Raw genomic sequence first — 142,261 nt, 5'->3', positions numbered from 1 at the left:
GATATCGAAAACATATTGAAAGAAATAGTGACAGAAAACTTCCCCCACCTGGTGAAAGAATTAGACTTACAAGTCCAGGAAGCGCACAGAACTCCAAACAAAAGGAATCCAAAAAAGACCACACCAAGACACATCATACGTACTTAAAATTCCAAGAGCAAAAGACAAAGAGAGAATATTAAAAGAAGCAAGAGCAAAGAAGGTAGTTACCTATAAAGGAGCACCTATACGATTGTCAGCTGACTTCTCAACAGAAACCATGCAGGCCAGAAGGGAATGGCAAGAAATATTCAAGGTGATGAATAGTAAGAACCTACAGCCAAAGATAATCTATCCAGCAAAGCTATCACTCAGAATCTAAGGTCAGATAAAGAGCTTCACTAATAAAAAAAAAGCTAAAGGAGTTCATCAACACCAAACCAGAATTATATGAATTGCTGAAGGGGGTTCTTTCAGAAGAGAAAGTAAACAAAGATAAAAATTATGAACAACAAATACGTAACTATCAACAAGTGAATCTAAAAACCAAGGAAATTAAAAAAAAATCTGATGAACAATAGTAACTGTTGAATATAATAGAATCAGAGGTATGGAAGGGGAGTGAACTGACGATTCTTGGGGAAAAGGGAAGAGGGGGGCGTGGGAAGAGACTGAACATAAACTGTGCACCTATGGATGAGGACAATGGGGAGTGGGGAAAGGGATGAGGGTGGGGTGGGAACCTGGTGGAGGAGAGCAATGGTGGGGGGGGGAAAAGGAACATTTGTAATAATATGAACAATAAAAACTTATTAAAAATAAATAAATAAATAAATAAATAATGTACTTATACTTCTATCCCTTGTTTTATCAACTCAATTCAGTATGAGCATTAGACTATTAACTTCTCCATCTTTATTTCCCTTTCCCCCTCCCCCCGACTTAACTATACCTTTTTTTGGTAAGAGAACATTTATTTGGTAAGTTACAGAGGTGGAAGAAGTAATTCCTAGAAGAAATGAGCTTAGGAAATAAGTTGTGAAGGTAAAAGAAGGGCCCTTGGAGCTTGGAAGAGGGAAGCTAATGGTAATGTGCCTGGTGGGAGAAGGGGTAGGGAGAGGGGAAAGGGGATGGCATGGAGTGCTCCCAAGAGGAGAGCCTCCAGTACACACTTATTATACATTCATTTTTATATTGGCAAAATTGCTAACATTTTCATTCTCTCTTTAATCATCACTAAGCTTCTATGCTTTGTTGGTAAGTTTTTCTAAAAATAGAAACGGTGTTTACATGCTTATAACTACATAATATTTACAATATAATCAATAGTATGCTATGATTACATTGCCTTCATTGTTTTTCTTGATTTTTTTTCTTGGAGTTTATCATTGCCTTTCTTTTTCTCTTGCATTGTCTTAGTCTACCCTATCCTCAAGTTCTTCCAGGATCCCCAGGACAATATAAAGTCTGTCGATTTTCTCACTGTAAGCTCCACAAGGGCAGGCATTTTTATCTGTTTTGTTCAGTGCTGTTTATCCTCCACCTGCCATCTTGAACCTGAGGTCACAATAATTTTTATCTACCTGTTAAGACTAATTTAGAACTCAGCTGTACCCAAATTACTTATTAGCTGTCGAGTACGATAAACTTAAAATTATTGTTTTAATTTTTTTCTATTTAATTTTATTATTTTCATTTAAATGCAACATCTTTTCCATCACCTCCCGGACAGTGACTGTTCCGCCTCTGTATGTCGTAATGAGAAGCTCACTTGCTGTACTTAAGCATCTCTGATTCCTAGAACTTCTTTCCCCTGTTAAGTTCAGATTTGCTTCTCTGTGATTTCTTTCCATTGGACCTGGCTCTTTTTCCTAGTGTCTCAGAACGAAGACAGCTTCCTGGGCCAGGCCTTCAGAGACAGATGGCCAAATGATAACCTTCTTGGGGCTCATCTTCTGTAGCGTGTACTTCCAGCTCCTCCCTTCGCTCCCCCATGCAGGTCCCCACCCTTCACCCTCCTGACCAGGCTGCCCAAAGGGCAGTGCCTAATACTGCCCACAGAAGCTAAGCCCTTCACAGTAGACACTAGATGTATAGATGCTATCACTTTCTTAAAATTTCTTCAACTCTCAGTCTTTGGGAAAGGACCAGATATAGAAAGCAATGGCAATAATACCTCCTTTGCCATGAAAATGTCAGGTCTTAATATTTCACAAAAAATGTACTGAGTGCCCAGTACCGACACCACCTTACTATTGCAATCCCAACATGGCTGGAGCTACGCTCAAACCAGGTGCTCACGCTGGCCTGCTCCCCGAACCCTGGCCCAAGGACACAGCTGCTTTGTGGTCAGTTTTTCACTTGTTTGTGCAAAACAGAAAAAAATGAGAAAAATATAATGACTGTCCCACAAAGTTAAATTTATTAACTGAGAAGACTCTTTATTTGGACAGTCTGTTTCTCTTTCTTGTTTTGGTATTAAAGTAAAAATATTGATATTAAAATGTGTGCCCAGCAAGTGGCTCAGTTGGTTGAGCATCGTCCTATGCACTGAAAGTTGCCAATTCAGTTCCCAGTCATGGCACATAGCTGGGTTTCAGGTTCAATCTCAGGCCAGAGCATGAATGAGAGGCAACTGATCAATGTTTCTCTCTCACATCGTTGTTTCTTTCTTTTTTTTAAAAAAAATTTTAAAGTATATTTTACTGTTTTTTTACAGAGAGGAAGAGAGAGGGATCGAGAGTTAGAAATATCGCTGAGAGAGAAACATTGATCAGCTGCCTCCTGAACGCCTCCCTCCTGCACACCTCTCACTGGGGATGTGCCCACAACCAAGGTATGTGCCCTTGACCAGAATCGAACCTGGGACCCTTCAGTCCGCAGGCCAACGCTCTATCCACTGAGCCAAACCGGTTTCGGCACATCGTTCTTTCTTTATCTCTCTCTCACTCTCTCCTTTCTTCCTCTCTCTAAGCATGTCCTTCGGTGGGGATTTTAAAAAATAATAAAAAGAATGCTTTTAAAATATTTCATAAAAAATAAACTAAAATTAGTAATAAAATTATTTTATAAAGTGATAACTTATTCCCATTCAAAGTCTCCAGGAACTACGTTTTAGGAACAAAGAAGTGCAGATCAGATGATTTTTTAATGGGCTTCTTGGCAAAGTTAAAAGTTGGAAACTTGATTTGGCCCTACAAATTGAGAGTTGCTTACAGGCCCTTGAATCCAAAAGTCTGAGAACCACAGAGCTAAATAAATGGAGGGTAGAAATCCAGTTGGCCTCTGACTTTATTTATTTATTTTTTATTTATTTATTTTTAAATCCTCACTGAGGATATTTTTCCATTGATCTTTTAGAGAGAGGAAAAGACAGGGAGAAACACTGGGCCTGCACGGAGAGGAGCCTGCAACCAAGGTACGTGCCCTTGACTGGAATCGAACCTGGGACCTGTTGGTCCCCAGGCCAACGCTCTTTCCACTGAGCCAAACTGGCTAGGGTGAGGTGGTCTCTGACTTTAGATGCAGTGACTTTTAGCTCCCTCTGAGCATATGCTCTTACCTTTACTGCTCTGGAGGTGATGAGTGAGCTGGTGGCTTGCACCAGGCAGCATGGTTGATGAGATGGTGAACTGGGAAGGGACCAGGCTAACTTGCTGGGCTCAGGCTATGGGCTGGGTTGAACTTGTGGGGGATTGGAATGAGTCTCATCTTTCTTTCTCTTGGAGATGTTGTCCAGAGGGCCCTGTGTCTCCACTTCTAAAGAATGAATGGAGGAAAGAGGTTTTGTTATACTCAGATGGTTAGAGCTGAGCATCCAGAAAGTGACCCAAAAAATGCAATATAAGGGGAATAGATAGTGAGGCTGTTGCCCCCAAAAGCCCTGGGTTTGCTGCAGAGATCTAGGATACTTTTTTGGGGGGAGGAGGAGTTAGTTCCCTGGTGTCTCAGGGAGAGTTAGAGTGCGGTATGGAACTGGCGAAGTGCATGGTGGTTGCAGGGAGCACAGAGAGCAGCTGGCTCAGGGTGGCGGTAGTCAGGGTGACCTTCCTAAGATGTGTTACGGGATGTAAGTAGATATTAAACATGGGAAACGGGGTTTCCCTGTCCATTAATTAGGAAAATGCTAATTTCACAAAGTCATACAGGGCTTTTAACAGAGTGGTATGAACTACAACTCTCCAGGAATCAAATATGCCCAAATTACAGATCCTTTACCTGGAAAGTGATGTGGAAAATAGGGGAGAAAAGGGGGAAGAGGTTTGATGGGCTAAGATGGTGGAAAGCCTCAAACCTGAGCTTCTGTCTCTTCTGTATATGATAGGAGCAAAGGCCAAGTACTAAGCATGCAGATTCCCAGGCCCTGTCTTCTGACAGGAGGGCTAGAGCAGGACCCAAGAATCCACATGTCTACAAACCGATTCCTATACAAGCTGTCTAGGGAACACAGTTTGAGAATCTGGAGGGCAGATGAGTCAGTATCAATGGACAGAGACCTGGAAACTACAGTATATTCGTGGATTCAAGCCTGTGCTGGCATAGAGAGCTGACAGCTGAGTCAGCTCCTCCTCTCCCTGCTCAAAGGGGTAATGGTGGGGAGAGCCCCATGGGCCTTCTTTCCATCTGAGCATAGGGGTCCCAGCAAAGCCACTTGTCTCCCCCCTGGTGTCCAGATGAGGTACTGCAGGTCAAGACGTGCAGCCACAGAGAGCAGGTTGACCAGGCGCTGCCCTAGGCAAGTAGGTGTATGAGGCTCATACCTTGCCTGTTCCAGAAAGCCTCTCTCAACTTCCGCCTCCTCTCTAAGCTCCTGCAGCACTCATTCCTGAAACACTCTACCCCCATTTGCCGTCCCTCCTCCTGATGCCTCTAAAGTGGTCATGGTAGACACTGAGAGTTTTGTCTCAGAAAGCGTGAAGCCGGAGGGACACGATCTACAGATAAAGGCCACACATGCTAACTAGGGTTACAGAGACAGCAGCCAAGGAGCAAATACCAGCGACCAAGCTGGACAAGGAGAACGCTGGAGGGGACAGAGTCACCTCCCATCTACTGTGGCCAAACCTCAACAAAGCAGATAAACAGATAGACCACAGACAGCTTGTGGGAAAAGGCTTTTAACATGATGGGGATCATAATTACATCAATTGTTGTCAAAGAGGATTTGGGGGTGAACTGAGGAAGATAATTGCTTTGCAGCCAGGCCTGAAGGCAAGAGGAAAGGGAAATGTAAAGGGGGAGGGGAGGCCAGAGAAAGTCCTAGAAGGCACCCCGCCTCTACGGGCCATGTGACAGCTGTGGGGGAAACAGCCTGCTTATCCAGAGCATAGAACCCTCCCAGCTCTGCCCCGGCCGCTGACTAATGTCTTAGGGATGTGAGAGGCCTGGGAAGGGATGCGGCCAAGGATTCCGGGAGAGGAGATCACAGGATCTTGGGTAGGAATGAGACCAACAAAAGCAACTGACTTGATTAAGTTTCCCATGTGCCAGCATGGTGCACAATAGGTTTTACATATACTATCTCACTTAATTCTCACAGCCATCCTGTGGGGCTGTTAACCACCCCACATCACAGAGGAGGAGACTGGAGCCCAGAGAGGTTGGGTAATTTGCACAAAGTAACAGCTACTAAGAGAATGGGGTGTGAATGCAGGCGCCTCTGGCTCCACAGCCCTTGCCTTTATCACCACTGCCCTTTGCTGCCACACGGGTTGTCTCCCCTCACTCCAGGGATGGCGCAGTCGCTTCCACCACCTCCCTGTAATACATCCCTCCTGCTTCGGCTCGCACACCTCTCTGTACCCTGGGAAGCTCATGCTAACATGGACTCAGGGTCAACTTCGTAATGCATTCACCCAGAGCCCCAGGGACACCTTTGGACAGTCAGGGCTGCCCATCCAAGAATTCCGTTGCTCCTGGGCACTGGGCAGGACTGAGTTCCAGGGACTCCTGAACTTCAATATTCCCTTCATCCCATGAAGTAAGAAGCTCCAGGAGCCAGCGCCTAGTCCCACTCTTTCTTGCGCTGCAGTGTTTGGGGGACTCGCGATGGAGGAAGCCAACTTGGGTTGGATCCCGGACTGACTGGAACAAGCAGAGCTTTCTCCTGGCCTGTGCCGAACATGTGATAGGAGCAAGAAATAAGCCTTGATTGTGTAAGCCACTGAGATTGGGGGGCTGTACGTTATTGCAGCAAAACCTAAACTATCCTGGCTGAATCCGTCCCACAGAACAAGTCTGCTCAGGGCCCACAACAACCCAGCCTCCACCAAGTCTTGTCTAAGCCAGAGCCTCCTGTGACGGTTAGTCAACTTCTCACCTGACCTTTCCTTCTGGACAGAATGCAACATGAGAACTGGACGTGACAGTCCGGGAGCAATTTGCAAAACCTGCTGCCCTTCCCGCCTCAGCAGGGCTCTACCTCAGGGACGCAGCCAGTGACTGCCCTGAGCCTCGGCTTCCATCTGACCTGCCTGGTTCTAATCTAATTCTTCGGGGCCCAGATGAAGAGAGGGCTCAGGGTTCCGAATTAGATTGGCCAGGGTTTTTATCTTGGCCCTGCTCCCAATTTACTGGGTCACTGTGGGCAAGTTACTCAGTCTCTCTGAGCCTGTTTTCTCAACTGAAGGATAGAAATAGCAAGCCCGACCTTGAGCCCACCGGTGCAAGGATCACCTTTTCTTCTTGTCTCTTCTGCTTGGAGCTCACAAATGGGGGAAGGGATGGCATTTCTGGAATGAAGCCCCAGGCGGCCCCTGTACCATGGCTGTGTCCTAATCCCTGAGTTTTAGGCCCTTTGGGGCCCCTCCAGGTGGCAGCTGTCTGCTTCCCCTTCCCCCACCACAGGGGCTGCCCCGTGGGGCTGGGAGAGAGGGAAGTGGTCTCCTGCAGATGTTCAGAGTGGGGGTGGGGAGGTGGGGGGAGGGGGAGAGTGGGGAACGGGGAGGCTGCTGAGCTAATCCCGGGGCTGCTGGGGAGGCTGGGCCAGCGCCTCAGAAGCGCCTTCCAGGAGGCCCTCCCTGCCTGCAGCAGCCTGTGGCTCGGCTTGAATTTCTGAGGCCCCAGCTCAGGAACAGCTGCGTGCCTCTAGCTTTCTCTCCTCTCTTCCCCCAAATAGGCGTGGAGCAGGGCTAGCCGGGCGTCTGGACAGAGTCCAGGAGGCTCCCAGGCCCTCAGGCCAGGTCTCTGCAGCCGCAGGCAGCTCAGACACAGCTCGGAGACATTCCCTGCTGCTCTTCCTTTGGCCGAAGCCTTGGCCCCAGCTTTGATGTCTGGATTCTTATCCATCCCTTTGCCCCCTGGCTGGCTGGGCTGCCCAAAAACCTCTCCCCAGTGTGGGGGCGGGACCGGACGTGGGGTGGAGCCTCTTGATTCAGCATCACCCCACCTGCAAGCCTCCCAGCTGACCCTACCCAGCTCCCTAAATGTCTTTTCCAGCTGCCTTCCTACATAAAGGCACTGTTTTGTGTGTCCTTCCAGGTGTCTGACCTCTGACCTCCCTGTCCATGTCCATCAACACCTGCCACTTCACAGAGGTGTGCGTATATGTGTGCGTGTGTGTGTGTGTGTGTGTGTGTGTGTGTGTGCGCGCACGCGTGCGCACAGACACATACATGCACAATGCTTATTACTTGTATATGAAAAGCTTGCTTTATTTTATCCTCAACTATCTTGCTTTTTCTCTTTGTCAAAGAAGGAAATACAGAACCAGAGAGGACAAGAAACTTGATTTACTCACAGAAATAGGATATGGCTAAGCCAGAATTTGAACGCAGTTCCCATGGTCTAATGACGTTGGAGCCCATGCTCTTTCTCCCCTCACCCGCATGATCTGGTAAAGGCCAGCCCGTCCTATTGCCCAGGAGCATCCAGGGCAGCTACACGGTCCACCTCCACCGACAAGCCTCCTCCCTCCCCCCCTCCAAGTTCCCTAAATGTCTTTTCCAGCTGCCTTCCTACATAAAGGTACTGTTATGTGTGACCTTCCAGGTGTCCGACCTCTGACCTCCCTTTCCATGCCCCCATCACCATGTGAGCCATGGACCTGAGCCAGGTCAGCTGAACACGTCTGACCAGGCTGAGCTGAGATGATGGCGCCTGCACGGGAGACCTGTGACGCCCGTATGCTGGGAGGAAGTGTGCGGCGGGAGGACTGGGTCTGTCGCCCTCGGCTGAATCCCGTCTCTGGCACAGTGCAAGTTCCTCTTTGTGATGGGCGTGACTCCGGGTGAGCATAAAGGTGTACAAGGACGTGGCCAGCCCTGGCCAGTTTGGCTCAGTGGATAGAGTGTCAGCCTGCGGACTGAAGGGTTCCGGGTTTGATTCTAACTAGGGGCGTATGACTGGGTTGTGGGCTCAATCCCCAGTGGGAGGTGTGCAGGAAGTGTGCAACGATTCTCTCTCATCATTGATGTTTCTATCTCTTTCTCCCTCTCCATTTCTCTCTAATCATACTGGGCAAGGACGGGCAGATCTTTCCCCACAGTCCTATTGCATCCAGGTGTCACATCCGGTGCTCTTCCTGGTGAAGCTGGGAGCAGGGGGCCCTCTCTGAAGCCCTGGGATTCTATCTCCGGGGGAAGGGAGTCAGGAGCTGGTCTTAGGCGGGTGTCCCAGGAGGGCCTGGCCTTGCCCAATGTCAGGACATTCTGTAGCTGGGGCGCAGGTTGACAGTAGATGCGTGCCTGCTAGGACTGCAGTTATGTGGCACCCTGAGGTCCAGGCTCGTGCCCACAGGGCCCTGTGCATGGCATCAGGTTGAGGGAGTAGGACAGAGGGGAAGCTTGTACTGGGGTATCTGGGGTAGGTTTGGGCGGTGACAGGCCTTGTGTGGCAGTGCAAGGGGCCTGGCCTAGGTTCAGTCACCCACGAAGGAGCTGCCACGTGTCAGCACTGGGCACCTCACATCCCACCATCATGTGGGACAAAGGTCCTGCCTCACAGGGGTGCCGTGCATATCACAGGGGCTGATGTACAGCAGGTGCTGGCGACACGGGGACTGCCCACGGGGGCTGCGGTAGTCCGTTTCGTGGAGCCCCGTGGGGAGTGCTGGCCGGGCGCTGAGGGGCGGAAGCTCTGACAGCAGAGGAGGGTGGGATCTGGAGGCCACAGGGGCTGGGGGAGGGGAGGAGCAGGCACCCTGGGGCCGGGGCATTAACCCAACTTTTAAAAATGAAGTGAAATTCATATAACATACAATTAACAGTTTTTTAAAATATATTTTATTGATTTTTTACAGAGAGGGATAGAGAGTTAGAAACATTGATGAGAGAGAAACATCAATCAGCTGCCACTTGCACACCCCCTACTGGGGATGTGCTTGCAACCAAGGTACATGCCATTGACCGGAATTGAACCCGAGACTTTTCAGTCCACAGGCCGACACTCTATCCACTGAGCCAACCCGGTTTCCGCCACAATTAACAATTTCAGAGTTAAAATTTTGTGCCACCACCGCTTTTATCACGTCTTCATCACAACAAAAAGAGACCCCGTGCTCATGAAGCAATGGATCCCCCTACCCCTTCCCAGCCCCTGGCACCACTAACTGTTTCTGTTTCCTGCAGTTACCTGTCCTGCTGTCTCAGATACATGGGTTTGCACGGCACGTGGCTGTGTGACCGGCTCCTTACACTCGGTGCTCGCTTCCCGAGGTTCATCCCGTTATAGGACGAACCCGCGTTCCCTTCTTCTTATGGCCGGACAACATTCCGTGGCAAGGGTTGCTACATCTTGTCTCCACTCATCCACCGGGGGGGCCTTGGCCCCATTTGGAAGTGACAGTATTGACATCCTGGGGCCCCCCCATCATCACTCAGACCTCGGGGTGAGCAGAAAGACCCTCCCCGAGCTCCCCTCACAAAGGACTGTGCAGCGGGGAGGGAACAGGGGGCACCTGCCCCCCAGCAGCTGCTGTGGCGGCCACGGCAGCTTATGGAGCAGCTGCTGGGCGCTGGGCCCTGAGGAGCAGCTCTGAGTGCTCTGGCCTTTGTTCAGATCACATGGCCCAGCAGGGGGACAGGAGGGTGGGATGAGAAGGGGAAGATGGCAGGGAAGAGAAAGGGCACCGGGGAAAGCCTCTGGAAGCTTCTGGAAAGTGAGAGGAGTCTGTGGAGTACAAAACCTAGTGTTGTCTGAGTCTCTCTGAAGCCCACTTGGGCACCGTCAACGAGACAGGCCTGGTGCCCAGGTGGGGAAACTGAGTCCCGGGAGCAGCGGTGGCTTGCCCAATCTGCAGCCAAACTGGAGACCAAGCCTGGGCACTCTGATTCCCAGCGTCATGACATCAGCATGGGCCTGGGTGCCACCTCCCTGGCGGCCCATTCCACAGTCTCCCTCCATCACAGCTGCGAAGGCAGAGCGAGCCCCTGGAGCCCTGAGTCCCCCCCACCCCCACCCCTCACCAGCTGCTCCTGCAGGCCTCGCTCTCACACCTCCCTCTCCTCACCTGTAAAGTGGAAGCCTGAGTTCCCTGGCAGGGGGTTGTGGGGCCCAGGTGAGACCACACTGTGAAACGGGTGTGCAGGCTGTTCTGCCCTAACCTGCTGTGCTGACCCAGCGTGGCCTGGGCAGGGGAGGCCCAGCCGGCCTGTCCTCCTGGAGGAAGAACTGTCCCAAGGAGGGGCTGGCCTCACGCCCGCTGGGGCAGGCCTCAGGTCCCTGTGGCCAGTGCCACCTTTGAACCACACGCTGCCTCCCAGCCACAGCCTCCAGCCTGGAAGAGAACGACATCCATCCTCCCAGGGCCAGTCTCCAGCTAAAGCAAGTCTGCCCCAGGCCGGAGCTCTGTCCCCAGACACTGACCACATCCTCCCTCCTGCTCCCCTTCCCCCGCCCCCCAGCGGTGCCCTCCCTCAGGCCCCACCCGCGGCCCAGGCTGCCCTTGCCCCTGGCTGTGCCAGGTGGTAAGCAGGAGGACCAGTGGGGAGAGACCGCTCCCCCATGCCCCTCACCACAGGCCCAGGCCCAGCGGAAGGTGGGTTAGGCCCCCTCCCTCCTCTCAGTGCCTCTGAACGTTGCACACTCCCTGGTCCAGGCCGAGCGGAACCCTGCCCTCAAGGAGCTTGCCTTCCAGGGAGGAGCCAGAGGGTACACAGGCAGCGTGAATGATCAGGAGGAAAAGGGGCCACAAAGGGGTCAGGAGTGAGCTGGGGGGAGGGGGCTCTGCAATTCCAAAGAGGGGGAGGCTGTCTCCCCGTCAGGATGACAGCTGAGGCCACCCGCGCTCAGCCACGGATTTGAGTGCTTAGCATGCTGGCGTCAGGCGCTCCGCTTGACTTTTTCGGGGGTGGGGAGGAAAGTGGGTGTTGGCTGGTGACTGGTCCCGGCCGGGGGAGCGGGGGTGGGGTGGGGGGACACTCTTCTGTGGGGGAAGGGCCTGCTGGAGCTTGGACAGCTGGTGTGGCCCAGACAGTGTCTGCATCAGGGACGGGCCCCGTATGAAACCCCGTTGGTGCCAAAAATGTGACAGTGTTTAAAACAAAAGAACATGCAGCGACACATGGAGCAGGCCTCAGCTGGGCATGCAGACCTCGCTGGGAGGTGACACCGGGTCAACTCCTGGGGGCCGTGAGCCTGACACATGTGTTCCTAGGGGTGCGGTGTCCTGCTCGGCCCCCCAATCCAGCCTTGCCCTCCCCACATGCACACACTAGCCCACATAGATTCACACAGGTTGCACATCACACATCTGTCCACACTGATGAGAACATGCCCACCACACACACACACACACACACGCACACACACTAATGCACACTCACACATACGTATCATCACACAGCACAGACACATAACACACACACACACAGTCTATACACACACAACATATCACACATACCAACTATCACATCACACACATTACACCCCACCCCCACATACCCTAAGTGAACACACACACACACTAATTCACACAGACTAGTGGTTTGATTCCCAGTCATGGCACATGCCCTGATTGCGGGCTTGATTCCCAGCCAGGGGCATGCAAGAGGCAGCTGGCTGATGATGTTTGTCTCTCATTGATGTTTCTTTTTTTTATTTATTTTTTTATTGATTTTTACAGAGAGGAAGGGAGAGAGATAGAGAGTTAGAAACATCGATGAGAGAGAGTCATTGATCAGCTGCCTCTTGCACACCCCCTACTGGGGATATGCCCGCAACCAAGATACATGCCCTTGACCGGAATCGAACCCGGGACCTTTCAGTTCCCAAGCCGACGCTCTATCCATTGAGCCAAACCGGTTTCATCTCTCATTGATGTTTCTATCTCTCTGTCCCTCTCTCTTCCTCTCTCTCTAAAACTCAATAAAAACATATCTTTTTAAAAAAGAATGAAAGTGGAAAGAAACATATCAGAAATAAATAATTACTGGGAACAGCAAAAGAACAAACACTGGAAAACTCAAAAAGAAATGGGGTATTTCTTTATCTTACCCAAAATCAAGTGACATGTGCTTGGAATGAATAAACAATAGATTAGAGAGAAAAGTATAGATATGGAAGACAGATGAGGAACATCCAGTACAGGGAAATGTATCCCAAGACATAATAGACATGGAAAGAACCTGAAGGAATGCTTGCAGCTGCCATTGGGAGCATGACCCCGCTGTGAACCATCTCAGGCCCTGAGGGCACGGCGACCTGCCCAGGCTCTTACCGCACAACAGAGGGAGGAACCTGCATCACCTCTTGTGGAAAAAACACCGTCCTCGCTTAGTCTCTGCAGTTCAGACACCTGGTCTACCAGGAGACAGGCCGAGGAATGGGAAACCAACAGAGAGAAAAATAGCAAGAGACCCACAAATGATCCCGCTTCTTGTCAGAAGTTATAACCATGACTAATAGTCATCAGAACAGATGAAAATGTGATGGATTTCATCAATACCTGGAATTTGTTTTTAAGAGGAATTAAATAAAACTAGAAACTAGAAAATGAATAAGCCTGGAGAGCCAATGCAGGCATGGCGATGATAGTCAGCATTGCTGTAGTACATACTTCAAGGTTGCCAAGAGACCAGGACTTAAATATTCTCTCCACTTTTTTTAATTATCAAAAAAGAAATAGTAATTATGTGACACAATAGAGGTGTTAGCTGGGCTGCAGTGGAAGTCATATGACAATATACAATATTAATGTATGAGAGCAGCACACTGTACACCTTAAACTTACATCTCAATTTTCAAAAGGAAAAAAGGAGAATGGAATATAGGGAAACCTGTAGTGACTGCCAACAAACAAATAAGTAGAAATTACAGGATTGAAAAAAATAATTGAGATTAAAAATCCAATAGTTATCTTTAACAGCAAGTTAAACAAAACAAAAGAGATTGCCTTAACCGATTTTGCTCAGTGGATAGAGCGAAGGCCTGCAGACTGAAGGGTCCCAGATTCAATTCCAGTCAAGGGCACATGTCCAGGTTTTGGGCTCAGTCTCCAGTGGGGGGAGGGGGGAATGCAGGAGACGTTTCTATCTCTTTCTCTCTCTCCCTTCCTCTCTGAAATCAATTTTAAAAAATATATTAAAAACAGAAGAGTTTAAAGAAATGAAAGTTAGGTTGGTAGAAAATACTGAAATTGATACTCAGAGAAGAAAAAAATGAAAGATATGGAAAAGTGAGTGAGAGATGGGGAACATGTTGCAAGTGTTTAACATGTGAATAATGCCAGCGCCCATTTGTTTGTTCACAGACCGGAAGTCTGAGCGAGACGCAGCTGGGTTTCTGCTCAGGGTCTCACAGGCTGAAATCAGGGTGGTGGTGGGACTGTGGTCTCCTCCGTACTTCTGGGTCCTCTTCCCAGCTCCTGGGGTTGGGGCAGACTTAGCTCCTTTAGGCTATGGGACTGAGGTCCCCAGGTCCTTGTTCGAGGGTATAACTAGGATCACTAATAACGGAGGATGAGTTCGTCCAGAGGGAGATTGTCCAGATGGGCCTGACCAACGGACGTGATCCTGTGCACCTGGGTCTGGAGGTCAGAAAGAGAAAAAGTCAGAGTCACAGCATGAGACAGGCGACTGCCACAGCCAGCTTTGAAGAAGGAGGGGGCTCCGGGGAATGCAGGCTGGGCCTAGACAGGGTAGATCCTGACTGATAGCCAACAATATGACATCATCTGCCGGGACCGGTTTGGCTCAATGGATAGAGCGTCGGCTTGGGACTGAAGGGTCCCGGGTTCGATTCCGGTCAAGGGCATGTACCTTGGTTGCGGGCATATCCCCAGTAGGGGGTGTGCAAGAGGCAGCTGATCAATGACTCTCTCTCATTGATGTTTCTAACTCTCTATGTCTCTCCCTTCCTCTCTGTATAAAATCAATAAAATATATTTTTAAAAAAACAAAAAAAACAATATGACATCATCAACATGATGCCTGTCACATTCCCAGGTTTTGTCCACTCTCTGGGTAGGGGGCAGGGACAATATACCATGGTGGGGTTCCGGGGGATCATCTCAGAATTTTGCTACCACAATTGTATTATAATTGCTAACTTCTGTCTTCAAGAAACATAAGAAAGTGGAAAGATAGGCTACCGAATGAGATAAGAATTTTACAATATATATAAACAATAGAGTAGTATCTGTAATATATTTTAAAACTCTTACATGTTAATAAGAAAAAAGACAAAACAATAGAAAAATAGAAATAAAGAGTTATGTCATAAAAGGAACTCAAAATACCACAAACATGAAGACATGCTTATTATTAATTGGGGAGAAGTGAGTCATCACCCCACCAAATGATTAAAACTTTAAAATACCTGACAATCAGTGCTCATAGTGAATTTAGAGTGATAGGGACTCATACACGCACCTCTGGTGTGAGTTTGAGTTGGTACAACCTCTTGTGACAGTAAATTGTCATCATCTACGAAGCTGAAAATGCGCCAGGTCTACTCCCCACAATCCCACCCCCTGGGTGCACACTGGACAGAAATGCATGCTCATCGATGTCTAGGCAGCCGAATACTGGAAACAGTTGGAAATAATTCAAATGTTCAGTCACAATAGAATATGTAAATAAATTATAGCATATTCATATTATAATGGAATACTTTTAAGGTAACAATATGGTTCTATTTCTTAAAGTTGGTGGAGACTACGCAGGTGTTTATTTCCTCCTTTCTTCCAGAAGTCTTTTGATGTCTCTGTCCCTTTCCCTGAGCAGATGTCAGAACAGGACGGGCACTTAGAGATCTGTAGTCCAGCCCTCAGCTTCACAAACAAGGAGTCACCGGAAGGGGACACGTGGCAGGCTTCCCAAGGGCATGTCTTGAAACCTTCTCTTCGTCTGCCTAGGACCCCTCCTCCTTTCCTTGTCGGAGCCCCCTGTAACATCCTCCTTCTGGATCTCACAGATCGTGCTGGTCCATCCACGCGTCTTCCTCTTCCCTTAGCTACGTTTAAATGAGAGCTTTGTGGAACTGTGAACATTTCGATGCTGCTACACAGAAAATGACCAGCAGGGGAGAGCATTTAGCTTTCTGGCTCCTAACTTCCCGTCGCAGGTCTAAGGAGAGAAAAGTTGGTTTTTCTTTTCCTTTCGCCAAACCCTGCTGTCCGTGCCACGGAATGCCCGCTGCTCCTGTTGGAAGCACCCACCTCCGCCCCCTTTGCTGAGGAAATGCCCTGAGCATCTTCCAGAAGCCCCAGTTTTGGACACGGTGGTGGAGGAGAACACCGGGATACACCACAGGAGCACGAACCTGTCTGCCTGAGGGAAGGCTGATTCCCACAGGCTGGGAAGGCATCTTAAGAATCCAATTTTCAGTTGGAAAACGGAAACTCAGCCTCCCATTACCATCAAGGGTTCCTGTTACCACACGGATCTCAAACCTCCCCCAGGCAGTCCCTCTTGCCCCTCAAACCCCTCAGCATGATCAGTAAACAGCCGGCAATGAGAGTTGTCATTATGGAGCACAAACTTCGCACAGGAGCTTTATACGGATTATGAGCCCCATTTGCAGATGGAAAAGTTGAGGAACAAAGAAGTTACAAGCATGCCCAACGTTGCACAGTTGGGCAGGGAAGAGCTGGAATGTGAACCCAGGTACATCCTTTCCCAAGGCCAAGCTCTTAGGCACCAGAGTGTGTTTCTTCATAGCCAACAGCCATGCTGGGCCAGGATCCGTGCGAGGCGGTTCACGTGTAAGAGCCCGGGCCTCCTGTAGCAGCTGTGTCTGGTGAGCGTGCTTTTGTTCCTGTCCACAGATGAAGAGGCTCAGGGTCTCACCCCGGCCACTCCACTAGCGAGTGTTCCGCTAGCGAGTGTGAAGGCAGGATCTGAGATTGGCCCTCTGACCCAAAGCCCACGCTTTTAACGTCTATAGCGTCCCGCTTCCCCGGCTTACATTCCAGAAGCGAACTTTGGGGATGTGATGGTGAAACAGTGGAAAGCACACAGTGCTTGGTTTCACATGCAGTGCCCACGGGGTTCCAGCAATGCCGTGTGTGTAAAAGGAGGTAAAGTGGTGAGAGAGATGTACCTGACTCCCATGTCACCGCCCTCCCATAGCTGATTCTGACCCTAACCCTAAGGGGGCGGGATGCTGTCTGCAGGCACCTCTGTGAGACTGGTTTGGAGGGACCTGTGTTCATCTCCAGCCTTGTCCAGGGAGGGGTTCCCCGGCACACAGCTTGGCAGCACGGCCCTAGGGCATCTTGCCAACACCCCATGTTCTGACTCCATAGTCACCAGAGGCACCAATCTGAGATGTTTAGTACCCTTTGTGGGGTCTCATGGTTTTTCACCAACTTAGCTCTAAGACCCTAGCCTCTGATGGGGTGGGGGATGTGACCATTATAAGATCCAGTCCTTTCAGGTTGCTAAGGAAAAACAACCATTCCACATAGTGAGGCCAAAGGACATGTTCACTTCTCTGAGGGGTTCTAAGAGGGACCCTGTGGATATGAGAAGTGATACCCTCAACATCGCTACACAGAGAGGGGATCAATGTTACAGACCAGACTTTGTATAACGTCCCTACCACCAACCAAGGCACAAAGCACTAGCAGTTGTTATGCCCAGACTTCGTGATCCCCCAAGGACCACCAGGGAGCCAAGTCCGATGCAATAAACAAAAGAGCCTTCACCATGCTAGCATGTGCTCCTCCCACCCACGCCAGCAGCATGGCGGAAGAGAGCGAATTTCTCCCAGTCCAGGGGTTTTGAGGGCCAGGGATAACTCCGCCCTGCGGGGTGGAGTCGGGAGCTCATCCTTGCCCCGCCCTGCCCTCTCATTCCCCCCTTGTCTAATGTGCCTAGTCAAATCATTGACTCAGCCTACTTTCTTTCAGCATAAATAACAAATACAGTTATCAAGACCCTTAGTACCACAGTTCCCATTAGTATTGTCCTCACTGAAGTCTAGTTCTCCTCCTGCAGGCACCAGTTCTCTTCCTGGCCTGTAGTTGCCAGGATCCAGGCCATGCAGCTGGGAGTCATGTAGTCAGGTCTGGGTGCCATCTACTTCAATAGCAGTGGGCGTGCTCAGGATAACAGTGCAGCATCCCTTTGAGTCCTTGGGCAGCAAATTTCTTTACCCACATTGAGTTCCGGGGCTACAGGGTCTGCGGTGGGCACTGGCAGTGCATCTGGAACAAGCAAACTGCAGAGCCTGTAAGGACTTGAGCAAGGAAATGGTTACCATACATGATCCCCTCCCAAAAAGGGGAACCTTGTCCCAGTAAGGGGTACACCTGGCCCTCAAGAGGGCAAAGGACAGGGGGTTGGTCCAATTTTCATCGATTCTAAGACACATTTAGTTAAACCCCCTTCCTCCCGAGTCGCACCTACCTGTCCTAAGGCTAGGGCTATACTCTGAGATACCTTAGCTAACAAGGTGGGGCTGTTATCTGATAGTGGGGTACACCTCAACCTAATCTGAAGTGTCTATAAAAACTAGACCTTAATGCTGGTGGTTTAATCTCTGAAATCCACCTACCAATGCTCTCCTGGGGAGGTTCCCTGGGACCTGAATTCCCAGGGGGGATCCTTTTACCTTGCTTAGCATTTACCTGTGCACAGACAGTACTTTTAGCAACTCTGCCTCACAGAAGTTCAGAAGTTGGTGACACTTAACCTGGTGTCACCGGGCAACTCTGACCTAGAGCCTCTGGGACCAACAGTCTTGTCATCTGAAGGGTCCATCAACCATCTGGTCCTTCAGTGGCTTGCTTCTGTTCAGCCAATTCCTTCTGGCTGCAGTTGGTAACCTTCTTTCCTCTGTGGATGGCACAGTGTCTCCATCAAAGGGCCTGGATTAAGGCCAAAAGTTCTGGAACTGTGCCCAAATGGTGTGGTCCAAGGTGACTACCACTGCCCCTGCATATCAGGTCCCATCCTGAACGTAACTGCTCTCATCCGTGAACAGTACCTTGTCATCTGTTACCTCTGTGCAGTCATGAATGGGTTCTCTCATCATCATCTGGAAGCAGGCCGGCAGGGTTGATGGTCAGAGTCTTATGAATCCAGACATAGGGCTGGTCCAGGAGAAAAGCCTGACCCATAGCTCCTGGTCCAGAGTCCGCTTATCTGCCTCCTTCCTTCACCAGCAATGCTGTGGTGGCCACTGCCTGGGAGCATGCTGGCCACCCTGCTGCCACAGGGTCCAATCTCTTAGACAGATAGGCAACAGGTCTCTTCCAGGGACCTAGAGTCTGAATGAGAACCCCTTTGGCAATGCCTCTTACCTTACTCACGTAGAGGTGGAAGGGCTCCGCGTCGTCCAGCAAGGCTAGGGTAGCTGCTGAGATGAGAGCCTTCTGTAGCTCCTCAAAGATCCGTTGTTCCACTTTGGACCAGTTCAACAGCTGCATTCCCCCAGTACGTGTTCCTTCCGAGGACCACAGTCCTTCTTGATGTCCAAGGAAAACAGGCAATTTGTCCGGTGGCTTCCTGGGCTGATGTACGGGTCCTATTGGCTCTCTCAAGACTAAATAGGGTGCCCCAATGCCCATCAGGAAACTAACAGGCTTGCCTCGCCTAGCTAACCTGCCAGGACATAATCTTTATAATTTTTATAAAAATTTTATCTTCCAAAAATACATAACCATGCCTCAAATTTTAAAGAAAAGGCAAGGGAGGAGGGAGCAGGTCCAGTACCTGTTCCCAGGCCCCCAGCCTCTTGAAACTCAAAATGCCACATTTTTCCTACAGATACAGATCTATCTGCATTTCTAAGCCCCCTCTACTTCCCCCCTCCGCAGAACATCGGTGAAAATTGTCCAAGCAGTTGCAGGGGGTTAAATCATACAAATAATTGTTTTAACACAATTCTAAATAAATTATAAACCTTTGTGATGAAGTCTACTCAAACCTATAAAGTAGATACACATGATTGAAATTAAAAACGATTCCCAAAGTTTAAACAAAATACAAGATGCAGGTACAAGCCCAAATTCAACAGCAATGGCATATGAGAAAAGCAAAACAAAACAAATCAAATATAAAAGTTTTATGTTACATTAAACATTACTTCAGAAAAACTGACAAAATAATTTTTTAAGTGTAAGCATTACATACTTTTTCATCTGACAAATGAGAATAAATCAACCTTTGAGATTTTTGATCATTACTGCTTATTCTTAACACATATAATATAGTTTAGTCTGCCATATACTAGGCATCTAGTTACTGCAATTAACTTTTCCTAATTCAATTTATACTTTGAGCTTTTAAAGCTGGCAAGTCAAATATATTTGGCATTTTTTTAGATTAATAATATTACATTTTTAATACATCCTGCTTATTTAGGGTAAAGTTTCAGCAACAAATCTAATCATACAGTTTTTTCAGATCTCAAAATTTTTTTTTCTGAAGTTCAAACAAAGCACTGAATAATCTCTTTGTAGGAGAGCTAATAGTCTTGCGCTCTCCGGCCTCCCCTAGACCTCTTCACACCAGAGGCAGTTTACTAGGATTTAAGACAATGTCAGGAAATCATAGGTCAATCACAATTCATACTTAAGTAGCTATTTGACTCTGCTTAGTTGATACCAATGACAAGGAAGAGGAACCATTGTGGGCTGCTTCACCACCAATCACCTGCTGCTGGAGCAGCGTTCAAATGCAAATGAACACATTCTTTACCTGAAGACTCTCAGCCATTACTACTTATAATAGTTTCTGCCTCAAGGCTGGGAATTTCAAAAGTTGCTTACAATGACTTGGGAAACTAGTTTTAATTTATCTCTCGGTTATCTTTACCATTTTTAAACCTCATTCTGGCTCATTCTGTACACAGAAAAGTTTTAAGCACAGCCCAAAACTATGCGCACTCGTTTTGAACTGGCCTTTTCACTTTACTGAGCACAGAGATTCGCCCTTGAGCTCTTCTCCAGTACCCGATGTCGCCAGGGACCAGATGCCTCCATGCCGGCCCAGGCCACCAGAGCCCAGGCCCCCGGAGCGAGGCTGCTGCCACTGCAGCCCCAGCCACACTACTCAGGCGGCCCCCAGAGAGAAAGCGCGGGTCGCCCCAGCGGCTTCCCGGCTCCACTTCCCCTTCTCCGGGCAGCCAGCAGATTAACCCAGGTGCCTGCTCCCCGAGCCAGGCCACCACTGCCCAGCTGCGCTCCACCGCGCAGACTGAGCCCCGCGGGAGCACCCCCTCCGACCCAACGCCGCCAGGGGGCCCCGCACCGCCACGCCGGCCACACTTCACCGGCTCCATCCTGGGGCGCCATGTCGCCCACAGATACCAAACTCAGACCTGGGAAAGGCTCACTTTCCACAGGTGAGGCAACGGCTCACGCCGCTCACCTCGTCCTGGAGAGGATTCATTCCTCTCCCCATGAGGGTCCCTCTAGGGCCCTCCAGGGAGGTCAGAACGTCTTCTGATCCTCCTGCCCGTGGCCTTCATGGTGCGTCCACCAGGCGTCTTCGGGCATCAATTCCATGAGGGGTTTTACGTCCCTCCAGAGCGCTCACACACCTACCGCGGCCAGTCAGACTCTCCGGATTGGGGTCCCTCATGGTCCTGGGTGGGGATTCCGGACGAGTTCCCCCATATGTTATGCCCAGACTTCGTGATCCCCCAAGGACCACCAGGGAGCCAAGTCCGATGCAATAAACAAAAGAGCCTTCACCATGCTAGCATGTGCTCCTCCCACCCACGCCAGCAGCATGGCGGAAGACAGCGAATTTCTCCCAGTCCAGGGGTTTTGAGGGCCAGGGATAACTCCGCCCTGCGGGGTGGAGTCGGGAGCTCATCCTTGCCCTGCCCTGCCCTCTCACAGTCATTCTTCGAGAAGCCACGGGAGGCAGGAGGCACACAACCCAACTGCTTTGGCTAACACGGCAACATTAAAAATTCTCTCTCAAGAGAGAGGGAGTCCAGGGTGCACTCTGCAGGCCCTCGGCCGCGAGCAGCATCTCTCTTAGCCAAGCTTTATTTATTTTATTTATTTATTTATTTATTTATTTATTTATTTATTTTTGTGTGTGTGTGTTTAAGTAACCCTTATTTTATTTATTTTTTTTTAAATCAATCTTTATTGTTCATATTATTACAAAGGTTCCTCATTTCTTCCCCCCTCTACCAGGTTCCCACCCCACCCTCCGCCCCCTCCCCATCCCCCATTGTCCTCATCCATAGGTGCACAGTTTATGTTCAGTCTCTTCCTCCCTCCCTTTCCCCGATAGTAAATCCCTTTTCAGATAGTAAATCAGTTACTTAGCATTTTCTCATATCAATAATACCTCCACATGCCCAATGATACACTTCACACAAAAGACATTTCCAAATAGGTCAACCAGCCTCATCCAGGCCCCACCCAAGGTACTCACAGATCAACACCCCAGCGCTATACTAACTCAACACATCCAGATCTAAGCCTTCATCACTTGATTCAGCAGACCCTCAAGTTCCTACAAAAGTTTCCAGCCATGTCTGAGAGGCAGTCGTGGGGCAGGGGCAGGCGAGGAGCGAGCTGTTCCGGGCTTGGCTGCTCCGGGCCTGGCCTCTGTTGCTCTGGTTCGTTCCACAACCAGCTGCTCCGGGTCTGGTCACTGCCGCTCCCAACCTAGTTGCTCTGGACTTGGCTGCTGCTGCTCCGGGCCTGGCCGCTCCCAGCCTGGCAGCCGCTTCTTAAAAAGCCAAGCTTTTTAAGCCAAGCTTTAAAAATCACATGTAGCTGTGAGGCTGAGATTTTACCTGAAGTGTTGGCACCTCCCATTGCCAATTAAGAAATAGGCCACCGAGCCGCGACTTCCATTAGATCCCCTTATGCATCAACACTTTTTAAAAATATATCTTTCTACTGATTTCAGAGGGGAAGGGAGAGGGCAAGAGAGATAGAAACAGCAATGATGAGAGTCATTGATCAGTGGCCCCCTGCACGCCCCCTATTGGGGATCGAGCCTGCAACTCACACATGTGCCCTGCCTAGGAATCAAACTGTGACTTCCTGGTTCATAGGTCAATGCTCAACCACTGAGCTACACCGGCTGGGTTGAGCCACACCAGCTGGTTGAGCCACATCCTCTTACAAAAAGTCAGGCACCAGCAAGGACACCCCCCCTGTAACACGCAGCAAGGCAGCCTCTGTGGGTAAAGCCGAGCTCTGTGCAGAGGGGATTTTGCGAGCTCTCTAAGGATGCCCCGGATGAGTAATTGAGGCCCCACAGCTCCACACCAGAGAGTGCCGTACCAGTCAAAATTGGCCTGGAGACACTGCAAAGCCGGTGTGTAGCCATAAACCCTATTTGACCCAGGACCCACTCCTGGGTGGATGTCCTTGTACTTGGCCTCTGGGGCTTAGCTGCTGCCCAGTACTCCCTGGCTTTGCCTTCCATAAGGGCCCTGCCCTGTCCCCATCTCTATCACTGCTCCTACCTGGAGACAGAGGCTCCTGTCTTGGCCATCTTGTCTGCAACGGTGGGGTTCAGGTCCAGGGTGATACTCAGGAGTCAACTCACCTGGCTACTTCCAAGGAGAGTTTGTTTGACTCACCAATGGGTACGAAGTTGGCTCCCTCTTACTCCAGGCCTCCCCTGCCTCTGGGCACGAGTACCCTGTTTTATAGTATATATTGTAGTATATACATTCAAGAATATACATACTATATTCTCTTTTTCCCCAAAAATATAAAGGAAAGTTTATTCAGAAAGTTACAGAGGTAGTAGAAGTGAGCCAGCTGGGCTGCATGGGCTCAGGGAACAAATTACAGAGGCAGGAGGGCCCTTGAAGCCTGGGAGAGAGAAAGGCAAAGATCACACATTGCGGGAGGGTGGGGGGGGGGGGTGAGCATGCTCCCGAGAGGAAGAGCACACCCATGATGTAATTCTTTTCCTTTTCTAAAATATATACATTTTTTAATTTATTTCAGAGAGGGAGAGAGAAATGGAAACATTAGTGATGAGAGAGCATCATTGATCAGCTGCCTCCTGCATGCCCCCTACTGGGGATCAAACCCACAACCCAGGCATGTGCCCTGACTGTGTATCAAACCCTGACCTCCTGGTTCATGCCAGCTGGGCCCGTGCTGTATTTGTGACCACTGCCCATAAGCTGGGCTGCCATGTTAAATCCCATCCTGCCTGCTTTGGGCTTCTCAGAAATTCCCCAGCATTCCTGCCTCTCTGAACATTCTCAGCCATCCTTTTTGAGGTCATGCTTTTCCCCCTTTCCTGTCATTTCTGGGGTGTGGAGCTGAGGAGAGACTGGAGCATGCGTTTTGTCCACTATGGTGCAAAGAGGAGTCAGAGAGTTCCTGCTCCATAAAAAAAATGACAGTTAAGCAGAATCTTAGAGAAGGAGAAGGAGCTGCCAAAGTGAAAAGGGGAGAGAAGGGCATCACCTACGAGGAGACAGCATGGGCGAAGGTAGGGGGACAGGACACGGTATGGCCGGTGAGGAGGTGAGGAGGGATTACGAGCAATTTGACATTTCCAGAGTCAGGAGGTACACGGGCTGCAGACGGAGAGGCCGGGTCCTATGTGTCAGGTTAAGAGGTTCACCCTTATCCCGAGGGCCCCTGCAGGTTCTTGAAGAGTCACATGTGCAGTGGCCACAGCAACAGAGCCACCAGGTTCTCACAGCTTGGCCCTGAGCCAGGGAGAAGTCCTGCCCAGAGGGCCCACAACCCTCCGGTGACCAGGAACCACTTGGTACCCTGGGGGTCTGGGAGCTGCAGCCAAGCTAGTTCCCTCCCGTTCCACCTCAGCCAAGGCTTCCTCTCCCCCTTCTATTGCCTCCTCCCCACCCCACTCCCCAGCAGTGTCAAACTGAAGTCCCTCTCAAATCCTGTGGTCTCACCCTGGCTAGTGTGGCTCACCATGGCTAGTAGTGGGTGAACAGGAGGCAGTTCATTGATGTTTCTCCCACATTATTTTATCTACTTTCCTCTATCTTTCTCTTACTTTCTAAAATTAAAAAAAAAAAATTAAAAGAATAATTAGCCTGGCTGGCGTGGCTCAATGGTTGAACACTGAGCCATGAACCAGGAGGCCACAGTTTGATTCCCAGTCAGGGCACATGCCCAGGTTGCCTGTTCAATCCCCAGTGAGGGGCATACAGGAAGCAGCTGATGGATGCTTTACTCTCATCATTGATGTTTCTATCTCTCTCTCCCTCTCCCATCCTCTCTGAAATCAATAAAAATATATTTTTAAAAAAAGAATAACTATTTGGGAATCATTAATTCAGGCAGAAGCCCAAAAAACATTCTGATTAAGAGACGGAGGCAATGGGTATTTGTGAAGGGGAGGGGAACAATTACATCAATAGAAGAAAGGCATTTATGTAGTAAGTACCCTGTTTCCCCAAAAATAAGACAGTGACTTATATTAATTTTTTCCCCCGAAGTTGCATTAGGTCTTATTTTCGGAGGATGTCTTATTTTCGGGGAAACACGGTAGGTAGGTAGGTAGGTAGGTAGGTATACACAGAGCAGAGTAGAAACAATAGGCCAGGTGCAGAGGGTTGCTAGGGCGGGGAGCTCTGGCTGCCTGGCAACGGCAAAACTACAAGCTCTTGCATGACCACTTCCTTAAGCACTAAGCCCTGGAGGTGACATCTAGGCCTCAGTTTTGTCTCAGCTCCAGGCCCAGAGAAGCAGCAGATGGCTGACATGAGGACCAGCTGCACTGGTTAGTGACCCCTGCCCTGGTGCCAGTCTGTTAGACCACCACCCTGACCCTAAGGGGGCACACCTGGAAAGCTGGTGAATGTTCTTGAATGTTCTCCTGAGATCCTCCACTACTCCTGATAAAAGCCCTTAAGAGTGCTCTCTCTCTCTCTCTCTCTCTCTCTCTCTCTCTCTCTCTCTCTCTCTCTTCCTCTTTCTTCCTCTCTCTCTCTCTCTCTCTCTCTCTCTCTCTCTCTCTCTCTCTCTCTCTCTCTTCCTCTCCCTCTCTCTCTTTCTCTCTCTTCTTCCCTCCCTCCCTCTTTCAACTTTCAATGAGAGCATCTCTCTCTCTCTAACTCATTTCCTGAGTCCATTTCTTCTATGTTCACTTGTTCACTTCTGCCTCTGGGACTTTCTCAATAAACTTTATCTTATAGTTTGGGGGGAAAGAATCAATGAATTGAAATTTAAAAAAATAACAACTGGGAAAACAATGTAAACATCCAGATTAGCAAACTGGGTGAAGAGCTATAGAGAGAGAAACGTGCATATAAAGTGTGAATATATATTCACAAAAATTGCGACATTAAAAAAAGTTCCATATATAGGCCACAAAAATATCTCTATAAATTCTAAAAGTACCACATTTTCTCAATTTCAAGCATTAATGTTAGAAATCTATGACAAAAAATTTTAAAGCCATAACTTTTTAAACAAAAAAAGAAAAACACATTTCTAAATAATTCATGAGTTAAGGATGAAATCTTAACAGAAAAAAATCCCCAAAATATTTATGAATGAGAGATAACAAAAGTGTGGCATATTAAAATTTGTGCTATGTAGCTAAAACAGGATTTATAAGGATGATTATAGTCTTGTAAACATCTACTAGAAAACAACAACAAATAAATTTGAAAATAAATGCCCCTAATATTCAACTCTAAAAACTAGAAAAAGAACACCAGGAGAAACCCAAAGAAAGTTTTAGAAGGAACAGAACTCAAAGACAAAATAGAAATTAAAACAATAAACAATTAAAAAAACAAAAAGGTTTAACATAATTTTAAAAATTAAAAGTCACTTCTTTGCAAAGTCTGGCAAGCCTTTCTGAATAAGATCCTCTCACCGGCTTCTCATTGACACCAGGGACCCTTTGCAAGCCTCTGCTAGGTGAGGTATTTACGATTTGTTCTTCCATTAGACCAAGACCTTTATTTAGAGCAAGAGAGGGTTCCTCTGCGCCCCTGTCAGTGGCACCAGGCACAGGGCCAGTCTCATTGGCTGTGCTTAACCATTGCTGCTGAAGAAGCCAACGTAGGAAACATTCTAGTACTGTGCTAGTCAGAGCTCTACAGCACATGGCCTTTGCATAAGGCACCCACCGTTCCTTTCTCATTTCACGTGTGGGGGCCCAACATATTCCACAATGGCATACTTTTCTAATTAAAATCAGCTAAGAAGCACCAATGCAGAAGGAGTTCTCTGACTTTCCTCTGTCCCCCTTAAAGCTGGATATAAATCACCATGATAGATTTACTTGTTCCTGAAGGACTGAGAAACAACCTTATCACAAGAAACAGAAAGTCCATGCCCTGGCCAGGAGCTCATTTGGTTAGAGTGTCATCCCAATACATCAAGGTTTCGGGTTTGATCCCCAGTCAGGGCACATATAAGAATCAACCAGTGAATGCACAGGTAAGTGGAACAACAAACCAATCTCTCTCTCTCTCTCTCTCCCTCTCTCTCTCTCTCTCTCTCTCTCTCTCTCTCTCTCTCTCTCTCTCTCTCTCTTTCTCTCTCTCCCTCCCTTCCTCTTTCTAAAATCGATTTTAAAATTTACAAAAATAATCCAGAGCCAAAAAATGTGTATAACTATACCCTGTTACTCCTTTACTACTCTAGACCAGTGGTCGGCAAACCGTGGCTCGACAGCCACATGCGGCTCTTTGGCCCCTTGAGTGTGGCTCTTCTACAAAATACCACAGGCAAGCACGTACAGTGCGATTGAAACTTCGTGGCCCGTGCACAGAAGTCAGTTTTCGGCCTGGAGGAGTCAATTTTGAAGAAGTGTTTCTAACGCTGAGCCACACTCAAGGGGCCAAAGAGACGATCCTCGGTGTGCCGACCATTGCCCTAGACCAAACTTTGTTAGATTCCTCACTAATAAATATCCAAACTTTGCTTATATTCCTTTTGATTGAGCACTTTCTACTGTCAGGTTCCCACAAATTTGTTTGTCTAAAAAAATTTAAAAAAATGAAAGGGGAGAGCCTACCGAAACTGGTTTGGCTCAGTGGTAGAGAGTCGGTCTGCGGACTGAAAGGTCCCAGGTTCGATTCCGGTCAAGGGCACGTACATTGGTTGCGGGCACATCCCCGGTAGGGAGTGTGCAAGAGGCAGATGATCAATGTTTCTCTCTCATCGACGTTTCTAGCTCTCTATCCCTCTCTCCCCCTCTCTGTGAAAAATCAATAAAATATATATTTTTTTTAAAAAAAGGGAGAGCCTGTTCAATAATTTCTTTGAGCCGCATTTAATGTTTGTTTGTTGTTTTTTGTTAATCCTCACCCCAGGATATTTTTCCATTGATTTTTAGGGAGAGTGGAAGAGAGAGGGAAAGACAGAGAGAAACATCGATATGACAGAAACACGTTGATTGGCCGCTTCAGAACGTGCCCCAGCCAGGCCCTGACGAGGCGGAGCCTACAACCAAGGTTCATGACCCCGACCAGAATGGAACCTGGGACCCTTGGTCCACAGACTGACACTGTAGCCACTGAGCCAAACCAGCCAGGGCTAATTTTATTTTTATTGTTAATCCTCACCGGAGGATATTTCTCCTTTGATTTTTAGAGAGAGTGGAAAGGAGGGGGAGAGACAAAGAGAGAAACATTGATGTGAGAGAGGCACCTGCAGCTACCTGCAAATCACTCACTCTCACTCCTGCAATCTAAACACCCCGTCCCCCTGCATTCTCCTTTGTCCAAAATGTCCTTTCCCAAGATGCCTCACTGTCGGTGGAATTTCCATGCCTATATGAATTCTCCAGGAGCCTGTTTTGAAACTTTGATTTTTCTCTTGTTAATATCTCTGTTAATTTAATTAGCCCAGCCAGAACATACAAAGTGGAAGGGAAAGTATCTTTTTTAGCCCCCACTCTAATAATCCTCTGCATTTTTTGAAGATGAGTGGGCGAGTGAGGGCTAAACTGAGGCCAAAGATTCCAGAACAGCTTAGAGAACACAGCAGTCACTGGGAGGGAGGGGGAGGGGCAGTAGGTATAGTTAGAGCTCAGTTCTGAGGCAGGAAAGTGTGTGCTACATACAGAGGAATTCCACCCTAAATGACCTGGTCATTCAAGAGCCACTCACTCAGATGTAAAAATGGAGTCATTCAGAGAAGCTCGCCTTAGTGGTTGCGACAGCGGTGGGGGTGGTGGGTGGGTGGTGCAGGGTGTCCAGGCAGAGGAGCTGGGTGGGCGCCAGGTGGCCTTCACAGACCAATCCTCCCTCTCCCTCCGCCAGAGTGTGGGGGGGAGTGTGTGGGGAGATAGATAAATGTTCCCTCTAATGCTGTGGGTTGGATGGTTAGATGGGGGCCTCCCACAGGCCCTGCTAGTCCGGCCAGCTACTATACCTACCTGGCCACTGCACCTCCCCCCTATGACTGCTGTGTTCTCTAAGTTGTTCTGGAATCTTTGGCCTCAGTTGAGCCCTCACTGGCCCAGTCATCTCCAAAAAATGCAGCCCAGGCTGGAACAGGAGCCACGCCTTGGGGGAGGAGGGGTTGTTGGAGAGGCTGCGGCAGATCACTGGGTCCCCAGGGCTCCTCACAGGCTCTGGCTAGCTGCCCAGAGGGCGCGGCTCCCCAGTACCTGCACTCCTGCCAGGGCAAAGCAGAGGCCAGGGCCTTCCCCTTCAGCCGGCCGCGTCCAGTCCTTCCTGCTCAGCCAGCTGTATAAGGGCAAATGGGGCCTGCAGCACTGCTTTGCTGGTAAGAGCCCAAAATAGCCAACAACCTGAATGTCCTCCCGTAGGGACTAGGTGATAAGGAATGGTGACGCGCATGAAGACTCATACTGTGCGGTCACTAGGAGGAAACAAGTTGGTCCGGCTCTGCTTGCACGGAAAGACTCTCCAAGATACAGTGTAAAATGCCCGTGGCAGAGAAATACTGCAAGGCCGCTCTGTGAATAATACATCTACGTGAATATGCACCAACAAACTGAATATACACACTTTGAGTAATTATAAAGGCAATATTTATTAAAATACATTTCATTTCCAAAATTGAGCTATCAGCTGTTACCTTGTGTATACATTTTTGGGGACACCCTGTATGTACATAGAATGTGCTGCAGAAAGATCTGCAAGTGCACCCCTAAAAAGTGGGTTGAGGGACTAAAGAGTGGATCTCAGTATAAAAACATTTTTTTTTTTTTTAATTATAGGACAAAATGTCCTTTTTCCAGGAGCCCATCCAGTATACCACATTACATTTCATTTTCACATCTCCTTAGTTTTCTCTTGGCTGAGACAGAGCTATGTCTCAGACTTTCCTTATTTTTTATGACTTTCACAGTTTTAAGGACTACCAATTAGGTATTTTAGAGAATACTAGAGGCCCGGTGTATGAAATTCTTGCGGGGGGTGGGGGTGGGGGATTGTCCCTTAGCCTGGCCTGCATCCTCTCTCCATCTGGGACCACTTGGGGGATGTTGGACCTAAACCGGCAGTCGGACATTGCTCTCACAATCCGGGATGCTGCAGGCACCAGTGACCATCTTTTCATACAGGTGAAAGGCATCTTGCTATTGTATGGGCAGCTACATTTTTTTTGCCCTAGTTATATAAAAAGTAGCACATAACATGATCCTTCTACGGTCGTAGTACCATTTCCCCACCTTATGGGTGGAAAAACTGAAGCAGAGAGAAGTTAAGTAATTGGCTTTGCCACACAGTTATGTGTCAGAATCAGGGCTGACCACAAAATGTGCAAGCCAGAGTCCATGCATGTCATCATTGTATCATCCTGTTTTTTCAGTGTTAGAGTAGCCTTGCCAGGTTTTAATTTTTAAATATAGGAGACTGTTCCCAATATATACGGTAGGGACCCTAGCCTGGCCAGTGATCAGGGCCATCTGTGGAGTGACCGTCGGGAGTGATCAGTAACAATAGGGCTCATGTTTGGATCAGTAACAGTAAGATCAAGCCTGTCTGATGAGGTATGGGCAGCTATGCATCCACGTGGCTCCCTCCTCAGCTGACTTCTGTATAGAAGACACCCCTCAATTTTCTGTCAAATGGTTTTAGAAAAAAAGCGTCTTATACATGGGAAAATATGGTACTTAATGAGGAAACATACACAGCTATTTTTAAAAGGCATCTATGTTTATAAGATGGGTGTCTATAAAATATAGAGAGAAATTAAATCTTGCTTTTCTGATGTCTGATACACTCAACAAATTAAAATAATCATTAATAGAAATATTATTGTACCAGAGACACTTTTATTTTTTTAAATGTTTTTTATTTTCTTTTAGAGGGAGAGAAAAATGTCATTCATGGGCTGCTTCCTGCACTGCCCCCTACCGGGGATCCAGCAGGATACTGTACTGGAAATCAAACAAGAGACCTCCTGGTGCATGGGACAATGCTCAGCCAACTGAACCACACTGGCCAGGGCACCCAGACACTTTAGAACCAAATCTTGGTAATCTTCAGGGACAATAGTAATACCTTTCCTGGATCATCATTTTCAAGTTCTTTATAATTTATTAATAGTATGTTTGCCTTGTGCTGTTTCTCATTTTCTTACTTATGAGAATGAAACTGGGCAACCAATAGATCTGGGCTGCCTGTCACTTCCTGAGCCAATTAAGCAGAGATGGGGTTGAGTCATATATGAGCATTTATTCCAATAATGCCGGCAGTGTGGGAGAGTAGCAGGTCCTCCACGAAATTTTGCTCTGCACCCCCTTCCCCTGCCCCCCCTCTCCCCGCCCCATAAACCAGCTGCTTTCTTTGGGTAAGACAAAGATGACATGAAGTAGACAAAAGGAATAAAAATGGGTGTGATTGTTACAGGTTACAGGCTTGAGGGCAGGAGGCCATTGTTTAAGCAATAGGGTGGTTAATCTTTCCATGATAATAGGATAATAGGCTGAATTCCAAGGTTGACTTCCAGGCCCTGGGGGTGAACGACTCCCAGCTGGGTTAGAATGTGCTTTCTTTCATCAGAACAAAACAACCTTGGTTAATAGAGTATGTTTAATATTTCTCTTCTTTTTTAACTGTTTAGTTTTTATTTCATAATCATAAACTTAACTTTGCAATCCAGCTAGACTGGGGAGGGGTAAGGAAATGATGGAACCCGATAAACTGGCAAGAGCACAAAGATTATAGAACACTAGAGGTCCGGTGCATGAAATCCGTGCATGGGAAGTGGGGATGGTGTCCCTCAGCCCAGCCTGCACCCTCTCCAATCTGGGATCCCTCTCACAATCCAGGACTGCTGGCTCCCAACTGCTCACCTGCCTGCCTTCCTGATTGTTACTAACCACTTCTGCCTGCCAGCCTGATCACCCCCCTAACCACTCCCCTGCCAGCCTGTTTGCTCTCAACTTCCCTCCTCTGCCTGCCTGGCCACTCCTAACTACCCTCCCCTGCAGGGTTGATTGCCTCCAACTGCCCTCCCTTGCAAGCCTGGTCCCTCCCAACTGCCCTCCCCTGCTTGCCATCTTATGGTGGCCATCTTATGTGTTGGAGTGATGGTCAATCTGCATATTACTCTTTTATTAGATAGGATTCCAAGCAAATCGGGGTGCTTCCTTGAGCTACAGAAGGAATGGTCTGGTGGTTAGGATAAAACACAAGTCAGATTTATTAGAGATGTCCACAGTCAGCAATGGTGATCGTCTTGCTAGTCTTGCCATTTCCAGACCCAAAGTGCTCCATGACTGTCACAATATGCTTGCCTTCTGTCACCTGGCGAAGACCACATGCTTGCCACCCACCCACTCGGGCTGGGCAGTGCAGATGAAGCACTGGGAGCCGTTTGTGTTAGGCCCAGCATTGCCAAGGGCAAGATGCCAGGACCTGTATATTTCAGGATTTCTCCCCATAGATGGAATCTCTGCCTGTGTCATGGCGTGTGGAGTTGCCACCCTGGCACATAAATCCCGGAATAATTCTGTGAAAGCAGGAACCCTTTCAGTAACCAAAATCTTCCCCCCAACTCTCAGAGCATGGGAGTTTTCTGCTGTCGTTGGGACTTGGTCTGCAAACAGCTGGGAGGAGATGAGGCCCAGAGGGGATTACCATTGATGTCAAGGAACACCTTGGGGTTCACCAAGGCTGAGGAGCGGCTTCGGGGCGTCGTCGTCTGCAAAGCCTGATATTTTTTATAACCACGTCAGTCCCCAATGTGTATTCTATTTATGCCCTAACAAGAATATGAATTATTTTTCTCATTGACTTTCTCTTTGGGATGTAAGTTTCTCTTTTCAAAGCATATTGTGGAATCTTTCAATTCTCTTCTTATTTTCCTCCATTTTTCTATAATATTTGCTATCTTTAATAGGAAGTAGATCTATTCCTTTGTCACCATCTGTTTTCCCTGTGGCTTAATAAGCCCTCTGTGCTCCGGGCAGTTTTTTTCCCCTCTTTCCCCGCTGTCTTGGAGAGTTCTGGAACCAGACTCTGCAGCCCCAAAGGCCCAATCTGTGCATCCTGTAACCGGAGATGCTGCCCGCGAAGAGCAAGGGGTTCGCATTTCAAAGTGGCATCACCGATCGCTTTCTTCAGAGCCACAATCACATCATCCTGTACACAGGGTTTGTAACTATAGTAGCCGGCAAGTTTTGTTTCTGAACCTCCAGCCATTCACACGCCCTCCTGGGAGGATGCGGCCCGCGCAGGAGGTGAAAATCGATTGCCGAAACCGGTTTGGCTCAGTGGATAGAGCGTCGACCTGCTGACTGAAGGGTCCCAGGTTCGATTCCGGTTGGGGGCATGTACATTGGTTGCGGGCACGTCCCCGGTGGGGGATGTGCAGGAGGCGGCTGGTCGGTGTTCCTAGCTTTCTATCCCTTTCCCTTCCTCTCTGTAAAAAACCAATAATATATATATATATTTAAAAACAAAATCGGTGCCGCCCATTCGGGAGCTTCAGGAGCACAGCCAGTCCTGGTCCTCACGGCCCCTACGGTCGAGGAGCGCTTTTGGCTCCGGTCCTGCGCCTCCCATTCTGCGCCTCCCATTCTGTGAACACTCTCCCTGCCCCCACGCCCCCCGCAGCGGGAGGGATTTAGGGCCCGGACTTGGGCATTAGCTCTCGCCTTCCCCTGGGGCCGCCGGAGCGAAGCCCATTCCCTCTTAGGGGGACCCGGTCCCACCCTTCCATTTCCGCACCACTGTGCGCCCTAAGTAGACAGTCACCCTGGAGAGGCACTAACTGTGGCGCCCTGGCCTGGGGGGATTTGGGGAATCCCCACCCCGGGAGGGCGGCTCTATCGGAGATGGGGGGATCCCTACCCCCAGACCTCGGCGCCCGAAGGCCACGCCTCCCTTCCTCCCGCTCCGGAGGCCCCGCCCCGCAGGCCCTCCCCGCAGGGGGCCCAGAGGGCTCCCGCCTGGGGGCGGGGCCGAGAGCAGACCACGCCCCTCCACGGCCCCGCCCCCACACCAGAGGCCCCGCCCCCGGGGCGCGGCCCGCGGCGCCCCAGAGTTTTCCGCTGAGCTGGCCCCTCCTCCGCCCCGCCCTGCGGCTGCGGAGCCCGCCGGCGGAGAACCCCGGGAGCCGGAGCGGACGGAGGACCGAATTCACCCCGACCGGAGCACCCCCCTCATCTCCCGCGGCTCCACACCGGTGGCCGGTGCCAGGTGAGTGAGGGTCTCGGCTGGCCCGCGGGGGGAGGGGGAGGACGGTGTTCGGTCGGTCCCGGACCGGCTGCCTCGGCTCGGTCAGCTGCGGGGACTCTCCTCCCCGTGGCCCCCAGGCCCGGGCTCCTGACAGCCTGGGCCGGCGTGGGACCGACCGGGTGGTCCTGAGCCGGGTGGTCCTGGGCCGGGTGTCCTGGGCCGGGTGGTGACGGGCCGGGTGGTGACGGGCCGGGGTGGGGGGCCGCGGGCCCGTCCGCTCTGACCCATCTGGGCTCTGGGTGTGCGTGCGCCCTTCCGGGAAAGGCTGCCCGGGAGAGCTGGGGGGGTGGGGGAGGCTGCCTGCAGGAACTCTCTCCCGGAACCGGGAGGACGCCGATTCCCGGGAGTTTCCCAGCTGCTGCTGGAGTTTATGTGTGAGGCACTTTATTGGAAAGAGCGGGGTTCATCCCGGGCGCTGTGTTCACCTGTGTTCGCCTCCCCCGCCTTTCCACCTTCTCCAACCTTGGCGACAGTTCCAGGGAGGGATTCGTGGACTTTTATCTCCTCCGGGGCCCCAGCTCAGCCCCTGAAGGCTTCACCAGGTAGACATGCGTCTGAGGTAGAGAAGAAAGTTCTTCACCTAGAAACGTGGAGGGCAGACGCCGAGCCAGGCGGTTCCAGCTCAGGCAGGAAGCTGTGCGCCCGGGCCCTTTCTTGTCCCCGCCCATCTCACCAGCCAGTGGCTTTGTGTGGAGATGGGTGCTGAGGACCGAGCCTGGGTACTGAGGTAGCTAGCCACTCTGCTCTCTCCCCAGGCCCTTCACTTTGTCCTCTTCTGCCCTGGCCCGGGCATGGGGTGGTGCTCTGAGGGGTAAGCCTCTGCTTGCCCACACAACAGGAGCAAAAGCTTGCAGGGCAGTGCCAGTCTGAGCCCAGGAGTCGCTCATCCCTAACTGGCTCTCAGTAAGTCCCTTCCTTCCTTTCTTGAGTCAGTTGTTGGGAATTCCGGGAGGATTAACGGGTACCCTTCCCTCCAGGCACTTTCTGTGCTATGAGGTGTTCCCAGATTAGCATGGTTAGGTGAGGTGCCAGGGTAGGTGGTTGCCCTGGCCTTGGTGCCTCACCTCAGGCTCCTGCATCCCTCCCTAATCTTGTCTCTTAACTAGTCTTCAGACATCGGTTTCCTCATGTTTAAAATGGGGGTGATAACAATACCTCCCTTACAGAGTGACGGCGAGGAATAAATGAATGAATACATTTAACAACCCACACAGCTCAGGCACTGACCCGAATAGGTGGTGACTCATACCATACGTGTGTGTCCCAGGTGAATATCCCCCAGTTTGGACATAAGGTTTATAGCAGGGCCTTGTGCATAAGTAATCATCTCTGTGTGTCACTGATAATGCAGTAGTAATAGCTGTCACTCCCTCATGCAGTTGAAGGGCCAGCCAAGTTGAAGTGCTCTTCTGACCTGTCCCTCTGCCTTGGCTCATGCTGTTATGCCCTCCTCCCCTCCACTCCTTTGGCACTGACCCACTTCTGATACTGGCCTTTCGTGGTATTTCTATGGCCGCGGGTCTTTCCTCTGCCCTATCCTTTGTCTCTGGAGGTTGAGGGGTGTTTCTTACAGATCTCTGAGCCGCATCGCACCAGGATGGGCCTTCCTAATGTGGGTGCTCAGTAGATGTCAGCTGAGTGAAAGAGGCAGGCCAGGGAAGCAGGGTTAGACCTGGAGATGGAAATGAGTCCAGAGTGAGGGGTGGCAGTAGGAGCTGCCCAAGAGGCCAAGTAGGAAGGCCTTTGAGTTCATTTATGAGGCCAGGGCAAGGGTAACAGTCAGGGCCCATCCTGGATTGCTGTTCCTAGAAGGCCAAGATTGATGAGGGTGCCTTGGTCACGTGATTTTGAGGAGGCTGGGTAGTTTGGAATGAAGGTGGGAAGACAGCCAGAATAGGTTAGTGTGGGCTCTTCTTGAGAATTCACTGTAGAATAAAGAGAGAGAGAGAGAGAGAGAGAGAGAGAGAGAGAGAGAGAGAGAGAAAGCCAGTGTGGGAAGGCGGTGAATATAGAAATGAAATTTGTTCAGAGGCCCTTGGGCCTTCCTCGAGCTCTCCCTCCCTCCCTCCCTCTTAGCTGCCATCATCTCCCTGTAAGCCTGGAGCAGTTCCTGGCACTTGGTTCCAAGGGACACTTGGGGAAGAATCTGTATATGGGTGTGTGTCACAGTCATAGCCAAATAGACTCAGGTTTCTCTGGATTTTTCTCTACACCACCTCTGATCTCATTTCCCTGGAACATCAGGAATTTGAATGCTGCCTGCATAGGACATCTCTTAGGTGAAAGGAAGAAACGGAAGTTTCCTTGGTGCGAATTTGCATTTTTAAAAGGAGTTGCTGAAATTCAGTGGCATTCTCTACCTATCTATAATAATAAAAGTATAATATGCTAATTAGACTGGATATCCTTCCGGACGTCCTTCCAGATGACCTTCCAGGGGCTTCAAGGAAAGCCCGGGTCCTAGGTGCCAGAAAGAAGCAGGTGCCAGCAGCCAGGGGAAGGAACGCCTACTCTTGCACAAATTTCGTGAATTCTAGTCTACCTAATAAAAGAGTAACATGCTAATTGAACAAACCTTTATGACACCCACCAGCCAATCAGGAGTGAGTATGCAAATTAACCCACAAAAAGAGGAAGGGTTAATTTGAATACACAGGCACCTAGTGGCCAGGGACAGGGCTGGATGCAGGCGTTCCACACCATCCCAGCCACTCAGGGCCTCTGGGCAGCGTGGGAAGGCAGAAAGGCTGCTCCAGCCAGAGTGAGGGCGATGCTGGCAGCCCGGGGAACGAAGGCCCATTCTTACACGAATCTTCATTTGTGCTTCAGGCCACTAGTATCCAATAACTACCGAAGCCATACATTCAGTCTACTGACCCTAACCCCGAAATTAAAGGCCACATGGTGTGAGGATCTTAACAGTAAAGCCAGAATGGTGACTCGAATCACAGCTGACCATGCTGCACTGATGTGAGAACTTAATGAGTGAGGGCAACCAAGGAGTCAGGAGACAGCTCATTCGTGTTAGATGACCAGGCACAAGCCAGGTAACCACACAGACTCTGTGTTCTGCATGGTAAGATGCCTGCCTCAAATGGTTGTTTGCAGAATCCAGTGAGATGTTTGCAAAAGGGGTTTGAGCTCAGTTAGGGGGTGGTGATACCTTGGGTGTGTTACTGCAAGGAACCTTGAAGCTGGGAGTGGCACGCTCAGGTCTGCCAGGTGCTTGTGCTCCTGAAGGACCCACTGCCTTCGCAGAACAGAGGGAGGAATTGAAACCAGACAAGGCTGCCTGCCACTACTTGAGGCAATTAAGTAAAAACAGAGTTGAACCATTTATGAGTGTTTATTCCAATAACGCTGGCAGTGTGGGAGAGCAGCAGGTCATCCACAAAAATCTGCTCTGCACCCCCATAAGCCACCTGCTTATATTGGGCAGAACAAAGATTACATGGGGAGTAGGCAACAGGAATAATGGGTATGCAAAACAGGAAATAGGGACTCCATTATTTGGGCAACAGTAATTAATCTTTCCATGATAATAGGCAGTTCTTGAATGAGAATGGACCCCTTTGTGGGTCCATTAATATTAATATTAAAAAGTCCAAGGTTTACACCCAGGTCCCTGGGGCATACAACTCCCAGCCAGGTTAGAAAATCCTTTAACCAGACCAAGGCAATAGAGTTAACGGAGCATGATGATATTTCCCATAACCGGAGCTAGTTCCCAATACTCTGTTTTTGCCCCTAACAAGATGAGAGCGATTAGAGTGAAGGGAGAGAAAAATTCAGAGGCTGTAAACAGGGAGGTGGAGGGAGTGTCTGGCAGATGAAGCCTGGGGGAGTGGCATCGTGGGGAAAGGGTGTGTCTGTGGGGTGCGTGCTGGTGATAGTAGATGTGAGCCTGATGTGTCTACCTAAAAGGTCACGGCTATTTTTAGGAAGTGGGTGACAGGCATGTTTCTGTCTAACTCCTTATTGTGAGTACCCACTGTTCGCCTAGCCCCATGCTGGGTGCACCAAAGCGGAGGCCAGCCCCACCCAGCCTGGGTTGTTCCCTGCATTCCCCTGAGACACAGGATCTGGAAGACACTGGATGCGAACTAGTCTGGAGAATGGGGGAGATCATGAATTCAGTTTGGGACATGTTGTGCTTGAGATACCAAGTCGGCAGATGGGTCTGGGGCTCAGGAGTCTGGGTGAGAGGGACATTTTTGTCTAGGTTGTAACTTATGTTGAAGACATGGTGAGAGGAGAATCCAAGATGGCTGCTCGGGTAGGCACCTAGCCGCAGCCGCACGCAACAATTTCAATAAAATACAACTAAAATATAAAATGGACATTACCCAGAACTACAGGAAAGTCAACTGACTGGAAATTCTACAACGAGAAGCAAGGAGAAAACCAGAAGGAAGCACGGAGGAGCTGTAAAAGCCTAAGGTACGGAGACACGCGGCGCGCGCGGAGAGTACAGAGCCGGAGAGGAGGGAGGCCGAGTGCCTGGCTGGCGTTCCCTAGCGGGAAGGAGATAAACACTCGGACTGTGCTGGGCCCCCAACTGCTCTGAACCCCCGTTCTAGGCCAGACCCCGGGGACCCAGGCTCATCCAGAGGGAGCTGGGCTGTAAGGCGGTACTCGGGGAAGCAGTGAAAGGAGGTCCCAGAGGCACGCACACAGCGCGCAGAGAAGGGCCGGCCGGCTGTGCCGTAGGACTGCCCTGGCGGGAAGGAGACAGGCTCCAGACTGCTCTGAACGCCACCTCCAACTCCACTTCCAACTGAACTGAACCCCAGTTTCGGGCCCATTGCGGGAGAGCTTACACTGTTTGGTAGCAGGCGAAAATCGAGGGCACCTTTCTCTCAGAGGCGCTTGCAACAAGTACTGAAGGACCCTGAGTCTCAGGAGTCGCATAGGGCGGGGCTGACGGAAGCCAAGGCTGTAGGCTCCACCCTGAAACTCCGCCCCCATCAGGAAAGCTGCCTGCGAAAATGCCTAAACCAAATAGATCACAAACGAAAGAAATGGAGGACAAAAAGCGACTGGATATAGAGTTCAAAACCACACTTATAGGGTTTTTCAAGAGACTCCTAGAAAAGGCCGATAAAATAAATGAGACCTATAAGGATATGAAAAGGGATCAACAAGAAATGCTAAGGGATCAACAAGAAATAAAGAATACATTGTCTGAAATAAAAAATATTCTACAGAGTCCTAAAAACAGAATAGAAGATCGCAAGAATCAAGTCAAAGATTTGGAACATAAAGAGCCAGAAGACACTCCTCTGCAGAAGCTAGAAGGCAAGAGAATCCAGAAAATTGAAGATAATGTAAGAAACCTCTGGGACAACTTCAAACGATCTAACATCAGAATCATGGGGGTCCCAGAAGATGAGAGAGAGCAAGATATCGAAAACATACTGAAAGAAATAGTGACAGAAAACTTCCCCCACCTGGGGAAAGAATTGGACTTACAAGTCCAGGAAGCACACAGAACTCCAAATAAGAGGAATCCAAAGAGGACCACACCAAGACAAATCATAATTAAGATTCCAAGAGCAAAGGACAAAGAGAGAATATTAAAAGCAGCAAGAGCTAAGCAGGTGGTTACCTATAAAGGAGCACCTATACGATTGTCAGCTGATTTCTCAACAGAAACCATGCAGGCCAGACGGGAATGGCAAGAAATATTCAAGGTGATGAATAGCAAGAACCTACAGCCAAAAATACTCTACCCAGCAAAGCTATCACTCAGATTCGAAGGTCAGATAAAGAGCTTCACTAATAAAAGAAAGCTAAAGGAGTTCATCACCACCAAACCAGAATTATATGAATTGCTGAAGGGGGTTCTTTCAGAAGAGAAAGTAAATAAAGATAAAAATTATGAACAACAAATACGTAACTATCAACAAGGGAATCTAAAAACCAAGGAAATTAAAAAAAAAAATCTGATGAACAATATTAACTGTTGAATATAATAGAATCAGAGGTATGGAAGGGGAGTGAACTGATGATTCTTGGGGAAAAGGGAAGAGGGGAATGTGGGAAGAGACTGAACATAAACTGTGCACCTATGGATGAGGACAATGGGGAGTGGGGAAAGGGCAGAGGGTGGGGTGGGAAGGGGGGGGAAAGGAACACTTGTAATAATATGAACAATAAAAATTTATTAAAAAAAAAAATAAATAAATAAATAAATAAATAAATAAATAAAAAAGAAAAAAAAAAAAAAGACATGGTGAGATTGAGGAACTCAGCCTAGAACAGCTGAGTCAAGGAGGATGCCCTGTAAAGGAGCCAGAAAAAGAGCAGCTCAAGAGCAGGAAAGAAAACCCGGACAGCGTCCCACACAGAAGCCTCTGGCAGTGGCCACAGCTGCGGTGGGAAGAGACTGGTCACTTTTCTGGGGCTGTTTTGTGGGATGATAGTAGCAGCAGGCTCGGGGAATGAACGGGTAGGGACGTAGCCTGAGGTGATGATCTGGGGTTACTAACTATAGACAAGCTCTGAAGATGTGGGCTTTGAAGGGGAGGAGAAAGATTGGGTGATGCTGGAGGACACCTTGAGGGGTGTTTGTTTTTGTTCCTCAGCCCATTCTCCTCCCATTTCCCCTGAGAAGTTCATGTGGATGGCCTGCAGTCAGGATCCCCTCTCTCCCTGTCACAGACACACGCAGCTGTGAAACTGCCTGTTTCACCAAGTGGATTCATGTACATACTGCACTCCAGCTTGTGCTTTTGATTAATTTATTGTGGCCAGTCACTTCAGGTTACTGCTCTTCCACGCCAGTAGCAGATCTATATTTAATGTTCAGATGTACCATCGTTTACTAAGCTTTTCCCTTATTGATGGGTATTGAGACCATTACTCTTTTTTAATAATTCTTCATTATTGCAAGTATTACATATGTCCCCTTTTCCCCCCATTGGCCCCCTCCTGCCCACCCACACCCCATCCCCAGGCCCTCTCTATCCCCACTGTCTGCGTGCATATATGCATACAAGGAGGCTCTTTTTAAAACCTGGAACAGTTTTTAAAACCTATAGGATCCTAACTGGGATGTCATTGAATGTATTTAGTATTTATATGGAAGAGTAGATATTAACTTTTCTAAATCAGGGACAGATTACAGACCTTGTAATATGTCTTTACTAGATGTTGTGGATGGAATTCTAACTGATTCTAACTGGCTACACACACACACACACACACACACACACACACACACACACGATGGAATTCTAACTGATTCTAACTGGTTATGCTAATACACACACACACACACACACACACACACACACACACATATATATACACACACAAGAGGCCCCCAGGTACACAAAATTTGTACATGGGGGGGTGAGGGTGTTCCTAAGCTCAGCCTGCACCCTCTCCAATTTGGGACCCCTTGGAGATGTCTGACTACCGGTTTAGGCCCAATTCCTGCGGTCTGATTGACACCTAACTGCTCCCCTTCCAGCCTGATCGCCCCCAACTGCCCTCTGCTGGCCCGATGCACACTAGAGGCCCAATGCATGAAATTCGTTCAAGAGTAGCCCTTCCTTCCCCTGGCTGCTGGCACTGGCTTCCCTCTGGCACCTGGGACCTGGGTTTCCCTCTGGCACCCAGGAGCTGGGGTTCCCTTTGGCCACTGGCAGCCACCCAGAATTTTTTGTGTCCTTTCTATTTTATGTCTGGTCATTAAATTCAACCTCTATCTTTCTTCATTCCTTCTTTCTTTTGGCATATTTTGTTGCTCTACTTTTACAATATACTGTAAATTGGTTCATTTATTTTTAGTCTTTTAATTTACAAAGCTCCACATTTTCTTTTGAATGCAGCGTAGCTAATGGGCTTTTGCATGAAATGCTCACCTTTCCATGATGATTGTGTAGATAAGTTTTGATCCAAGGATTATTTATAAGATGGGGTTTTGAATTTCTGACTAGTTTTGTGGGGGTAGATGGTATGTTCATATTTTATTGTGAACTGCTACATTTTTTGGGTTACTAGAGGCCCAGCATATGAAATTTGTGCACTGGTATGGTCCCTAGGCCTGGCCTGTGATCAGAGCCATCTTCCTCAGCTGCCCACAGCCGGCTCCACCCTCCCACTCCCCCACCCCCCTGCCACCATCACGGGTTCCTCATTGTGACTGGTCCAGTGGTTGAGTGGTCGTTCTGCCATTAGGGTCAATTTGCATATTACCCTTTTATTATATAGGACAGTGATTCCCAAAGTGGTCTATATCGACCCCCAGGGGTCTATGACAACCTGCAAGGGGTCTGTCAGCGAAAAAAAAATTTGGGGGTCCATGAAATGAAAATGGGGGTCCACGATAGTGGATCTCAACATACACTGATAGTACCTATTTACTTACATCATATTATCTTATAATATAAAAACATATAAATTATTTATAAAAGTACCTATGAAGTAAAAAATTTATTATAAATGTTTATAAAATTGTGTAAGTTGTAGGATAAGAACCTGCACATAATGATATACCAGTATCATCTTGTTACAAGCATACGCGCAGTAAACATTCTTGCCAATTTTTGTCTCAAAGCTTCTCGAACTTGCACCGACTTGTTCAATTCGTCACTCTATAAATATGAATGTGAGAAAAATACGTTCATTCGTTTCCTGAATCTTGAATAGGAAAGTGCTGAGAAAATATTTTAAAAAATATAAACTGGTAGTTTATCATACAAATTATAGTGAATCAGTGTTATTTTGTTTGAGAATGCCGGAGAAAAGTAGGTACTTTATTTTGAAACTAGATTTGATGATGTTTTGACTATGGTAATACCACCGTGGATAATTAACCCATATGGTGAAATAGAAGAAACGAATGTCATAATACAAGAGGAACTGACTGAAATAAGTACAAACGAAGAACTTAAGGTTCAGTTTAAAAACGGATATCAGCAATTCTGGCTGCAAAAAAACATACCCGTTACTTATCCCGTATTATGGAATATAACGAGGAAATTTTTTATTTCCTTTCCATCGTCATACCTTGTGGAAAGGGGGTTTAGCACTGTTACCAATCTCCTAACGAAAAAAAGAAACAGACTGGACATCATTAGCCGAGGAGATTTAAGATTAAATCTTACAAAATTGACACCAAATGTTGATAATTTAGTATTAAAGCATCAGGTTCATCCTTCCCACTAAAAACATTTACTTATTGCTTAGTTTATTTTATGTTACGTATATTTTATATAACAGATACAAAATTTTATTTTGAGTAGTTTTAATTTAAATTCAATAAATAAATGTATAAAACTTAACATGTGTTTTTATTTCAAGTTTTTAACACTAAACTTCACTACAGTTAGAAATTTACAAAAAAATCAATATCAGGTAAGTAGGGGGTCTACCCAAAACTGAAAAACATGGCAAGGGGTCTACGGCACAAACAAGTTTGGGAACCTCTGATATAGGATGATTAGTGAATGGGATCAGCAAAATCTCTTTATCGGGCTGTACTAAGATCTTCTTTGTGGCCAACTACATGATTAATATTAAAAGGTTCATGGACATGAAAGAAGACTATTTTCTGTAGGAGACCACTTGAGATTTTTCTGTTAACTTGAGCTTATCTTCCTCTATCCTTGCTTATTTATCTGTCTGATTCTGAGAAGTATATAAAAAGTCTCACTATAATCTATTTTTAAGTCAAGCCCCACTTGTATTTGTTCTAGCTTTATGAATTCAGCCTTTATGTTTGACGTGTGCAGTTTTATCAAGCTTATCTTTGTGCATTGCACCCTGTGTCATTTGTTGCTTATTTAATGCTTTTGACCTTTGGCCATTAATTCCATATTATGTGTGCTTAGGAAAACATATTGCAAAGGATCTTTATAAAAAGAGGAACCCCTCTTTTTACACAGTCCTAAAGTTAATAAATAAGAGCATTTTATAAAACAGTGAGAGGCTCAGAAATTTAGAGGCAGGTGTCATTGGCAGAGAGGGGTCATCCATGCCCCTTTGTTTTCAATTCAGGCTGTGGAGTAGGTAGTAATCGGGTGTCCCCCCACCTTCTTCTCAGCTCTCCATTATCATGAGCTCCCCGTCCTGCACTGAAAGCCGGGTTTGGAGGGATGGATAAAATGAGATTTGTGGGTTTTGTCCTCTTTTTCTCTCTTCTGGTTCCCACCTGCTTTTGTTTAGTTTCAAGGAGATGGTCCAATTGTTCTGATTGTAATTGTGTGTATCTTTCCTCATTTGTGGCAGCAAGATAGACTTTCTCTGTTCCCCAAGAGATAAGACAAAAAAAAGTTAGTGCACAACCAGGACCCCAGGGCCAAATGTCATATGTAAAGACTTGGACCTCCAAGTCTTACGTTCTTTTCTGTGGTGTGCTAAGTCACATATACTATTTAAAGGGAATAGCTAAGCCTTGTTGTGCCATGAACTCCTAGTGAGTAGTTTTCCAAGTTCTGTTTTTCAAGATGAAGGCAAATGGCTGAAAAATGGCTGGAAAAACCCTCAGTTTACTGAGGCAGAATTATTGAAAAGTCTTCAACATATTTTTAATGTTAATATTTTCACTTCTAGTTTTTCTCTGTTTATCTAATATGTTTTTGCCCAACCCTTCAAATTATTATTATTTTATTTATTTATTTACTTATTTTTATTTTTATTTTTTGTTAATCCTCACTCAGGGATATTTTTCCATTGATTTTTAGAGAGAATGGGAGAGAGATGGAAAGACAGAGAGAAACATTAATGTGAGAGAAACACATCGATTGGTTGCCTTCTGCAAGACCTCTGACCAGAGAGGAATCTGCAACCAAGGTACATGCCCTTGACTGGAATTGAACCCAGGACCCTTTGGTCCACAGCCAACACCCTATCCACTGAACCAAACCAGCCAGGGCTCAAATTAAATTTTTAAAAGCAATTTTATTTTTCAATTCTAGTTGACATACATTATTACATTAGTTTCAGGTATACACCCTGGTGATTAGACATTACATAACTTACTAAGTGATCATCCTGATAAATCGCGCACCCATCTGACACTGTACATAGTTATTACAATACTAGAGGCCTGATGCATGAAATTCATGCAAGAGTAGGCCTTCCTTCCCCTGGCTGTCAGCACTGGCTTCCTTCTGGTACCTGGGACCTGGGCTTCCCTCCGGCCGCTGGCAGGCACCTAGGACCTGGGATTCCCTTGAAGTCTGGGCTTTGCCTGAAAGGTCGTTGGGTCTAATTAGCATATTATGCTTTTATTATAATAGATTAGTGGCCTGGTGCATGAAATTTGTGCACGGAGGGGGTTGTTCCCTCAGCCCAGCCTGCACTCTCTCCAATCGGATATCCCTCTTGTAATCTGGGATCGCTGGCTCCTAACTGCTCACCTGCCTGCTGCCTGCCTGCCTGATTGCCTCTAACCCCTCTGCCTGCTTGCCTGATTGCCCGTAACTGCCCTCCCAGGCTGGCCTGATCCCTTCCCCAACTGCCTCTGCCTACTGTCACCCCTAACTGCCCTCCCCTGCCAGCCTGGTTGCCTCAACTGCCCTCTCCTGCTGGCCAATTTGGTTCTGATGGATTGATTTCTATGCTACCCTGTTTCCCCGAAAATAAGACAGAGTCTTATATTAATTTTTTCTCCCAAAGTTGCGCTAGGTCTTATTTTCAGAGGATGTCTTATCTTTCCATGCGCTAGGTCTTATTTTCGGAGGATGTCTTATTTTCGGGGAAACACAGTAATCAGCATCAAAAGTTCCACCTCCTAGGCAGCCATTGGCTCCTCACAGTTCACCCAGATTTGGTTCTGATTGATTGGTTTCTATGCCATTCAGTGTCTACGGGCCTGATCAGAGAGGCAGAACTGATCAGCAGCCTCCATGGAGAGAAACAGAGGTGCAGAGAGAAACAGAGGTGGGACTGCTGGCAAAGCCTGGAAAGAAAGAGAGGCAACAGCTGATCAACAGTTGCCACGGAGGCTGTGGATCAGACCCTGCCTTTCTCTTCAGGCCTCTCTCCGGGCCTGATCCACAGCCCCCTCTGGCAGTCAGTGCTGGGTTGCCACTAACTATATTCCCTGTGCTGTACTTTATATCCCCATGACTATTCTGTAACAACCGATTTGTACTTCTTTTTTTTTTTTTTTTTAAATTATATTTTATTGATTTTATACAGAGAGGAAGGGAGAGAGATAGAGAGTTAGAAACATCGATGAGAGAGAGTCATTGATCAGCTGCCTCTTGCACACCCCCTACTGGGGATATGCCCGCAACCAAGGTACATGCCCTTGACCGGAATCGAACCCGGGACCTTTCAGTCCCCAAGCCAACGCTCTATCCATTGAGCCAAACCGGTTTCGGCTGATTTGTACTTCTTAATCCTTTCACCTTTTTCACCCATCCTCTCAACCATCTCATTTGGCAACCATCAAAATATTCTGTTTCTTTTTTCTTTTTTTTCTTAAATATATTTTATTGACTTTTTACAGAGAGGAAGGGAGAGGGATAGAAAGCTAGAAACATCGACCAGCTGCCTCCTGCACACCCCATCAGGGATGTGCCTGCAACCAATGTACATGCCCTTGACCAGAATCAAACCCCGGACCCTTCAGTCCACAGGCTGACACTCTATCCACTGAGCCAAACCAGTTTCGGCTATTCTCTGTTTCAATGAGTCTGTTTCTGTTCTATTTATTCATTTGGGTTTTTATTTTTATTTTTATTTCATTTATTTATTTAGTTAAAAATTTTTTAAGGGAAATAGTATTTTTTTAATATATATTTTATTGATTTTTTACAGAGAGGAAGAGAGAGGGATAGAGAGTTAGAAACATCGATGAGAGTCATCGATCAGCTGCCTCTTGCATACCCCCTACTGGGGATGTGCCCGCAACCAAAGTACATGCCCTTGACCGGAGTCGAACCTGGGACCTTTCAGTCCACAGGCCTACGCTCTATCCACTGAGCCAAACCGGTTTGAGCTTATTTGTTTGTTTGTTTTTTAGATTCAATTGTTGCTAGATATGTATTTATTGCCATTTTGTTGGTCACATTTTTATCTTTTTGTCTTCTTAAAGAAGACCCTTTAAAACTTAATACTGGTTTAGTGGTGATGATGAATTCTTTTAGGTTTTCCTTTTCTAGGATGCTCTTTATCTGTTCTTCAGTTCTAAATGACTAAGGGCCCAGTGCACAAAGATTCGTGCATGGGGCGGGGGGGTCCCCTCAGCTCAACCTGCACCCTCTCCAATCTGGGAGCCCTCAGGGGAGCCCTCTCCAATCTGGGAGTTTCTGTCTTTGCAATCAGATGAGTGAATTGTCTGAGACCCCAACCCAGTTTGGTTTGGTGCTCACAGAATAACAGAGGTGTTTTTTGTTTTGTTTTGTTTTGTGGCTTTTTTTTTTTTTTTTTTACTTATGTCTCTCACCTTTGTTTTCCCTCCATCCCCCACCTGCAACAGTAACTTGCTCCAGGCTCACTTTGCTCTAGTCACTAGTGTCTAGGAGATCCTGCAATGCGTCTGCCACCAGAACAACAATTCCCAGCATTTCTGGTGCTCCCCGCGCTCTAGGCTTCCACTTCCGGTCCAGGGGCTACCACCAGAATTATAATTCCCAGCATTCCTGGTGCTTCCCATGCTCTTGGTTTTTGCTTCTGGTCCAGGGGCTGCACAAATGAAAAAGACTGCGAACTCCAGCTGTCCATAGGCCGGGCTAGTAGGACCGGACACTTCAGTGGTGTCCCCAGGACCTTGCCCACTCAGCACAGGTGCGCACGTGTGCTGGCCACAAACTTGAAGTGGGCAGGGTCCTGGAGACGCCCACCCTGCCCCAGCCGCTGGGCTGGAGGGGCAGGAACGCCTACCACGTTGCTGTAGTGATGATGTGGCATCCCGCCCCACTCCTGGCCACTTGGTGCCTGCATACCTCCATGACACCCACAAGTCAGCCATCTTCAATGGGTTAATTTGCATACTCGCTCCTGATCTGTGGGCATTGTGGAGGTATGGTCAATTTACATATTAGTCTATTATTAGTGTAGATAGTTTTGCTGGGTAAATTAATTTTGGTTGTAGGTCCTTGATTTTTATCACTTGAGTATTTTTTGCCAGTCCCTTCTGGCTTGCAAGTTACTGTTGAGAAATCAGCTGACAGTCTTATAGGTGCTCCCTCATAGGTAACAAACTGCATTTTTCTTGGTGCTTTAAAAATTCTCTTTGTCTTTAACCTTTGGCTTTTTTTTTTTTTAATGTGTCTTGGTATGGGCCTCTTTGGGTCCATCTTGTTTGGGAATCTGGATATTCTGGACTTGTATGTCTATTTCCTTCACCGAGTTAGGGAAGTTTTCTGTTATTTTTTTCAAATGGGATTTCAACTATTTGCTCTTTCTCTTGTCTTTCTCACCCCCCCCCCCCCCCCATGATGCCAGTGTTGGCATGCTTGAAATTGTCCCAGAGGCTCCTTACACTATCCTCATTTTTGTAGATTCTTTTCTCTTTTTGTTGTTCTGATTTTTTCCCCCTATTTCCCTATCTTCCCTATCTCTGATTTGATCCTCTGCTTCATCTACTCCACTGTTAATTGCCTTTAATGTATTCTTCATTTCAGTTAATGTATTCATTTCTGACTCTTTTTTTTTTTTATGTTTTCTTTTTGTTGAAGTTCTAAGTTCATCTACTCTTCCTCTAAGTTCATTGAACATCCTTTCAACCAGTGTTTTGAACTCTACATCTAGTACATTGCTTGTCTCTATTTTGTTTAGTTCTTTTTCTGGAGTTTTCTTCTGTTCTTTCATTTGGATTATGTTTCTTTGTCTCCTCCTCTTGGCTGCCTCCCTGTGTTTGTTTCTAATGGTATGCATTAGGTAAAGCTGGTACATATCACAGGCTTGGTAGAGTGGCTTTCTGTAGTCAGTGTTCTGTAGGGTCCAGTGGCACAGCCTCCCTAATCACTCAAGCTGAGCACTCGAGGTGTGCCCCCGGTGTGGGCTATGTACATACACCTTCTTGTAGTTGAGCCTTGATTGCTATTGGCATGTCATTGGAAGGGATTTACCCCCATGGTGATCAGCTGCCAGGACTGGCTGTGACCACTGTGGAGGACAGTTGGGCTCTGGTGCTTACTGAGTGCACCCCTTGAGTGTGTTGCTTGTGGAGGTGGTTGGGTAGTGGTGCTTCCATGTGGTTTGAAGCTGTCCACTAGGTGTGCTGGCTCGGCCAACCTTAATTTTTAACCTTTCTTTCTCAGTTACAAATAAAATGTTTCTCTTGTAATCAGCACATGACTCAGATGGGGAGGGAGAAGGGATAGCCGAATGTTATTTTTTAAAAGAATGTTTTTCTTAAAAGCATCACATGACTGGTGCAGGGGAGGGAGAAAGGAATGCAGAAGACAGTGATGATAACAAGAAACTGAAGGTGGTGGCCTGTGTGTTTGGTAGAGAATTCAAACTGTTCACATAACCAGTATCTTGATTTTATCCCTTGCATCTTGTTTTCTGTTGATCATTTATTATACCTGGATGTTATTTCTTTCCTGATTGCTGCTATCTTGGTTAGATTTCTCTTCATTCTTTTTCCCCACCTGGCTGTATGAGGATTCAGATTTGGTTATGAATTAAGAGAGCTGCTTACCTCTCTTTCTTCAGAAGTTAGAGGGTTAGTGTCTGTTCCATGAGGTTGTGCAGGCACCACACTCCCTATGCCAAGTTGCTCCCAGCATCCTATAGGCAGGGCTATGGTTTTCAAACTTGAGCACATATAAGAACAACTTGGGAGGTTTATTAAGACACCTGGACCCCACACCCAAAGGTTCTGAGGTGGGAAGTCTGTGGTGGGGCCTGAGAATATCCTTTCTTTCTTTTATATATATTAATTATTGATTTTTCACAGAGAGGAAGGGAGAGGGATAGATAGCTGGAAACATCAATGAGAGAGAATCATCGACCAGCTGCCTCCTGCACACCCACTACCGGGGATGTGCCCGCAACCAATGTACATGCCCTTGACCCGAATCGAACCTGGGACCTTTCAGTCCGCAGACCGACAGCTCTGTCCACTGAGCCAAACCGGTTTTGGCGAGAATATCCTTTCTAACAGGTGCCCAAGTTGTGCTGATCCCGCCAGTCTGGAGACCAGACGTTGAGTTGCCCTGCTCTTCCTCATTTGCAGCACTTCCCTTACCTGCCCGAACCAGGACAGCTGACCTTCCCATTTACCTGACAGGCCTGCCTGGCTGCTAGGGAGACTTCAACACAGTCCTTATTTGGGACTGCCATGTGCCTCAGTACAGCTAGTGTTCTGTGCAGAAGGAAGAGGGGACAAATGGTGTTTGTGGAACACCACCCACTGCTGTCCTTAATTTGAAGCTACTACTGTGCTTGTCAGTGTTGCTATTGGCTAAGCCAGTACTCCTCAGCTTAGGAAGTGGGATGGTGGGTGTCTCCTGCAGTGGTGAGCCAGCAGGCAGTGGGAGTCCTGCGGCCTCCAGTCCTGTGACTGGTGAAGAAACGGGCAGCTGCTGATGGGCCGCTTCCCACTAGTCAGGTCTGGCAGCCACACATTCTGCCACTGCAGCCACCGCCCACTTTTACAGGCCCCGCAGCATGGGAGGGGGCTCCACCACCCCAGCCTTGGGGTGCAGAGGATCTTACTGTGCTCCTCCCGCCACCCGAGCTCTCCCAACCTCAGGTATTTCACATAGGTGACTGGGAGAGCTTGGGGGCAGAGGCCATTTGAACCCTGAACTGAGCTGGGGCCAGTGGTTTCTGCAGTTACTGGTACCCCAGTGGCTGCCAACCCTGCTGTCGGCAGCTGCTAAGTCTTAGGGAGGTGAACTTGGGGGGACACAATGTCAGTGACTTTCCTGGAGCAGATGGCACCTCCTGGGTGGCTCGGTTCTATGGGTTTATTTGGGAGGCAGCAGAGTCACTTTCTCATCCTGCCCTTCCCAGGGCACAGGCTTTACATTTCCCAAGTCCAGTCTGCAGCCAGGAAGGTGGAGTGGAGCCCAGGAAGTGTGCTGAGTGGAGGGGAGCCAGCCTGGGTCATAGTGCCTCTGCCTGGAAGTGGAGAGACACGGTTCTGGAGTCTTTCCTGCCCCAGCCAGTCCTGGAACACTGGGCTGGACTCTGGGCCTGGGCTCCGGGCCTGGGCTCCCACCTGAGTAAAATGAGCCAGTGGAACCAAACGACTTCACGGAGCCCCTTCCAGCTCCGATGTTGTACGATCCTTGAGTGACTAATGTTTTATTTCTGAGAGGTATCTTTCAGAACCTGCTTGCTCAAGTGCAGCCCCTTGGTCACGCCTAGACACTGCCCGGTTGCCATGCTGTGCCCGGCCTTCTCCCGGCTGGGCAGCCCCAGGTGCCAGCCCTTGGAGGGCAAGGTCTGAGGCACTGCCTGGCTAATGATTGACGTAGGCTCCGGCTATTCTTAGTTCCTGGCGTGTGGGTAGGGAGCTGACTGTTTAGCAGCTCCTCTGTGGGCTTTTTGTTCCCTGCGTGAGAGATACAGTCAGGGTCGGGGGAGTGCTGCCCTGGGGCTCCCTGGCTTGTTTCTGTGGCTCAATGGCATCCGTGACCCACACCTCAGTGGTGAGACAGAGCCCAACAAGGGCAGGGCACGGGGGCGCAGAGAGTAGGCCACCTATGCCCTTCTCAGCAGTTAGGGATGTTCAGACACCCGTGAGGTCCTGCCTTGGCATGGGAGGGAGAACTGTCCTAGATGTGTCGTCTGCCCCCACAATTCCTGGAGCCTGCATACCAGAAGCTCTGCCCAAAGAGGCCTTCAGAGCAGGTGCCACCCAGGGTGTGGAAGAGATGAGTCAGGGTCCACGGGTGTCTTGTTGGCGTGTGTTGGGCCTCACTGTGCCCAGCCCTGTGCCAGCCGGTGGCAGGAGAAGGAGAGGCCTGTCCTGGACATTGGGAGGCCGAGGAAAAAGGAACCCTCGCCAGGGCACAAGTCTGACCCTTGCTTGTCAAGAATCACTTCTGAACCTTAGTTCCCTTGAGGTGATAATATCTTGTAGGAACATAGTCCTTCTTTGGGGCTGCCATGTGCCCCAGAGTAATGAGGTGTATAATAAAGTGACGTATGTACTCATCGTAGGTATTGGAGAACAGGGCTGTCATTAGAACATTAGAGGCCTGGTGCACAAAATTCGTGCACGCGGGGTGGAGGGGAGGGGGGGCCGTCAGTCAGGCCTGCACCCTCTCCAATCCGGGACCCCTCTGAGAATGTCCGACTTTAACAGATGACAGCTCCATTGTTTGTTTCTTTTCATGCTTAAACCCATTGGAATTAGCAGGTATTCAGTGTGTATACATTTTGGGGGGATACCTGTATATCTCTAGTCAGTGGTGAAAGGAACCAAAGGCAGGTTTGGAACCCCCCCTAACCTCACTTACTCCCCGCATGTCTCCCCACTCCACTTTCCACCTTCGCGGCAGCGGGAGAATCAGAGTTTCCTCTCATTAACTCGGAAAAGCGCCCTGTCACCCGCTGCCCTGTCACCCGCTGCCCGGCAGGAGTGCGCTAGGCCCCCAGCGAGCGAGGCTCAGTCAGGGCAGCCTTGGCTCATGGGTGCTGGCACCCAAAGTGCACCTTCCTCCTCTGCAGTCGCCCCGACTATCCAGGACTGACACAGGCTTAAGAAAGGTATAAAGGAGACCGGAGGACAGAGCAAGTCGAGGGACTTTGATACAAAATGCTGAGGAATCGGCTTGGTTGAGCTATGGACATGTCAGGACCTCCTTGGTAGATACTAGGGAACTCTGCTGCCTTCAGGTCCTTAGTCTTACCCTGGCCACCACCCTATCCCCCCATTTCATTCTGGGAGGACCTATGACAGACGGTCATATGGAGGTGAGATGGCTGAGTGACATCTATTCCATTGACTACAGGTGCCTTCAGACACCACCCAGGTGGGGATGGGGCAGCTGCAATGCATCAGCATATTGCCGGTCTCCTATTTTTCCATCACAACAAAATTAAGTCAGAGAGTCCCTCTTGCAGCAGCACCCCTCCCACAGAGAAATAATTGTTTGTGAATTTTAAAACCTTCACAGAGCCCAGGTTCTGGGAAGCAGGGTTAAGAGCTCAGATCTCCACAGGCCACTTACTTGAGAGGCGACATGCTGGCTGAGCCTTGGTTCGATGGCAGAGAGAAGTTTCTAGACACTCCCCTCACCGCTCCCAGCTCCAAAGATCCTGTTTGCAGATTGTTAGCCTTATCTCCATTCTCCCTGGGAAATGGCTCTGAGCAGAGGTCTTTGTGGGGTTTTCCTAAAACTGCTATTGTGCTTCCCTCCCCAGATAAGGAGCCTGAACCTGGGCAGGCTGAGCCTTTGTTTTTCTCCCTCTGTCCCGGGAATCTAGTCTGCAGGTGGTCTAACTGTGAAGCTAAGCAAAGTGAAGCTCCAGCTCAGACCCCTTGCCTTGCCTGTGGGCCTCCCAAGGTCCTGCCCTGGAAGGGAAATAATAAAATTATGTGCTTTTGTAAAATTTAACAAAAAGTGTTCTGTATTCATTTTCTAAAGAGAGCCCCTGATATTGTACAGGCTCCTGGGCCCACGTAGCCTGGACCTTCCCAGTAGATGCTGTTATTTATTATTATTATTTTAGAATATATTTTATTGATTATTTACAGAGAGGAAGAGAGATAGAGAGTTAGAAACATCAATGAGAGAGGGAGACATCGATCAGCTGCCTCTTGCACACCCCCTTCTGGGGATGTGCCTGCAACCAAGGTACATGCCTTGACCGGAATCGAATCCGGGACCTTTCAGTCCGCAGACCAACACTCTATCCACTGAGCCAAACAGGTTTTGGCCTATTATTATTTTTTAATGAGTAATTTACAGATAAATTTTTAAGTTTGCTTCTCTTTTTAATAATTTTTTACAATAACAGAAGTAAACATGTCAGACACTTATATAGCACTTGCTTTATCACACATTGTTTTCACAAAAGATCTTTTTTTAAGACTAAAATTTATGGTTTATGTACTTATCAGATGAGTCTACTGTAGCTATGATGCTGGTCTTGACCAGCCATTGGCTGGCCTCCAGCCTTTTGGACAGTGACCTCTTGGCTTGGGGGCAGGAGGTGAGGGTCCTGGGCAGCCCATTAGGATCTTGCTGTGTTATTTGGCCCGTCACTTCCTCCTCTCTGATGGTCTGTTTCCCCATTTGTGAAATGAGTGGCGGTGGGGTGAGTTGGAATGAACTGAGTCATCTCCAGGGCTGAGTGGCTCTGGGTCATAGATGCAGGGCCCCAGCCCACTGGGCGTGGTTGGCTGGCTCAGGTGGATCACACTGGGACCTTTTCCCTCCCTAAAGCATTTGCATTGCCTGCTGGGTGTGCCTGTTCTGGCCACAGGGAACCCATTCAGAGTCTCACCTGGTGACTGTTAACTGACAATGGGAGTGAGCAAAGCTTTTTTGAGCTCTTACTCCCAGCCCCGATGAGAGGTGAGTTCCTTGGGCCCTTGTTCTCTGTCAGGATGGTTTTTGTGTGGCCTTGTACTTCCCTTGTCTGAGAAAGCTTGCTGAGTGCACAGAGCTCTTACACAGAGGGCAGAGGCCTTTTCCATATGGAGGGATCTGGAGGGAGGGAGAGAGCAGTGCTCACTGCATTCATTTCTGTTGCTGCTGTTTAACAAATTACCACAAACTTAGTGGCTTAAACGCACTACTTATTTATTTATTTATTTATTTATTTATTTATTTATTTATTGTGGTAAAATATATATATTACAGAAAATTTACCATTTTAGCCGTTGTTGGGCATGCAGCTCCGAGATATAGAATACATTCACATTGTGCAGCCGTCAGCACCGCCCTTCTCCAGGCTCTTTTTGTCTTGTAACTGGAACTCTGTCCCCATGAAACAGTAATCATCCTTTCCCCTTCCCCAGACATTTGACTACTCCCGATAGAATGGTTTATCTTTTGGGGACCAGTGTTAACCCAATAAACTTGATGCAATTCACGAATCCAGCATCTCATCTAGCAACTAGAAGGACACTCCAAGTTGTGTTTTCTTTGGAGGAAGAGAATGGAAATGGAAGGGTGTTTGTGTGTGTGTGTATGTGTGTGTGTTTTAATCTCCCTCCCCCCATTCATGAGAGTGGAAAACAAACAAAAAATTGCCTCCCATGATCTGGAATTGAACCCAGAACTTCCATGTATAGGACCACGCTAAGTAGCTGAGCCACATCATCCAGGGCAAAACTGGAAGGTTTGTTGTTTTCTTAAGGTATGTTTTTATTGATGTTAGAAGGTGAGAGAGACATCGATTGGCTGCCTCTTGCATTCCCCTTACTGAAGAACAAGCCCACAACCTGGGCATGTGCCCTGCATTCCAATTATTGGCCCTGGGAATGGCGACACCAAGTGTCTGACTGGTGGGGTCAGACCAGACCTGGGTTCAGCAACCTGAGTGCTTGAGTTCTGGCTAGGAAAGAAGTCAGAGCCGAGGCAGACGTGCTATAGAAGATGTATTAGGCAAGCAAAGGGAAATTGGAGCAGGTTCCTCAGAGAGCGGCCCGGGGAGCGGGCCAGGGCTCCTTCTAATCCCTGGAGGGGGTTAGGCGGCTTTCTTCTCCACTGGCCAGTCAGGGTCTGTCCAGTCGTCTTCCGTCCTCGTGTGGCAGTTAGGTGGGGCTTTCCTCCAGCCCCCTTGTTCTCTAAGGGTGGGGGGCTCCCACAGGGCTTCACCATGAGCCAGGGGAGAAGGGTCAGGAGAATCCCACCTGCATGACCCGAGGCATTCTAGGATGGACAGGGGGTCTCAGCAGCAAGGTACTGAATGATAATACTAATCTCCAATATTTGCTCCACCAGTTTTGTTTTGTTTTTTCCCCAATGGGGACATTGTCCTGGAGACCTTCTATAACTGGCCCATTGCCCCTGCTCTGCTCATGGCTGTCTAACTCTGCTACAGAATGGGTGCCCTCTCATGCCAAAGCCGGTTTGGCTCAGTGGTAGAGCATCGGTCCGCGGACTGAAAGGTCCCAGATTCGATTCCGGTCAAGGGCATGTACATTGGTTGCGGGCACATCCCCGCACATCGGCAGCTGGTCGATGTTTCTTTCTCGTCGATGTTTCTAGCTCTCTATCTCTCTCCCTTCCTCTCTGTAAAAAATCAATAAAATATATTAAAAAAAAAAAAAAAAAAAAGAATGGGTGCCCTCTTGGTGCTTGGGGTGATGCTCAACCAGCTGAGCCATACCGGCCAGGGTAAATGGGAGGATTTTGATGGTGTACAGACCATCCTGTGTGGTTACTTTCAGTCTCAGAGATTGTAAGACTGCCATGCAGGCCTTCCCTGAGCTTGTCAGTTTAGTGTGTAGGCTCTTTTTTTGTCCACATGAGTAACATTGCTATGAACATGGGTGTACAAATATGTTTGAGTTCCTGTTTTCAATTGTTTTGAGTAAACACCCAGAAATGGAATTGCTGGATCAAATTTTAATTTTTTGAGGCACCACCCTACTGTTTGCTACCTCAGCACCATTTCACCACGGGATCTTTGTCTTGTAGTTCTGTCTGTGAAAAACAATTAAATTTTTTTTAAAAAAGGACAAGGAGACACAAAGTGAGGCATTTAATGTCGATCTTGCAAGATCAGGTGTTTGGTGGGCAGACACGTTCAAAGCGGTTACCACCAACGTTTTATTCCCTAGTGTGCAGGTCCCTCCCCTGGTTCCTCATTGGCTGGGTACCATGGAGTGTACAATCTTCCTGGAGGTCGCTTAAGTTTCATTATTTCCTTACTAGAGGCCCGGCGCACAAAATTCATGCATGGAGCAGGCGTGTCCCTCAGCCGGGCCTGCACCCTCTCAAATCTGGGACCCTACAGGGATCCGGCCTAAACCGGCAGTTGGACATCCCTCTCACAATCTGGGACTGCTGGCTCCTAACCTGATTGTCCCTATCTATTTCTGCCTCCCAGCCTGATCGCCCCCTAACTGCTCCCCTGCCAGCCTGATTGACACCTAACTGCTGGCTTGATGGCCCCCAACTGCCCTTCCCTGCAAGCCTGGTCACCCCTAACTGCCCTCCCCTGCTGGCCTGATTGCCCACAATTGCTCTCCCCTGCCAGTCATCTTGTGGCAGCCATCTTGTGATGACATGAGGGAGGCCATCTTGCAATGGCCACCTTTGTAGTAGCCATCTTGTGACAGCATCAATAGGCTTTTATAATATAGGATAGGATATTCTCTCTTTCCCCTTCCCAATTTAAATTCTTTTGTCACTTGGCTCCTCCCCAACAACATCCTGTTTTCTGGGGACCTTCCAAGTGCATGAACTTTGTCACGTTTGCAGGCTAATGCAAGTAGACTACCAGTTATTTTCCATTCAGGGTTAAATGCCTTGCCTTGGAAATGGACCACCACTGACTTTTTAAAAAATACTTTGTTTTTCTTTAATATATTTTTATTGATTTCAGAGACGAAGGGAGAGAGAGAGGGAGAAACATCAATAAGGAGAGAGAACCATTGATCAACTGCCTCCTGCCTACTGGGTGGGAATTGATCCTGCAATCTGGGCACAAGCATTTGACCAGAATCGAACCCAGGACCTTTCAGTCCACAGGCCAACGCTCTGTCCACTGAGCCAAACCGGCTAGGAATGACTTTATTTCTAACGTGTCTCACAGGTCTCTCAGTGCTCATAGGCATGGATACATCTTTTCTGGAGGCTCTAGGGGAGAATCCTTATCTTCTGCCTCACAAGGCAAGGCATGTGGCCCTGGTCCGGTTCCTCCTGGGATGGTGTCTCTCTCATGCTTATCATTTTCTTTTCATCCTTAACACAATCAGGAAAGGACTCTTGTAATTAAATTGGGCCTACCCATCTGAAGGTTGGTAACTACAATCACATCTGCAAGTAACTTTTCTCACGTAAGGTAACAGTCACAGGTTCTGGGGCATCTGGTGGGGACTGTCTGGTGTGGTGTTTTTGAGGGACCTAATCAAGGAACGTGATGGTGCCTTGATCTTGGGCTTTCAAAAGTCTTCCCCTCTCCTCTTTCCCGACCCCCCAGTGTGAGCCAGACACCTGAGCATCCGAGCCTGTCCCTCTTTAGCCACTTGGGAGAGAACGATACTGGGTGAGCTGGTCACAGTGAGAACTTTACACAGGTCTTCCTTGTTCTCGCTTCATTCAGTCCTCGGGATGCACATCTCGGGATGGTCAGATGGGCTGTCAGTGAAAGTCACTGAGCAGGTGTTGGAGCTGGGACCTGAACCCTGGCTGCCAGGCCAGTAATGCTTCTTAGGATGTGAGAAAAGTCCAAGCCTGTAGAGAATTTAAATAGAAAGGTATTTGAGCCTGGAAGCCAGATCTCAGCAGGCTGAGGTAAAATGCTTCTGAGACTAACAGGACGTTTGCTGTTTCTTTTATTAAGGAAGGTTACCTGAAGGTGGGAGGAAGCCCTAGGGGTTACAGGATAAATTAAGATTATGTGCTTTCTTGGGGCTTATTTGCAAGGTGTGTTAACCTAGATGCACAGAAGCAATAGGCAAGCTTGCTTAAGGCAAAAATAGACCCTTTCCTAAGAAGTTGTATGCCTGGGGTTCGACTGCCCCCCTCGCCTGTCCCATTAGGAAGTTATGATCAGATCACCCTGGGAGGCTACTTTTCCCAGAACCACTTTCTGAAGTGGGTAAGTGAAAATGAACTGAGCACCTACTCTATGCCAATAAGCTACATGGCAGAGAGCTTTCTCTGTGGGCACCAGTGCATTAGACTCTCACAGCCACAGAGTAAGAGGGTGCATTTCCCCAATTTCACAGGTAAGAAGGAAGGCTTGGGAGAGGCGAAGTGACTTCCTGTCACACAGCCGGCAGGAGGTAGAGCTAGAATGTTGTGTCGCTCAGGCTCCCCAGCAGGGTGAGGTGATGGTATCAGATCTGGGGGCTGTGGATGAAACACAGCAGCACAGCAGAGCCAGGAAGTCTTGTGACTGCCCTGTGATGTTGGTGGCTCTTGCGGGGGAGGGGGAGCGTGGGTTGCGTGAAGAGGGGGAGTGTGGGTTGCGTGAAGAGGGGGAACTGGCTTCGAGATGGAAGAGAGTCACTGGGTGATGGGAGGATCTTGAGTTGGCCATTCTGAGGCCCAGTGTCGGTGCTGCTTGGCTGCATGAGCTGGGATGAACCACTCAGCTTCCCCTTTCCCCACCCGGACGAGGGAGGGGTTCAGAGAGGGGGCTCCCCAAGTTCCCTTCCGGCACAGCTGCGTTTGATGTTAACTGCAGTGGGGCCGGGAGTGTGCGGCTCCCCCGTGGGCCGAGGTGATCGTAGAGAAACAGCACTGGGGTTGGACTTCACAGGAGATGGAGGGACTTGAGAGCTATGTGGGGCGACTCGGGGGGGCGGGGGGGGGGCGGCTCAGACATCTCGGGGACTTGTGGTTGATTAACGTCTGCTGGTTCCTCCTACCTGGTTTCTCGGGCTGGTCCTGGAGGGCCCGCCGGCAGGTGGTGTAATTGGGAGGTGGTGTAACTGGGAGCAGCCTCTCTGGCGGAAGTGGTGAAGCAAAGACACAGGTCTGCCTCCAGCCTGAGCTGCACTTAGAAGCACAGCCCGCAATTTCCCCCCTTTTTTTGAGGGGGGAGGTGTTTCCTCATCCTGACCATACCTTGAACTCAGACTTGGGTGGAAAGATTTTTTAAAAATTTCTGCCATAGTCATAAGGACCTTGGCGTCTACAAGGACCACAACCTGAGCCCCGTCACATTCTGGCCTGGGCTTCCGCCAGATATGATTGGCACCATATCTGGATTCACCTTCCTCTGTTGTCTGCTTCCCACTCCTTCAAAATCTCTAATTTGGGTTGGCATTTGGCTACATGATGGCTGTTCCAGAAGCCCCTTTAGTGGGCAGGTGTCAGAGGGGCCTGTCCCCATGAACAGGGATGAGCTGGGTCTGCCAGAGCTGTGCGGTGGAGGGCTGGTAGAGAGACCTCCTGTATGAATCTCTGTGCATGTGACAGCGGTCCTTCCTGCCTTACTCCCTCCCCTTCTCAGTTCCAAGGACCTGGTCTGGAAAGGCAGCTGAGAGGAGAGAACATGATGTCTGTCAGGCGGGGGGCCCAGAGTGAAAGTATAGCTGTCACTTGGTATTTGCGGGGGATTGGACACCACAACCCAAGGATGCTCAAGTCACTGATATAAACCTAGAGGCTTGGTGCATGGATTCATGCACATTGAAAGGGAATTAATTGAAAGGGCCAGTGGGGTGGGACTGAGCAAGACAGACTGGACATGCCCTGGAGCCAACCTCCTGCAGTCCCTCCCCATGCACATGGAGGGCACCAGGGTTCAAAGGGCATCTGCGGAATGAGCGGGAGTCCCTTCTGCAGGTGGGGGGTCCCTCGGCCTGGCCTGTGGGGATCAGGCCAAAACTGGCAGTCCGACTTCCCCCGAAAGGTCCCGGACTGTGAGAGGGCACTCTGTAAACTTGCTGTCGCTTGGTAGCTCCTGCATTGAGCATCTGCATACTGGTGGTCAGTGTGCGTCATACCTACTGGCCTGCCAACCGGTATATAGATAGATGGGTTAGTATTTGCATATAACCTGTGTATACCCTTCCAAATACTTTCAATCATCTCTAGGTGACTTATAATACCTAACACAGTGTAAATGCTATGTAAAGAGTTATATTTTATTGTTTAGGGAATCACTTTCTGGAATTTTTTCTCCCCAAATATTTTTGATCAGTGATGGGATGAATGAGTGGATGCAGAATCTGCAGATACGAGAACCAGCTGCACTGACACCAGGCTCCGGGGTGCCCACAGAGCTGGGCCTCCGCAGGCCAAGGCCTTGCCTCCTCCAGTCCCTCTTCCCAGGCCGGTTTCCTCTCCTAGAGGCCTTTTCAGAGGTGCCTCCCCTCCCCCACAACCTTCCACTTCTGCCTCCTGCCTGGCCCCATTCCTGGAGCGTGGACCAGGCGTTGGCACTCAGGCATGCAGAGGATGGAAAGAAAACACTGCCAGTTTCCTGTTGGGGATTTCTCCTTGGGGTGATTGGAAAATCCAGCACAGCCATTCACAGGGCTCTGCTGCAGAGCTGGGCCTGGCCTGGGAGAAGGAACCTGCACCTTCACTCTTCCCTTCCTCTCTCCTTCGTGCTGTCCTGATTACCCACATCTCCTGTTGCTCCCCCAGCCCAGCCCCACCCTGACCCCACAATCACACCTGCTGGCCCGGTGAGCTGGTCCTTCCACGCGGGGCCCATTGGCTCCCAAACTGCAGGGCCCAGAGCCTGGGATTGGATGGTGCACTGTGTGTCCATGCACAGCCCGAGGGAGCAGGTCCTTTTCCGGTCCCGAGTCCCCTAGCTGCTCCGAGGCTCGGTTCTGATGGGATCCAGGGACACCCGGGCTCTGTTGCTTTTCCTCGGGCAACTGCTGCGAATAAAAGCTAGACGCTAGAAGGAGTGTTTCCTAGAGTGTGGAGCACAGAATCGCTGGGAGTGATGGCGGGGCTGGGGTGTCTGTTTAAGTTTCAGATTCCCGGGCTCATCCAGGTTGAAAGGCCCAGAATGACGGGGCCCAGCCAGCTGCAGCTTTTAGCGAGCTCTCAGGATGACTCTCCTGCATGGGGACCAGTGCTGCTCAGAGTGAGGTTCATAGTCAAGCAGCTTTTGGGGTCCTCTCCCAGCGCTGCTGTTTCAGACACTGGGGGAGGGACCCGGCAGTCAGGTGTGAGAAGCGCTGCTGACTGACATTTGAGAAGCGGGGGGACCACAGCTGGGGGAGGACCACAGCTGGATGAAATCGGTGTGCAGCTGCAGGTAGACGGGCCCCTCGAGGAGGGAGGGTGGTGTTTGCTGCAGCAGCCCCATGAGGCAGGAACAAGGAGGGGCCTGACATTCCCTGGAGGCTGCTTTCTAAGAATGAGAAGTCCTGAGAAGCCACATGCCGGCCAGCTATGAGTCCTGAGTCCCCGTCAGTCTGTGTCCAGAGCCACACAGAGCGGCCGCAGTGGAAGAATCCCACCCAGGCACCCTTCTCCTCTGTGAGAGAACGGGAATAGGAGAGGCCTGGGGGAGCGCAGAGGGATGCTCCTGGGTGCGGAGGAGAAAGCGGCCTGCTGGGTTGTAACGACCCTGTTCCCTGCTGTCCTGGGCAGTGAGGTTGGACAGGCATTGGGGGTGCGGGGTGGGGGGAGGTGGAGAGGGGCCCCTGGAATCCCTGCCCAGCTCCCTTCTGAGCCTCAGGGTCCCGGGAACAACTTTGCCAAGACAGCAGGCCCCGGTGGTGGCTTCTTTTGAGAAGAATCAGAGACCACAGTTACCCAAAGACTAGATGAGCAGATTTCTTAATTTTCAAAAAGGTGGGGAAGAGTGTGAATGCTGGGTTAGAGCAGCAGGAGGATCCCTGCAGCCTCCCAGCACATGCCATAGATGGGAAGGGAAGAAGGGGGGCACTGGGAGCCAGGGTGGTGCACCCCGAGGCTGCCAGCCTTTCTCTGGCGGTTAGGTTGGAAGGCTCTGGGCGTGGGAGAGTGTTACACCCTTACCTGATGGGGACCCTCTCACACTGCTGTGAGCGGGGGGGAACGTGCGCTGTTGTGTGCTGGGTTAGGTGGCCCGCTGGCTGCTGGTGCCTGTGCCGCTGTAGTGTGGCTGGGGGTGGTCAGGAGTGAGTTTGGCAGTGTCTGTCCTTGGCCCTTTCTGTATCGTGGATGTTAAATAAAGCTGAGTGAGCACTGAGATGTTGGAGGTTGGTCAGAATCCCAGGAGATCTCAGTAGGCTGAGCTCTGGCAGAGGTAAGGGAGGAATGTGACAGGAATCTGCCTGCCTCAGGGCTCGCTATCCAGAACACCCGTGTTGCCAGTACAGGATGTAGGAGGGGGAAGGGAGAGGACAGTCCCACCTTTACTCTCCAGCCCACACCTGGGCCTCTGAGAAACAAGGGAGTGGGGCGTAGCCCTGAAGCTACTCTGGCCGGAGATGGTAGGAAATGGCTGTTCTCAGGAGGGGAGCCTGGAGGTCTGGGGGGGAGAGGGAGACCCAGAGAGGAAGGACTGCTCCTTGGACGTGGAACTGGACCCAGCCTGCGGGCACCGAGGGCAGCGCTCATTGCCAGGGGAGATCCTGGCTCTTGCTGGGGCCTCGCCATGAGCACCCTGGAGGCAGGCGGAGGCTGACCAGCGGTCAGGGTCCAGGCCCCAGTCTGGTGTATTTATTTAGCCGTGCTAACCCCAGGCTCAGAGAGGGGCCGTCTTGGACTGAATGGACTCTGTGTGTGCTATACAGATCTTGCAAGAACAGCCGCAGCCTCCAGTGAGCTCATAAATCCCCACCTGAATTGGGCCTTTTTAAAGTTGTTTTTCATAGGCAATACTTATGTGGCAAAAATGCAAATACAAACAGTAAGCTTCATTTCTGTCTCCGCTTTTTTTCTCCAATGGCAACCAGTGTTACCCAGTTTCTTGTTTCTTGTTCCAGGGATGGTCTCTGTGCATGTGTGTATATATATACACACATCACTAAGTTTGTATGGTTAGGTTTTCTTTTTAAAAAATATTAGTATTATTCCTTGATTAATAATGGTGATCATTTCATATCCCCATATATAGAGCTGGCTGATTCTAAAAGTAGCTACAGAGTACCCACTGTATGGCTCCGTGGTGATGTATTTAGGGCACACGTAGGGGTTTGTTGTAACTAGTGCTGCCGTCGCCATGTGCGGATGCCCCCTCCCATGGTGTCCGTGTGTCTGCGAAAGTGTACTTCCAGAAGTCCAGTCTCTGGGTCAAAGAGGGTGTCATTTTTAAATTTGACACCGCTGTATTTTTCATTGGCGTTCTCAGCGTACAGTGAGAGTGAACATCTTTAATCTTCAGTTCCTTTTCTGTAATTGCCTGCTCACATCATTTGAGTTTTTCTAGTGGTCTTTTTATTATAAAACATTTTCCTTAAGTTTGTCATTTCTCTTGTCTTTAAAATGTGTGTATATGTGTGTGTGTGCGTGTGAGTGTGTGTGTTTCTTTGATCTCAGAGAGAGGGATAGAAATATCAATGATGAGAGAGAATCATTGACCAGCTACTTCCTGCATGCCCCCTACTGGGGATCAAGCCGGCAACCTGGGACCTAACCATGATTTTCCTGGTTCACAGGCCAGGTTGGTGTCCAGCCCCGGAGCCACACTGGCCCGGCTCTCTTGTCTTTAGGTTGTTTTCCTTATTTGTCTCTTACCATGCAGAACATTAATTTTATATCTTTGGGGTTTGACACCACTTCTTACATTTAAATCTTTGGTCTGGCCGAATTTTATTTTGGGGGATGGAACAGGTTAGTTTCTTGCTTTTGTGGTGTTTTTTTTCTGCCACCTTCCTGTGGGCCTTGGGCTTCAGTGCTCTGGGAGGAGACGAGGAGTGGACAGGGGTCTTTGGTGCCCAAAGCTTCAGCACAGTGATGGTCTCCAGAGAGAAGGATGTCAGGACACAACCGCAGCTCACCTGTTCTCTCTGCCTCCCATCACTCCCGGCTCAACCATCACTCAGATCCCGGGACCTGTCCACAGCAGCAAGGTCTGAGGTTCTGGCAGAGGGTCAGGCAGGACCTGGAAGTCTTTGTACTGACCACTCACCAGCCACAGGAAGATGAACCAGTCTTAGGGCAGCCCTATTGGGGTTCATGCTGTCCTGACTCTCACATCTTGACCATCAGACCACAGCGTACAAGAAAAGGGGTCTATGGTCCATGCGACAGGTAGCCAGTCCTAGCTCTCTCCAAGGTCACTTAGCCATCGTCTGGCCTCAAGATTGCTTTGCCTACCGTTACCGCTCTGCCCATTAGACCAAAACAAATGAGCTCGGCCATGAGGCTAAGAACCAGGCCACCCTGTGGGGATTGGTAGTACCTTAAGAAAGGCTTGCAGCCCCCATGAAAAGTGCATTCCCAGTTCTCAGGCACAGCCAAGAGCAACTGGAACCTCATAGGTAGGCAGCAGTGTCTCACAGTGGGGCCCTGGACCCACAGACAACATCACCTGGGAACTTGTGAGAAACGCAGATTCTGGTTCTGCTAACCCAGACTCTGTAGGTGGAGCCCACTGTGGAGTTGAACAAGCCTCCAGGTGGTTCTGGTGCCCACAGTTTGGGAACCAGGGGGGCCCAGCATGGAAGGAGCAGCTCACCGGGCCAGCAGGTGTGATTGTTAAGGGGGCCTACAGTTTGGTCACACTCCCTCGCCTGCCATTGGGTGCCTCTGCAAACCGCAGCAGCCACTGATTAGCAAGAGTGGCCGATGTCACGGCAGATCTGCGTCGCTCCTGGGCAGTTGAATTGCTGGGACACGGCAGAGGGGCTGTATTCAAAGCGGCCTGGCTTCCAGGCCTGTTTCCTCCTCCTACCTCTGATCTGCAAGTCGCTTACCCTTGCTGAGCTCCTGGCCTTGGTTCTTAGGAGCTGCCTGGTGCTGCCTCACTTGCCTGATTCCACCTCCTGGGTCAGGTGAGCTCCTGAGGTCCCTCCTTGTTCCTGGGACAGTGATTCCCTGCCAGGTTCCCTTGAGGAATGAACCAGAGGTTGGAGAATGAGAGTGTACCCAGGCTGGCCAATCCGCAGGTTGGGCACAGGGAGATGGGCTCTGGCCCCCTGCTGGATGGATGGTGATAAGGGCACTGGGAGATGGAGACAAACAGGTGGGAGTGAAGCTTAGGTGAAAGAGGTTTTCAGGGAAGCCCACCGCTCATGGGTGGCAAGTCCTATAGTGTGAGTGTAAGTGTGTGAGTGTGTGGATGTGGGTGTGGGTGTGGGTGTGCTGAGCTGGAGGCCCTAAAGCAGGTAGAGGGTAAACTGGTTGCCACAGTCCAGACTGATGCAATCTCTCCTGCAGGGGCTGGCTTGTGGTTGTTGGTGTTCTCCTGAGAAGTTTCTGGTTAAGCTGGTGGGAGCTCCCGGCAGAGCCTGAGCGTTTTTTTTCTTCCTTTCAGATTTGACCATGAGCTACCCAGGCTACCCCCCGCCCGCAGGCGGCTACCCCCCAGTTGCACCAGGTAAGTGTGTGTGTGGGGAGGAGAGGAATAAGATTGTTCCCCACAGTATAGCCAGGTGGGGTGGCAGCTGGAGGAGGGCAGAGGCCCTGAGGCTTCTCCTGGCTCTGTTGTCTCCTTTGCAAATGGCTTCACGGATCTCTTCACCCACTGGGCTGTCCCAGATGCTAACGAGAGCCAGCTAACGCCTCTGGCACGGTGTCCTGGGTGCACTATCAGGTGGCTAGTCACTTCTGTGCTCACGGCTCAGGGTCCCTCTGCGGGGTCGGGGAGAGGGTGGGGGAGTGAAGGCGGACTCTGAGGGCCCCGCGTCCTGCAGCCGCACCAGCCATAGTGCTGCTCTGCACACCCAGAGGTCATCTTCTCTGGCCTGGCCCCCGGGTAGGAGGGACACCTGAGGGCTCCTGGGATAAGGGGGGAAGGGACCATTCTGGACTGGTCATCCTGAGGTGGCCTGAGCTGCGATGTCCCTCGCCCCATAAGATCCCTGAGCACATTCATTTCTCTAGAGCTGAGGCTCTGGAGTCTGAGCACTGAGGGCCCCGCAGGCCATTTGTGATGGTCAGGCCCAGCGCTGGGAGGCTCAGCCGCTGGCTCATCGGTGGACTGGGCCATTGCGCTCCGAGCCAGCCCTTGTCCTGATTTGCCTGTGCTGGCCTGAGTCCCCTCTCCCTAACCTGTTTCCCCGAAAATAAGACAGTGTCTTATATTAATTTTTTTCTCCCAAAGTCGTGCTAGGTCTTATTTCCAGGGGATGTCTTATCTTTCCATGTGCTAGGTCTTATTTTCGGAGGATGTCTTATTTTCGGGGAAACACGGTAGTAGGAATCCTATCGTCTGAGCACCTGAGCAGCAAGAGAGCAGGCAGGTGACTCGGGAAGGCTCTGTCCTGAGTGCCCAGAGCCCTGCAGCGCAAAAGATCGAGGCCCCAAGGCCCGTTCGCTGCCGAGAACAGAATGCATCCAACAGGCCAGCAGCCAGCACGATGACGCCAGCTGGGCTGCGAGCTGCTTGCAGTGACCCTGGCAGCATAGCGCCCTGGGCACCCAGCTAGGCCCTGGCTGGCGTTAGCTCAGCCTCAGCACGGCAGTGTGAAGCAAACACTAGTTATTGTCCCCTTGACCCCAGAGGAAACGGAACTTCGATGTGGGTGCCCGCCCCAGGACACAGCCCCTGGTTCTGCTGGCTCCAGAGCTGGGCTTTTTACTGAGGTCCCCCTCTGTCCCCACAAGGACGGTGTCTTGTTTAACGTGACTCAGGCCCATCTTCTTTCCTCCTCCAACCTGCTCCTCCCTGCCTCTTGCAGACTTACAGCCACCGTGTCAGCCTCCCCGCTCCACCACGCGCTTGCATCTCCCTGGATTCTCAGTCTCCCTGAGCTCCTGCTGTCAGTGTCCTAAAATGACCTGTCCTTGCGTCTGCACTCTTGCTCTACGATGGGGAGTCTGGGCTGGGGTGGAGGGGCAGACCTGCCCTTGACCTCCCGCACCCTCAGTACCCCACAGAGGGCTTGGGAGTGTTGCTGAACTACTCCTTCCCTCCCCGGACAGAGGCGAAGGGCCCCTCTTCCCTTCCTCCGGCAGGGGGACTGGGTTAGACTTGCTTGCCTGTGTGTTCTGTGTGGCCTGTAGTGCTGTCTCCGAGACCCTGCTTGGCCTGCCCCTGGGCCACCTGGGAGCTTGCCGTCTCTGCCTTTCCCTGTTGGGGGGCTGACCTGGGGCTAACGGGCTTGGTGTTGCTTTCAGGTGGTGGTGCCTGGGGAGGTGCTGGCTACCCCCCACAGCCCAACATGCCCCCTATTGGGCTGGATAACGTGGCCAACTACGCGGGGCAGTTCAACCAGGACTACCTCTCGGGAATGGTGAGTCCAGCCCTTCTGCTGGGCTGCCCTGGGCCCACTCCTGCATGGCCAGGGCGTAAGGCTGCTGGCTTCCAGGGTGTCACGGGGGCTGTGTGTGACGTGTGGATGCTGAGTGTACTGGGGGGCATCTTAGGACATAGGGGCTTTTGTCGGGGCTCTCACCTGCTCACTGTCCCTCTCTGTCTCTACATTTGCAGAGGCAGAGAAATTAGTGATGGGGGATACATTGGCGTGCAGTCTGTTAGGTCCTTTTTGGCTCTTTGGGGCTGGGTAGGGTGGTGCCTTTTGTATGAGCTCAGAATAGGACAAGTAGGGAGGTGAGGATGGGTATGTGTATGCATGCATGCGCTTTGTACAAATGTCCATCTGTGTGTGTGTGTGTGTGTGTGTGTGTGTGTGTGTATGTATGATTGTGTGGGTGGCTGTTCAGCTTGGGCCTGGGAGTGGGTTCCTGGTAGCATGGACAGACATGCTACTCTTACTTATTGGTTTGCTTTTGTAATCTAATCTAAAATGGCATACTTTGTAATCTAAGCAAATGTATGCTCAGTGTAAACAGTGCACCCAGTAGGCAGTCTAATTTGTGCCGGGCCCATCCTGGGTACTGGGACCTGTGAATGAAACACTCCACGGCCTTAGCCCTGGAGTACTTGTTAACCACTGGGAGGAGACGGGCAGTTGCCATGGTAACCGTGCGATGCTAGAGCCAGTGTGGGGGTTTTGGGCACAAGAGCAGGCGGGGTCAGCAGTGCAGGTGCTTGGGCTCCCAGGGCAGCGCCGGGGCCTGCAGGCGCAGGGCAGGGCAGAGAGGAGGGAAGGCTGATAGGGGACTGGGTTGACTTGCTCGCCCGGCTGTTTTCTGTGGGGCCTGCATGTTGTCCTGGGCCTGCTTGGCCTCCTCATTAGTCTTAGGCTCTTCTCTGCTTTGTGGACTTGCAGGCGGCCAACATGTCCGGGTCGTTCGGAGGAGCCAACATGCCAAACATATACCCCCCTGGTGCCCCTGGCGCCCCTGGGGGCGGTTACCCTCCTCTGCCGCCTGGGGGCTTTGGGCAGCCCCCTTCCACGCAGCAGCCTGTTCCTCCGTATGGAATGTACCCGCCCCCTGGAGGAAACCCGCCATCCGGAATGCCTTCATACCCGCCCCCTGGAGGAAACCCACCATCCGGAATGCCTTCATACCCGGCATACCCAGGGGCCCCTGCGCCAGGCCAGCCCATGCCGCCTCCCGGACAGCAGCCCCCAGGAGCCTACCCTGGGCAGCCGCCAATGACCTACCCTGGTCAGTCACCCATGCCACCTCCTGGGCAGCACCCGCAGCCGGTGCCAAGCTACCCATCATTTCAAGGTTCCGGGACCGTCACCCCTGCCGTGCCCCCATCTCGGGTGAGTGCCAGCCCTGTGCTACCCTCCGTCCCAGCCTGGCTCCAAAGGCCCTGTGTCCTGCCAGCAAGGCCGGGAGGGTGTGGGTGGATAGGCCTGGGCTCAGGCCTCCAGCTATAACTTCTTGTCTTAACCCTCACCCGAGGATATGTTTCCATGATTTTAGAGAGAGTGGAAGAGAGAGGGAAAGACAGAGAAATATCGATGTGAGAGAAACAACACATCGATTGGTTGCCTCCCACACGTGCCCCAACCAGGGCCAGGGCTACGGAGGTTCAATTGACCGGAATTGAACTCGGGACCCTTCGGTCCACAGGCCAACGCTCTATCCACTGAGCCAAACCGACCAGGGCTGTGACTACTTCTTGTTTTAACGAAGTGTCACTTTCTCAGACTCCCCAGGCCTGGTATGAATTCCTGAAGAGCAGGGAGCTGCCCCCTTTCCCCCGGTTTGGTTAGATGTTCTGAGTGCGAGTTGGTGAATGTCGGCTGCTCTCCATGCCTCTGTGCTGGTTACCTACTGCCTGGGCTCAGGCTTTATGCCCGACAGCTCTGAGCCTTCAGCTCCTGGATGGGCCCCCACCCCCGACCCCGCTCACTTGAGAGGATTTGTAAAACCTCCCTGTAGGGAACATGGTTGGCCCTTCCTCCAGAGCTGCTCTTGGCTCCTTTGGGAGAGCAGTTTGTGTTTGCAGAGCCTAGAATTCATTGTCATGGTTACATGGCCAAGCCAGCCAAGTGCAGTGCTAGTGATATGTGCTTGATGACTATTTTCAAACAGAGGGTCCCCTCTCTTCCCTACGTCCTACATCCCCCCGTCCCTGCCCTGCTCTCCTCCCTCCCTCCCTCCCTTCTACCTCATCTCTTCCCTGGGTTTATCTCCTTAGCTGTTAAAATCAGTGCATTAGCCACAGGAGCTAGCCCACCGCGAGGCGGCTGAGGCAGGGAAATGAAGTTTGCTGGGAGCACGGCTGCCAGCGTCGGGGAGTGAGGCGGCAGCAGGTTATAGAGTCTAGAGGAGGTGCCAGGAGCTGGTGCTGGTCCAGGAGGTGGTCAGGCTGCTGGGCCATCGTGAAGGGGGGCACCTACATCCCCCCAGAGGAGTCACCTTTTCCATTTTGCACAGAGGTGCTCCGTGGACCAGCCAGGCTCCATTAGCGATGCTTTGGTGGTAAGGCATCGAGGAGAAGCCTGAGGCCTCCCCTTCAGCAGGAGCCCAGGCCACCCCGGAGGACCTGGGTGTAGGGCCGATTTTCAGCACCAGGACTCGGCTGTAGATGGGCTCCTAGCATGGGAGTGAGCCAGGCAGAGCGTCAGTACCAGGACGCAGGACAGATAATGGCCACGTAGGATCACTCAGTGGGTTCCCCTGTGCTGTTCACTGTGAGCTCCTTCAGCTACCCCAACTTTCACATAAAGGTCATTCCCAGAGTCGGGCGGGGCAGTCGCATCTGGGGATGCTTCATCTTACCTGTCTGTTTGTCCCGCAGTTTGGGAATCGAGGGACCATCACAGATGCTCCTGGCTTTGACCCCTTGCGAGACGCCGAGGTCCTGCGGAAGGCTATGAAAGGCTTTGGTGAGCGTTCCCGATGGCTCAAATGCTCACCCCCCCGCACACACCCTAGGCAGTTACCCGGTGGCTGTGTGGGCGGGGGTCACTGGGTCGAGGCAGCCTGGCCTTAGTGGTAGTGGAGAGAAGATGGATGTGGAGGTACATTGGGGGACCCAGAAGAAGGAGAGTCTTCCAGCTGCAGAGCATCCCACGACCCCCAGCCCTGCCCACTCCCACCTCTGCCTCCCCCAGGGACTGACGAACAGGCCATCATCGACTGCCTGGGGAGTCGCTCCAACAAGCAGCGGCAGCAGATCCTCCTGTCCTTCAAGACGGCGTACGGGAAGGTGAGGGGGCAGGGGCGGGTCCAGGGAGGCCGATCTCCCTGACCGAGGCGGCCTCTAGCACAGCCCTGCTCACCCTGCTCTTCCTGGGGGCAGTGAGGCACATCAGGGTATTCCTGCTGCCCACGGCTGATGGCATCTCTAGGAGTGAAACTGGATGCTCTGAGGGGGAAACCGGAGTCCACAGGGAACAGAGATTTGATGACAGGCGCCAGAAATCGGGGTTCTTGTCCCAGCGCTGCCTCGATCACCGAGCCCCTAGGCAGGGGATTCCCTCCCCCCGGCCTGGTCCTCTCCTGGGAGCCTGGCTGCTGTCCTGCCCTCTTCTCGGCCACCCTGAGGCTCGGCTGGGAGAAGGGCTTGAAGGAAAAGGCTTTCAGGACTGAACAGATGCAAGGGGCATATTTGGAACCTTTGAATCTTAGGAAGGTAGAACCTGCGTAAGCATTGTGTAGGCTAGTATTCCAGCATCAGTGTGCGGGTGCGGACGCAGCGAACCTGGGACGGGTGCGGATGCAGCTCCGGTTCCGCAGGGCTGGGCTGGGGCTGGAGAGTGCTCCGTGGACCAGCCAGTGCTCCCTCCTCACATCTGTGAAGTAGTCCCTGTCCGGCACCTGTGGAGTCTCTAAATAGGGCTGTTGTTTGTTTGAATATCCAAACAGGATTTGATCAAAGATCTGAAATCTGAACTGTCAGGAAACTTCGAGAAGACTATCTTAGCGCTGATGAAGACCCCAATCCTCTTTGATGTTTACGAGATAAAGGAAGCCATCAAGGTGTGTAAGCATGCGTGTATGTGTGTGTTCATACATGTGGACATAGCCCAGGGGAGGGCCTGGATCACGTGGTGTGTCTTAGCCCGCTCACTAGCTACCTTTGTCATTTTGGCTCCGCCAGCCCCTCGGGACCTTCCGGTGACTCCCCAAGAGGAAAGCGGAGGGTCGTTCATTATCAGGGACCATCCAAGTGTCTCCACCTTAATGATGTGGTGGGAGCTGGGGCTGTAGAGGGGTATGAGGCACGGGTGGGCTCATCCTCATTCATTAGCAAATGGCAGAGGCACCCGGAGCACTTGTGGCAGAACAGAGAGGGTCGGTTATGAGCACAGAGAGGAACAGCCTGGCGTGGGGACAGATGGGACAGGGATGTCACTGCAGGCACCAGGCGGGCGCTCTCATCGCTGCTTCTGAGTCCACTCTGTGCTTCCGTCTGCTCCTGCTCCCTCCTTGTCTGCTGGGCGAGGCCCCTGTCCATTTACCCGCCCAAGGTCCAGCCACAGCGGCTCCTGAGCCCAGGTTTTGAATGGCTCGGTTTGGTTTAGTACCTGCCCAGCCTCTCAGTTGTGACCAAGAGGAGGGTTCTCTGCTGCCGTACGCCTGGGGATGCCCAGGCCCCCAGTGGGGATCCCTGTGGATGGGAGGGCAGCCCACAGAGGGGTGCTCTGGGAGGAATCGAACATTTCCTCCGTGGCCGAGAGGCGAGGCGGGAGGCGCAGTGACCTTGCCTGCCCCAGGAGGAGAGGGAGAGTGCTCGGTGTGGAGCTGGAGGGAGAGGCCCCCTGAAGCACCCTGCGTGCTTTCTTCTCCCGAGGGGTCAGGAGGCAGTTGCGGAGGGCACTGGGAGTGGCCCTAGACCTCTGGCCAGCCCCCGCCCCAGCCATTCATGAGGTGGTGTTGGTGGTGGGGTGCTGGAAGCAACCAGGCGTGGGGTCAGCTGTCACTGACTAGCGGTGTGTCCTTGAGCGCCTGTGAAATGGGACGGTGGCTGCCCAGTGTATGGACCGGTGAGCTGAGGCCAGGGGGGCCGAGTGGCGTGTGAGTTAACACAACCAGTCCGCAGCAATGCCCTGCCTCCCTCGTCCTCACTGTTCCCTGGACATCTGCCAATGCCCACGGTCCATGCTGAGGCTCGTTTTCCCGCCTGCCCACTCTCGCTTTAAACCATTCTCTCATTGTTCTCATCTCATTCATGCGCTGAACTTGAGAGAGCACAGTTCCGAGCCCCCACCTCAACCCACTGTGCCTGGGACAAGTCACTACGCCTCTGATTCTCAGGTTCCCGGTGCATAGAAGGGGGACGATCCTCCGTGTGGTCCCCTCATCGCCACGTCCCTGTCACCTGGGGCTGCGGAGGATGCGGGCTGCTCTCAGAGGGACAGCCGCACAGGGGCTCTGTGGCTTCTGTTGCTGGGATTTGTACCTGGGGAGCCGGGCAGTGGCACGGCGCTGGCTCTTTCCTGGATGCCAGTGAGGGAGCGTAACTAACTGGTTTGCGGTGCCCGCTGCAGGGGGCTGGCACGGACGAAGCCTGTCTGATCGAGATCCTCGCCTCCCGCAGCAACGAGCACATCCGGGAACTGAGCAGAGCCTACCAAGCAGGTAGGCTGCCCCAGGCCCAGGCCCTCCCAGATCCCTGTGTGTCCCTGGCCGGGTCACACCCTCTCCCAGGGCCTCTGTTTCTTCCTGGATTCAGGTTTGGGACAAGCCTGACAAGAGGCCAGGACAACCTGGAGTTCACCGCCCCTCCCCCCCCCCCCCCCCCCCACACACACACACACATTCACACAAAGATTTCCCAATGTGCTTGTTCCTGGAGAGCCTCGTGGGCCACCTGTCTTGAGCCCAGGACACCCGGGCCCTTCTCTGGCCGGTGACTGTGTGCAGTGGGCCGCTCAGTCCACCAGGCTACAAGGTGGGCCTTTCTCTTCTCCCAGAATGCAGAAAGACCCTGGAGGAGGCCATTCGAAGCGACACGTCAGGACACTTCCAGCGGCTCCTCATCTCTCTCTCTCAGGTGTCTTTCCCGCAGCAGAGAGGGGTCTCCCTGAGCAGGGAGGGGGAGGAGGGGAGCGAGGGGCAGCCCCACGCAGTGGCCTTGACCACACAGCTTGTCTCCTTTCAGGGAAACCGGGATGAAAGCACAAATGTGGACATGTCGCTCGTCCAGAGAGATGTCCAGGTGAGTGTGTGGCCAGATCAGGCACCTGCCCAGGCTTCCTGAGCTGGTGGGAGGCCATTCCTCTTCCTGAGGGCGGCAGTCTAGGATGGACCGAGAACCGGCAGGAGTGGTCCCGATGTGTGACTTCCAGAGGCCCCATTGGCGGCCGCCGCGGGGCGCATTTTCCTACCTGTAGAGGGAACTTCTGTGAGGACTGTCAGAGAGGTTGGTAGGTCGCGGTTATGAAGGTGGAACTTCGTGTGACCTGGCACTTCTGTTGGTTGCATTGCCATGATGTCTGCAAATGGGCAGAACCCACACTTGCTGGTGAAGCTTTTCAAGGTCTGAGCCTGGAAACCGGCTGTCATGTTAATTGTGCAGCCTTAGCATTCTGTCCTTGTGCCCAGTCTGCTGTGAGCTGCAGACAGAGGGGGGATGTCCCCATTTCCTCTCTTGGTCCAGGCACCTGAGTGCCCCTCTGGAGGAGTTTGAATTCAGAGCATCGAGTCTGGAGAGAGCTCAGCTCCCTGGTGGGACGGAGCGGCCCTCTGTCTCCCTCATCGCTGCTCCTGCCACCTCCGCAGGCTTCCCCGGGCACGGCCATGGTCTCCTGTCTCCCCCAGCGGTCAAGCTGAAGAGCACCTCTGTGGAGTGCCCTCTTGCTGGGGTTGGAAGAGAGCCACTCTTAGGATCTGGTCCATTTTGCTTGCCAAATGGGGAACTGAGACTCGAAAGGTTGACATTGTGCCCAGAGAAACATGGAGGCAGAGCCTGGACGAGGGCCCAGCCTCCTGGCTGTGTTCCTGCAGGGAACACGCTGGCCCCTGGCCCCAGATTCCCTCCTGAGGGTCTGCCTTACCCTCCCCCTGGCTGGAGACACCCATTCCCGTTTCTAGACTCGGACAATCTCACAGCTCCCGGGCTCCGGTTCTGGCCTCAGTGGGAACATTCCTGTTTTCCCATCTCTGTGTGGGCCGTGCCCCAGCTGATGCGGAAGTGGCCTCAGTCTCGAGGTCTCGTGCCTGCTGCTCTGCCTTCATGGCCTGGACCTGTTCCTGCCTCCCTGGACCTGTGGGGTCTTGGAGCCCCTGATGGCCACCCTCCCCCCTGCATGATGGTGCCTTTAGATCTAAAAGTTGTTACCTGAGGCTGGAAGGCACTTTGGAGCCATCTGTTGCAAGGACTGCAAATTGGCAAATATTTTGGACTCGTACTTTCAAAAGTTTAACAGGCAAATGCAGATTCTGCCCGTTTGCAAACATCATGGTATATGCAACCACAGGGAAAGCACCCTGCATATGAATCCCACGTCTGTAACTGACTTATCAGTTACTGTCATGCTCATCTCCATGTTCCTCTGAAAGATTGGGAACTTCACTTAGATCAGGATCTGGCTGCTCGTGTGCAGCAGGCCTGGCAGAGAGGGCCTGCATTGCTCCGTCACAGAGCTCGCTGGTGCTGAGAAGTAGCCGCCCTCTGTGGTTAGCCTTGGTCCCCACCTCTCTCTGGCCCTGTATCCTCAGGTTACATAGCTGGCCCTATTGGCTTTTGTGTTTGTGACCCCCAAACCTAACGCAGCGTTCACATTGTAGAGATGAGAGGGCCAGTGGCTGCCGAGAGCCTCGCGGCGAGTTGGCTGCGAGCGAGGACTCGGTCCCTCGTCCTTTATCCTGCGTGCTGCTGCTCCCTTGGTCGGATAAAGCAGCTCCTGCCCTTATCATAGCTCCCGTCGGCCTTGGTTCTCCTGGGTCCAAGTTCTCCCAGCTTCAGGACCCGTGGTGTTGCCGGGGTAGAAAAGTGTGGATGGCGTCCGGTCCTGCACAGTGAATGGAGCACAGCGGGGCACTGGCCCTAACCCTTCCCCTCGGGGCCTGTGGGGCCCGGAGTCTCTGCCCAGCTCTCGTGGGTGACCTGGACCTGGTGTCGGGTGAGCCTGCATGGGATGCTATGGTCCCCTCTGTCTGTCCAGGAGCTGTACGCAGCTGGGGAGAACCGCCTGGGAACAGATGAGTCCAAGTTCAATGCAATCCTGTGCGCCCGGAGCCGGGCCCATCTGGTGGCAGGTAAGGCAGTGCCAGGCCTCCCCGGGCCAGGTAAGGAGGGCAGACAAGGTACAACAGCAGCTCCTCTCTGCATGGGCTCCCGCCTCCTCATAGTAACGGGTAAAGGGGGCCAAATATTTGGTGACGGAAGATGATCTGACTTTGGGTGGTGGGCACAGTGCAATAGCAAGGTAGCCAAGATTTCAGGCGAACGATTAGCAAGACATTTCCCTTCACCTTAAAAGTTTATTACAAATCTCTTCCGACATCCTGTCTGGGTCTGTGTGACTATGGCCAGCTGATCTCGAGCAGGAAAAGAGATTTGTCCCTGGCTGGTTGGTTCAGTTGGTTGGAGCATTGTTCCATCGCCCCAAGGTTGCAGGTTCTATTCCTAGTCAGGGCACATGCAGGAATCAACCAATGGGCTCAGCGGGTGTGGCTCAGTGGTTGAGCCATTTATTCCTGGTGAGGGCACACACCAGGGTTCTGGGCTCAATCCCCCAGTAGGGGACGTGTAGGAGGCAGCCAATCAATGGTTCTTTCTCATCATTGATGTTTCTATCTCTCCCTCTCCATTCCTCTCTGAAATCAATAAAGATATATTAAAAAAAGAAAAAGACAAGCAGACAGTAACATAACCCCAAGCCTATTCACATGATCAGAAGCCACAGGATTCAGCTTTGTAGTTATTCTGGGCCAGGGTCCTCTGAAGTCAATAAAAATATGTTGTTTTTTTAAGTGTTAGAGGTTCTGAGATGGCAAGAGGTCAACTCAGGAGGTGTGACTCTCCCCAGAGCCTGGTCCCAGCCTTCTCTGCTGAAAGGCTCACCAAGGCCATGAGGGAGGTTACTTCCCCATGGAGGGGGGCTGTGTGTGCCACTTTCTCATCTAACCAACTGAGCCACCTGGCCAGGCAGACTCAATTCCCGCTTTAAAGGCAATTAGTTATCTCCAGATACAGCTGCATTCTGAGGTCCTGGGGGCTAGCACTTCATGTGAATTGAGGGAAGATGACAGAATTCAGCCCACAATGTGCTCCTTCTCTCTTCTCAAGTTTTCAACGAGTATCAGCGAATGACAGGCCGGGACATTGAGAAGAGCATCTGCCGGGAGATGTCCGGGGACCTGGAGCATGGCATGCTGGCCGTGGGTAGGTGTCCTGGGCCTGCGTGTCCGCCGCCTCTGTGCCCGCCGGGACTGGCACGTACTGGGAGCTTTCAGGGTGCTCACTGTCCTCTGGTTGAGGGCAGGCAGAGCAGTGAAAGAACCCCAGGACCCGAGATGGCCCAGTCCAGCGGGCCGATCGTGGGGGGGTCGCCCTGCTCCCCATCACCACGTGGTTGCGCCCTCAGCCGTCTGGAGATGTCTTATTTCTATTTCAAGCGCAGCCCTGGGGAGGGCATGCAGTGGGTATTCGTGGGAGAGAACCAGCTGCCCTGCTGGGAGAGATGACTCATCCTGCCAAGTTTCCTCTAAAAATACATCCCCGCGGGCAGTTGTCAGATGTTTGTGATGGAAACACGTGGTTGCAACAGCAACACAAGCCTCGCTGGAGGAGAGCTCCTAGCAGGCCCCGCCCCGCCCTCTGAAGCCAGCGCTCCAGGCCCCGCCCTCAGGGTTGGCTCCTCTTTAAACCCACTTGGGAGACACATGGTTTGTCCAGCTTTTGCTTTGCTTTTCTTGGAGCTTTCTGATGGGAGAAGTGACCGACCCTCCTGCTTCCCCGAGTGTCCCCTGTGGTAGGCCCCATGGCCTGAGCACACTGGGGAGACATCCCACTGGGCCATCCTTCCTCCACAAGGTTCTCAGCATCTCCAGTTCCCCCTCCCACTCCGGGTCCCCATCCCATTCTTCCCTATGTGGCTCCTTTCGCCCTACTGGTGCCAGGAAAGAGGCCGGGGTGCCGTCCAGGCTGCATGTTTATCCAAAGAACTGGAGCCCAGACCGAGGCTGACTGACCCTGGAGGAGAAGGGGGAGGAGGTGGCCCCTGGACTGTTGCCTGCAGAGCGAGTTATGCTGTTTCTCTCTTCCAGTGAAATGCCTCAAGAACACCCCTGCCTTCTTTGCTGAAAGGCTCAACAAGGCCATGAGGGTACGCAACTTCCCCCGTGGAGGGGCGGGGCGTGGGGGGCCAGCCTCACCTTGGCTGGGTCCAGCGCTCCTGGTAGAAGGCATGGGGAGCTCAGCTCAGCCAGGAGGACTGAGGGCACCAGGGGCCCGGGAGGGTGGGATGGTGAGGCCCGTGCTCACACCTCGGTGGACTCTCTAGGGAGCAGGAACGAAGGACCGGACCCTGATTCGCATCATGGTGTCCCGCAGCGAGATCGACCTCCTGGACATCAGGGCGGAGTACAAGCGGCTGTACGGCAAGTCGCTGTACCACGACATCACGGTATGGCCGCCCGCTGGCCTGTGGGCACCCTGCCACCACAGTCCCCTGTACCTCCCCTCAGCTCCCACGGCGTGGCCTCTGCAGGCCTGGGTGTCTTGTTTGTGGACCTTATCCTTTCTCTCTCAGCTTTTTTAAAAAATATATATTTTTTATTGTATTTTACAGAGAAGAGGAGAGAGGGATAGAGAGCTAGAAACGTCGATGAGAGAGAAACATCGACCAGCTGCCTCTTGCACACCCCCTACCGGGGAAGTGCCCGCAACCAATGTACATGCCCTTGACCGGAATCGAACCTGGGACCCTTCAGTCCGCAGACCGACCACTACCATTGAGCCAAACCGGTTTCAGCTCTCTCTCAGCTTTTACTTCTTCATCCAGCTGCCCCCAAATAGGTCCTCCCTGCTGCCACCCCACCCCTCAGCAGTGAGGAGGGCGGGGCAGAGGGCTCGGTCGGTCCCGCAGCGTGGAGCCCAGCCCTGGCTCCTCTGCCGCGCGAGATCTGTGTGATCTACCTCAGCCCTCCAACCCATTCCCATCGCACCGCAAGGCGCTGGTGCTCCCCTTGGAGAGGTGAACGTGGACGAGGCGGTCCCTGTAAAGCATAGCTTGTGACACATATATGTGTCTGACAGTCACCGTGTGCAGAGCCCGGACTGCATAGCCCCACAGTTACTATAATAGTAAATTCTGAACTCGCGTGAGCCTTGCAAATGCAGTCACCATGACCCAGTCCCAATTCAAACCCATGAGCATGTACTATTGGGCATGTCGCTGGGAGACGCTAACTCCGTTGCCCTGGCTATAGCGATGATGCTCTCTGTAAAAGAGAATTAGTAATTAGCCACAAAGGATCACTTCTGTGCCAGCAGGCTGTGGGCGTCTACAAGACCCCACAGGCCTTGCCTTCAATGAAGGACATGATTAGACATTAGCTAAGGGAGGCTGCACTTTGAAGGAAGTCCCGTGGGCTCAGGGGGGCGGGAGACAGCAGTGTGAACTGGGTGCCCAGATGATACAGCGCCCCCACTGTCAGGCCGGCACATTTTCCAAGTGGGGCCCCCTGCTGTTACAGTATAATCCCCATCGGGTGCCTCAGAAATGCACGGGGAAGTGGCACCAGCAGTTAGCCCTGGGCGGTGGTGTGTCTGACTGTTTAAAGTGTGTGTGTGTGTGTGTGTTTCAGAATCTGACTTTGATATTGGGGTGATGTCGCTTTCTGGTTTTTAAGAGGACTGGGGGAGGCCAAGCTCCATTGCCAAGGCCCTCGCTGCCTTTGTGGGCGTCGTGGCCGCTCTGGGGCATTTCCCTGGGATGGGCCTCCGCTCTGTGCGGGCACCTGGGGATTAGAAAATGAGGAGCCAGGAGGCCAGACTGGCCACATCTCCCTCACCGACGCACCCATTTCTGTGACAGGGAGACACCTCGGGGGATTACCGGAAGATCCTGCTGAAGATCTGTGGTGGCAACGACTGAGCGGTGACCGTGGCTCACTGTCCACCTGCCACAGTGATGCTAGGAAAAGGCCCAAAGAATGTCTGTCTGTTCCTACCAAACCCCAGTGCCGACAACCCGCAGAGCCTCGGCCCTGTCTCCCCCCCCCGCCTCCCTGCCCCTCCTGACCGTGCCCACCCCACCCCTCCTGACTATGCCCTTGGGCCTGGTTGACCTGGACGCTCAGGATACGTCTCCTTCCCCCCGTCCCCTCTCAGCCTCTTGCTGCTAAAGTAGATGTTTTGTCTCTGACTCATGCAGCCTTCCCCTTTGTTTGTAGCTGAGACACTCGGCTTATTTCAGTCACATGATTTTAATGTTTTTGGAGGCATTTTTTATAATCATTGCCAGCAGGCACGTCCACTCTGCTGCCGCCCGTTTCGGGAAGTGTGAGCAGTCGGGGGCCGTGCCATGTCCTCACTGCGGAGGAAGAGGGAGGACCTTTCAGGGCAATCTTTGAATCTGGTGAGAATGTCATGAGCTTTGTTAGTGCCAAACTCACTGCTTTTTAGAGGAAAAAAAACCAAAAAACAGAAAGTCACCTGTTCCTTCTTCATGTAAAACCAGGGACTAGAGCAGCTCTGGTTCAGGGCTCTCTGTAATGCAGGATGTGCCTTACGTAAACCTGGACGCTGATGGCCAAAAGCTGTTTCTCAATTAAAGCCAGCCAGCTCTGGAACATTCTGGAAATGGCCTCTTTTCTTCTGCTTCGTGATTCTGCCCTGTCCCCAGGGGTTCCAACCTTATTAGCCAGTGCAATTATGTGGCTTTACATAGAACTTGTGCTCAGGAAACCTGGGCATGAGGAGTTCACAGGGACCCAGGCTATAAGGATGCTTCTGAAATCCACGAGGGGCCCAGACACTGAGAAGGGCGGAGATTTGGATCACATGAGAGCAAGCGAGGGGAGGCGTGGGGAGGAGGGGTGTGCTCAGGTCTGAGGGATCTGAGAGGTGAACTTCTGCAGATGCCCCTGGCCCAGGCAACAGCTGGAGGGCCACACGATGCCCATTCTCTTACTTGGATGGGGAGTTATAATCCTAGCCGAAGATTTGACCCTAGTTCTACGGTCAGCTTCTTCCTGCCCTGGCTGATATGACTGGAGTCAGACCTATAAACAGAAATCAACTTAAACCTCTTTCCCAGGAGGGTAACAGCTTACATTTTCACCCACCACACCTGCCACCTGTGCTCTGAGAGGGGGGTCATCACCCAGGCTTCCACCTGACACATGCAGGGTCCCCTCTCAGCAAAGGATCCAATCAGGCCCCCAACTCTGCGAGGGGCTCTCGCCCTCAGCCCTGGCTCCTTGGAAAGCTCTCCTTTGCCTAATCCTGGCGTCCACCCTGAACCTGGTTTCTTCCCAACAAGCCAGTCCTAACGTAGAAAGAGCACTGGCCTGGGAATCCAGCATCCCTGTTCTGATCTCAGCTGAGCCACTGATTGGCTGTGTGATCCTGGGAAAGTCACTTCCCTCTTCGGGCCTCTTGACATTTGTAAAGCGAAGAGCCCCAAGTGAGTTTGAAAGGGAAACTGACAGGGAATAATAGTTCAACAATCCCAGGTGGAGATTTCAACACCCCACTTTCTCTATTAGAACAATTAGACAAGGTAGAAAAGGAAGCAGAAAACTTGAACACTACCAACTACCTAGACCTAACAGACAGAGAACAGTGCACCCAGCAACGGAATATACACTCTCAAGTGCACATAGGAAATATCCAGATAGACCACAAAAGTAAATAAATTTTAGAAGATAAAAACCATAGAGTATCTTCTATGACCACATGAATAGATGAAAACAGAACAACATACTCTTTAAAAAAAAAAAACCCAATGAGTTAAATAAATGACAGGAGAAATTAGGAAATACTTGGAGATTAATGAAAATGAAAACAATAACGTGGGCTGCAGTGGAAGCAGTGCTCAGAAGGAAACAGCTGTAAAGGCCTACATTAAAAAAAGAGAAAGATCTCAAACCAAAAACCTAACTTTCCATTTTAAGGAATTAGAAAAAGAAGAGCAAACTAAACCCAAAGCAACCAAAAGGAAGGAAATAAATATTAGTGCAGATAAACAAAATAGAGAGTAGAAGAAAAAGCAATAGAATCAATGAAATGAAAAGGCCCTTTGAAAAGATCCATGAAATTGACAAACCTTTAGTTAGATGAAGAAGAGAGAGACAATTCAATTACTAAAGTCAGAAATGAAAGGGCTATTGCTAGCAACTACATACAAATAAAGGATTACAAGAAGATACTGTTAACAATTGTATGACAACATATTAGGTAACCTAGAAGAAATAGAAGATTCTTAGGAACATACAAATTCTCAAATCTGACTCAAATAAAAAATCTGAATTGACTTATGAGATTAAATCTGTACTTTAAAAAACTCTCAATAAAGGAAAATAGACTGGTGCATTCTATCAAATGTTTAAAGACGTGACCTCAAACTATTCCAAAATATAGAAGTAACTATTCCAATAAATAGAGAATATTAAGAAAATTCTTAATTCACTCTGAGACCAGTGTTACCCTGATACCAAAGCCAGACAAAGACGTCACAAGAAAAATGCAAAAGTCCTCATTGAAATACTAGCAAACTGCACCTAGCAACATGTTAAAAAAATTACTTACCATGACCAAGTGGGATAAATCAAAGAAATTATTCAAAAATCAATCAATGTAATACGCATTATTGAGATAAAAGCCACATGATCATCTCCATGCAGAAAAAGCATTTGAGAAAACCCAACAACACTTAATGATTAAAAAACCCAAGAAACTATAAAAGGGAAAATTATCAAACTGAAATAGAGAGCATCTGTGGAAAAACAGCTGATATACTTCATGATGAAAGAATGAAGTTTTAGCCAGGCAATTGGGCAAGAAAAAAAAAAGGTATCGAAATTGCAAAGTAACAGATGACATAATCATATACACTGTGTGGCCAGATTATTATGATCTCTGAATGCATAATAATCTGGCCACTCAGTGTATATCCTATATAATAAAAGGCTAATATGCAAATTGTCCCCTTGACCAGGAGTTCAACCAGCAGGCAGGCCCATGTCCTCCCCCTGGCCAGGCTGGCCAGACCCCACCCATGCACGAATTCATGCACTGGGCCTCTAATATATATATGCACTGGGCCTCTAATATACAATATATACTGGCCAGATTATTATGCATTCAGAGATCATAATATAATAATCTGGCCACTCAGTGTATATATAAAATCCTAAAATATCCACACACAAACTATTAGAGTTAATAAAGGAATTCAATAAAGTTGTAAGATACATGATGAACATAACAAAAATCCGTTGTATTTTTAAACATTAGCAATCAACAATCTGAAAATGAAATGAAAACAATCCCATTTACAATAATATCAAAAAGAATAAAAATATTTCAGGATAAATTTCACCAATGTAGTCTAAGACTTGTACACTGAAAAACACAAAAATATAAAACATCCTGTGCTCATTGATTGGAAGACAGTATTGTTGACATGGCAGTATTCTGCAAGTTGATGTACAGATTCAGCCCAATCCCTATCAAATTCCATTGCCTTTTTGCAGGTATGGATAAACTGACCCTAAAAATCCTATGGATTTGCAAAGGACTGGTCCCCAAATAGCCAAAATGATATTGGAAAAGAAGAACAAAGTAAGGGAACCCATACATCTTCATTTCAAAACATGATGCAAATCTATAGTAATTTATATAGTATGATACTAGCATAAAGATAGGCACAAAGACAATGAGATAGAATTGAAAAATCAACCTAAATTGCTCAATTGATTTTGATAAGGGTCCCAGAACCATTCAATGAGGAAAGAATATTGCCTTCAGCAAGCAGTGCTGGGACAACTAGGTATCCCAAGCAAAGGAATGAGGTTGTATCCCTACCTCACATCATATATAAAAATTAATTCAAAATAGATCAAAGAACTAGATATAAGACCTAAAACTATAGAAATCTTAGAAGAAAACAACATCCATGACCTTGGATTTGGCACTGAATTCTTAAACATGACACCAAAAACACAAACAACAACAAATTGGACTTCATCAGAATTAAAACTTTTGATTAAGAACATCATCAAGAAAGTAAAAAGACCACCCATAAACTAGGAGAAAATACTAGTAAATTATATATCTGATAAAAGCCTAGTATCCACAACATAATTCTAACAACAACAAAAGGCAACCCAATTTTTTAAATGGGCAAATACTTGAATAGGCATTTAAAACCACATACATACCTGGATGGAATTGGAGAACATTATGCTAAGTGAAATAAGCCAGTCAGTGAAAGAAAAATACCACATGATCTCACTCATTGATGGATAATAAAGAACATTGTAAACTGAGGAACAAGAAGATAGATACAGAGACAGTAAAGCATCAAACAGACTGTCAAATTACAGTGGGAAGGTAAGGAAGAGGTGGGGGTAATAAGAGATCAACTGAAGGACTTGTGTGCATGCATATAAGCATAACAATGGACGCAAAACTCTGGGGGGTGAGGCATGTATGGGAGTGGGCTGGGGGGGCAATGGTAAGATATGTACACATATAATACCTTAACGAAAAAATTTAAAAAATATATTTAAAATTTTTAAAAATGAAAAAATGAAACCACACACATAAAGGCAGTGCCCTTGGTGTCCCGGATCTGTCTCCTGCTTCAACAGTGTTTGAACGGCCCCTTCTTCCAGCCTCCGGCCACTCTCCTACCTCTTACCTAGTCGCCGCCTTCAGAACCACCTCCGAGACCAGCCAACATGCCACACACCACTTTTTTTTCTGCCTTAACTCATTGCCGAGCAACCATGAGCTCCCAGATTCGTCAGAATTATTCCACCGAGGAGGAGGCTGCGGTCAACCACTGGCCAGCCTGCACCTTCGGGCCCCTCACCCTCCTCCCCTCCACCACCTACCGCTGTCTGGGCTTCTACTTTGACCACAACGATGTGGCTCTGGAGGCCGTGGGTGCCTCTTCCCAGGTCAGCACAGAAGCAGAGGGCACTGAGCGGCCCTTAAAGATGCAAAACCGGCGCGGTGGCCGCGTCCTCCTCCAGGGCTGGCAGAGCCTTCCCCACGTGAGAGGGTAACTCGGGAAGCCGCCATGGCCTTGGAGAAGAACCTGAATGAGGCCTTTGGAGCTGCAGGCCCCGGTTCTACCCGCACAGACCTCAGCTCCGAGACTACCTGGTGAACTACCGCCTGGCTGAGCAGGGGGGACTCACCAACAAGATGGGCCGCACCTGGCTCCCCTCCGCAGGCTGCGGCCAGGCTGGGCTGGGCGAGTATCTCCTCCAAAGGCTCACCCTCAGGCACAGCGAGGAGCCTTTGGGCCCAGAGGCCTTAGGGGCCCCTCTGCATCCCCCCTGGGGTCTGGCTTTGCCGAGCCTCTGCCTGAGCCTGTTAGGCATCCTTCTCACCACCCTGGAGCCCTCGCCCCTGAATTGGACCAAATAAAGCTTTTTGCTGCCAAAAAAAAAAAACACCCCACACAACAACACAAAAACACATAAAAATAGTCAACAAACACATGAAAAGATGCTCTGATCACTAGTCATTAGGTAAATGCAACCTAACACCACGAAATACCACCACACACCTAGTGTGACGGCTGCAGCAAAAAAAGACGGTGAGGATGCAGCGGCGTTGAAATCCTCACACAAACATTGCTGGCGGGAGTGTGCAGTGGTCCAGCGGCGAGGCGAACACGCTTGGTGGTTCTTCAAAACTTCAGCCGGCGTTCCTGTTTGAATTAGCAATTCCATCCCGAGTTATAGACCCGACAGGAATGAAAGCCTGTGTCCACACAAAAGAGAGCGAAGGACTGACACGTCACAACACGGATGGACCTTGAAAACAGGCTAAGTGAAACAAAAACAAACAAACAAAAGGCCCAAAAGATCACGTGTTGTATGAGACTATTTATTTAAAATGTCCAGAACAGGCAAGTCCATAGAGACAGAAATGTCAGTGGTTTCCAAGGGCCGGCGGGAGGGGAACAGGAAGCGGTGCTTCGTGGGGACAGGGTGTCCTTCCGGGAAGGACATGCCCTGGAATCAGAGAGGCGGCAGCGGCACAGCCTTTCGAAGGCCCTGAACTTGTACAGCTTAACGTGGTTACAACTCTGAAGGTTGTGCTAGGTGAATTTTACCTCCATAGAAGTCTCTTTTAAAACCTTAAAGGGCATAGGAATCCCCTGGTGGGTCTCATTAAAATGTAAATTCTGATTCAGGAGGTTGGATTGGGGCCCCAAATTCCGCATTTTTGACAAACTACCAGAGGAGCCCATTCTGTGAGTAGCCAGGCTCCCGCAAGGGCCCTTCCGCCGAATCATCTTAGGATTCTCAGCCTCAGGTGCCTCACCTCAGTGAACAATCCTGCCTTGTACAGAAGGAGGGCTGAAGCACAGCCGGGCTGGGGTGCCCAGGCCCACGCCTCCAGGGGGATGTGGGCCTCCGGGCATGGGGGTAGGTGGAGAAGGGCTGCCGCTGTAGGATCCACTCTGGCAGCGGGGTCGGAGGAGTAGCTTTTATTCGCGCAGAGCTGAGGACGGAAGGCCAGAGGCAAGGCTCAGAGGAGAGCTGTCGGCAGGGGTATTACCTCCAGCTGCTGGGCTTCTCCACCTCCCGCCTCACTGATGATCTGAAAGAAAGGGTGGCTCAGAGTGAGGGGTGCTGAAGGCACCCTGCCCCGCCCCCAGTCCCGGGAACTGTGCCGGGGAACACAGGGCTCAAGGAGGGAACAGGTGCAACCCCTCCACTGCCAGGTCGGAGGGACGCCGGTCTTTCTGGAAAGGGTTCCTGGTGGCACAGGAGTGGTCCCTGGAAGGGAGATGAGAGAAGGGGGGGAGTGTGTCCCATGGACCCTGATGGGACGCTGGGGCCGAGAACACTCGGCGTGAGCTGGGGGAAATGCCTGCCCCCTTCTGTCCGGAGGAGGAGCTGGAGGCCTGGCCTGTGCAGGCGGCACCAGAGCACCCATCCCACCCTGCTTGCCCAGCTCAGGGCTGTCTCCTCTGCCAACTGAGGCGCTCACCATCTCCCAGGAGGTCGGGCACCGGGCTGAAGGGCCCCGGGGGCAGGGTCCAGGCCAGCCCCTCCAGCTGGCTCAGCAGGCTTTTCACTTCGGCCTCCAGGTGTTCCACCGTCTTCTCCACCGTCTGGGGCAAGAGATATGGGAACAGGGTGGGGTGGTGCCCAGTCCTGCTTAGGCAGGAGCACCTGGTGTGCAGCGGGGAGAGAACTGGCTGCCAGGGGACCTTCTTGTTCAGTCCCTGCCCTGCCCGCCTCCGGGTTCCCTAGATGACAAAATCTTAGGGCCCCCTCTCTGGGGCTGCTCCTGGCACGGGTTTTTCTCTGTCATAGGATCGGAGTTACCAGGATTCCAAGTCTCTTTCAAGGACTTCATCACGGGAGCTCACATTCCTTTTGCTGCCTCGCCCCCTGGTGGCAACTCTGCCAAATGACAAGTTTGGGATTTTGAAATTTTCTTGATTCACTGTTAACTTTTTTCATGAATGAATCCCATTAATAGTCTGGTGAAACCTACAGACTCCATCTTAGACAAATGATCTAATTGAAAAAAAATAGCCGAAACCGGTTTGGCTCAATGAATAGAGCATCGGCTTGGGGACTGAAAGGTCTTGGATTCGATTCCAGTCAAGGGCATGTACCTTGGTTGCGGGCATATCCCCAGTAGGGGGTGTGCAAGAGGCAGCTGATCGATGACTCTCTCTCATCGATGTTTCTAACTCACTATCTCTCTCCCTTCCTCTCTGTACAAAATTAATAAAATATATTTTAAAAAAGAAAAAAAAGAAAATAATAATAAAACATATAGTAATTCCAAGGACACTAATTTCATTAACATATTATTCAAGTATTCAGGATTAAATTTTTTATATAAAATTTGTTTTTATTAACTCACTAAACAACATGATCCACCATAATGTCTAACAACTACTGCAATTTTGACATAGGGATTAAACTGACTGATCTGTTGAGATGTTCAAAATAATTGTAAGGGGATGAAATTACCTGATTTCTATTGATGACAAAAATCACAGTACTATTGATACTTATAATACTACTATGGTTTGTTATATCCTATATAATAAAAGCCTAATGTGCTAAGTGTCCAGTCAGCAGTTCAACCAATCAAAACATGATAAGGCTGCTCAACCACTCACTATGCCATACACCTACCACCAGGGGGCAGACGCTCATATCGGTAGGTTAGCTTGCTGCTGGGGTCCAGCCGATCAGGACTGAGCAAGACAGGCCTGACACTCCCTGGAGCCCTCCCACAGTCCCTCCCTGGCTGGCCAACCTCCCACATCTCTCCGCTCCCCAGCCCTGATTGTGCACCAGTTGGAGTCCCTTGGCCTGGCCTGCACCCTCTCGAAATCCAGGACCTTCCGGGATGTTGGAGAGCCAGTTTTGGCCCAATGGCGGAACGACTGGTTGCTATGATGTGCACTGATCACCAAGAGGCAGATGCTCAATGCAGGAGCTGCCCCCTGGTGGTCAGTGTGCTCCCACAGGGGGAGCGCCGCTCAGCCAGAAACTGGGCTAACGGCTGGCAAGCACAGCGGCAGTGGTGGGAGCCTCTTCTGCCTCTGCAGCAGTGCTAAGGATGTCTGACTGCTGGCTTAGGCCCACTCCCCACTTAAGCCGGCAGCTGGACATCGACTGAGGGCTCCAGGGACTGTGAGAGGGTGCAGACCAGGCTGAGAGACCTTCCCCCAAGAGCAAGAATTTTGTGCACCAGACCTCTAGTTTATAATAAATGTGAATGCTAAGGTTTTTAAAAAATAAAGTATAATTTTTGTTCCACATAAATTTATGAACCACAGGTTACAAACTGGCTGTATAATAAAACACAGTGATCAAATCTCTACCTTTTCACCTGGTGATTCTGCAGAGATTTCTGGCTGGGTCCCAGGGGCAGCAGGGTCCCCTGCAGCTGGTCAGCCTGACAGCCCAGGTAGGGCAGGGAGCAGGACTGGCCTGATTTCCCTAATTTTCCAAAGCAAGCTTGGCTGAGCCCTATAAAGCCAGCAGCCTCACAGGTGGTTCCGAAGGTGCATGTCCTCCCAGGTCACCCTTATTACCTCCTCTAGGACGTCCAAGCGGCTGAGGACAGCCATGTGTGTGTCACACCCCGTGCTCTGAGCTGTGTCTCCTCTGGAGGGGATGGAGGGGTCGGCGGCTGTGGGAAGACAAGTCCTGTCACTGTGGCCCGTTTCCCTGTAACGCCTGAGACTCCTGTAAAGCGCCGGGTTCAGTGGGGCGGGCCCTGAGCACAGTCACACACAGAGAAAAGCAAGGCAGCCTCAGTGGGGGTCAGGGCAAGAGAGGGGCTGCCCCCATCACTCCCTTGTCTCTGGGCTCACTGACAGGCCAGGCGGACTTCCTCCAGGAGGCGCTGCCCGAACAGGGAAGGAGCCCACCAGGGAGAGCGGCATGTGCAGACAGGGAGGCGTGCACAGCATGGCTCAGTGCATGAGCCCTGGCAGTTAGAGCGGCTGCAAAGTATAGGGCGGCTGGGAGATGGGACTGGAGAGGTGGGTCACAGACGCCAAGCCAGGGGCCCTAACAACCAGTCACGGTGCTCATTTGGGGATTAACAGAAGGGTCACATCTCCATAGATGAATTTTTAAAATACAGACACTGGATTGGAGGCATTTGTCTTTGCAGTAATCAGGGTGAGAAGTGAGGCAAGGGGGCAGTAGTAGTAGGGACTGAAAGGAAGAAAATGAGTGGAGAGCCCGGCCAGCATGGCTCAATGGTTGAGCATCGACCTATGAACCAGGAGGTCACGGTCAATTTCGGTCATGGCACATGCCCGGGGGGCAGGCTCGATCTCCAGTGTGGGGTGAGTAGGAGGCAGCCAATCAATGATTATCTCTCATTATTGATGCTTCTATCTCTCTCTCTCTCCCTTCATTTCTGAAATCAATATATATATATATAGATATATAGATATATAGATATATAGACATATAGACATATAGATACATAGATATATAGACATATAGATATATAGATTTTTTTTTTAAAGAAAATGAGTGGAGATGTTTGAGTAGTAGCACTGACATCTGTGAGCAGCTAGTAACAGCTGGCATCCATGAGTGTTTACACGCACACACAGTGCTAAACACATGTACTAACTCAGTCAATTCCACAACCACCTATCATCATCCTTAACATACACACAGGAAATGTAAGCACAGACGGGTGACATGAGGTGTCCAATGTCACGCCGCTGGTAAGTGGAAGATTTGAGGTTCAGCCTGCTCAACCCGATTCATCATTTTTCTCCCCAACGTGGATTCCTCCTTCGCTCCTCTTGGCACCGCCACCCCTCCTATGGAAGTCTTGGACCCCGGTCTGCGCTCAGGTGTCAGAGCTGGTGGTTCTGAGATGCCTGGGGCCCATTGGAGTCGGCTGGACCCTAGAAGAACCCGGCACTCAGCGGGGAGGAAATTGTTCCACAAACTACAAGAAGCAAAGAGCCTTGGGGAGGAGGAAGTGGCCACCGAGGCCCAAAGCAGCCAGAGGCCGAGCAGGAACAGGGAGAAACAGCCACAGGAGCGTCACTGCCAAATCCCACCCCAGCTCTTCCAGCGGCTGGTGGAGGGCCAGGCAGGGTTTAGGCTGCGGTGGGATGAAAAGGGAAGGAGAGGTCAGAGGGGGAACCGAGCTCCCGGGAAGTGTTTTCGGGGACTGACTGCGGGAAGGAGAACAGATCACAAGGTCTGGAGAAAGCTGATTGCTGTCCCTTCCGCTTTCTTACACTGGAGAAACACACCGTGCTTAGGGCCTGAAGAACAAGAAAGGAGAGCTGGGGGAAAGCATTTGAGAGAGGTCTTGCAATCCAGAAAGGGGTGGTGGTGGTTTGGGGAGGGGAGGGCGGGGGAGGGAGGAGGGAATGACAGGTAGGGACAACCCTTGAGGGAAGAGAGACAGCAAACAGCAAAGATGGGTGAAAAGGTTCTACTTAGAAGGCCGGAACGTTGAGCGGGTTCCCGCCTGATGGCCTCTGCTTGCTTTGTAAAGTAAGAGGAGAATCATTTGCGGACCACTCGGGTGGGGCTAAGGAAGGAGGAGAGAGCTGTGAGTGTCCAGGAATTCTGTGAGTGCGCTGTTAAACAGCCACTAAAACGGAAGCTCCGTGAGAGCACTGACAGCGTGCCCCTGGGCAGAGGGCTTGCGTGAAGAGGGGGTCCCGGAGGGGGCGAGGGAAACCGGAGGCCGTGCAGGAGGACTACAGGATGGCCTGACATCGGAGAGCAGCTCTGGAAGCATCTGCCCTGCCCCCGCGGCCCGCAGGCTGGTGCAGAGTAGCAGAGTCGGTGGCTGGATGGTGCAGGCCCTGGGAGTCTGCAGGATGTGTGCGGCCAGAGAACAAAGAGAAGAGAGCAGAGGAAAGAGAAGAGAGCAGAGGAAGTGCGGGTTGGACCAGCGAGGGGTGGAGGTGATGAGCTCTGGGGTCTGGCTTGGGTAGGGAAGAAAAGAGGCCAACAAGCAGAGCCATTGGGAGGTGGAGGGGCTGAGGGCCTGGAGGCCTTGATGGGAGAGAAGGAACAGGCGGTATGGGCGGAGGGACAGCATGCGGGCGTGGCCATGGGCGGGACCCTGGAGCAGAGCCGGTACTGTTACCCCATGGGTCTGTGTCCCTGCAAAACTCCTGGGACTGCCAGGCCTCGTGTGGGCCGGGTTGTCCAAGGGGACATTTAATTGCCCAGAAGTCGGCAGGTTTGAGTTAAGAATGGAGCTGCTACGTCCTTTTGCTGGTGATGAATGCCAGCGGGAGAGGTTGAGTGTCTTGCTCGAGGTCACACGGTCAGCAAATGCCTGGACCCCAAGCACTGGCCTTCTCCGACCCCCTCAGCAGGCTGGCCTTTGGGAGCTCCACCGGGGCGTCCCCCTGAGATCCTCTGGTTCCATCTTCCTCTGGACCCCAGCGGGAGTCCCCTCGGGGCCGGGACCACCAGCAGGGACAAAACTTCCTTCCACTCTGGGCATCTTTTGTGGGGAACCATGTGTGTCTTACATCCCCCACTCCACCGTTCCCTCCGCAGAACCCACAGAAGCCTCCCCCTGAGACAATGGGCTGCTTGTTGCCTTCGGGGTGTGTGTGTTAGAATGGAGCTCTGGTTACTGTTTTAAAGGGACGCTTTCTGAGATCTACACTAAAATATTTACAGATGAAATGCTAGGATGTCTTGGATTTATTTCAAAATAACCCAGGCCTGGGCGTGGAGGAGGCATGGGTGGGAACACAGAGCAAACAAGATTAGTGATTGTTGAAATTGGGTGATGGGGACCTGGGAGTTCACCACACTCGTGTGTGTGTGTGTGTGTGTGTGTGTGTGTGTGTGTGGTTTGAAATTTTCCATAAGAAAAGCCAGTTGTCTGATAGGGTTTAGTAAAACACAGAAGCCACGGAGGGCGGCATGCGTCGGTGGGAAATGTTCAGGATGACGGAGGGGTGGTCTGAGACCCCGCCTGAAGGGCTGTGCTCCGTCTGGGCCCCGTGCCCTAGGAGGCCTGGCCGCTCCAGGTTGCAGGGACCCACATTTGGATTCATTTATCTCAGCGGGAGGAACGGGGCTGCTCAGCCTGGAGAGGAAGGACTTGGAGGGGCAGAAGGCGCTGATCCTCCCGCGGGGAGGGCTGTCAGGGAGGGGTGGCTGACCCACCCGCCCAGTGCAGGTCTGCCCCGGGCCCTTTGGCCAAATTTCCCCTCTGAGCCTGGCCTGCCCTCTCCCAGGCCCTCTCCTCCCCTCCCCCAGCCCAGGCCGAGAGGAAGCAGCGTGACCCTGGGGGCAAGTGGGGCTCTGCCAGCTCAGTAAGTCCCAAACGCATGGACACGCTCCTCCCATTGGCCTGAGACCCACTGCTCTGTACGTGTCTGCGATGAGATCTCGCTTGGCTCCAAACCCATCCGGGGAGAAGGCTGGCCTGAGCTGCTCTCCATGGCGCACAGCTCTAATCTCTCACATCTGGACAGAGCCCCGCCCGGCTCCGCAGCCCAACAGCCCCTGAGTCAGCCAGGCCTCCCGACCAGAGAGGGTCCCACGGCACTGAGCTCAATGTGTGACGGCAGAAAACACACTGGACCTCGCGTTCTTGGCCCGGCTCAGCCATGGGCTGTTGTGGGCTTGTGGGAAACTTCCCTCCTCCATGAGCCTCTGCAGCCGCCCCTGCCACACGGGTGGGGTGGCCCCAAGACACTGCCGCCCAGATACAGCTCATCCTCAAGCTGCTGGTCTTCCAGAGCCTGCCCAGAGGCCGCAGAATTAGCTACAGGGAGGAGTCAATGCCAAGTGGCTTCCTGGACCAGACCCTCCAGCAAGGCAAGGCCTGGGTGCCTTCTTTTTTTTCCTTTTTTGAGCTTGTACGCGCACACACACACACACACACACACACACACACACACACACCTTGGAGCCTCGGGGACCTCATCAGGAGGAAGGGGCTCACGGTCAGGCCTGCGTCCTGGGGCTTCCAGAAAGGGAAGGGGCCGGGGAGGCTGAAGGATTGCCATGATGGACCCGGAGGAGCTGAGGTCCCGTCGTCCCTCCCTCCTTCTGCCCGCCCACCCTGCCCCGGCCAGCGGGGACATGGACCTTCTTGGATGCGGGGCTGTTTTCCCTGGCCTGGCTCCTGCTCAGCCTCTTTGCGCCCTGGACGGTGGCCAGGGGCGGAATTTCGAGTGCTGGTGAGAACACGCTGCAGCAGAGGCCAGAAGCCCAGGAGGAAGTGCCGGGCTCCGTTAAAGAGGCCTGGACACGGGGTCCCCTGGGGGCGGGAAGTACGGCCCCTCCACTTACAATCAGAGGAGACCTTTGTTACCTGAGACCCAAACACTGAGCAAGTGCCCACGACACAAATGATTTCTGCCGTGCCGGTGACACTGACAGGGACTGGGGAGCCCCCTGTGTCATCAAAGACACTCTGCTGGACCAGCAGCTCTTGTCACTGGGGGTTAAGTCTATTGGACCACATTAAGTATAATAGACTAATACATCTAGTCACTTTTGATATTTGTATTAAAATTTATGATTCATTTAAAGTCATCGGTGGGTTTTGATTTTTTTAAAATTTAAATTATTTCCAAATAATTATGTGAAGAACTCCAATCTGTGGAACTGCTCTGGCTGAAACAGGAGAGGGGTCCTCAGGCCCCGAGAGAGAGAGAGAGAGAGAGAGAGAGAGAGAGAGAGAGAGAGAGCGAGCGCGCTCAGGGTCTAAGAAACACCCTTGTTTAGTTTTGTTTTGTTTTGGGTGAGACATGTCCTGCTCCCTTGGTCTTTAGTCACTTTCCAGATGTGGCTGGAGCCTTGCCACCCACTCTGAGAGCATAGCAATGCCATTCTAATACCTTCACTATCTGGTCAAGTTAGTATTTTGCTGAGAATACAAGGTAGGCTGCTATAACAAAGAGCCCCCTCAATTATACACAAGTTAATGTCTTTCTCATGAATCAGTTCAGAGGCAGACTGGCTTGTGGTCAAGGCTGGCAAGCAGCTCTGCTCCATGAGGCCGTTCAGAAACCAAGTTTTCTTCTATCTCGGAATACTGTGCTTCTTAATGTTATAATGTGCTAGAACATTCCAAAACCCCCGTCATGTGGAGAACGTCTAAGAAGCTGTCCTGGATATCTAGCTTCTCTCCTTCCGCTTGCTGTGGAAAGAATGCAAGGCTGGGGGCTGGAGACGCAGTGCCCGCCCCTGCTCACGGACTGCGCTCTGCCTCTCGCTGGCTTCCTTGTCTGCCAGGGATCTGCCCTGCTCTTCCACTCTGTAGGATTACCGTGTGGATCACAGGGGATCCTGTACTTGAAGACGCCTCGGAACTGCCGAGGGATGTACAGATGCCACGCAGGGCATCGCCCTGGTGAGCTGACCAGTGAGCGGGTCGGTGAGAGCCCCCTGTGGCTGCCCCTCCACATGGAGTCAGTGCTCTTGGTTAGATCACTCCAGCAGGCTCTCCTCGCGATGGGGCAGCATCTGCCCTAGACCTCAACCCAAGCAGGGGCCCAAAGGGTGTTTGGGAGGGGCTTCTCCAGCACGCACCCACGGGCTCAGGGCCGACCCAGCGCTCCTTTACGCCAAGCCCGTGTTGGATCTTTGGTTTCTTCGCCTTTAGGATGGACATAAGCTTACTCTGTATTTAAAGCTGCTCTTTTTTTTTTTACTGTTGACACTATTACAAACGTTCCCCATTCCTCCCCGCTTTGCCCTCCTCAACGCTACTCTTTTAATATATTATTGATTTCAGAGAGGAAGGGAGAGAAACGTCAATGATAAGAGAGAATCATTGGTCAGCTGCCTCCTGCACGCCCCCTACTGGGGATCAAGCTTGTAACCCGGTCATGTTCCTGACTGGGAATTGAGCCGTGACCACCTGACTAAGAGACTGATGCTCAACCACTGAGCCACACCGGGCGGGCTCCTCAAAGCTACTCCTGACTTGTGATCACGTACTCTGTGCCAAGGTTTTGGTGAGTTCTTAAATGCATTATCTCATTTAATTCTAGCTGTGAGCTCAGAACTCTTGCATCTTATTTATTTATTTATTTATTTATTTATTTATTTATTTATTTATTTATTTTTACAGTTTAGAAAACCAAGATCAAAGATGTTGGTGCCCCAGATTACACAGCTAGTAAGTGGTGAGGACAGGATTGGAATCCAACACTGTCTATACTACGCCTTGACAGTGGTGTGACCTTGTGTAAGTCAAAGGCCTCCTATTTGGGAGGTGCCTCAGCTGCCTCTGGTGCCTCTTATATAAAATGAAGGGCTGGACAGGTGCAGGGGACCTATACACCTGACACCCTCACAGCTGTTTTAAGCCTCACAAAAGCCCATATGTGTGCTTTGGACCCACCTGTCTTTGAGTGCTTCACCCCCCACAACATCTAGTTTTGTAAGAAGAAATGCTGGGATCCTCACCACAGCCCTTCAGTATCTTCCTCTTCCACCCACAGCAAAAAGCAGGATCCAGCCCAGGTCGGTTTGGCTCAATGGATAGAGCGTTGGCCTGTAGACTGAAGGATCCCAGGTTCACATGCCTGGGTTGCGGGTTCCATCCCCGGAGGCGGGTGTGCAGGAGGCAGACTATCGGTGATTCTCTCTCATCATTGATGTTTCTCTCTCTCTCTCCTCTCTTCCTCTCTGAATTAATAAAGAAAAAATTAAAAAAAAAAAGCAGGATGGGAAGACAGATGCCCACAGGGACCTGGAGTGGTTGGTGGTGGAGAGTGAGAGATTCCGACGGGCCCCGAGGCATGGGTAACAATGGTTATACTGGCTGAAAGGGACTTCAGATCCCTCTGAGGGCAGAATAGGAAAGGAGCTCAGCCAAGCCTGAACCTAGAAAAAATTATCTACAAGTGACACAAAAGTTTGTCTCAATCAACATGTAAAGAGCTTTCACAGACCAATATGAACTATCCCAACACCACAACTGAAAAAGTACAAAATGATTTAGTAGAAATGCCCAATATGTATTTGAAGAAAAGCCCAATCTTGATATTAATCAAAGAAATGTAAATGAAAGCAATAAAAACTCTTAGCCCTGCCAGAGTGGTTTAGCGGTTGAGCGTCAACCTATCCCGGGTTGCGGGCTCTATCCCTAGTGTGGGGCATGCAGGAGGCACCTGATTGATGATTCTCTCTCATCACTGGTGTTTTTTTTTTTGTTTTTTTTTTCTCTCTCTCTCTCTTTCCCTTCCTCTCTGAAATAAAAACACTGTCTTTTTTTTTTTTTTTTCAAATATATTTTATTGATTTTTTACAGAGAGGAAGGGAGAGATATAGAGAGCTAGAAACGTCGATGAGAGAAAAACATTGACCAGCTGCCTCCTGCACACCCCCCACTGGGGATGTGCCCGCAACCCAGGTAAATGCCCTTGACCGGAATCGAACCCGGGACCTTTCAGTCCGCAGACCGACGCTCTACCACTGAGCCAAACAGGTTTTGGCAAAACACTGTCTTAAAGTATTCTTGGGGGGGAAATTCTAACTGGAATTAGATTAAGTTTCTAGATCTAACTACTAGTTTAAAGACAATACAGGGTGAAAAGAACATTTAAATGACACCTGGGGTAAATCTATATGGGAAAGATACTGGACAAACAGCCCAGTTTCTTCAACGAATGAACTTTAAGAAAAAACAACTGAACAGGAGAAGAGAATTTACATATTTAAAGAAACTCATCAGACATCTCAACCAAAAGTAATGTATGCACCTTATCTGGACCAAACTAACCAAAGGAAAAAACATGACATAATCAGGGACATTAGAACACTGATTGGGTATTTGATGATAGTAAGGAATTTTTGTCCATTTTTACGTTATGGTAATGGTATCATACTTATGTTTATTAAAAGGTTACTTATCTTTTAGAGATACATCAGGAAATTTTTAGAAATAAAAGCAACCTGCCAGTGTGGCTCAGTGGTTGAGTTTGGATCAATGAACCAGGAGGTCACAGTTTGATTCCCTGTCAGGGCACATGCCTGGATGCGGGTTGGGGGGCATGCAGGAGGCATCCAATCAATGATGCTCATTATTGATGTTTCTGTCTCCCTCTCCCTTCCTCTGTGAAGTCAATAAAAATATATATTTTTTTAAACTAAAAACAATATATCTATACGATGTCTAAAATTTTCTTCAAAATAATTTGAGGGAGGAGAGAAAGGATGGGGCTAATAGATGAAACTTGTTGAAGCTGGGTGCTAGGTACATGGGGTTAATTATACGATTCTGTTTCACAGGCAGACCTCGATTTATTTCACTTAGAAGATATTGAGTTTTTTTGCAGATTGAAGGCAAGAGCCCCCACCAGCAAAAAGATTATGACTCCTTGACAGCTCGGATAATGGTTAGCGCTTTCTTAACAATAAAATATTTTTAAAGTACTGGGGTTTTAGACATAATGCTATTGCACACTTAATAGACTAAGAAGTAGTATAAACATACTTTTTAATTATATTGGAAAACCAAAAAAAAATTATGTGACTCACTCTTTTACAATAGTCACTGCATTGTGGTGGTCTGGACTGAGCCCACAATATCTCTGAGGTATGCCTTTATATCCAACGATTCCATAATTAAAAGTTAAGAAAAACAATGGTACATTGTCCGAAGTTTGAAAGGTTATACATAAAAATGTGTGAACTCAGTGTGAGATCGCTTTTAATGCATTTGTACTTTCCTCCTTTCTATTTTTAAATTTTAATATTTTTCTTTTATTTTATTCTTTTCCATTACTACCCTTTTTCTTACTTAATCTGTAGCAATGAGCATGCATAACCAGGAAGAAAATAATGTCTTTGGAATGGCTTTAGGTTAAAGGGTCTATCCCAGGCTAAGGGGCCACAGAATGTCAGCCATCGGTGGGCAGCTGGCCAGCCTCTCCCTGTGGGGACACAGACCCTGCCTTGTCTCCTCAGCTCCAGGAGACAATAAGTAAAATTTATATTATTTATTGGGGGAGAAGGACTGTGCTGAGCCACTCTTACACAGCCTTCCTAACATGGGAGGACACTGAGGCTCAGAGGGAGCAGTGGGGCTGCTGGGGGGACGGGAGAAGGAGCCAATGTGCTGACACACCTGACACTTCCTCTCTCCTCCAATCCCCGCAGACAGCCCTGTGGGGTGAGTACTTTCCTCCCCAACAGCCTCAGAGAGGTGGAATGACTCACCCAGGGCCACTCAGCCAGCGCTGCCCCGGATCAGGACCAGCTGATTCTTTCCCTGATGCTCACCCCCACAGCTGCTGTGCCCCGAGGGGGACCGGGGTTGGGGCCTTCCATCCTGGTGCAGGGCACTTGGTCTGGGGGACTCAACACCCACGGACTCCAGGCTGATGGGGGAGCAGTGTGGCCTGGGGCAGGAGGCCGGGTGCTTCGTGAGGGCTCTGCCTTGGCACTTTGGTGAGATCTGAGCCTTCCCCTCCCCTGGCCAACTGGGATGGGCACCAGCTGCCCTGGCTGAGGCCTTCTCGGGATATCGGAAAACGGGAATGTGGCTTGTAAACCGTAACATACTGTACAATAGGCAGAGCGTCTGTGTCCAAAAATAAATGCACTTGCAGACACCTGCCCTGAGCCTCACCTGGGAGGGCAGAGGGGACAGTGCAAGACAAAGCACCCAGCCCACAGAGCACCCTCCCCCTAGGCTCTCCGGGATGCCTCCTGCAGCCTGGACACTGGCTGCTCACCCAGTGACCTGCCCCCTCAGGCCACCGAATAGGTGAAGCAGGGGCCCTGCTCCTGGGCTGCCTGCCCCACCCTGACCAGCTGTCATGGGTGTGGAAGCTGGGTTTCCAAGGCCCAGGGAGCCAGGCCCCAGCCTCTGCTGACCCTGGGGGTGGGGGTGAGGGTGGGGGTGAGGGTGGGAGGTAAGAGCAGGTGAGGGGGCTGCCCCACCTGCAGACTGGCCTCCCACCCTGTGCTCCCTGTCACCTCCCCTCTCTCCTTCAGACAAGGGGTTTCCCCAACATTCTCTCTTCCTTTTGGTCTGGAATCTTTCTCTTTTCCTCTAGATTCTTCCCCACCCACTTCTCTTGCCATGTCAGGTCCTCTGTTTCTTTCCCTCTTGTTCCATTTGCCTCTCAAACTCCTTTCTTAGCCCATGGTTCACACCCACCCGTTATCTCCAAAGTCTCTGTCACAGTCCCCACCTTTCTCTCTGTTCTTACCCCCGCCCTCTTCTCTCACCGTCTGCCTTTATTTCTCTGCCCTTTCTCTCTCTCCGTTTTCTCTCCCATCTCCCTCTTTCTCCATCTCTCTCCATCTGGCTGTTTCCTTGTCCCTCCCTCCTCCATCTCCCGCGCCCGGCGCGTCTCTCCGGCCCCCGCCCGTCGGGGCCCCACTCACCGTCGGCGCCCGCGGCGCAGAGCAGGGCGAGCGCGGCCAGAGCGCACAGCAGGGGCCGCATGGTGCCGACTGCCCGCGCCTCCCCGGGAGGATCGCCGCCGCCTCCCCGGGATCTCACCGGGAGGAAATGCGCTGCCCCGGCCAAGATTCCTGGGCGGCTCCGGGCTTTCTGGCTCCAGCGAACCCGCCCCCTCCAGAGGCCCCTCCGCGCCCGCGGGCCGCCGGAGCCCAGAGACCCCGAGGGCGGAGGGCGGGCGTGCCAGCCTGGGCGCCTGGCCGGCGGGGGTTGCCCTCGAGTCCCCACTCTCCGGGGATGGGGTGGGGGGAGTAGATTGGGATGGGGGGGGGGGGCGCAGAGGAGAGGGAGAATGGCGAGGGGGTGAGGGTGCGGCCCCGCATTCGCTGTGAGCCCGTTAGGCAGCCTGGCTGGCCGAGGAAGCTGAGAGCAGGGCCTTCATCCCCGTGTCACCCAGAGCCCTGGCCCAGGATCTGCACGCCACGTGGGAGCTTCTCTCTGTCCCCCACGAACCAGTCATTCACTCTCATTGCATGGGACAGTGTCTGGCCCTGAGAAGTGCGTCTGCCTTCTACAGAAAAGTGCTGTTCTGCTAAAGGAGTCATAGTGATGTTAGAAGATAATTCAAAACAAAACAAAACAAAACAAAAAAACTAAAATCATGAGAGGTGAAAACGAGCATGTGCTGAAGATTTAATTTAAGTCACGAATGAGGGAATCAGTAAGGGGTGACAACAAGCCAAGGGACAGACACAGATCTGGAATATGGCTATGAATGTGCAAATAAAGAAAACTGGCTTCTTCCACGCCCCGGGGGAGAATTAACTGAGCCCATAACAGGACTGGTTTACGTACATCTGGACAAGCATCGTTTTGCATTCCTATCGATGACGTACAGACTCTTTAAACAGCTTAAAGGAATGGAAGCCCGGAGCCCTCATAGAATCAGAATCAGTGTCCAGCGCTGTGTTTGAATTCCGATTCTGATTCAGTGGGAGGTAGACTTGGATGAAAGACTTCTCATTCACGTATGTCTGCCCTCCAGGAGTTAACGGCCTAGGAACCACCATAATATTAAACAGTAGCTGAGCGTTGATCAACTAACTTCTCCATATACCCTTTCTCTGCAACCCCATCATTACGTCCATTCTTCAAACCAAGAAACTGAGACCCAGAAATGTTAAGAACTTTGCGGACAGCCACCCAGCTGGTATCTCTTTGCCAACAGTCGCTGGGATGGTACCTCCTTGCAGACAGCCCAGCTGGGTTTGGGGTTTGAATCCAGTCCTGCTGTCTCTGCAGGCTAGTCCTTAGACCAGCGATTTCAACCTTTTCACCTCATGGCACACGTAAACTAATCACTAAAATTCTGTGGCACGTCAAAAATTACACTTTTTTTTTTTTTTTTTTTTTTTTTGCTGATCTGATGATAAATAAATACAGATATCAAATAAAAATAAATTAGGCATAATTTTGATTCATTCATGTGGGATGGCTATTGTTGTGTTGGCTGTTGCCATTTTTATTATTTGAAGATCTAAAGGAAAAAAGGTCAGTGCCCCTGTCTAAATAGTCAGGTATTGCATGTTTTAAAACGTGGCACGCCAGTGTGTCATGGCACATGGGTTGACAATCACTGCCTTAGTTAATAATACTCACAACATTCCTGAGAACCAAGTTGTCTTTCTTCATGTAAGCACGCCCAGAGCAAGAGCTGGGTGGCTTTTTCAGTGAACTTCCAATTCACCTTCCTCCAGTTTAGAACACAATAGTCAAAGCCTCATTCATGGGATTCACACCCCCAAGTGCAAAACAACCCAAGTTTTAGTGAAAACAAAAACCAAAGCTGCAGCAGCCTGACATCTGCACTGCAGAGCCTGGAGCGCGGAGCCTGGTGTTAGTGGAGCGCCTTCATCACCAAGCCCAGGAGAAGGTATCTGTCCAGCCAGGGCCCCTCGGGGTTAACGGGAGTCCTTGCAGACAAGGCTGGTCTCTGTCTTCTCATTCCCAATCCCGGTCTTGTAGTTCTCCAATTCAGTTACCACACTACCCAGCAGTCCTCACTGCTCACTTCCTCCCCCCCAGATAATAGCCTTAGGCACAGAAATTCCAGTTCTGAAGCAGCAGATCTTGGACAGAGATGTGGATCTAGTTTTTAAGATGCTCTCATGGGGATTAGGATGCCCTGATGAGCTGCTCAGAAGGGTTTCTTTCAAGAATGTCTCACACTCCTTAGTAGGACATTCCTGGGTAGGTTAGTCAGGTGAGACGTTGTCCAAAGAACAGCCCAGAATCAGTGGGCTACCTACCTAATATTTGAATTTGCAATGAAACTGAGACACATGCAGTACTTTCTTGTGGTGAATCACAGGGTAGGACAGCAGGCGGAGGAGAATGTGAAACTCCTCCCTGGCACTAACGCCCCTGCACAGCGATTCTAGTCCATCAGCGTGACTCACTCTCCCCGCTCCTGCTGTGTGCACTCCCTATCCACCTAATGTATATTCAGACATACACAAGCATGTGCCTGGGACTGAAAAATAGGCATTTTTGGTACTTGCTTTCACATTTATGTTTATCTCACTCATAGCATCAAATCTTGAAGATCATCCTATGTCAGTACACATAAATCCACTTCATTCCTTTGAAGCCTTGCAAAATATATCATGAATGGATGCACCATTATTTGCCCAGACAATCCCCTACAATCCTCTACTGGTGGACAGGTAGTTTGTTTCTTTCCCCACCTGTGCTTCAGGGAACATACTTTTGTATATATTTTTATGTACATGTCTCGTACTCATGTATTTCTAAAAGGCTACATTCCTGGAAGAGGAATCACTGAGTCAGAGGGCCTTTTAGATTTTGCCGGATATGCCAAACTTTCTCACTAAGCCCATTGCAAAGGACTGTGGCACTGAGAGCTACTCTCAGGGTTCCCAATTAATCTCGCTCTGTGTTGAAGTTGTGCTGCAGGGGGCGCTATTTACATAAAAGAATTCTGTAGTGGAGAGACCTGAAGTTGTAGGTCGAGTAGCCTTGTACATTCTCCAGCACTGGATATATAGCTTTTAAAATATAGGCAGTTTGATTATGAAAAACGTTACCTTGTTGTTTTTATATATATGCTATTTATCATGAGTGAAGTTGAGCTTTATTTGCCAATTCAAATACTCCCCCCCTTTCTTTTTACATATTCTGAATATTAATTCAATGTCTGTTGTGTGTGTTGACAATGTGTTTTTTCCATTCTACCAATCTCTTTAACTTCCTTTGTTAGGTCTGTCATAATACAGAATATTTAGATATGTAGGTATTCATATCTCTATTTTCTTTTATGGTTTCTAAGTTTTACAACTTGTATATGATTCCTCATACCAAGACTATAAAAATTTTCCAATATTTTCTTCAAATAGTTTAAAAGGTGGTGTGTGTGTGTGTGTGTGTGTGTGTGTGTGTGTGTGTTTAAAGGCATAATCTCAAATCCATTTAGGATTTGTATTGGTTGTGAGGAAAGGTTAAAACTTAATTTTTTTCCTGAATGAACATTTAAAATCCTAATGCTCTTTATTGCATAGGCCATCCTTTAGACCCTAATTTGAGCATAAAATAAATTGTTGGTTAGCTGTTCATTCCTAAATGGAGTTCTCTAGCCATCATGTCTATCATTAGGTCAAGGAAGCTAAAATAAAAGCTTATCATTTTGATAACTACTGAAACTATTATTTGATGAAATTAAACAGTTACCCCAGACTTAAAAACAACAAAAAACTCTAAGAGGCAGGAAAAAAGGAAATAAAGGGGCATTTCCTTAACAAGGGAACTATTTTATCTTAAACAAATAGTTCACATGTGCATGCAAGGAGGATGGAGAGAAGGCACTTTTATTAAGCCAGGCATGAGGTAAAAATGCCATCATCACCACTATTAGTTATTCATGGTCTGATCAATGAAGCACAAATTAAAAGAAGAGCAATTCCAAAGGAGACAAAACATTGGTAATAGTGGGAGATTCTGTTGATTTTTAGAAAATTCAGTAGAACTAAAAGAACTGAGATAAGTGCTTGGAAGTCATTTATTTCCTCACAGCAACAGAAACCAGCCTGACCCCATGAAGGAACCCTTCTGGGCAAGATGACAGGAAGGACTCAGTTTGCTGATGTCCTCTTTCCAACATTCTCTAGAAATGACCAATGGAAACTGACACCAGTGCCAGGAACTTGGGAAATATGCCACCCACATGCCAGTTCTGAAAGCAAGTTGATGGCCAGCTGGGATTAATGGCAATAAGTACCATTCGTCTGCTATTTGCTAAACTTCTTTGAACCTGGCATTGCGCTAAGGCTGTACTTGTGTTAGCTCATGTATTCCTTGCACCATTAGACCTATAAGAAAGGTATCCTTATCTCCATTTTTCAAATATGATATATTTGATGGTCAGAGAGTGGCAGATCCAAGACTGGAAGCGGGTAGATCAGATTCTAAAACCCATGCTCTTAAGCATTATCAGGCCTGCTCATTCTCGGGTCCTAGGGGAGTAGCCAGGTAGTAAGGAGAAGAAGGCAAATGGGGCATTTGTGGGCTCAGAGTAGCAAGTTCTTAGCACTGAGGGGGAGCCCACCCACAGCCTCCTGCATAAATGAAGTGCCGTAGGCTCCTACCACCCTGGCAGGCAGCAGCAGGGTCCACAGTGAGCACCGTGTGAGGTCGGAGAAGTTGGGAGGTGCTCATGTAGAAATGTGATGGTGGTTTCCCAGGGCACCTATGCCTCCAGAGGCAATGGCACAGGATGCCCACGGGCCTCCCAGCCTGGCAGTGCTGAGGGCACCAATGTGGGGAGTCTGGCAGGCAGCCAGGGAAACAGGAAATAGGGGCTGGCCTTTCCTGTGCGGATGGAGGGGGGTGAGGGACAGCCGAGTGAAAGGGCCTTGGTGCCGGGAGGTGGGAGCTGCACAAAGCCTCCTTGTCTCCCTGTCTTGGCTCAGGCAAGACCGGGTCCAGGAGAACCTCAGCCCTGTGGGCCAGGCCTCCTCCTCCACACATAGATGCCGGGCCCAGGGCCACATAAATTATGGTCGGAGAAGTTGAACCAGTGGGGTGTGGGTATGAATGTCTCTGTTGGGGGAATAAAAAGAAGGGGGACTTGACATGTGGAGGTTTAAGAAGTGTGAGTTTGCCAAAACGGGTTTGGCTCAGTGGATAGAGCGTAGGCCTGCGGACTGAAAGGTCCCGGGTTTGATTCCAGTCAAGGGCATGTACCTTGGTTGTGGGCAAGTCCCCAGTGGGGGGTGTGCAAGAGGCAGCTGATTGATGTTTCTCTCTCAATGATGTTTCTAACTCTCTATCCCTCTCTCTTCCTCTCTGAAAAATCAATAAAAATATATTCTTTTTTAAAAAGTGTGCTTTTTTTGTTTGTTTGTTTTATTTTGTTTTTTAATCTAATACCCACTTACGTACAGTCCTGACTCCTCGAAAGTAGGGAAAATCTTTTGGGCCCAGGCGGAAGTGAAATGAGGAAGGAGAGTAGAGGTGTATTCTTAACGATTATAGTATTAATAGTCACAGACCTGACAGCCCAGGTTCATCGATTCTGAGTTTGTGTCAAGCACTGTTCAAAGCACCATGTGCTTCATTTCTCAGTTAATTGGGGCTACTCGCTGTATGAGGTGGGCTCTGTGGTTGCTCCAGAGTCTGGCAATAGCAGTTTCCCAGCAGTGTGCTTTTTAAGGGATGAATCTACATTTAAAGATGGCAAAATGGGTTGTACCTGCTTGGTTTGGAGATAGTTTTGCACAGATTCACATTGCTCATTGGCCATTCAGTTAATCCACGATTCCAGGATCCTCTGTGTGCCTGGGGGTCAGGGACACTGTTGACGTGTCCCTGAGCCATTTATTATACCTTGTTTGCAGGCTCTCTAGGAGCATCTCATTTTGCCCCTTTAGGTTGGAATTGCTTAAAATGTCAACTGTCTGAGGACTTGGTTTGCCTCCTGACTACTCAAAGCATTTCAGTTAGAATCCCTCGGTAAGGGGAGGCTTCAAACCCTGATTCTATCCTTACTGGCTGGGTAGCCTTAGGCAGGTCACATCCTTCCTCTGAGCTTCAATTTCCTCACCAGCAAAGAAGAATAACAACAACACCCACATCACAGTGGAAAATGTGAATTCTCTTGCCTGCCTCTGACCTGCTTTTCCAGCATTCCTGAGCGTCACTGTTTCCTTGCCTTATTTATTCACAGGTTGGGAGTTTCCTGAGGCTGGGAAGGGTGTGAGCAGTGCCTGACAGGTCTATGGAGGCCCTCGGACCTGTTCCCAAGGAGTAAGGAAAGTCAACTGCTGGCCAAGTTAAGAGCCAGCAGCTGACTCTGCTTCCTGAAGTAGGTGCAGGAGGATCACAGCCTTTGCTTCTTAATCTCTTTTGGAACACGGACTTCTTTTAGGGTTTGATAAAAGCAGAGGACTTGTGCCCTGAATACGCACCTACACTCACACATAAGCACATAACTTTGCATATAATTTCAAAGTCCTACTGACCAATCTCAGTGTATGAGACATGGAGTAAAAAGCCCAAACTAACCTTCTAGAGGATGAGATACCATGTAGAATCCTAAGTCTTTCTAGTCCTCCCAAACAGGTTCTCAAGTGAGTCCATCTGAGATCAGTGAAGATCAGCAGGAAAACCACCCAGCTGAGCCCAGCCTGAATTGATAATGTGCAGTCTCATGAGGTAAATTATGACTATTGTTTAAAACTATTACATTTGGGGATGGTTTATTATACAACAAGACCTAACTGATACAATCTCCATAACGAAAATTTGGAAATGTTATTGGCAGATACAAAAGAAGACTAGAACAAGTGGAAAGACGTACCATGTTCTTGGATAGGAAGAATCAAGATCATGGAGATGTCAATTTTAAGTCATTCTATATGTAAATAAACCACAAATGAAATATAAATGGAATATTGTTATTATCAGATAAGCTGATTTTAAAGTTGATATAGAAAAACACTCAAGAAGAACCACAGGGAAAAGATCCAAAAGAGAAAAGGAAGAGGAGCTATCTGATAGAATCCTGGATTCTAATCTAGACAATATCAAGTTCACTGACCCTTCCATGGGCGCCAGGATAAGAGCCTCTATTTCAGAACTGCTGGACAATGAAGTCCAGGTTCTTCTTTCTACATTCTGCAGGACAATCCTCTCCCAGCACCACCTCAGGGTCACAGGGTTGATTCAGTTCTCTGGGTGTGGCTTTTTGAGTGCCCAGCCCCCATTAGTCCCACCTTGATCTTAATCTTTACCTTGACTCTGCTTAAAGCTGCCTGGTCTCTGAGGCCCTGAAGGCTAATGTTCATTTACCTGCCCCTTCCACTAGTCCAGATGTAGCAGTTACATGTAGCTGACCTGCTTGGGGTTCTCTCCCCCTCAGTGACCATGGAAGAAAGATTTGGTACCTGCTCAGAGCTGGCGCCTGGCCACACCTACCACAGCAGCCCTCAGTGCCACTGACATGCCCTTGTATCATGCCTCCTGGCTGGCTCTGTGCTCCTGAGTGGCTCCTCCTCCTCCTCCTTCCTTTGAATTAACTCCTTGTGTGGTGAGAAATCAGGAAGGTCACTGCCATCTTTCACAGGGACTGAGCTTCTTTGGTGCCATTTCCCAAAGGCCCCAGCAGGGGGCGTTAGCCAATCTGTGTTCAGACTCATGTTCCAATGAAAGCGTCTTTTCCTGATACCATTTCAAATAGACATTTCAACAGGATCCCTTGCTTGAAATATAAATGAAATAATTTCTACATAAGGAATTAGTTGGTGGCATCCATTTTAAATATGTATTTCACGAGGGATGTATTTCACTGTGAAAATATTGCTGTCACAACCTGGATGGAATTGGAGAACATTATGCTAAGTGAAATAAGCCAGTCAATGAAAGAAAAACACCACATGATCTCACTCATTTATGGATAATAAAGAACATTATAAGCAGATGAACAAAAAGATAGATACAGAGGCAGTAAAGCACGAAACAGACTGTCAAATTACAGCGGGAAGGTTAGGGAGAGGTGGGGGAGATAAGAGATCAACCGAAGGGCTTGTATGCATGCATATAAGCATAACCAATGGACACAAAACTCTGGGGAGGGAGGGCATGTATGAGATTGGGGTGGGGGGCAATGGTAAGATATGTACACATGTAATATCTTAATAAAAAAAATTTTTTTTAAAGAAATTATTGCCGCCAGGGAGTGATTTTAGATGCTATGGCTCTACCTGTAGTTTACAACCAATAGGCCAGGAGCACAGATGTTACAGACAAGGTCTTTGGAGTCACAGGGATCTAGATTTGACTTCTGCTTTGGCCACCGCTAGCTCTGATTGTTAACAAGGGACTCAACTTCATTATGCCTCAGCGTTCTACCTGGAAAATGGCCAAGCACAATGCTTGGCATACAGCGCGTGTTCAGTTAGTGTTTGTTCTTATTACTGTTAGTAAAGGGGACATTCTGTGGGATTCGTGCAGTTTCAAAGGATATGATGAGATTATATAAGGGATTCCTGCCTCTGGCCAACAGTGTGTTTTGCAACCGGTACACCAGGCTGCCAGGACAATATTAGTGACATAATGAAATTGAAATTTTATAATTATATTTCTTTTGAGTTTCCTAGGAAATCCTCTGTAATCCTCTGACAAGCCAGCAAGCTCTGTAGCTGTGCAGATGTCACAGCTTCATAAATGCTACATATACCTCTATTCTGTGTGCATGTGCAACACGTTACTGCTGCACCTTTAACCAATGGCAAGAAACCCCTGGGTGTGCAGAGTGTTTACGGTATTTTTCCATTGCCATGGTTACAGTATCAGAGGCAGGCGCCAGGAACATGAACAGGATGGGATGCAGGGGGTTAGGGCAGCTAACAACGATGAAAAGTATTCTCACTCTTAATGGGTCATTCTTGGATAATATTTGAAAAATATTTGGGAGGTGAGGCATGCTGTTGAGAACATCTCTTTGGATGTTTCATCCTACACTGCTGAGAGGCAGCGTGGTGAAATATTGAGGAGTCAGGGACCGAGGCCTGCTGCCAGATTGTACTGGTTACCTTGCTTCCTAGGGCCTCGGTTTCTCCCCGTGTGGAGTAAGGGGGTCTCCCTGAAGATTGCTGCAGTCCCTTCCAGAATCCTGATTGCAAGTGGCCAGAGCTTGGTTTTATCTCACATCCTGTGTAGCTTAATGCGATTCTGATGAAGTCGAGCAAAATGAAGATAGATTTCTGGAGGCATCCAGGATGAGCTGTGCTACTTGGCCAGCCTGGGCTTTCTTTTCTGTTGTTATCTGTCTTGTTCTCAAACTTCGTGGGTCTCACTTGGCTCTCACACTGTCTTGGAGACAGATTTTTTCCCCTCCGCCAAGGGAGCAACATGGAATGTGGGCAACTCAGCTCTTGTTGGCAAATTGTCAAGAATTAAATTAAAATCAGATGAAGTAAGCAAACTCACACTGTCCTCAGCTTCTCAAGATGTCAAAGTTCAGCAGCAGTTGACATACAGGGTGGGGCAAAAGCAGGATTACAATTGTGAATAGGGGAAACACTTGTTTATTCTTGTATCATTATTTATTGATTATTGTATTATTTTCCATATGAACAATGCTAAACCTACTCTTGCCCCACTCTGAATGGCAACACGATGGGGTCTTACCACAACACTGTTTGTTTAAAACACTGTTAATTAGAAACACATGCTCACAAAACAACAGAGTACATTTTGTAAGAACATAGGCATAGCAAACACATTGGAATTGTTGCCTGGGAGTGGGGGCAGGAGGAAAATGATGACAAAAGGAAATAAATCAAGAGGGAAGTAGACACTGAGACTCAAAAAGAAGATAAAATTTACCCAAGATGATATAGCTAGTGAATAGTGGGTAACAATTTGAACAGAACTGTCACTCAAAAGCCCAGGACCCTATTCCATTACATTCTGTTGCCCCTCCTTCCCCCCCCCTTCCTCCCCCCTTCATTCCTCCCTCCCTTCCTTTCTTCCTTCCTTCTTCCCTTCCTTTCTTTCTTCCTCCCTCCCTCCCTCCCTCCCTCCCTCCCTCCCTCCCTCCCTTCCTTCCTTCCTTCCTTCCTTCCTTCCTTCCTTCCTTCCTTCCTTCCTTCCTTCCTTCCTTTTGTATGTACCACTAGGACTTTTTTTTTTTTTAATTGATTTTAGAAAGAGAAAAAGAAGAGAGAGAAACATTGATATGAGAGAAAAATATCAATCAGTGGTCTCCCATATATGCCCTAACTGGTTCTCAAACCTGCAGCCTATGAATGTGCCCAGATCCAGATTCAAACCTGCAACCTTTGGTGTATGGGATAATGCTTCCACAAACAGAGCCACCTGGCCAGGGCTCTACCATTTATTTTGAGAACATGAGGACTCTAGAGGGTTAGAAAGTGGAAAGTTTTTCAAAATTTATTTCTTTTTTTTTTTTTAAATATATTTTATTGATTTTTTACAGAGAAGAAGGGAGAGAGATAGAGAGCTAGAAACGTCGATGAGAGAGAAACATCGACCAGCTGCCTCTTGCACACCCCCTACTGGGGATGTGCCCACAACCAATGTACATGCCCTTGACCGGAATCGAACCTGGGACCTTTCAGTCTGCAGACCGACGCTCTACCACTGAGCCAAACCGGTTTCGGCCAAAATTTATTTCTTAATCTTGTATGCCACGCTCCCAGGGATGAACACTCAAAATACCACAGCAGGTGTTTGGTGAAACAGCCTCTGCCTATTTTTGTCTGGGGAATCTACACTATGGTGGCATCTAGAATAGAAATTGACACCTATGGAAAAAGCAAAATAAGAATATTAAATGTGTTTAGTTTTATTTGCAAAATTTCACACAGAAAAGATAAAGTAGAAATGAATAATATTTGTTATGTAAGGTAAATGAAAATAGGATTGAATTTTCCCTATTGCTAAAAGGGAAAGATCTTTTCAAAGAACATTTCCTTGAGAATATTTATGAGTCTATAATCTATTTGTATATATAAAAGCCTAAGCAACTGAACAACCGAATGACCGTTTGACCGGTTGCTATGACATGCACTGACCACCAGGGGGCAGATGCTAAACATAGGAGCTGCCCCCTGGTGATCTGTGCACTCCCACAGCCAAGCTCCCACAGCCAGTCAACCTTCTGCAGTCCCTCCTCCCGACTGGCCAACTTCCCGTGGTCTTTCCCCTCAGCCTGCCGGTCTCCCCCATTGGCCCCAATTGGAAGGGGGGGGGGGGGGTCAGCTGGCCAACCTCCCACGGTCCCTCCCTGCAGCTGACCAGTCCCCCTCCCCATTGGCCCTCATTACCAACCAGGCCAAGGGATCCCACCTGTGCATGAACTCATGCACTGGGCCTCTAGTTAATATAATATAATAAACATATTATGTATAACACTAGTAGCCCTACACATAAATCCATGCACCAGTATCTCTCTGTGGGGCCTGGCTGCTCTCCACACCTGTTGCCCAGAGGTTCTCTGTGGCCCAGATGCCTATCCATGACCAGGCGTGGAACACTTGCCTTGTTGCTGTGGCAACAAAGCAAGCATTCCGCCAGGCTGCTCATGCTGCCTGCTCTCAGCAGCTGCCCGCCCCCAGGGACTGGGGGACTCCAGGCATTGCCATTTTGTGGCTGTGGGCACTGCCATCTTTGTGATGGAGTGATGGTTAATTTGCATATTACCATTTTATTCCATAGGATGATATATTAATAACGTGTAACTAATCCTATCTAATAAACAGGAGATATGCAAATTGACCATCATACCTTCACAAAGATGGCGGCACCCACAGCAGAGGATGAGTTCCCCTAACAAGCCTTAATGAGCAATCAGCAGGGACCTGAGCTGCATGGTGCTGGGCTGGGGCAGGGGACCTGGTGGGGCTTGACAGGGAACCTCAGACCACCCCCACCCCCACCCCCAATGCCCAGCAGGGCTTGACAGGGAACCCCATCCCAGCACCAGGCCAGGGAACCTCAGGCTGCGCCCCCCACCTGGTGGGGCTTGACAGGGGATCTCAAGGCGTGCTCCCTGCCCCAGTGCTGGGCCGGGGACCACAGTTTGCATCACCTGCCCTGGCACCAGGTCGAGGGATCTCTGGTCATGCCCCCCACCCTAGCACTGGGCTTGGGGACCTGAGGCTGTGCCCCCTGCCAAGGAGGGCTTGACAAGGATGGAGTCAGAGGGGTCTGGATCTCGCACAATGAGGGTGGGGCCAGCTGGGTCTGGGTCTCAAGAGATTTTGAGTTGCTGTGGGTGGGTGGGGATTTGACTCTGGGTCCCATGGTGTGCCCCAGACTCTGATAGGAGGAAGATTTTCATATACATTTTACTAATTTTCTTTATTCTCTGAATAAAGAGAAAGGGCAAATAGCAATATTAAAATATTTCCTCTAATTAATCCCCCTTTAATGTGCACAAATTTTGTGCACTGGGCCACTAGTATAACATATTAAATAATATAATTGTATTTATGAATAAACCATACTTTTTTTTCTTTTTTTCCCCCCCCATTTTTTTTATTAAGGTATTATATGTGTACATACCTTACCAATGCCCACTTCACCCCCACTCCCATACATGCCCTCCCTCCCCAGAGTTTTTCGTCCATTGGTAATGCTTATATGCATGCATACAAGTCCTTCCGTTGATCTCTTATCTCCCCCATATCTCCCTACCCTCCCCGCTGTAATTTTACAGTCTGTTTCTTTTATTGTCTCTGTATCTATCTTTTTGTTCATCAGTTTATAATGTTCCTTATTATCCATAAATGAGTGAGATCATGTGGTGTTTTTCTTTCATTGACTGACTTATTTCACTCAGCATAATAGAATACTATGCTGCCATAAAAAAGGAATTCTTATCTTTTGCAGCGACCTGGATGGAATTGAAGAAACCATAGTTATAAGTCCTTTCCCTGTCCCTTTGATATGCATGAAAAACATATAAAAGCTAAATAAATCTCTTAACACCCAGGAATGTTTTCCTTGAGATGTAAATACCAAGGAAGATAGCTCTCTAGTGGGAGTATAGCTTTGCTTGAAGCTGTAACTACAAAAAGATGGAAGCAATTAATACAGATGACACCCAATTACCAGGGGAGTTTAGGAGCAACTGTGAAAGAATGTACAGAAAATGATCTTGCCAAGTACACTACGGGAGGACTAGCTACCATTTATTTTTTTTTCTTTTAAGAATATATTTGTATTGCTTTTAGAGAAAGGGAAAGCAAAACATTAATAAGAGAGAAACATTGATCAACTGCCTCTTGCATACTCCATACTGGGGATCAAGCCCACAACCAGGCATGTGCCCTGACTGGGAATTGAACCAGTGACCTCTTGGTGCACAGGGCAACATTCAGTCAATGAAGCCACACCAGCCAGGGCTTTACCATTTATCTTGAGAACATGTATGTAATGGTTGGTATCTGCTTTGCCATTTACAGGGTGATATTTCTTTCTGCCTTTGCAATCTCATTAGCAGACATTTTGCCTGTGACATATATCATAGTCTGGTTTATGGTTATTCAATAATAAAGCTGTTCTTTCTTTTCTACATTTGGAGAGGGTTTTCCGGGTTAGCAGGAGATTTTAAAGTACGGTTGTCTGTAGGCAGTGGGTGTGAATGAGCTGAAAGGACAGAGGATGGAATAGACTTCTCTGATGTCTTTTGATATAGTGTTGTCTTTTGAACCTTGTTGATGGATATAAGAACCATGTTAAATGATATAAGAGAAAATTATCAAGGATGGAGGGAAAAGAAAACTTTAAAATTGAATACAAATTAGCAAATGAACTTAAAACATAATACCAATGACTAGCATATTCACAAAAAGAAGGGGAAAAAAACTATAACTCCTATGACATATATTGTAAAAACTGAAAGAACTTCAAAGAAAGTTTGTATAGAATTCAGGGGTCTTCAAACTATGGCCCACGGGCCACATGCGGCCCGCAGAGGAGTCTGATCCGGCCCGCCAGGTTTTTTGGGCAGTGAGCGCAGCCGAGGTGTTACAGTAGGAATTAGTAGTTCATATAGTCTGGCCCTCCAGCTCTCTGAGGGACCGTGATCTGGCCCCCACTTTAAAAAGTTTAAAGACCCCTGGTATAGATCATAGTAATATTGACTGGCAAACTGAGATATTCAAAAGCTATTCTGTGCTTGCTGTAGGATTGAGTGATACGCCGACATTGTTCCAACTACAGTTCTCCCTTGGGAGGAGACACAGGAGAGGAAGAATGCTCTCTTGTGGGAAGAACTGGAATTACAAGGTGTCAGTATCTACCCTGTTTCCCCGAAAATAAGAAGTGTCTTATATTAATTTTTGCTCCCAAAGATGCACTAGGTCTTATTTTCAGGGGATGTCTTATTTTTCCATGAAGAAGAATACGGTACACACTTATTGTTAAATGAAAATAAAGGAAATTTATTACCTGTATATGGTAAGGTAGTACGGTAGTTGTTAACACCAACCAGACAAACTGAATCCTACAGTATCAAGAATTTACTCATTTATTCAATGACAATATGTCATCTTCTGGAACATCATCATAACAATCCAATTCCTAAATTTCCTGGTGAATTTCTTGTGACTCCATTTCTTTCAGAATCAGTGAACCAAATCTCTCATGTTTAGCCTAGGGGGGCCTTATTTTCAGGGGATGCCTTATATTTCACTCAGAAGGAAACCTGTAAGTAGGTTTTATTTTCGGAGGATGTCTTATTTTCGGGGAAACACGGCATATATATATATATGCCTAATATGCAAATTGCCCCCTTGGGAGTTCGACTGGGTGTTTGATTTCTCACTACGATGCGTGCTGTCCACCAGGGGGCGGCTTGGGAAGAAGGCAGGCCCTGGCCAGCAGCCAGAAGACTCTGATCGGCCCTGATCGCCAGCCAGGCATAGGAACCGTCCCCACCCATGCAGGAATTTCATGCACTGGGCCTCCAGTCAATTCATGATTAAAAAAAAAAAAAAAAGTCCATCCTTAGCTCTGTCCATTGAATAGTTCTAAAGCAATGACATCATTGACAACAAGGGACACATGTTGTTTTAAAATATTTTTCTCCAGTAAAAGGAAGCCAAACTGCTTGGGGAAATGGCTGATTCTACGACTAGGGCAGGAAAATGACAACTTGTTGAAAATACTCAAAACTGATGAAGGCATTTCAAAAGGACACAAAACCACTTTGAAGGGGCTCCCACTAGCCAAATTTGAGTATCTAAATAACTAATTAAGGAGGCCCCAGGAAGGGCTGGGGCAAAGATAAAAATATGATTGCTCTCTGTACTCTGACCTCAATGGTGGGTGATCTAACGTCTGTGATTTCAGACTCTCCATGTAAACACACTCAGGCTCTCAGACGACAAGGTGTTTTGCTAAAGACTTTTTTTAGCAAAATATATAACCTTTAAAATAGGAACATAACCTCTTAAACCCAAGACACATTTTAAAACCATGATTTATAAAACACATTTAGACTTGGATTGCCAAGTAATAAACTTGGTGAGTGTAGGAAATAGTATTAGTTTATAAATCTGGCCTGTTGCTGTTTAAGTTGTAAGGTCATTAGTTTTGTGGGGGATTTTTTTGGTGTTTTTTTCTAGTGACCCTTTCTTGTTCTTCCAAATTATACCAGTTCTTGACAATTATTTTGGGGTAGGAGGAGGAAGTGGGTAGGAAAACAGTTTAGTTTGGCCTCCACAGTTACTTCTGTTTCCGGACAAGGTCTGGGCCCAGAGAGGGTCTGCCTTGGGCCTGCTGGTAGTGTGTGGGTTCTTGACTTGGTGTAGGAAAGACTTCACAAAAAGAGCCCAGGTGATTTTGAGAGTATGTTTATTAGAGTACAACAAAGGAAAGGTTTTAGAAGCAACAGGAGAGAATCAGAGAAAATGGGGGCCCTGGAGACAGGTTCAGGGGGTAAGCCCGGGACGAGCTGCTGCTACCCACTAATACCCTGGTTGTAAGTCTCATGGGGACCCACAGAGTTTAGAAGAAATACAGCAGATATACAAGGCGTGGGTGTGCCCTGAGAGCCTGCTATGGGTCCTTGTCTTGAGGGCTTTCTTTTGTTGGTTAGTGAGAATCCTAGGAGAGGTCTCAGGGGAGGGTCTTAACAGAATAATTAGCTTTTAAGTGTGTCCTTTAATATGCTACTTTATCAAAATGTGTGCATAGATTATTTTCAGGGATTATTTTCTGGTTACTTTTATTACAATTTTTAAAATATATATTTTTATTGATTTCAGAGAGGAAGGGAGAAGTAGAGAGAGATTAAAACATCAATGATGAGAATCATTGACTGGTTGCCTCCTGCACACTCCCACCCCTCACTAGGGATCAAGCCCACAACCCAGCCTGTGCCCTTGACTGTAATTGAACCCAGGACCCTTCAGTCCACAGACAGAAGCTCCATCCACTGAGCCGAACTAATGAGGCTGGTTAGTTTTATTTTTAAAGAATGTCATGCCCTGGCCAGTGGCTCAGCTGGTTGGAGCACCATCCTGTACACCAAAAGGTGGAGGGTTAGATTCCCAGTCAGGGCTCAAATCCAGGTTGTGTGTTCGATCCCCGCTAGGGGAGTGTATGGGAGGCAGTCTATGTTTCTCTCTTACTTCAATGTCTCTCTTTGCTTCCCTTTCCTCTTAAAAAAAAAAAATTCAAGAATGTCATTAAGCAGGGACTAAAACCAAGGCCTGTCTGGCCTGAGATGGTCTGGAATGGTTCTGTGATGTACACAATCCTTCTGCGACTTTCCTAGTTCCTTTTAGTTGGAGTTAGATATAACTATCTTTTCACTATTTCCTTACAAATATATTGCCATAACTTACACTTTTAATTATCAAAGCCATAGTTTTTTCTAATTAGAATACTTAATTCTTAGAATTAATTCTTAATTTTTAGTGACAACAAAAAGTAATTAGTATTTTCAGATTGCAAAATTTACTAATATATTTCATAACTCTTAAAAACAGGATTTTTGTGTATTTTTTTTGCATTGGCAAATACACTTAAATTTTTAAGGCATATGACAGATAACATTAACTTTTTCTGTAAACCCAGTCAAAACAAACATGTTTTATGCTAATAACTTTAAGATATTAAATTATCTATTTGAACTCTTAGTGATTTCTGCATTTCTTTAGTGGGCTCAAAAGTGAGCTATTTCATCGCCTCGTGTCCTTGGTAACTTTTACAAGGTTGGAGAAGAGGCAGGAGAGATGCCAGGCTTGGGCAGCTTTAGCTGCTTAAGGTTCTTATTTTTAATATATTTTTATTGATTTCAGAGAGAAAAGGAAAGAGAAACATCAATGATGAATCATTGATTTGCTGCCTCCTGCATGCCCCACACCAGGGATTGAGCTAAAAACCAATCAGGAATTGAACTGTGACCTTCTAGTTCATAGGTCAATGTTCAACCATTGGACTGGTTAGCTTTATTTATTTATATTTTTAAAATATATTTTATTGATTTTTTACAGAGAGGAAGAGAGAGGGACAGGGAGTTAGAAACATCGATGAGAGAGAATCATCAGATTAGCTGCCTCCTGCACACCCCCCACTGGGGGGTGTGCCCACAACCAAGGTACATGCCCTTGACCAGAATTGAACAAGGGACCTTTCAGCCCGCAGGCTGACGCTCTATCCACTGAGCCAAAACGGCTTCGGCTGGTTAGCTTTATTTTTAAAGAATGTTATTAAAGAGGGGTCAGGACCAGGATGGTCTGGAATGTGTCAACCATTTGCTTCTAAGTATCCTTGGTTAGGGGAGCTAAAATCTTGTGACTCATTAGCTGGCTGTAAATTGCTCAAATTGTTTGGCCTTGTTTAATTATTTCACCTGTTCCTTTATTCCTGTCAAGGAATTTGCCTGGCTTCTTACTATCCTGCTACTTTCACCAAAATGCTTCTAGCCTTTTCTCATCCAAACTCATCATAAAGATGTTTCTCTGAATCACCACTATGACTGCCATTCAAAGCCAAGATGTCCCCATGTTTGTTTATTTTTTGCTTCACACACTTACTTCTAAGCACCTGCTGTCCAGTGAATAGTTCTAAAGCAATGACACCACTGTGGTTTGGGAAGGAGAGAAACACAAGGCCCAGTGAGAGGCTGGCCCCTCTGTGCGATGGCTACCTCACCTGGATGGGATGCATCCATGGGTCTGTAAAAGGAAGGACCAGCACCATTTGTCCACTAAGATCCTTTTGTGCTACAAGGCATGATAATGCCCCAAATAAGATGGCAGGATTTTATACTTTTGGCATTTAAAAAGTCAGACTAGTCAGAGGTTTGGATGAATGGAACAGAATATCAGATCTCAGGGGTGGGGGCAGTGGGAGGGGACAAACCAAAGAACATACTGTGTTTCCCCGAAAATAAGACATCCTCCGAAAATAAGACCTAGCACATGGAAAGATAAGACATCCCCTGAAAATAAGACCTAATGCAACTTTGGGAGAAAAAAATTAATATTGTATAAGACACTGTCTTATTTTCGGGGAAACAGGGTAGATACATAACCCATGGGCACAGGCAATAGCATGGGGTGGAGGGTGGTGAAGGGGGCAAAAAGGGAGAAAATGGGAGACATCTGCAATACTGTCAATAACAACAACAAAAAAGCCAGAATACTCTGCTCACTTGCTGTGTAGATTGTATCATAAGCTAAATTAAGTGTTAATGGAAACCAGAGAGTAATTCTGCAATAAAAGGAGACTCTCATGCCAGCCTGTGGCTCAGTGTGTGTGAAGTCAAGTGGGCTGTGGGCAGCTCTCTAAGCATAACAAGCAGGACACGAACCACAACCAGGGCTTCCTGCATTTCTCTCGGTGGGAAAAATACCCTGCTATCTGAGCTGGACAGACAGTCCTATAATAGAGTCTATTTGAGAAAAGGTAGGATGAAAGGTGTGACAACATATCAAAACTGACATATAAATACAGCATTTGAATGGAGAGACAATTCACAGCATTTTATTCCTTAGTCCATTTCATTCAATAATGCACCATATTGTTCCTGGCACCATTAATGCTACTGTCATTATTTCCCTTGGCGAGGACCCTGCTTTTACAAAATCGGAGTTGGATTTCCATCGATTAGCTCTGAAATATTTTACCTCACCAAAAAGCAACCCCTCATCAGCTAAGATGGAGATGGTATGGGTAAGGTGTTTTAGTCAAAGGATGGGAGCACAGGTATACCAACCAGCAAATTTAGTACGTGGCTTACACCAGATGGCGGGAGAGAGCACCAACACAGCCTAGGCCTTCGAGAAGGTAGCTAGAAGGACTCTGCTCAATAGGTTAGACTGCAAAATTGGAAAGTTAAACGTTTTCCTGTTATCTACTCAAACCCAACTAGAGAATATGAAATAATGAATACCAGAGGGTCATAACTTTCCAGAAAGGGGAGTAAACACACCGCCCCCAGATAAAAGCGAGGCTGGATGTCAGGGCAGGGAGAGCTTAGAGATCTCCTTTAAGTGCGCTTTTGGTGTTTTGGTCGGTAAGCAATCAGGATGGAGAGAGAGGCTATCCCAAAGAGGAACGTCTGCAGGAACCACAGTAGCTGAGCCCGACCATTCGTGATGCCTTTAGACCTTAAGAGAAGAAACAGTTTTAATATTATGGTTTCACAGAGTTATTATCTTCTATTTTTTTAACTGTACTCTTCTATCTACTTTCATTGGGTTTATTTTGCCTTTTCTTCCAGCTTCTTAACTCGAACGGTTAGTTCATTTATTTTCACTTTCCTTGTGCAGTTAGGATGGTACACGCTTTCCCAGGAAGCAGCCTGGCTACTGCCTAGAGCTGTATCACAGAACTGTTTCTCACATGATTCTGATGGCTGGATAGGTTAAACAGCACCGGGATGGCTTCAGAGCAAGTGTGTACCCAAGAATTATTATAACACAGTAGTAATAAAGTATCACATTTTCCACTTTTAGAAATAATCTACAATAATAAAAGTGTAATATGCTAATTAGACTGGATGGCCGAACAGTGGAACGACCATACAGACAATCTTCTGGACGACCATCCGGGACCGTGCTATGACACCCACTGGCGCCAGGCCAGCCAAGGTGAGTGCAATGCAATTGTTTGGGGGCCTGATCATCACCCCATGATTGCCCAGCAGAGGAGGCCCAGGCCACTGGCTGGTTGGGTGATCAATGGGATGGGGGAGGGCCCTCCAAACTGCCCCAAAGAGGGAGGCTCAGGCCACCGATAGGTGGGCTGAGGTGGGTGGATGGGGCCTCCCTCTGTGAGGGAAGCCCAGGTCCCCGGTGCCAGAAGGAAGCCGGTGCCGGCAGCGGGGGAAGGAAGGCCTAGTCTTGCAGGAATTTCGTGCGTCAGGTCTCTAGTACAGCAATACTACCGTGTTTCCCCGAAAATAAGACATCCTCCAAAAATAAGACCTACTTACAGGTTTCCTTCTGAGTGAAATCTAAGGCATCCTCCCCGAAAATAAGGCCCCCCCAGGCTAAACATGAGAGATTTGGTCCACTGATTCTGAAAGAAATGGAGTCACAAGAAATTCACCAGGAAATTCAGGAATTGGATTGTTATGATGATGTTCCAGAAGATGATGACATGATTGTCATTTAATAAATGAGTAAATTCTTGATACTGTAGGATTCACAGTTTGTCTGGTTTGTGTTGACAACTACCGTACTACCGTACTGTATACATGTAATAAATTTCCTTTATTTTCATTTAACAATAAATGTGTACCGTATTCTTCTTCATGGGAAAATAAGACATCCCCTGAAAATAAGACCTAGCGCATCTTTGGGAGCAAAAATTAATATAAGACACTGTCTTATTTTCGGGGAAACAGGGTAGAAGTGACAGTTAATCTTGACCAGAAAAAAAAATCAACTGCATAGCAATTTGGCATCAACACCTTTTTCATTCCACCATCCTTTCTGTATATGCTACATGAAGTACAAATGTAAAGAGAATCTTTTCTAGTACTTTCACACAGTATTAACCTACACTGGCATCTGCTGAGTGGAGTTTAATCAAGGGGCTTTTGGCTTGCATTGCACCCCAAAATGATTTGTGGAGCTTGTAACAATAACATTCCCATGTCTGAAGCAAGGCCAAGCAGACCAGGACCTTGTGGGTCTGGAAACCAGGCTTGTGCATTTTGAGAAAGCTCCGCAGGTGGCTCGGTTGTAAAACTAGGATTGAGAATCATCAGCCCTGGTCAGGTATTAAGCTCTTTTTTCAGGGGACCATACACAGACAGTTTTTAAAACATAAGAAAAGTCATCTAAATTAAGCAACTAAATAACTGATGAGCTATCACAAGTGAAATAAATTCATTCATTAAATATTTACTGAGTACTCCCTCTGGGCTAGGCCCAGCATTAGGTGTGGGGATTCAACTCTACCTGGAGAACGCTCTCAGTCTACAAGCCCATGAATGATTTAAATGTGGCTGCTCTCAAATTAGATACCGAGAGCAAAGCAACAAGTACCTATTACACACACTTACTTGCACAATACCATGGCATACATGGACTCTCCCACGTGAATCAGCCAGGCAAGCCAGTACCTGGAACAAAAGTCAGCCAGGTTTAAGGTGATGGTTATCTGCTGGTGAAATCTAACCCAGAAACCTTTATTTAAAAAAAAATGTTTTACTATGAACTCACACCACTCAGATATCTACAGGCCACTGCAGGCCTCCCAGGTCCACAGTGGGACTAGAACGGCAGTGCCCACACCCCACTTCCGCAGCCCTCCTTACCCATTACGCAGAAGGGTATGATGATGGTCCACCAAGTACCGAGTGAAGGAGCCCAGGGGCCCGAGGCTCTGATAAGGAATACTCTGAGGCCAGAAGACAACCCACTGAAAGAGAACCAGAGGCACAGGATACCTGTTAGGTCACTGAAACCAGCAAATGCTGCTTATTTTTGAGAGAGGCTAGGAAATAATCCTGACTCTACAGTAAGAACAGACCCAAGAAATGTGATCTGAGGCATCTTGACTTCTATTTCCTAAACACTGTTCTAGTGGGAGACTCATTCTGAGGAAACTATGTGGTTATCAGACTCAGTGCCCAGGCTGGATGGTTTCTGTTCTTAATGAATTCCGTTAAAACATTAATTTATACAGGTTTCTAACACATTTTAAGAGTTTATGTATCCTGACTCGTTTCTTTGCTGCAGAAACTATGGCTTGAGACAGATCCCCATTTAATTTACAATCCCATCGCCTCCTTTCACTTTTTCTGTGTCTAAAACTGGGACTGATCCACTGGAAAAGTGGTGAGATCAGGTTTGTGAAGTGCTCACAGCAACCACTTAGTCACATAAGGTTTTTGCAATCTTAGCAACTTTCCCTCAGTCTCTGTGCTGTGACCTCTGTCACCGTAGGCTTTTGAGAATAATTAAGTCCCAAGAGGTCCAAAATTTATTGTTCCATTCATATTCAGCCAAGAGCAATACTACTTCTCCTGTTATGTTGTTACATACCTAAAATTTAAGTAAAACATAAAATATCACTCCATTCTCCCAAACCAAGGGGAATGGAATGTGTAGCGTCTATCTACAATATCCCAATTTGAGGACTTCAAGCTTTCCTCAGTCTATATTCTAACTAATCAGAGATGCAGAATCATAGAACAGAAATGCACCTTTGAAAATTTTCAGTTCAATATCTCCATTATACATATGGGGAAATCAGGACAAAGGTGGCCCAGTTTCACAACACACACTGTGGACACAACAAACACACTTTCAATCCCCAATCACCAGCATCTACATGGCAACATCCAAATAGTTTTGCCTTCATTCAAAATTATACCAACTCAGTCCCCAACCTACTTTTAGAAATGCACTGTCAAACAAAAGTCACCCCTCTTCTCATCAGAGATCATTTGCCTTGGTTCCACATTACATCCTCTCTATCTCTCCTTACCAATTAAGTCTCACCCATCCTTTAGCTTTATCTCCGTTTTCTTTAAAAAAAAATATATGTTTTTATTGATTTCAGAGAAGAAGGAAGAGGGAAAGAAACATCAATGATAATAGAGAATTATTGATAGGCTGCCTCCTGCACGCCCCCTAAGGGGGATCGAGCCCACAACCTGGGCATGTGTCCTAGACCGGAATCGATCTGGGACCTTCAGTCCTCAGGCCAAGGATCCATCCACTGAGCCAAACTAGCCAGGGCTTTATCTCCGTTTCCTAAGCAGTTTTAACTGCCTCAACATTCTGCTTCGGAAGCCCTGCTCTGACTTGGCAGTCCCTAACCTTGGCTTCCTGGGTTCTGAGATTCCGGTAAACCGTAGTAACCCTGGAGCGGAGGGGATGCAAAGGCTGGAACCCTCCTAAGTAGAAACAGACCCGTGAGCCCAAGAACTTCCGCTTACTCCAGTAACCTAGGCAACCGCCCGGAGCGCAGGCGCAGAACCGCGCCCCCAGCCCCTCACCCAATGAGGGCCAGCCGGGCCCCGCCCCCCACGCCTCACCGCGAAATAGCCCAGCGCGAGGGCCGTGACCAGCGAGGGCCAGGGTCTGGCGGTGCGGAAGTAGGCGGTGGCAGCCCTGCCGCCCTCCGACCTGGCCGCCACCATCATGGGAGGTGAAGACACTGAGCCGCGGGGTGGAGAGCCGCCCCCGCCCCCGCCCCCATTCCGGGAGAGCCTGAGGAGCCGGTCTCGGGGCCCGGAGCGCCGGCGAGGGGCGCGGGCCGGCCAGTGCGCCTGCGTCCCGTTCCGGGCAGGTCGCTCCCGCGCCTCCGAGAGCGGCCGTGCCGAACTGCGCCTGCGCAACCGCCGCCTTCGCCTCCCGCAGGCGCGGGCCCTGCGTGCAACGGAGCGCCCGTTCGCTGCCCTCGCTGCCTTTACCGTGTAATAGCCGAAGGAGAGGGTGATGACCGTGAACCAGAACAGATTGCCCCTCTGGAAGAAAGCCTCCTCGCCGGCCGCCTTCCCCATCGCCGCAGCGCATCCCGCGAGTGCGCGGGGCACCGCTCGATCGCTCGGAGGTGGGGCGGGCGGGGCCGGGGGCGGGGCCTGGGTCAGCGCCCCTCCCACCTCCTCCCTCCGGGGAAGAAGCAGGTTCTGCGGTTCGGAAACTCCCTGGGCGGTTGTTGCTTGATTCTGGCCTGGTGGGCTGGACCTCATTTGCTGGGGAGACCGCTCTCTCAGCGTCACTTTCCCGCGTTTGAGATAAAGGCGTTGGAAATATGTGGTGCTTTACGTAGAAGTCTACTAACCACCAGTCTAATGTTTGAACTTCAGCTGGGCCGTGCCCTGTGAGAAATAATGCTCTTCCTTTTCATTAGATGTCTGAAACCTTAGGGCACAGCAGTTATGAAAAGGGGTTGAGGAGTATATTGCTGGGCTCGTTACCTAACCCTTCTGTGCCTCAGTTTACGGTAACTTCTAACTCACCCTCTCCACAAGTGACAGGGGTTGCTAAGTTTTTTATCCTCCAGGTATCCTGTATCGCCATCCCCATTATAACTTTAATCTCTCACCCCATTATAATTTAGCTCTCCCCCCTCTACATGGATTAGTGGCCTAAATATTGAAAATAATTCAGAAAATATGGAGAAGAGTTTTACAACTTTTGAGCAAGTTATTAAAATTAAAAGCCATAGAGGGAAAGATAGAAAATTTAATGGCATCTAAATTTAAAACTTTATTCTTGAGAGCTTGTTTGGAGGTTCTAGCAAGGAAGCGCAGCTACTCGTATACCCTTGACAGAAGACCGGTCCTCTCCTCTTGGGGGAAAGTCGTCCTCTTCGACTGAGCGCGCAGCTTCTGGAGGGGCGCACACGGATCGGTGAGGGAGGAGGGGGACACCCGCCTAGCCAGCCAGATCAGCCGAATCAACCCTGGCGATCAATGGGGTGACAGATGTCGCAGCCAGATCGCCCTCACATCCTAAAACTTTATTCTTATGAAAGGCACCATACAGTAGAAAGACCTGGAAGGAGGAATTCTTCAATATACAGAGTGGCTAGATTATTATGACCATCTGATGTTTGAGGGCAAATTAGCCGTACACTGCATCGTATGGGATATGGAACCCGAAGGCCTGGCCGGTTCGAACACCTTTGCTGTCTGCAGTTACCAAGATAAAACGTCTCCAATTCACACAGGAACACAAGGATAGGACAGTCGAGCATTGGAAAAAAGTCATGTGGTCCGATGAATCATGTTTCCAGTTGTATCATGCAGATGGCAGAGTGAGAATTTCGCAGAAACAGCATGAAAATATGCACCCCACATGCATGAGTACAACCCTTTAAGCTGGTGGGGGCAGTGTTATGGTTTGGGGCATGTTTTCCTGGCATGATCTGGGCCCTTTAATTCATGTGGAACAACATATGAATAGCACAACGTACCTAAGTATCGTTGCTGATCAAGTTCATCCTATCATGTTGATGGCATATCCCAATGGAAATGGCTTCTTCCAACAAGACAATGCACCATGCCACGGAGCTCATTTTGTGCAGGAGTGGTTTCAAGAACATGAGGGAGACTACCTTGCTTAGGTGGCCCCCACAATCACCAGATCTCAATCTAATTGAGCATTTGTGGGATGAAGTTAAAAGAGCCATCAGGCAGCTGGTTGCACAACCATCAAATTTCACAGAACTGGACAGTGCTATTCATCAGGCATGGTGTCAGATTTCTCGCATCACCTTTCAACATCTCATGGAGTCAATGCCAAGAAGAATCACCACAAGAAGGCAAAAGGTGGCCCAATGAAGTACCTATGGAGTGGTCATAACAATCAGGCCACTCAGTGTATATAATAGGTAAAGGATATGAATTGGACATCCTTAAAAGAGAAAACACGAATGGCCAAGAAACATGAAAAGGTGTTCAACTGTAGGGCAATTTGGGATGTGCAAAATAAAGTAAAAATAAGATACTGTCTACTCTCCCCCTCCGCATTAAAATTGGCCTACAAGGTATCAAGACACACTATAATGAACTATATAACAAAAAGCATCTGGCATTTGACACACAAGTCAGTGGAATTGACACTCCAGAGATAGACCTGACATTTATTTTATGATAAAGCTAACATTTCAAATTAAGGATGAAAGAATGATTATTCATTAAGCTATCTTTGGATGATTGGTTATTTATTTGGGAAAAATATTTAAGACCTTACCTCAACCCAACAGTAAAATGCAAACAATGTGGTAACGTTAGGTACAGAGATAATTGTCCCTCTAGAGAAGTTCTGATGATGGAGAGTGGGATGAGCATGTACTGATACAGCAAAAACCCCACATTTCCCCAGGATCATGGAAGGGGAGAGTGATATAAAGAAACTTATGGAAATATGGATAGCACTGTGTGTCCAGAGAATTAGCAGTGTATTGTTGCAAGAGGGAAAAATGTGAAATTGAGGGAAGGAAGGGGAGGCTGAAAAGGCAGGTAGTCGGGTCCTGGTAATTAATGGCATTCATTTTCAAACTGAGGAGTTTTGATTGATCCCTTAGCCAAGGTGAGTCAGTGGCACTTTTTTTGTATTTGTTTTTACATCAGTGGAGTGAAAATGTTTGGTGTACATTGGAAGCAAGGAAGATGAAAGGTTGATAAAGTAAAATTATGGGAGTGGAGAAAAAGTTATGTTATTCATTCAGATATTCAAAAAATATTTCCAAGGATCTGTTTAGTGTCAGGCTCGATGCTAAGGCTCTAGAGATAAACAAACGAACAAGACCAAGTGTCAAGTTGATACAGTGTATGTCTGATGACAAGCAAATCGTTAGGGATTTACTAGAGGCAGCTAACAATGTTTGTTTGTTTTTAATATATTTTATTGATTTTTTACAGAGAGGAAGAGAGAGGGATAGAGAGCTAGAAACATCAATGAGAGAGAATCATTGATCAGCTGCCTCTTGCACACCCCCTACTGGGGATGTGCACACAACCAAGGTACATGCCCTTGACTGGAATAGAACCTGGGACCTTTAAGTTCGCAGGCCTGGCGCTCTATCCACTGAGCCAAACCAGTCTTGGCCATAACTTAATGTTTTAATATACTGACCACTTTGACCTTCAAGTATGAGATCTTGCATACAGAGGTGACAGAGAGAAATATCCACAAGGCATTAAATCAACACCTGAATGAAGGGGCAGAGATAATCTGTCGTGTATGTGGTAAAAGGAGTGTGTGTTTGTCTAGCCTAACAGTGTTCAGATTCAAATAATGATGATTAATGATGACAGTGATGGTGATGATTAGGTTTTATATAGGATTTTGGCCTATGGAACACTGATTTTTTAAAATATGCCCTTTGAAGTGGTTAGTTTAGAGGTGGCATAAATTAAAATTTTAATAAACGTTAGCTATTCTTTTTACTACTGTTACTCTTTAATGAAATAAGTGCAGTGATACGGGAGGATGAGGCATGCAAATGGCTAAAGTTCACTGAGAAAATACAATTCAATGAACAGGCAATTTACACAAGATCATCTCAACCAAACTCAATGTGCTCAAAGCCAATTTGCTGAATCATCAGTTTGCAAAATTCATCACATTTATGGAGTGTGGCTTTAATACTTTAATAAAGATGTTAAATAGCTTTGTCAGACATGTTTACTCTTGGTCGTGGTGCGACTTTCTGTTTATAAGAATATTTTGTGAATCCTTTAACATGTCATTTCTTGTTTTGCTGACTTTTAGAATATTTAAAGCTATGTGTTTTTTTTTTTTTTGTGTGTGTGTGTTTTTTTTTTAAAGGATCTTTTACTTTATTTTTATTATTTTTTAAATATATATTTTATTGATTTTGTACAGAGAGGAAGGGAGAGAGATAGAGAGTTAGAAACATCAATGAGAGAGAGTCATCGATCAGCTGCCTCTTGCACACCCCGCACTGGGGATATGCCCGCAACCAAGGTACGTGCCCTTGACCGGAATCTAACTCGGGTCTCTTCAGTCCCCAAGCCGACTCTCTATCCATTGAGCCAAACCGGTCTCAGCTAAAGCTGTGTTTTTTAAGGCATTTTCTCAGGTGATATATTGAATTAGTTAGATTTAGCTATGGCTGTGAGAAGGTAAGCCCTTATTTTTCTTCCACAAATCCAGATGTTGACTTCCAGTAATGGGACTCCCATAGGGCCCTTCAGCCTGTTCCCAGTTTACTCCTTCTCACCTGTGCCCTGAGGGGAACCTTCCCGGCATCCTCACTCCTGGTGAATAATGCCACTCTTTCTTGTGGAATATTGCTGCAAATTGCTTACACTTCGACTAAGATCAACTTCTCATGAATAAACAGTATTTCATGATAGGGTAGGAGTGGAAGGAAGTGAAAATGCTTAATAATCTCCCTTTGAACACATATATCAGGAGAGAAAAGAGTATCACCTAGAGGCCAATGTAATGTCTTTGTAAAAATAAAAACAAAGAAAAAATGACCCAAATTTAGATATAACAAACACAATATTGCTCATCTCTGCATACAACAATTGTGGAACACAGTAGAAACTCAGAAATATTTATTGAATAAATGAATGGATGAAATACTGTTTCAAATACCTATATTTGAAATACCTATATATAGAAGGAAAATGTTATGTTTTTTAATTAGACAAACTTGAGGACTAACCAGAGTTGGGGGCATTTAAGTTTAATTTTTTAACATCACAAAAATGATGGGGAAAATGAATTAAAAATTCATGGCACCCAAAAAAGTGGAGAATGTGTTTCCAAATCCTTGGAGTGGGGAGACCTGGGAGAAAAACACTTAAAGAAAACAAAGCTACTCTACAGAACCCCAAACTCTTAAAATCACCTGTTGCTATTGTTGCCTTTTTCTTTTTAGCTAGATGATCATTTTTTATCAAATTGCATGTTCATCAACTTGCTTTTTTTTTTTTTTTTTTTTTAATTTTCCTCCAGGCCAGTCCTTCCCCAGGGAAGAGGTCCCCTAGCTCAGGGGGTCTTGCCCTTTCTCCAAGTCTAGCCTGGGCCTTGTTTGGATTTGGTGAGGGGAAGGGAGCATTGCAAAAGCTGGGGGACTTCATCTGCTTTACAGTGAAGGTGCCAAAGGCAAGTGGTTGGGAAGGCAGAAATAGGCACTGACAAAGAATTGGGGAACCCACCACTGTAGAGAGCCCAGGGTGAGTGGAGCTGCTCATCCACTCTGCAGTCATGCTGTTGTGCCAACAGAAATATCGGGTCATCAACTTGCTTTTGACTTAAGTATTTTTTCCTGAGGTAACCTGGAACTGGTATTTGTAGCACCTGAAGCAGATGTATAGGCCAGGACGTTTCTTAGTACCCAGAAATAGCCCAGCTTGGTTAGAGAGCTGAGCCTTAGCGGGAGATCACAGAGTTTCCAAGGTGATGCTGAAAGGGATGTAGTGGGCACGTCCTGAAACTCCTCCCTCTTAGCTCCTCAGGGAGTTCTGACTTCCCCTTGCTGATGGTAATTGGGAGTGGGAGCTTACTGAATGTTGGTTTGCAGAGAACAGAGACTGCATTCACAGGGCTCAATACACACTTAGTCTTTATGCAAAGAGCCGAGGTCCAAGAAAACATCAGCTTTTTCTTGCTGATTCTAAAGAAATGGGATGGAGGAGTGGCCATGAAGGGGAGTTTTATTATGACTTATGTGCCCACCAGTGGCGGCTGGCTGGTGAAGTTTTCCATAGCACAGCCCAGGTCAGGGTCATATAGAGTACAGAAAACAAAGCCCACGGTATGGGTGGTGTGTGTGTGTGTGTGTGTGTGTTGGGGGCGGGGGTGCTTGTGTGTAAGCTGTGTGAGATCAAAACGTTAACTGTTTCTCTGTAGTTGTTTACAGTCTAGAAGCGGTTTCTCTCTGGATGTACTGAGGAGCTGGCCAGGCTCCCAAGGTCTCACAGTCCACTCACAGACGGCCTTCATCAGATTCCCACAGTTTGGGAGGGGGCGTCGGAGCTTGGGAAGGGGCCATGTTCTCACATATCATACACTCCACCCCAACACGTACAATCTCCCCCTTACAACTTCCGCGTATATCCTGGGGAGAAAGGAGAATGGGTGAGACTTTGCATCTGTTTCTATAGCAACTATATACTAGTGGCCTACAGCAAAGGGATAACAACAGACTCATACATACCAGAATCAGAGTATATAAAACTAATTGCCAGTCCTAAGACAACTCTCCAAGCCATGCTGGGATAGGGTCAGTTTGTTAGGTTAACTGGGTTCGTTTTCCAGGGCAGTTCAGCAGTAGCAGAGAGAGGGCATCAGCAGACACTCCCCACAGTTTGAAACGGTGAGAGCCGTGCCATCAGCATCTCACAAAACAGCTAGCTGACTGAACTAGGGAGAGTAAGACAAATGTTAGCAGCATCAATAGAGGGAAATCAGTATACAGGCTGTTGCTCTCCTATGCCATACCTTTTGACTGGTGACATCCCCCTGTCCCCACCTCCTGTCCTAGCTGTGAGAGGAGTATGCGTCTGCCAGATGGGAATAATGAAGGTCCCTAGCCTGGTACGTGTCCAAGGGTTATTTACTTGAATAGTAGGTGGCCATTTACCAGTATGGCAGGTTGTATAAGCACTCCCTGTGCAAGACTCTCCCCCCATGGGGCCGGGAGAGTACACCAGTGGGTGCCAGTTTGAGTTTTCCAGGGCCAGGGTAATACATTGACTTTAGGGTGTATGTCCTGCGGTGCTGACAACAACAGGTTATTTTTCTTTCCCCAAGAGGGTCTTATCTTACCATCCGTTGTTCAAACTTGCCCTCTCAGTGGGTTTGCCCATGTCTGCGGCAGCATTTGGAACATGCAGGTAGACCTGGTTGGGGCTTTTCATTCATTGTTAGTAGAATTCATTGTTAGTAGAGTCTTGGGATCTGTCCTCATAATGATGGGCATTTTTCTTTTTATATTTTATTGATTTTTCACAGAGAGGAAGAGAGAGGGATAGAGAGTTAGAAACATTGATGAGAGAGAATCATTGATCAGATGCCTCTTGCGCACCTCCTACTGGGGATGTGCCCGCAACCAAGGTATTGATACATGCCCTTGACCTGAATCGAGCCTGGGACCTTTCAGTCCTAAGATCGACGCTCTGTCAACTGAGCCAAACCGGTTTTGGCTTCAGGGAATTTTTCAACAGTTCATTATAATGTCCTATCAGTCCAGCTCCTGTTGGATTATAAGGGAGGTGCACGTCTGCTTGGGGACTGAAAGGTCCCCGGTTTGATTCCGGTCAAGGGCATGTACCTTGCTTGCGGGCATATCCCCAGTAGGGGGTGTGCAAGAGGCAGCTGATTGATGACTCTCTCTCATCAATGTTTCTAACTCTGTATCTCTCTCCCTTCCTCTCTGTACAAAAATCAATAATATATATATAAATAAAAGGGAGGTGCAGTCACCATTCAATGTTGTGGCTCTCAGCCCTGTCTTGCATACAATGTCCTGTCATTGCTGGCAAGGACATAGATGCCACTCCACACATACAGACAAGCTGTTAACAAGCTGTAACATGTCAATCATTTTCAGGGGGAGGCCCAGGCTTTAACTGTTGCCCTTTGACTCAAAGAGTGCCACCTGCAGGTGTTCGGCAGCCAGCATCGCTTTCTTCTTCACCTTCAGTCAGGAAAGAGAGATGGTGGTGATGAGGGGAATGTTTCATCGTATATAGCAAATCAGACCAACCGAGAGTCTAAGAAAGATGCAACCCAGCTAGCCCTGATTCCGGGCTTGGGGGATGATTATGTGGCACCACCATAGCCACTCCAGCCCCTACAGACATCCAGGAAGCTGGACTTTCTCCTCAGTCCCTCCAGGCTTCTGGCCACTACAGACGGGAAACCCCATTCTTGACTGGGGTTGTCTTTGTTCCAGCCTGAGACTAACTTAGTCTGTGCTGGAGAAAGTCAAGACTCACTGGCTTGTTTCTTCCTCCAGGACTTGGAAAGTTCTTGCTTGCTGGACCAAAAGAAGGGAGAGAAGGATGGCTTCATGGGTGAGACTCAGTAAACCACCTGGGGGCAAGGGCCAACAGCCCTGGGACAAGCCTACGTGGGCACAGGTGTCTGCCAGAGAAAACAGGCAGGCCCCTGTCCTCCTTCAACATACAGGGAGCCTGGAGTGGAGAAAACACAGAAGCAGGAAGACAAAGGCCTTGTCCTGTTCCTATGGTTCTGGGACATGAAAAGAGTGACAGGGCCTCTGGGAGTCAGCTTTTCACTGAGGATTCTCAGGGCCAGCGGGTCATTGCTCAAGCCTCCAGAGTTCTTTTCTGAGAGGCAGCCAGGGCTTAGGGCAGTTTCTAACAGCCCTTGGGCTCAGTGCCAGGATAGGCTCACTCAGTTAAACCTGCAGCCTGATTCGCTCCTTTTCCAGGACTCTGATGGTCATCAAGTTATCAGGCACCAAGTCTAACTATCTTTGAGGGTTTTGGTTTTAAAAATGCTCGGGGAGGTATAAAATGAAGCTATTGCTGTTGAATATTTTCTTTGTGTAAATAAAGCCGGTGGTGACACCTGTTGAGACAATATATATATATATATATATATATATATATATATATATATATATATGTATGTATATATTACCATAACTTATACATTCCATTACCAAAACCATATGCTTTTTTTCCAACTTCATTAGAATTCTTAATTTTTAGAAAACTTAACTTGTAGTGACATCTAAAAGCAAGTAATTAACATTTTTTACATTGGCAAATTTATGAATACACTTCTAGAAATAGGTTTTTTCATTGGCAAATAGACTCACATTTTTAAGAGACCTTCTTCAAATAAAGTACAAAATATATTCATTTACAGATTCAAATGTATTTGTTCTTACCAACTGTATGAGATTTTAAAGTTAATTATTACCAAGCCATTTTATTGACAAATTTTGTAACAGAGATAAATAACATGAACTTTGTTTTGTAAACCCAGGCAAAACAAACATCTATGTTATGTTAATAATTTTGAAAGACATTCACTAACCTTAAACCACTATTTGAATTCTTGGTGATTTTTGCTTTCCTTTAGTGTGTTGCTTAATTACCTAGTGTCCTTGACAACTTTTAAGAAGGTTGGAGATGAGGGAGGGTATTGGGTTGGACAACCTCCACCACTTCAGTTTTAAAAGTGTCGTTTTTTTCCATCTCACATGGAGGTGGGGCAGTCACCCCTACTGCCCACACAGAGTTTGAGGGAGGCACCAATTCCTACACTGTCCCAGGGACCACAGCATCCTCAGGGCCTCCAAAAGATTTTAGGGTGCTTAGAAGACCCATTTTCTTTTATTTTTAAAATATTTTTTTTTATTGATTTGAGAGAGAGAGAGGAAGGGAAAGAGAAAGAGAGAGAGAGAGAGAGAGAGAGAGAGAGAGAGAGAGAGAGAGAGAGAGGAAAAGGGAGAGAGAGAAAAAATATCTATTAGCTAATCCTGCACACCCCAGTAGATGGAGCCTGCAACCCAGGCATGTGTCCTGATCAGGAACTGAACTGGGGATCTTTCCATTCATGGGATATGATGCTCAACCAGCTGAGCCACTCTGCCAGGCAAATGACCCTTTGTCTTCATTTTCCTTTCATTTGCCAGTAGCAGCTTTCACACCACTGATTCCAGGACCAAAAACAGTCCGATTGGCATTTTCCAGGTGGTGTCCAACTGTCAATCAGGGTTGCCACCTGGGATTTCCCCCACTACATTCACACCACCTCCCATCCTGCCTCCACCAACAGGACTATGCAACTTGTTCTACAAAGAACTGAGGTCTGAGAAAAACAGCAGTGTGTTGCTTGCTGATTTTATTTTTTAAAATAATTTCAGAGAGCAAGGGAGAAAGAAAAATCAATGATGAGAATCATTGATTACCTCCTGCACACACCTAGTAGGGATCAAGCCTACAACCCAGCCATGTGCTCTGACCAGCAATCAATCCTAGGACCCTTTGGTCCACAGACCTAAGTTCTATCTAGTGAGCGAAACTGACTAGAGCTTGCCTGCTGGTTTTAAAGAAATAAACCAGAGGACTGGCTGTGAAAGACACTGGTTTATTAGACTTATGAGGACACCAGTGTGGACTGCAGGTGAAGTTTTTCGCACCCCAGGCTTTCACAATTCACGGTTATATAGAGTCCAGAAAACAAAGCAAGCAGGTGTGGGCAGGGGTGGGATGTGCTCGTGTGCAAACTGTGTGAGATCCAAATGGTGGCTGTTTCCCTGAAGTTTGCAGTCTGGGCTCACACACTCACCAGGCTCCCAAGGACCCGCAGTCCACTTCCACTTGGCCTTCCTCACATTCCCACAGGGTGGGAGGCTCACATACCACACACTGGTATATGATATGGGATATTTTTCAAAAGCATAAAGGACTCGGTGGATATACCATGAAGCTAAGCTTAAAATAAGAATCTGAAGTAACAGATTTTTAAAAAGTTTTGATGACTTAGGGAGGCAGATTGACCATCAGACTGGGCAACTTAGGGCCTTTGTTGGCCTTTGCCAATGAGATTGAAATAATGGAGTAGGAACAGAGGCACTGCTGACTGGAGTTGAGAGGAGAATGTAAAGCAAGGAATTGAAAGTCTGGTGGAAATGTGTTTTGGAAGCAGCTTGATAGAGGAGGCACAGGGAAGGTTGCCACCTGGTGTGAATTCAAGGTACTGAGAAGAAAAAAAACTCATGTGAAGTTCGGATTTTTGGGGGAGGGAAAAGCAGCCTAAATCAGTTCAGGTTGAACATTATTTTGGTTTGCTCTCCCCAAACTCCTTCAACACTTCCAGCTTCGCACATGTCGCTCTCTCCTACTCAGAACACCTGGTGCTGCCCAAATGCACTGGCTGAGCTCTCAAGGCCTCTAACTCCCAGCAGCAGCCAGGACCCATCTGCAGGCATGGCTCATAGGCCTCCCATGAGGTCATCTGCCCATCAAGTCTGTTCCTCGTGCTTCTCCTTCATTTGGGTTGGGGAGGTATGATCTATGCTGGAATCAAGCCAGACACTCCCTCCGCCTGCACCTCAGCCATGGACTTCCCCCTTAAAAATCGTATTTTCACCTTCTTTATGTTCCTCTGGCCATATTCCTCTTTTTAGAGTTTGACCTCAGGCAAGGTCATCTCTGGGCTTCAATATCTTCAGGTGACCAAGACCCTTGTGATTTTAATGCCCCTATTATTTTGGCAACTAGAATGAAATAATTTAATTCTTTTATTCCTTTTGAAATTTATCTATTTATTATTCTATTAAATATATTGGGATAACATTAGTTAATAGGATCATATAGGTTTAAAATGTATATTTCTCTGAAACATGATCTTTACATTCTATTGTGTGCTGTGAATGCCACATCCATTTGCAGCTAGGGTTCAGGATCTGAAGAAGGAGCCGCACACAAATGAATACATTAGACCAAAAAAAAAAAAATGAATTTAGAAGCCATGGGGGAGCCAGGTGGAAACTTCCCTCTGGTGGGGAAGTTCCTTGACTTCTGGGTCCCTTTTGCTTTTATTCACTTGAATACACATTTGCCCTTTAGAAATGCATACAGGCATAGCCAAAGTGAAGTTTGGTAAACAGTAAGAAGATCATCAGGTTAGGGGATTGCCTTGAGCCATTTGGCCAACAGCAGGGCAATATTATGCTGATTTTTAGCCCTGCTGAATATTGCATTAATATGCTAACTACTATTGGTCTTAGCCTTCAGCATTTCCCCCTTTTTGTTTTCTTAATAAATTTCAAAAGGTGTATGCCATCTGCAGGGCTTGGGTTCTTTTAAGACTTTTCAGTCCACGTATGAAGATTAGAAATAAACATATAAGAGAATGAAAATGGTTGAATTCTTTTATGTCCTTTTTAAATTGCTTCCAGGCATCTAAGGAACTAGTTTGCAGTAGGCTCCTTTCTGGGCCAACAGTTCTTTATGAGTTCCCTGCCCAATCACTGTCCCTTGTGACATGACAGTAATGATATTTGAGTTCTGGGTTGTGGACAAATGGAGGGAAATGCCAATGCAGGTCTGACCTTCTTTGACTCTGTCCAGGGCAACCTGCCCCATTGTACACCTGATGACTGCTGGCATGACAAGGCTTCTTCACCATCCCCCAGGACATCTCTGGACTTTTCCTCCTTGTCTTGTTCTCCTCCCATCTTCAGCATGTTGTTTGAGGCTTCTGCTATCTGTGGCTGGAATAGTCTGGTCAGTTCCTTGCTCAGATCCATGTTGAATGTTCCTTGCAGGAGTCCACATGGTCTTGGAGGAGTTTTCTGGAAATACCCAAGCATATCTTCAACCAAAGGTTAACAAGGGGTCATGACCCTTCCATAAACCAGACTTAGGACCTTTTCATTTGACCAGATCATTTTCCTTTGGCTTATTCTGACTCTAGTGTAATTCCATGGGTGTCTTATCATAAGCATTACAAATGAAAAATTTAAAGTAAATTTATCTATTTCTGATGTAGTTTATTTAAATAAGATCATATAGGTTTCAAATGTATATTTCTTTGATACATGATCTTTACACTGTATTATGTGCCCACAACCCTTTGTCAAATCATCTTCCATTACATACATTTGGCTTTTATTTTTACCCTTTGCTACCCTCCACCTTCTTTTATCTGGTAACCACCATAGCGTTGTCTGTGTCTATGAGTTTCAGTGTTATATTTCACATATGAATTAAATCATATTGTTCTCAGGTTTCTCTGACTAACATTTTTTTTTCTTTCTTAATGCATTTTTATTGATTTCAGAGAGGTAGGAAGAGGAAGAGAAAGAAATAGAAACATTAATGATGAGGGAGAATCATTGACCAGCTGTCTCTTACCCACCCCATTCTGGGGATCAAGCCCACAACCTGGGCACGTGCTCCGATGGAGAATTAATCTATGACCTCCTGATTCATAGGTCAACACTTACACACTAAGCCATGCTGGCTGGGCCTGACTGACATTTTCTGCATAGGATAATAATCTCAAGTTCAATTCATGTTATTAAAAATGGCAGTAGCCAGGCACAAGGCAGTGGCAGCTGGGCCCGGAGCAGCAGTGGCCAGGCCCCAGAGCAGCAGCAGCCAGAACAAGAGCATCAACGGCCAGCACTGGAGCAGCCAGACCTGTGGCAGTGGCGGCCAGGCCTGAGGCAGAGGCAGCCAAGCCCAGGGTGGCCAGTCCAGGAACACCCAGACACGGAGTGGCCGGGCCCGGAGAAGCCGGGCCCAGAGCAGCTGGGTTGGGAGCAGCCAGGCCAAGAACAGCAGTAGCCAAGCACGGAGCATCCAGGCTGGGAGCGGCCAGGCTCGGAGCAGCCGGGTCTGGTGCGGCCAGGCCCGGAGCAGCCGGGTCTGGTGCGGCCAGGCCCGAAGCAGCGGCTGCCAGGCTGGGAGCGGCCAGGCCCGGAGCAGCCGGGTCTGGTGCGGCCAGGCCCGGAGCAGCGGCTGCCAGGCTAGGAGCGGCCAGGCCCGGAGCAGCTGGGTCTGGTGTAGCCAGGCCCGGAGCAGCGGCTGCCAGGCTGGGAGCAGCCAGGCCCAGAGCAACAGCTGCCAGGCTGGGAGCAGCCAGGCCAGGAGCAGCCAGGTCTGGTGCGGCCAGGCCCGGAGCAGCAGCTTCCAGGCTGGGAGCGGCCAGGCCTGGAGCAGCAGCTGCCAGGCTAGGAGCGGCCAGGCCCGGAGCAGCTGGGTCTGGTGTGGCCAGGCCCGGAGCAGCGGCTGCCAGGCTGGGAGCGGCCAGGCCCAGAGCAACAGCTGCCAGGCTGGGAGCGGCCAGGCCCGGAGCAGCTGGGTCTGGTTCGGCCAGGCCCGGAGCAGCAGCTGCCAGGCTGGGAGCGGCCAGGCCCTGAGCAGCCGGGTCTGGTGCGGCCAGGCCCGGAGCAGTGGCTGCCAGGCTGGGAGCAGCCAGGCTCGGAGTAGCGGCTGCCAGGCTGGGAGCAGCCAGGCCCGGAGCAGCCGGGTCTTGTGCGGCCAGGCCCGGAGCAGTGGCTGCCAGGCTGGGAGTGGCCAGGCCTGGAGAAGCGGCTGCCAGGCTGGGAGTGGCCAGGCCCGGAGCAGCAGCTGCCAGGCTGGGAGCGGCCAGGCCCGGAGCAGCCGGGTCGGGTGCGGCCAGGCCAGGAGCAGCAGCTGCCAGGCTAGGAGCGGCCAGGCCTGGAGAAGCGGCTGCCAGGCTGGGAGTGGCCAGGCCCGGAGCAGCCGGGTCGGGTGCGGCCAGGCCAGGAGCAGCAGCTGCCAGGCTGGGAGCGGCCAGGCCCGGAGCAGCCAGGTCTGGTGCGGCCAGACCCGGAGCAGTGGCTGACAGGCTGGGAGCGGCCAGGCCCGGAGCAGCCAGGCCCGGAGCGGCCGGGACCGGAGCAACCTGGCCCAGAGCAGCCGGGTCGGGTGTGGCCAGGCCTGTAGCAGCAACAGCCAAGTCCAGAGCAACTAGGTCGGGAGCGGCAGTGACCAGACCCGGAGCAGCTGGTTGTGGAACGAACCAGAGCAACAGAGGCCAGGCCCGAAGCAGCCAGGCCTGAAACAGCTCGCTCCTCACCTGTCCCTGCCCACGGCTGCCTCTCAGACATGGCTGGAAACTTTTGAGGGAACTTGAGGGTCTGCTGAATCAAGTGATGAAGGCTTAGATCTGGATGTGTTGAGTTAGTATAGTGCTGGGGTGTTGATCTGTGAGTGCCTTGGGTGGGGCCTGGATGAGGCTGGTTGACCTATTTGGAAATGTCTTTTGTGTGAAGTGTATCATTGGGCATGTGGAGGTATTATTGATATGAGAAAATGCTAAGTAACAAATTTACTATCTGAAAAGGGATTTACTATCGGGGAAAGGGAGGGAGGAAGAGACTGAACATAAACTGTGCACCTATGGATGAGGACAATGGGGGATGAGGAGGGGGCAGAGGGTGGGGTGGGAACCTGGTAGAGGGGGGAAGAAATGAGGAACCTTTGTAATAATATGAACAATAAAGATTGATTTAAAAATAAATAAGTAAATAAAAAAATAATAAAAATGGCAGTAGTTCATTTTTTCTTATGTCTGAGAAGTATCTATAGTATGTATGTACCACATTTTTATCCAATCCTCTATTTAAGGACACTAGGGTTGTCTCCATGTTGCGGTCTCTATGTATAATGCTGCAATGAACACAGCAGTATATACATTTTTTGCGAATAAATGTTTTTGAGCTTGATGGTAGATACCTGGAAGAGGGACTGTTAGATTCTACAACTCTATTCTTATTTTTTGAGAATCATCCATACTGTTTTCTATAGTGGCTATACCAGTTTACATTCCCACCAGCAGTGAATGATGTTAGGTCACTGAAGGAGGAACACACGAGGCCAGAGTGGTGAGGGATTATGAATTTATTAGATCATCCGCACACCAGTTGGCTGAGCCTAGATCAGAGGTTCCCAAACTTGTTTGTGCCGTAGACCCCTTGCCATGTTTTTCGGTTTTGGGTAGACCCCCTACTTACCTGATATTGATTTTTTGGTAAATTTCTAACTGTAGTGAAGTTTAGTGTTAAAAACTTGAAATAAAAACACATGTTAAGTTTTATACATTTATTTATTGAATTTAAATTAAAACTACTCAAAATAAAATTTTGTATCTGTTATATAAAATATACGTAACATAAAATTTAATAAAAAATAATGTACCTACTTTTCTCCGGCATTCTCAAACAAAATAACACTGATTCACTATAATTTGTATGATAAACTACCAGTTTATATTTTTTTAAATGTTTTCTCAGCACTTTCCTATTCAAGATTCAGGAAACGAATGAACGTATTTTTCTCACATTCATATTTATAGAGTGACGAATTGAACAAGTTCGCGAAGCTTTGAGACAAAAATTGGCAAGAATGTTTACTGCACGTATGCTTGTAACAAGATGATACTGGTATATCATTATGTGCAGGTTTTTATCCTACAACTTACACAATTTTGTAAACATATATAATAAATTTTTTACTTCATAGGTACTTTTATAAATAATTTATATGTTTTTATATTATAAGATAATATGATGTAAGTAAATAGGTACTATCAGTGTATGTTGAGATCCACTATCGTGGACCCCCATTTTCATTTCATGGACCCCCAAATTTTTTTTTCGCTGACGTAGACCCCTTGCAGGTTGTCATAGACCCCTGGGGGTCGATATAGACCACTTTGGGAATCACTGGCCTAGATGGTGCCAGCACCAGTGAGGAGAGTCAGAGCCTTATAAAAGTCTTTGGCAGGATTTTTCTGGGCAGAGATTTCTTTATGCATACTTGGAGTGAGAGAATGGAATGTGGTCACCGCATGAGAGTAGTAACAGAGCCTTGGAAGAGAATTCAGACCCAGGCCCCAGTAGGAATATTAGATACAGACAGATGGGCCAAGAAGGTCTTACCAGATGAGAAACCCAATTGGAACCCAAACTCAGAATATGGAAGGACTAAGCTAGAAAGATATCGGCTGTCCTTCCTCTTGGGAATCAGGGTTGGAGCCAAGAAGCCTACCAACATGGCTAAAATCTCTGAGGTTTTCCAGAAGCCTGATGAAAATCCAGTAGCTTTATATGAGAGACTATGTGAGGCATATCGGATCTGCATCCCCTTTAGACCTGAGGCCCCAGAAAGTCAAACCATGGTAAATGCCGTTTTTGTAGGCCAAGCCCAGCGTGACATCAGAAGAAAATTATAGAAACTGGAAGGGTTTGCAGGAAAGAATGCTACTGAACTGCGAGAGATAGCTAACAAGGTTTTCATCAATAGAGACAGTGCAGCAAGGAAGGAGGAAGAAAAGAGAATACAAAGAAAGGCCAATATAATAGCAGCAGCTTTTAGAGGCTCAGGCTCCCAGACAGATCAGCAAGGATACAGACCAGGGGGAAAAGGAAGAGCGAGCATGAGAGGAGACAAGTGTGCTTAATGTAAGGAAACAGGACAATGGAAGAATAAATGTCCCAAATAGCAAAGTAAAAAGACTGGGCCCCCCTTTCCACCCAGTCACTATTAACCAGAGCCACGTGAAGCAGATCTCATTGAAGTAGCAATGGCTGATTCCGACTAAGACAGACCAGGCTCACTTCAATTAGGCCCCCATAAGCCCATGGTCAGAATGAAAACTGGGGGCCAGACTGTGGACTTTATGGTTGATACGGAAACTGAGCACTCAGTAGTCACTCAGAAAGTAGTGCCTTTCTCACTAAAGGAGGTCACCACTATTGGAACTACTGGGGACCAGGCCTGTAAACCATTCTGCTGCCCTTGGCAGTCATCAGGAAATTCATGAATTCCTGTACTTGTTAGACTGTCCAGTGCCTCTAATGGGTAGAGACCTTTTAGCCAAAATGGGGGCTCCAGATGGCTCAGCACAGCTTTGCCTAGGTGAGGAGACCTCCCAAATGATCCTGTCCTTAGCAGTGCAGAGGGAGGGAGAATGGAGACTTTATACCTGAAAGACAAAGTCCTCACCATTAGAACCTGAATTAGAGAAGGAATTCCCACTAGTCTGGGCAGAAAGGAATCCTCCAGGTCTGGCTAAGGACCACTAGTCAAGTGAGAGCCTGTAAAAATCCGCCAATTTCCAATTCCAAGGGAAGCACACCTAGGAATCTAGGAATCTAGGTCCACTTAGACTGGCTGCTTCAGTGGGGACTTGTTAAACGATGCAGGTCTTCATGGAACACATGACTCTTGCCTGTCAAAAAGCTTGGGACTAACGACTACTGCCTGGTGCAGGCTCTATGGGCTGTTAATGAGGCTGTTATAACTCTACATTCAGCACTGCCAAACCCCTACACTCTTCAGGCCTCAGACTTCAGGGAAAGTGGAGAGCATGAACCAGACTCTAAAGCAGACTATGGCTAAGTTATGCCAAGAGACAACCTTTCCCTGGACAGATATCTTGCCTCTGTACTCCTGCTGGTACGCTGTGCCCTGAGCACCAGGGTAGGTTTCTCTCCCTTTGAAATTCTATACAGTAGGCCCCCTCCCTTAATTCAGCCAAAGGGAGATTTAGGGAAAATAGGGAACTTAGAAACCCAGAAACAACTATAAGGTCTTGGAAAAACTGTCTTTGAGCTCCACAGGTGGGTTATTGACCCACTACCCATCTCTCTAGGAACAGCTGTACATCCTTAGAAACCTGGAGACCAGGTTTGGGTAAAGCATTGGAAAAAGAAGCCCCTCAAGCCTACCTGGAAGGGACCCTATCCAGTCATATTAACCACCCCCACAGCTCTTAAGGTTGTAGGACTAAACACCTGTATTCACCACCCCTGGGTGAAGGCGGCCCACCTGCCAAATGACACCCAATCTGAGTGGAAGGTGACCTCTGACCAG

General features: G+C 48.8%; 3 protein-coding genes and 1 pseudogene across 5 annotated transcripts; 2 read left to right on the top strand and 2 right to left on the bottom strand.

Annotated features, from left to right (window-relative positions):
• Nucleotides 1–33,760: 33,760 nt before the first annotated feature.
• Nucleotides 33,761–80,653, top strand: ANXA11 (annexin A11). The gene is made up of 15 exons (XM_084904662.1): nucleotides 33,761–33,924; nucleotides 65,899–65,961; nucleotides 67,704–67,819; nucleotides 68,759–69,205; nucleotides 70,693–70,780; nucleotides 71,009–71,103; nucleotides 71,763–71,876; nucleotides 73,388–73,478; nucleotides 73,814–73,893; nucleotides 74,002–74,058; nucleotides 76,007–76,100; nucleotides 77,134–77,229; nucleotides 78,114–78,172; nucleotides 78,350–78,472; nucleotides 79,886–80,653. Exons 2-15 carry the CDS (start codon nucleotides 65,907–65,909, stop codon nucleotides 79,943–79,945), a joined length of 1,575 nt encoding a protein of 524 aa, XP_084760788.1. The 5' UTR covers nucleotides 33,761–33,924; nucleotides 65,899–65,906; the 3' UTR covers nucleotides 79,946–80,653.
• A 5,246-nt stretch (nucleotides 80,654–85,899) lies between these two features.
• Nucleotides 85,900–100,077, bottom strand: PLAC9 (placenta associated 9). Its single transcript, XM_084904192.1, has 4 exons — nucleotides 99,900–100,077; nucleotides 89,111–89,208; nucleotides 87,034–87,157; nucleotides 85,900–86,640 (listed from the first exon to the last, which is right to left on the bottom strand). The coding sequence occupies exons 1-4, from the start codon at nucleotides 99,958–99,960 to the stop codon at nucleotides 86,630–86,632; spliced, it is 294 nt and encodes a 97-aa protein (XP_084760318.1). The 5' UTR covers nucleotides 99,961–100,077; the 3' UTR covers nucleotides 85,900–86,629.
• An 18,860-nt stretch (nucleotides 100,078–118,937) lies between these two features.
• TMEM254 (transmembrane protein 254) lies at nucleotides 118,938–124,004 on the bottom strand. 2 transcript variants are annotated; one of them, XM_084904191.1, is made up of 4 exons: nucleotides 123,851–124,004; nucleotides 121,745–121,848; nucleotides 121,490–121,549; nucleotides 118,938–119,585 (listed from the first exon to the last, which is right to left on the bottom strand). In XM_084904191.1, exons 1-4 carry the CDS (start codon nucleotides 123,938–123,940, stop codon nucleotides 119,465–119,467), a joined length of 375 nt encoding a protein of 124 aa, XP_084760317.1. In that variant the 5' UTR covers nucleotides 123,941–124,004; the 3' UTR covers nucleotides 118,938–119,464. The 2 variants fall into 2 exon arrangements, with proteins under 2 accessions (XP_084760317.1, XP_084760316.1); XM_084904190.1 differs by lacking the exon at nucleotides 123,851–124,004 and adding an exon at nucleotides 123,473–123,847.
• Nucleotides 124,005–128,021: 4,017 nt separating this feature from the next.
• On the top strand, nucleotides 128,022–132,363 carry LOC311632674 (aurora kinase A- and ninein-interacting protein-like; annotated as a pseudogene). The gene is made up of 3 exons: nucleotides 128,022–128,035; nucleotides 131,783–131,944; nucleotides 132,248–132,363. The product of its transcript is annotated as an aurora kinase A- and ninein-interacting protein-like (transcript).
• Nucleotides 132,364–142,261: the final 9,898 nt, after the last annotated feature.

This window comes from Pipistrellus hanaki, assembly GCF_964339955.1.
Source record: "Pipistrellus hanaki genome assembly, chromosome: 14".
In the NCBI taxonomy this organism is placed as follows: domain Eukaryota; kingdom Metazoa; phylum Chordata; class Mammalia; order Chiroptera; family Vespertilionidae; genus Pipistrellus; species Pipistrellus hanaki.
The sequence above is the reverse complement of the archived record's forward strand: the minus strand, read 5'-3'. Positions and strand labels throughout refer to the sequence as shown.

Excerpts from the sequence above, each read along its gene's own strand:
- ANXA11 (XM_084904662.1), top strand. The coding sequence starts at position 65,907 with ATGAGCTACCCAGGCTACCCCCCGCCCGCAGGCGGCTACCCCCCAGTT. Across the intron at positions 65,962-67,703 it reads CTACCCCCCAGTTGCACCAG|GTGGTGGTGCCTGGGGAGGT; the intron begins GTAAGTGTGTGT and ends TGTTGCTTTCAG. Across the intron at positions 78,173-78,349 it reads GGCTCAACAAGGCCATGAGG|GGAGCAGGAACGAAGGACCG; the intron begins GTACGCAACTTC and ends TGGACTCTCTAG.
- PLAC9 (XM_084904192.1), bottom strand. The coding sequence starts at position 99,960 with ATGCGGCCCCTGCTGTGCGCTCTGGCCGCGCTCGCCCTGCTCTGCGCC. Across the intron at positions 89,209-99,899 it reads CTGCGCCGCGGGCGCCGACG|CCGCCGACCCCTCCATCCCC; the intron begins GTGAGTGGGGCC and ends GTCTTCCCACAG. Across the intron at positions 87,158-89,110 it reads GCTTGGACGTCCTAGAGGAG|ACGGTGGAGAAGACGGTGGA; the intron begins GTAATAAGGGTG and ends CTCTTGCCCCAG.
- TMEM254 (XM_084904190.1), bottom strand. The coding sequence starts at position 123,580 with ATGATGGTGGCGGCCAGGTCGGAGGGCGGCAGGGCTGCCACCGCCTAC. Across the intron at positions 121,849-123,472 it reads TCGCGCTGGGCTATTTCGCG|TGGGTTGTCTTCTGGCCTCA; the intron begins GTGAGGCGTGGG and ends GTTCTCTTTCAG. Across the intron at positions 119,586-121,489 it reads TATGCCATGGTATTGTGCAA|GTCTAAAGGCATCACGAATG; the intron begins GTAAGTGTGTGT and ends TCTTCTCTTAAG.